Source organism: Passer domesticus, chromosome 3, assembly GCF_036417665.1.
Source record: "Passer domesticus isolate bPasDom1 chromosome 3, bPasDom1.hap1, whole genome shotgun sequence".
Lineage (NCBI taxonomy): Eukaryota > Metazoa > Chordata > Aves > Passeriformes > Passeridae > Passer > Passer domesticus.
The window spans coordinates 35,590,216-35,728,903 of NC_087476.1; the positions used below are offsets into that span (position 1 = coordinate 35,590,216).

A 138,688-nucleotide genomic window follows, 5' to 3' on the forward strand; every position below is an offset into this window, starting at 1 on the left:
GGTCTGCAGTTTTCTGGGCCTAGTTTTTCCAGTTATCCTAGGAACAGGTTAGGTCCGGACTGTTTTAAATCCTAATTCTTGAATTTAAATACAAGATTCAGCAATTTGCCATCAAGTTGCTTGAGCTTTCACTCTTTTACTCTGCTACCCCTGCATGTGTAACTAAACACATTACAGCTGAAAATAAACTAAAATGATTTGTAGACTGTGGCAGTAAAATTATAAGTAACTGAGCATGTCTTGCAAGAAAAGGTGAATAATATATGAAGCAAGTTAGGACAAGTTTGCTTGAGGATTCTCAGTTGAGGTGCTAAGACATTTATTTATTACACAGTTCACAACAAGTTGCTGGCTTACCTTGTTTTCTCTTCTTTATTTAATCTTTCCATTTGATGTGGAATATCAGGACAGGTACTCTTTTCAAGTTTGGACAAGAGGATTAAAGTGTTGTGTAGTTAAAATGTTCTGTCTTTTTTGTTCATGTACACAATGCCTAAAGCAGGACTGTAATGGAAATTATGATTAAAGTATTTTCTAGAGGAAAAGGTCAGCCTAAGCAAGAAAGAAGGATGATCTCATATTTCTGACAGCTCAGATACAAGCAAATCTTAGCACCAATAAGTTATGTCATCTGTTAAATTCACATAAGCAGAATGCTTATGTAGATTTTGCACTGTTATGACAAGGCTGTAGAGGACAGGGGTAAATATTCCATATGAAATAGCAATCTATACAGGGTTACTTGTATCTATTATTATCTTTAAATAAATCAACTGAGAGTTAAGGCCAGCATGGTTTTCAGTTCTGTCTTCAGAGACCTAAGCTGTGCCACATTAAAAAACATAGAAAGCATACATTTATATTTGGCCAGAATAACACAGCAAGCCTTGCCTTAGTATCTTACTCACTGAGATACCGTCCATCCTGACCTTGGCTGTAGCTCCATATTTTACACACTATTACTGTCATAGTAACAGACACAGCCAACAATAATTTGCTTATACAATTTACAATACATTGTCTCCCAGCCACACTGAGGTCTCTTTAACCATCAGCAGATGTGTTGCTTGTATTAGCTATATTTGAACAAAGCAGAATCTATTCAGCCCTGAAGTGCCTGTGGCTGGTTGGCTGTGTTTTGAGCTTAGTGCATAGTTAATTTGGTGTTCATACCACTGCAAGTAATCACAGAACATTTGAGGAGGTCCAGAATTTTTAGCCCACAACCTGCTGACTAAATTTCATGCATTTCAACTAGTGCACCACAACATTTCTCCCCTTGCTGGCATCTGAGTTTTAGGAGTCCCATGCTCAGAAAGGTTAATTGGCAGTTAATACTGTAGATGTTCTGTGACATTCAGTTCTTAAAGTTCTTTCAGTGTGAATAACATCCAAAATTTCTTTCAGCATAACCTTAAAATATTGTGTCACTTATTAATTTCTCAGTATTCATGCTTCATAATCGAGCCACAAAATCCTGTACAAAAATCTATATATTCACATGAATTATCCTGAAAAATAAACTAATGTAAAGAAGAAAAACACCATCAACGTTGTCCCACATGAAAGACAGAAGGGCTGTGGTATTCATTAATGTATTGGTATGGACCTACTTCTGTGAGCAAAGGCACTAAAGAAGGAAAAAACAGACCCCCTCAAAATAAGGCAAGTCTTTTGTTCCAAAATTGGGTTCCTGATACAGCAATACAAATGTATCTAGCACAGTGCAATAAAGAATGCAGCTTTAATTAATTTCTTTTCAGGGCATAAAGTCATTCTGAGTGGTGAAAACAGGTTGATCCTAACACTTGGTTAGTATCAGCAAATAACTTAAACTAGTAGTCCCTGAACTCGGATTCATTTGAACAGAAAAGCTGTGTGGTTTCAAGGATCAGTAGGCTGGGAGCTATGACTACTGTTTTTAACAGCCAAAGTAGACAAAGAATTGACTTCCCAGAAGGTTCTCCAGAAAACTTTTGCTTCCTATTAAAAGAATATGAAAGAAAGAGAAACAGTTCAAAAAGCTGCAATATATTTTACCTTTCTTTGCTAATTTTTGCTCTTTTACATTTCAGAATCAAAAGACAAGGAACAAGGCAAGTCTGAAATAGATAGGGTTGACTTAAGCACTCTGTATATTCCTCTGCTTACTTACCCCTTCTTCTGTCAGTATTTCCTCACACATTTTACCCAGCATACAGCCTTTTCTTTTTAATACCTTTATCCCATCACTTATTTCCCTTCCTGGCATCCATAATACCCATCTTTGACATCTGGTTATTAAACCTGTCATTATAGCAGAACATAAAACATGGAGTTTATAAAGCTTGTTGCTTATTTTGATGGTGTGGCTCCACAGCCCAAAGATTTTGCTTTTAAGCCTGACATATTCAGTCTGCAAGGGATTCATACAGCTGTAGAGATGGTCTAATGCCTGCTAGAAAATGAGAAATTTAGGTTCAGAATTTCCCCTTCTTCTTGCTGCCTCCACAGGAGATAGTATTTCTCTAAGCTGATCCCCAGCTGCTTTATTGGACCCTTGAGTCCATTGCCAGATAATACATAACCCCAAACAGCCTTAAGTTTGCTGGAAGTTCCTGAAGGGTCTGGATGCAGGAATACTGCAACTCAGAAAAAGGCAGCTTTATACTTCCTCCCCTGGGTGTCCTTTTTGCTCTTTGGACATAATAGAGCATCCGGACTTCATATTTCACTTCTTTCTCTCTGCTTCCCTTTCTGGAAGGCCAGTGTACATCAGGCCTCATGTCTAAAAATCTAGGTGAATTTGCTATGAAGTTAGATGTTGGTCTAATTGCTGCAGCCTGAATGTTTAATCCTTCTGCTGCTTCTCTCTGAAGAATCACAATGCCTGAACTGTCAAGCACTGGCAGAGTTTATGTAGGATCTTTTGTTCGTATATAATAATATTCATCTTAGTTGAGATGATTCTGAAATGAAGGACTTTATTCCTTTTCCTAAGATGGTTTTGCTTAGTTCCAATATGTCTCCAAATTTTCTGAACTTCAGGGTAGTAATTGTCATCGAAATAGATAATTCTGTTCTTATACAGCTCTTCATTGTTCTTCCCAGCTGCCTGTAAAAAATTATAGCTGAGTTTGATAATTCTGGAAACAGAAAACAACATATCTTGAGGGGTTTTGTGCTTCTGCCCTTTCAGATCTTTACATAAGACTATCAAAATGCAAGGATTGTATAAGTGACAGAGACAACATTCCCACATTTTAGTTATTTTCTGTGTTTTTAGGAATGCCATAAATCCTGTCATTGCTTCTCCTTTGAGCTGTTTCCTAAATCACCACATTTTACTCTTCGGAGCCTGTTCTGTTTTACCAGGAAAAATGAGATGTGCGTTCCATGCACAAGGTTAATCGATAAAATCTTTACAGTCTCTTCTCATCTGGCCAGCCTCACTTTAATTTCAGTAACAGTGCTGTCAACTCACTCAGAGAGGCAGTTTAAGCTTTCTGAAGCCTTTGTACTTCATTTCCCCATTCTTTTACTCTTTATTGCCAACTCTTTTGAATATATTATCCAAGTTTCTGATAGCCAATCGTTTTCACAAAACCCAAGCTCTTCAAGTCATGTTACCTCGTGAAAATCTCAGTACTCAGTAAGAGTACCTGTTAACCCTCAAAGGTGTGGAAAATTACTTGGAAAACATGTTGGAATGCACAGGAAACACTGAAAAAAACAGGGTACAAATATCTTCAAATGCGTACTGTTTCTAAAAGTTCTTATTCTCTTCTTAATCTTGTGATTTTTGAGGCCTGATTCATGATTTTCAAATGCCTGAGACTGGCAGTGATATTTTTTACCAAAAGCAGAACAAATTTTCATTTTGACTAGCTGAGTACCCCAGGACAGTTCTCGACAAGAGTTACTGTATATCTCACCACTTAAGCCATTTTCCCCAGCAGTTGTGTAATACCATACTTCATCTTCCTTTCCAATGGAAAAGACTCTTACCAGTGTTCCAAGTGCCTTTGCATCAATTTTTTTCACCATCTAAGTGTTGGAATGGATAAAGTGGGGCAGGCAACATTTATTTTAAAGCCATATTTTCCAATACCAGCCACATTTATATATGCATCTCTGCAGCTTATATGCACAGAGACACGTCAGAAGACTGGGTGCTCACAAGAGCTGCAATGAATGCTCAAGGACTGTCAGGATTTGTTTTTGCCAGACTGTTTGGTGCTTATGCCAAATACCTCACCACAGCCTGAGGTTTGATGAAGCTGAATGTTTTGGACAATATTGTGGAAAGCTGCCAACATTACCCTTAAAATTTAAAAAAGCGTGAAATATTATATTTCATTTTATGATTCTGAGAAAAATAAACTATTTATTTAGGATAAGCTTTATGACTGAAATAGATTTTTTTAATTGGCAATTTCACTGTACCTTATTTTTTCAGATCCATCTTTCTGAAAAAATAAAGGAAACAGGAACTGAAACAGTGCACAGAACTTGAGCAAGGTACCAGGGTTGTTTAAAATTTGTAATACTAATGTACTAAAAATACCTGCTCTTTTTCCAGTCCTCTCATTGTATTATTTAAGAACCTAAGATTTTATACTCATAGCATTCTAGTTTTTAACTAAGGAAACTAAGAATGAGATTACATTATGGGCATTAAAAACAAGGAAACAAGAATAGTGAAAAACAGTTAATCAAACATAATTCAAAGTGAATCTTCTTTTTATCATGGCCTAAAGATTACTGCATAGGCAACAAACTCAAGATTTTTCAAATAAAAATTACCCCAGACAGACGTGACAGGAAATCTGAGAGCTGGGTTGTTAAACAATGAAGGTAGTGCAAACATGAAAGCACAAAAAGGCCTCTTGGGCAAGTCTGCAAAATAATTTCTAAATACAACCTGGGGAGATATGGGGATCACTGAAGAAATTTAAAAGCTAAGTTAGACTGGTTTATACTGTAAATTTAGGTGGGTCTACAGATTTGGATAATGTGAAGAAGGGTTCAAATACATATGGCAGCTTCCACTGCAAAGAGCCATTGTATGGCTATCAAAGGATCATCAAATGCAGGTAGCAAGAGCCACAATTGAAACAAGCAGGATGTGGCAGCAACCTGCAAACTCATGCAGCTCCTTGACTAGGAGCAAAACAAATTATACATTCTGCAGCATCACGCACCTAAATTTGTATTAAAATTAGTTGTTATTCCAAAAGTCATAGATTGCATCCTTAAAAAGAAATGGGGTTTTTTCCCAAGAAATATTTTTTTTTCCAAAATATTCCTTTTTGAGATTTTTTAAATTTAAAAAAAAAATAACTCAAAGTGAAGATTCTTCTTTAAATAAATAACAAATTTTAAGGAGATTAGGACTATAATGTGTTTTAAAACCTACCAGTTTGGTGTGTTAAATAACAAATACAAATACAAGCATACATCTTTTCCTGTTCCCAGTTGTCTAGGAGTAATGTAAAAAATGTTTCTAAACAGCCGGATTAAAATATTGCACATTACTTTTTATGCTGCTAGCAGCTGTACTATCCTGTGCAAGCTTAGCTTTTCCAAATGATTACAGCTACATATTACAAAATCATGGTTTGTTTACTTTTCTATCTAATACCTTTAATTTGCACTCTGAATGGAAGTGCTTTAGGTTCCAACTCAAATGACAGTAGGCTTTGAAGCTGTAGCCGCAAGCACTTTAATCATGTGCTATATGGAACAAGTTCTAAATATTAAGGAGAATATGAGCTCCACCAGCTAAATAAAAGGCTGGGATCCAGCAATACTTCTTTGCAAGCACAAACTGAATCTCACTCTCTGGGTGACCTTGAGCAAGCTACTTGATCTTTCTGTGCCTTGACAAGACAATTATTAAAACTTGGACTTCTCTGACTAACAGATGTTTCTGTACATCAGCACAGAGAATACTAGAGTAAACACATTACTGAAAACATTCATGACAATAAAACTATGTGGAACCAAATTTCTTTCATTCCCTGTGATTTGCATCTTCATAGTTCTTACTGCACTCACTGACAAAGCGACTTAAACCATGAGATCACTTGTTTTCCAACAAATTAAGTCCCAATACTTGCCAATCATTCTGCTTCAGAGGTCAACGAAGATAAAGTCCTTCTCTTCCTTGCATAGATCCTTAAGACCATTAGAATTACATCTATTTGCGAGAAGTGCTCACAAAGCTAACAAGTTCCAAATGTTTCCTTTTCTAAATGCATGTTTGTTTCAGATCACATGTTTTTAATCTGCACAAACTGCCCATTTCTTATTTATCTCAAGTGTATGCTGTACAAGAGATAGCATAACTAATACAAGTTAGAAAATACCTTTTTCTTGGTATCACACAAACTGTTGAGCTAGACAAAAATCTACTATCTTCTCATGACCAAATTATGAAGTCTCTAGTACCATTTAGTAAAGTACTAATTACAGAGAGTATCATTACTTAAAATCAGCTTAGCCATAATTAACACTAAACACATCATGGTAAAAGGTTTCAATGCCTTGGAGTCACAATCACATTTACCTAATCAGTGTAGGTTCATTACATGCTATCGCAAGGTGGTCATTCAAAAGTTAAGTCCTTATTGAAAGCTCATCTTAAATTCTAGATGTACTGAAGAGAGGGAAGGAAATGCTTCTGAGGATGGGACATCCCACCCTTGACCATCTGACTAAAGTCACCTGTCTCAATGTAGAGGCAATCTAGACAAAACTCCTAATTGAGGTATCAGGTTGAACAACTAAATTCAGCTGAGAAAAATGCCAGCCAAAATGTGGAATGTCAGGCAAAGTATGTTAAATTGACCAAGATCAATAAGTCTGTTAGATAGCAAAATACTTCTAGGTCTCTACTTCTTTTATGTGCAATGCTTGGGAGAAAGACCTTTGAAGCATCTTAAAACTATATGGTTTTTGGATTTTTTAAATTTATATTCAGTTGAATATACATTTTATGCAAATAGAGAAATAATATGCTTCAACATGTGTCCAACGGTTCTAGTGTAAAAAGAACAGTGTTGAAAGAGACAATGCATAAAACAGGGTAGGGAAAACATTAAAATTCAGATGCAGAAGAACCACTATTCCATAATTAGTATGACCTCTGATAGAGTTAGATTATTGGTATTCAGGCTCATGTAAAAGAAAAACCCATTAGATGTTGCAGACTCAAGATGGTTCCATGAAACTTGCTCTTCCAGTAGATATCCATGCAGATTTTGGGCATTTTTTTATTTTCATAGCATTGATAAGCTTTTATCACAGGGCAGTTAAAATACAAATGTTTAAACAGTAGGTTGGTTTGGAGAGTTTTGAGAGGATCTTTTTGCTTTGCTAAACATGAAAACGTCCAATAAAAATTATTAGTTCCACTTAGGGTTATTATATGTGAATTCATATTTTCCCAAGGATAAACCTTGTTAAACAACCTTTCTAAGGGTTTAAAAAATTAGTTCAGGTATATAATAATATAGGGATTAACCTCTCTCTGGTGTCTCAGATTGATTCCAGAAGGCCATCCAACAACAGCAATGATGTTATATGTTATGTGTCATATATGCATCTTGTCATATCACAGCAAGAACCTATTTCATACCAAAAGAAATCATTTTGGCAAGGAAACAAATGAGACTCTTAGGACATGTAAGCTGCTGCTTAGGTACTCTAGTGGCATCCATTCTTCCAACAAATTCATGGGGACTAGAACTAGATGTAGAGCTGGGAAGGAAAGATAAAAGGGTAATTTAAAAGAATCTGTGAGCAGCATTGATGGAATTATGCTTCCAATTTGAGTCTGGTATGAATTCTTATGAGGTTTTCTCCAGACAAGTGGAAATTTTTTTTCTTTGCTACTTTTATTGAAATAGCTCCAGAAATTTGCACTTAACTCTAGCTGCAATGTCATGAGTTTTCTCTCCATTCTTATCTAATTCTTAGAGACACTGAAAATCTAACAATGCCAAGAGCTTAAAAGATGTCTTCACAAGACAGTTTCCAGCACATAACATTGTCAAGGCTCTCTAGCCTCTCACCCATTTCCATGCAATGAATGAAATACTGACATATAAAGATATTAATCCAAGAAGCATTTTTGCACTTCTAGGTTAAAAGAGCCCCACAACAAAACCCTGCTGTATGTCAATATCACACAGGCAGTTGTCATTACAACTGGCTCTGTCCAGCTTTCTTTACTGTAATCAGAGCTTGATATGAAACCTGAAGCCTTTTACCATACCTCTCAAGAAAAGAAAAAAGACAAAACAGCCAAAAACCTATGTTTCTCAAAGCTGTAAATGCAAAGTGATGCCATTTAGCAGGTTTCTAATGAACCTTATGAGTAATTAATCAGTTTCTTCTGGGATGAAACAAATCTTCAGATATCAGGTATACTGTTGACCAGCAGAAGAGTTAGGTTTTGAGGGATTTTTTTTTTAAGACAGTAAGAGTAGAAAACAATATGGACTCTTCCTATGGACTGGCTTCACCTTGCTGTACATGGAAGTAAAACATACAATTCTTTCCCATGCAGAGAAGTCTCAACTTAAATGTAACTTTTTTTTTTTCCTTTGAAAGCCCCACTGCAAGGCAACTTCATCAAGTCTCCTTCACAATCACCTCCCAGGCCTGGCCAAGCAGGCACTCCAGGTCTTCAGGAGGAGGATAAATGTCAGCAAGGCTTACAGCAAATTCAGGGAGTGACGTACATCCCCTCTTTCACTCCCCTTTTTGAGTAGAACCTGGCACACCAAAAAGCTCCCACGATTTCCCTGGCCACTCAGTGTCCCCCACCCCATCCCTTAGCAATCTCTTTCCCAACCTTTATGCCATGTAATTTCATATTTCATCAGTCCTATTCCTGGCTTAATTCCTCTGTTTCCTTCTTACTGGCCCCCTTCCCAATTGGTAATGACTTAGTTAGGACTGAACATTAGTCCTAAAAGGAAAAAGACAAAATAACCACAATCTAGTGGTTACAGATACTCTCCTACCTTTCAGTCTGAATGTATCTTTATCATTTTGCAGCCCTGTGCCTTCCTTCCAGAGTTAGGTAAGACTGAGTAGATCCCAGCTGTGTTTATTCTTATTGCCTTAACCCACAAAATACATCTATGAACTACTTACATTCCTTATCAACCTTCATCATAAATATAAATTATTTTTAGTCTACCCTCCTGAGGCAGGCTTCCTCTTCCACCCTTCTTCGCACCTGTTTCAATTTGAATATTTTTTGTATTTTTTAACGTAAGCAGATAAAATTGTATGAGAATTCAGCTAAGGTCATATTGGCACCACACAAAAAATTCCTCTTTTGTTTAATGCTTCTGCTAGCAATATTCCACTTGAGATTTATATTTACTTTTTTCCCAGCTGTGCCACATCCTTGGCTCAGTCAGAAACTTTTGTCTTTCCCTGCTTTCAACTGCAGCTTCCTGCTTCACATAAAATTTAAGAGAAGCTATGGCAATGAATTGAAATGTGTTTAATAATGTCTTGCTTCACTTAATTTAGTCACAATGAAGATTAAATGTTATTTATAGTGCTATTTTACTTGTTTAGATTAGAAGAATTTCTTATTCTTGAAATTCTAATAACTCAAAAATTATACCAACAATTATAAACCAAATGCAGGGTGAAGAGCAGGCATCCGTGCTGGTCTGGGACTGCAGTTCCAGAAGCTTCAGCTTTGCTACTGTCAGCTTCAAAGCCTGACTACAGTTTCAAAGATGTCATCATCTTGCTGTAAAAATTAAGGCTATTTTAAGAGGTTCTTCAGCTGTTTATAGGGATTCAGCTCTCAGCACAGTCAACTCAAGAGGTGGGAGCACATGTCTGAAGACATCTCTGGGCTTCTAATACGTGCATTGAACTTTCTTTCAGTGCATGTTCAGTATCCCATAAAGCCTCAGACTTATCATGGAAATTACCAGTGAGTTGAGCACCAAAAGCCACAATCATGCTGAACTAACTCTGGTTGAAACATGAGGTTCTTTGCTTTTTCATATTCCTTGAAAAGGTCATGGCAAAATGACAGATTTACAGATCACATAATCTTTCTCCAGCTGTGCTGAAGCTGTGTCTCCTCCCATGTTGGATGTGGCCAGTCAAGCCAGCATTGTTGCTGTGAAGCATTAGTAGATCAGCAAACCCAAGGATCAAGGCCTTTCATAGATTTTGATGCCAGATAGATTATCCTTTATAATAGATAAAATTCCTCAAATCTATATATCTCACAGCCGAAGTAGCTTTATCAGTGCTGTTTAACTTTTCCAGAAAATGCATAATTTCCTGTATTATTTTACTGGCAAAATATTATTTACTTTGCTGATTGCTGGGAGTGTGTGCACATTAGGAAGCTGGCCTTCCAGCTCTCAATAAATCCAGGCCATGCTCTCAATTTTGTTTTTATTTTCCTTCAATGACTTTTCATGGATAAAACAAAAGAGACCTGGGAGCATGATCTGAAGTCTCAATTCTGCCCTTGGCCCTAGCAGAGTAGAGGACTAGTCAGGCTCCCTTCCACCTCCTGCTCTCCCCCTTCTACTTCTCAACTGAGTGTTTTTAGCACTAGCCCATCGTGCAAGAGGCAGATGGCAGCATGTCAGATGAGGAGAGCTGCTTTACTGAACAGATACAGTACCAGAATGCCTAGAATTTGAATATTAGGACAGTGTTAAGTGGGAAATAAACTCCTCTCTTGAGTGAGTGAGAAATAGATTCAAGACTAGACACAAGTGAATAAATGAAAGTGTTTGGGCCATCTGAGTTGGTGTCCAATAAATCTGCTTTCCTATGGGGTTGTCACAAAAAAAGGAGGTAAATTGGATGACCACTTGGCCTGTTCCAGAATATTTCTGCCTTTTGTCACTCCGCTGCAAGGGTTAATATGATACAGGCTGTAATGAGCTGGCCAGCTCCTGACATGAACAGAATCTGATTGATTATATGCATAGTACACTAACTCTCTGCAGATGATAATGGCCATTCATGTATCATGCATTCAGCAATCACCAACATCTTTAATACAGATGTAAACCTTTGTATTGATGCCAGTTAAGCTACAATGAAGAGAGAAAGAATGTCAGAGAACATTCATTTTATTTCAAAGGGTCACTCCCAGCAGTGCAGCATGCCATTTTGTGCTGCCGTTGTTTCTCAGAAACATAATTCCCAGGAATGTACTGTTCCTAGTTTCAGAAGTAAGGACACAATTAAACAGAAATACTGCAAACAGATAAAATCCATTGCAGCACAGCTCTCATCCTTTATGCAACAGCATGACAATGCAATGGCGTTTGTGACAAGATGTCAAAGGGGAGAGGGTGACCACTGTTCCCTGCTGGACCATTTAGGATGAGCTGGACACTAAATAAACCCCAGTAGGCAAGAGGCATTTGCAAGTACAATGCCACGGTGTTTTCAGAATAACCTCAGATCCTCCTGGAATCAATGAGAGACACAGACAGGTATCACAAAACAAATCTGCAGAAGAATAAATCAAGGAGAAACTTGTGCAGGGAATGGAAATGAGGTGCAAGCAGAAAAGGGGATAATATGTAAAAAAAAAAAAAAAAAAGAAGAAACATTTAAGAGCAAAAGAAAGGAAAGAATGGTGAGATACCTACATTTCCTAGTTCTCAATATGGCAATGTCACATAAAAACTTGCACGACAGACCAGACAGGCAAGGAACAGACATCAGGAAAATATGGGATGGGTCATAACAGAAAAGTGAAATTGCCAGTTCAAGTAACTTGAGCTGAAAAGAAAGGTGAGATAAATAATAATTTCAAAGGATATGTTTCTTTTCAATATAAGATCAGTCCTCCTCCTACTACATCATACTGCTAAATCCTAGCATTGTGTTGAACACAGGGCTGGAGATGGTGCCCCCAGGTCCTGCCCTTGACTTGGGGTCACCCTGTTTTGCTTTACACTCAGCTCTTTTCCCTCGTATGCAAGCACAAGCACTGAGGCAGCAATGCACCAAGGAGTTCACCTGGATGAGAAGTAAGAAGGAAAGCACAGCCATTCCTCGCCTGCATCAGTTTTCTGATCAAATTCAGTAGGAGCTGTTGCAAATGGTTCTGTCAGCATAACACAGGAGTCAGCAGACAGAGACTGGCATGAAGAACGAGTGTTCATGGAATGGGGCATGGACACGTGCAATGAATTAAACCCTTGACATTTGCTGCTTCTGCTTCATATCTGAAAGAGGCCTTGTATGCCTGAAATCTTGTCTGTGTTATTTTATCAGTTAGTCTAGTAAAAACAATAACAGAGAAGGGTCAGAATTAAGATTTAGAGGAAAACCAGCTCTAGTTTGTAACTAAAATAGTTGCTTGCTTGAATAATTAGATTCACAAAGTTAGCTTTTCTTTGCCTGCCTGGTTCAGTACACTATAAGCCAAGTTTTGGAGCAGCTGGAATTAAATCACAGCAATGGGACTGGTCAGAAAACAAATTATTAAGTAGAGTAGCTTAAAGGTCAAAGTCCCAAAGAGTTAAGTATTTTTTGAGGAATATTTCCATTCCCTAATGTAGATGGGTGTAACTCTTAGGCTTGAAGTCATCGATAGGAGTGGCTGATTGCATCAGGTGCATGAATATGGCTCCTGAGAGGCCAAAGTATCCCTCAACACCAAATTAGATAAATGGGAGGTTTGTTTGTTTGTTTTCTCTTTCACTCTCTGAGTGGTACTTCTTGCTTACTTCTTCTTCCTCTCTACCCTCCAGCAAATGTATAAGTCACTTTTCATGTCAAAATGTCCAACGGGGTTGCTTTTGCTTTCAAGGCAAGTTTAACCTATCTGATGTCCTATACTAAAAACATGAGAGATATTCACCAAATCTACATTTGCCCACACTGTATTCAACCAATATTTTGACAGAGGTCATTTAACACTGGGACAAATGAGATGGTGTTAGGTGTCTGTACTATATGAAGGAGGGGGAAATATTTACCACCATTATTTTTGTATGCACAAAATTCTGAGAGACTTATGTATTATGATAATTAATAATAGTATGTTCAGAAGACAAAACAGTCACCAATTTAGTTTATTCAGCAGTTATTGCTGTATTAAGACACGAAGAAAAAAAGAGAAACAAAAAAAAATCCATGAGCTGGAAAAGAACATTCTAGGACACCAGAGAGACAAAGGTATGCAAGTCCTCTTAATGTATAATCAATTCACCCAGCTTATGATGAGAATTAATCTCACTTCCTCCCATACCGTAAAAAGTATGCAAACAGAGAAGTGTACCTGATGAAAGTATATAAGAAATGTCAAATATTCCACAGATGCAAGCCAAGAGCTCAATTTAATTGGCAAAGCACAATCAATAGAGAAAATAGATCTAAGGACTTACTGTACTTCTCTTTTTGTATAGCTAATTCCCATGTATGTTAAAGCCCTGCAAAAATTATTTGGCCTCAACACATCACCAAAAAATCAGAATTAACTATTTCATCCTGAAGGTCTAATTTTAGGAGACTAAGGTTCAGCATTTCAACCACTCAGCAAAAGAATTTAACCCCAATTAAGTTGTCTGAATTTTTCTGGAGGAGATTACTGAAACTAGGATCTGTCACTTGTTTTTTTTGTTTGTTTGCTTGTATCAACAATAGGGATTTCAGACCTCTGTGTTTCCTCCCCAGGAAAGTGTCCCATTTCTGGCATGGATTCAGTCACCTGTAGGTCTGCCCGGACTCTCAGCCCCTCCACTCAAGAAGAGATATATAGAACCTTCCTATAGCCACAAATTCACCCAGAAATAGCTGAACATCGTGACCAGGAACACTAATAGCTCCTATATATAAAATAACAGTGTTGGTGAACTTCTTTTTTTCTCCTCTAGAATGAATCACACAGTAACTGATGGCAGCATTTCCCCTGATGATGATGATCAAATCATAGAATCATAGAATATTTTGGGTAAGAAGGGATGATAAAAAATAATCTAGTTCCTGCTTTGTGCAGGATCACCTTCCTCTAGACAGGTTGCTCAAATCGCCATCCAACCTGGCCTTGCACACTCTCAGGGATGGGGCATCCACAACTTCTCCAGGCAATCTGTTCCAGTGCCTCACCACTCTCATAGTAAAAGAATTTCTTCCTAATATCTAATCTAAATCTACCCTCTTTCAGCTTAAAGCCATTGTTTCTTGTCACTACAAGCACTTGTAGAAAGTCCCTCTCCAGCTTTCTTGTCACTCCTTTTACGTACCAGAAGGTGCTAGAAGATCTCCCCAGAGCTTCTCTTCTCCAGGCTGAACAACCCCAACTCTCTCAGCCTGTTTTTCATGGGAGAGATGCTCCAGCCCTCTGATCTTCTTTATGGTCCTCCTCTGGACTTGCTCCAGCAGGTCCACTTCCTTCTGCTGCTGGGGCCCCAGAGCTGGATGCAGTACTCTGGGTGGGGTCTCACAGGAGCAGAGCAGAGGGGCAGAATCACCTCCTTGATCTGCTGGTCACACTCCCTTTCACTCAGCCCAGGATGTGGTTGGCTGTCTGGGCTGTGAGGGCATGTTGTGGGTCATGTTGACCATCTTATCAACCACTATCCCAAAGCCTTCTCCTCAGGGCTGCTCTGAACCCATTTTCCACTCAGTCTGGGTCTGTGCTTGGGATTGCCTCGAGCCAGGGGCAGGACCTTGCACTTGGCTCTGTTAAACTTCATAATGTTCAGTCAGACTCACCTCTCAAGGGACCTGTCCAGGTCTCTCTGGATAACATCCCTTCCCTCCAGTGTGTTGACTGCCCCTTGCAGATGGTGTCATCAGCAAACCTGCTGAGGGAGCACTCAGTCCCACTGTCCATGTCACTGAGAAAGGTGTTAAACAGCCCCTGTTCCAACAGCAGTCCTTGAGGGATGTCCCACACTTTGAGCATGACCATCAAGCCAATTCCTTATCCACTGAGTGGTTCATCCATAAAATCATGTTTCTCCAGTTTAGAAACACAGATCTTGTAGGATGAACAATTAAAATAGGGAAAGATTTGTGTATTCTTAGTTCTCTACTTGTCTTGATTTTGAGTGACTAGTTGAGATGCAGAAATCCAGAACAACTTCAAAATAAGATGTAAACACCTTCAGGTCTTAGGATTCCAGCCAGCAGCAGATTTCTTTGCAGGTCACAGTTATTTTTTAGTGTCAATCCTGCTGTCCCCAAAACAGTGAGTAGCCGAGGTCTCTAGCATTATAGTGTTTGTTACAGAAGTTTGTTCTCCTGCTCTGTCATATCTCAGAAGATCTATTGGAGAGGTCTTTTGCCTACTGCAGAATTTGTTGAGCCTCTCTTGTAGATCATTTTCAGAGCTGCATGCCAAAACTGCAAGTCCAAATAGAGCCTGTGAGCACCACTATGATATCCTACTATAACAGTCATCCTCACCACCACAACTTTCTTGGCTAAACAGAAGGAAGAAGTACCCACAAACAAATGGGACATTCAAGAGAATTTAGCACTAATGTCCAAAACTTCAGGATGTTCTTCTTTTTGATGTCTCCCAATTACACCTCCTGAAGCCCTTCAAAATTCATTTATGGACAATTTCTGGTGTTTCTGGACTGGGAAACACCACAGAATGAACTGCCTGAGCATCTCAACACCTACCTGAGGCCTGAATCTTCTTCAGATTTAAAAACCAGGCACTCTGTTAATCTCTCCTGAGACACTCAATCCAGCAAATGCTTGAAGGTGCATGCAAAAGGCAGTGGAGGCTTTCCAAAACAGCTCAGTTTAACCAATACTGGATTTTCTCCCTCTCTTGCTGCCAGCTATGGAGACCTACCCTTCCCTTTCACCAGCTCTTGCATGAATTTGACCCCTTGGAAAGTGAATTTAGCTCACTAAACTGGCAGAAATGTAACCCAACAAAACAAAACAAATCAAGAAAAAGTGAATACTTTTCACCACTTTAGTGAACTAATGGATCAGACACATCCCAGGGATGACAGAAGAGAGATAAATGGAGTGTGTGTCCAGGAACAGGCCTGCCCCTTTCACCAGCAGCAAGTTCATGGGCTGAATCAGCTGCCTCATGAAGCCTCACCCACAGGAGAGGATAAAGCCTGTTGGAGAGGCCAGATACTATGAAGAGGACTGGGAGAGATAGAAAAAGACCTTTCTAGTCCAGCTGCAGTGCTGCTAGAAAATCAGGGCTAGGTAAGTCTTCTCAGAGGAGTTGTGACACCCTCTGGCTTGAAGTTTGGTCACCCACCAGCTCCAAATAGAAGGAGAGGCAGGAAGAGCAAGGGAGGCTGTCAAAGCCTATCAGTCCCTGGAGCAGGGGTACTGCTGGACTAGTCATGCCTTTTGAAAGGGTAGTGCTACAGTTGGCTGTGAGCACAAAAAATTATGTGTCCTCCAAGAAGAAAATTAAGGACCAATCACAACCAAATTTACCACAGCGGCTGAGGATATAAAGGCCTGAGCTGAAATAAAAGCACATCTAACACAGCAAAACTGGACCACATGCAACATTTTCTGGTTAGTATATACAATTGAGAAACATCAGAGAGCAAGAAATCTGGGTTGACAAAGCAAGTAAATAATTTGTCAAAGAGAAGAACCTGCCCCGTGTTATACCCATGTATGGATATAATTGACCACATTTCATCTTAGGAGAAAAGAAAAGTTGTGGCCAACTTCAAAGGGAACTGAACAAAAGTATTCTAATGATTAATGAATTAGCATCGTTGAAGTAAACGAGCTATTCTGAATGCCTGCCCAGAGGCAGTCATGGGAAAGTTTCCAGAACTATTGTCATTTTTCCTGGAACTCATTGACTTTAAGGACTCCACAGCTGCAAGAATTGTGTGAGCATTTCAAGACTGTCATTTTCACCACCGATTTTCTGAAAAATTCTTCCTGAACTGATTTTTATTGGTTTCAGCTGGGGAATCCATTGCACCCAGCCAGGAAATGCCACATGCCTCCTAAGCTACTGCTCTATTCTTCTTGCACTGATGCTATCAGGGACTCAAATTCACTGCAGGGAGAATGCTGGGGGCCAAATTTGCCCTCTGATGTATGCACACAGCTCCCATAGAGCTAATGCAGAATTTTTTCGTCTTTGATGCCTCTTATAAAGAAGCCTGGAAGTATTGCATTAGAACAGGGAGTTCACACTATTGGTGGTCCCCATTGTCATTAACACAGTTAGTGGCGTTCCAGTAAAAAATGCAGAACAACTCTTTTGTTTGTTTGTTTTATAAGCAGATCTTCCAGGGTGGGATCCGGCGTGCTCGAATCCTGCCAAAGACGAAACTTCAGTCTCTAAAATCCACGTAAACCAAGAGTGATCCATTCTGCCTTCTTTTGGGAACTGTCTAATCTTTTAGGCACTCAGATAAATCAGGCATTCTCCTCCTCTGCCTGAAAACTCTACAGGCAACTAATTCACAGCTCCATGCTCAGCAAGGCCAACTGAGCACACTCCCAAAAGGAGTTAGGGAGGGTATCTCACTCCTGTTCCCACTCTTACTCTCAGCCACACTAAGCCATCCTTTCTGTTATGCTAACTGTGATGCTCACGGGACCCTTGGTGTGGCAGTTTAACTCACTGCATAGCAGAAAATCATCCACTTCTTTGCAGGGCTTGTTTTCTGCTACTGCAAGTGAGTTGGAGCAGCTCCCAGAGGGTCTCAGTCCCACAGCCAGCCCTATGTGGTTGCACATGCAGACTGGAAGTGTGAAGAAGACCACTTTGACAGCATTTTTGGCTCATGAAACTGGTTGCTCGATTGCCAGTTCATGTTCAGAAGGTCCATTTCTGGGGAGAGAGAAGCTCTAAGTCATCTGCTGCAACTTGCAAGCAGCAAACTACTCCAGATCTACCCCTACCCTCAGCAAAATCTGCATAACTAAGTAAGGCCAAGACTACAGCTACTGTGAATCACTGACTCTTGAAAAACCTACATCAGGCAAATTTGCTCAGTTGACTTGGCTTTTCTTTGATACAGTTTGGATTTTTTTTCTGTGAAGTCTAATAAAGACAGACAAATTAGAGCAAATCGTTAAAGTGAATTAAATACATATAAACATAATTTCACATTGAAGGAAACATAAGTGAAGACATGTAACTTGGAGCAGAACTGAAATCCACGCCCAGCAGCTGCAGCCAGTTCACCTCCTCCTTCCCGCAGGAGCACACACCCCGGGTGTGCTGCTCTGTGGAACTGCTCTGGTCCTCTGTCCAGACTCCCAGCTTCAGCAGAGCTTTGATCACAGCTCCTTCCTGAATGCATTCTTGTGTGCTGGAGCAGCCATGTGAGGGGCCTGGATGGGACTGAGTGCTGAGAGCCACAACAGAAACTCATTTAGTTTGATGTGACAAAACTGCTCCTCAGACAAATGCTCCGTGGTGGTCCCATGGTAGGAACATGTGTAGAAGGCCTTGCTGAAGTAATAATACTGAAGTACTTTCATGCCTCCACCCACTTCCAGGCCTTGAAAATTTGTCATCCTCAACTGGTATAAATGGATGCAGCTTTTCTGAATTCAGTGAAGCCATGGTAATTTACTGAGGGTTCAGATTTACTGAGAGTCTGGTCTTCATGGTCTTACAGTAAACTACCATAATGAGCTTTATTCTGAGTCCTATTTATAAATAAAAGCTTGTTCTTCGTAAGTTCAACCTGTCTCAAGTCACAAAAAATGCTCAATTTTTTCTAGCTTCTGATTAGAGAATAGCCTTACAGACTACATGTATAAGTATCTAAATATTTAAACTCTATCTCACAAAATTAAGGTCCAAGTTCTGTAGGAGATATCCTATAAAAGAATTCTTTCCCAGGTCTACAATGACACTTCAGATGAATCTGATATCCTAAGACTACAAAGAAGAAATACTAACACCTAAAGCAAGTAAATCAATGTGTGCATTTTTACAATACTTTCTGTAGTTATTTGCATACCTGCATTCAAGTTCTTAAGAGCTTATTTGTTAAGCAACACCATCACTTGCATAACTGCTATTTTGGCACTATACTAAATGACTGACAGCATTTTATCCAGTAATTTTTCAAGCACATAGAAGGTCTAGATTCCCAGGAGCACCAGTGGTACAAAAGAAAGAGACTCCTCTGCCATCAAAAGAATGCAGCCACTAATACATCAGGAGTCTTGAGCAGAAGGACTCACAAATGAGCTTAGACCAGATTTGGGTGCAACAGAAAAAGTTCCAGAGAGCTAGATATGACACATTGGCTGAAATTGCAAATAGCTTTGCCTCTCTGCAAGGAGGGGCCAATATAATCCCATATCTTGCTTGCAAATCTGGTGTTCAAACAACCATCTGAAATTCCGAAATCAATGCAGAATGTTAAAACTGTTAAGCTGTTGAAGTCCGATGGGATGCATTCAGTGGGGCCGGTTCTCTAGTAGCTGGATCTGAACTGAAATTCATTGAAACGATGGTCTCTTCCAGTCCAAGCCATTCTGTGTTTCTATGAAACACTGTTTAACAGCTATTTTATTTAATGAAGTACAATCACAACCAGGTTTTACATTTTGCTAAGGCCAACGGAAAAAGTTAGAGCATTAGATAACTTCATTGCCTGCTTAGAACGCAACATTTCACACTGGAGCAGGATGGAAATCACATAGATCACTTCCAGGCATGCAGATTTGTTCTTATAAGATCTCTCAGACTCAAGCTAATTTTAGAATTAAAAAACTCTGCTTCAAACTACCCAGCAGTACAAAAGTTCCAGTGACAAACTTCTACTCTCTTCTTTCATATTTCACATACCCTTTCAAGTCCTTCTCTATTCCACTGTCAAGTTCTGTTAGCATCACCACACTGAGAAAGAGACTGGAAACAAACCACAAGAAAACCTGTCTTGCTAAAATAAACCTGATTTTTCTTTTCATGTGAGATGACTAACTAGCATTAAAAAAACTAGCATTTTACTTTAGTTTAGTGCATTTTGGATAGAAACTTGGTTTTCAATTTTGTTTTTCAAATTTCTGTTTATACTTTCAAAGTCAAATGGATTTAGGCTTGTGTTTTGACTTCTTCTGCAGGTTTTTTCCTCAGTGACCCAACATTCCACTATCTTTCCTCAGAACCTAAGCTTCCTGTTAACAAAGAACAATATATTTGCACACTGGCTTGCTAACATAATGAGCATAGTTTTGAACCAGGACTGCTGGACACTTGAACTTGAAGTTCTTAGGGAATGGTTAAATGAGGGCAGCCACAGGAGGGGCTTAAAATAATTAAAGGTAAATTTGTACTACAGTTATAGAGGCTAAAGGACAATGGTGGGCAAGGAACCATCTCTTTTCTATGAACCAGTTAAGGGAAAAAGATGGTTGAGCCCAAGGTCTTATTGCAATATTTCATCAGCAGTGGGTGATATATAGAACTGGCATATTTAGAGAAGGTTACAGTTTGTTCAGTGGAAAGGAAAAATCTGACATACTAATCATGCATACACTTTCTCTGATGTCCAAACAGAGAGAGGCTTGCTGCTTTAAGATCTTTGGACAATTTTAAAAGGGCTAGAAGACTATTGGGACTGTCTTGGATTAGAACACAGCACAATATCACATTGGGAAATTCACATGGCAAAGCTTGTGACAGTTGCAACAAAAATGACCTCAAGTGTATAATTTGGTGTTTTGAATTTCCCAACCTATAGCTGAAAAAAAGACTATTACAAGGCCTGTTCAAGTTGGCCAAATATTCAAACTCTTTTATAGTCAGTGAACAGAGAGAAATATTTGACAAGAACTATTAATCCTAGTCAGAGATTCTAAATGGAGTCAAACAATCTTGGGAGTGCTCCTATCCACTGCCTGAAGAGACAGCCTGGACATCTGGTCTGCATATCCAATGTCTAGATATGTAGGATACATGAGCTGACTCCTTCCCAGCAAGTTCTTGAAATGTATCTGTCCTGAAGCAAAAAGGACAGAACTTGCCTGGACTCTGCTCTAACAGAGAGGAATGGGGTGGAAAGTAGAAGCGGGTATGTGATTGGATTTTTAGAAAACAAAGTGGCAAAGAGCAAAAAAGACAATGGAATTCAGGAAAACAGCTGTCAAGAAATGCCATTTTAACAGGTTAGGGGGGAAAAAGAGTCCAGTTCTTTAAAGAAGCAGCAATGAGGGTACTGTCAAAAAGCAGTAATCTTCCAATCCATGTCTCATTGTCAGATGGTGGCACAGCACTTCACAAAAGATGCCAGCTCTTGTGGGGAGTCTGAAGATGTCTATAAATACAAGGAAAGTTAGGAATTGCTGAAAGAACTCAGAATATTTAAGTCTAGGGGGGAAAAAAACCCAGACTGATTTACAAAATTGAGATAATACTCTAAAAATAGAGTAGTGCAACATGAAGGAGATTAACCATTTAGAATGAACATGTCTGATTTTGAATTGGTAAAAAATGCTCTGAACTTGCAGCAAAAGAGGTTCAGGTTGACATTAGAGACTTCTTTCTCTAGCAAGACTAGTGAGGTGGTGCAGTGGAAACTCAACAGTCCCAATCTATTAACAGAGTTTTATGAACAACTTTCATCAGTGCCTGCAATAAATGTAGATAATTGCCTTGGAGTAAGTGGTGGAGTAGATGAGCTCAGTCATTTCCTAAAGCAGACTCCAGTAAAGCTAATTTTAGCCTAGAGATGCTAATTCCTCTTGGCTCTCTCCACAGTTAGTCAAGAGCAGCTTCTACAGATGCAGATACAGAACAGAACTCTCCCCACTGGCCTAACATGAATAGCCCCAGTTTTCCCCCAAAGCTAAGGGCACCCATCCTGGTCCCTTCCCTCCACTACTGCCACAAATAGTTTTGTGCTCCTTTCAATCCACTCACAGTCTTCTCTTCCTGATCTTTTCAAATATCAGACCTCAGCCTGTGAAACCCAAAAAGATTCCCATACTTTCTCACTGTTATCCTTGTTCCTTATGTCTCAGTTTTGAAGAAATATAATTTATCAAGAATTCCTACAAAACAGATTAGACTGGCAGGGTTGTGTATGAGAAATGCTTCGTTCTGAGTTACAGTCAGGTCTGTTTTTCAGGAACTGCAATTATGATATCACAAGTGTCCTTTGTCTCAAATTTTTGTAATCAACACTAATCATCAGATATTGGTGCTCTCTGGAATATTCCCGCAGGTTTGAAAAGTAGTCACAAGTCAGCAATCATTCTTAAATACTTGCACGAGAAAAAAAGTGACCTCTTTGCCTTCCAAGAAAACTTCATAGTGCCTTCAAAATTAACTGTAGTTTAGTAGGGCATATTGCCCAATAGTGAAAACAAAACAAAAACATAATCCCTGACAGACAGAGGTCAACAGCAACACCAGGCTCACAGTCACTCTCAGGTTTCTGCCAGGGATAGGGTTCAAGTTCCTGCACACACAAGTTATGTGCAGGTTCAGTGACCACAGAACTTGCCCTTGAGCCACACACTTTCCTCAGGATAAGCCAGCTGCAGAGTGCTCCACCCAGTCCTGTCCTGTGCAGATGCTTCAGCCTGCGTTTCATGGGCAGGACTGACAAGTGACACTGATCACTCAGGGTGAGACCACAGCCATTTCAATCTCAGAGGCATACACGCAGCCCCCGCACTGTGCTGCTTCTAGGAACAAGGCAAAAAAAAGCCTTTGTGCCCAAAACATTTTATGAATTGCTTTTGCTTGCCAGGAAACACTTGGGGACCCCTTGGTCAAGCAACCCTCAGTTCAGAAATCAAGATTATATCTAAAGCCTCAGGAGATAAAGCATAGTACAAGATAATCCAGAAACATGCAGGTTTCAAAACGATTAAAAGAGTAAACACTTAAATCTCAAATACTGCTCAGCCCTTAACATTTCGGTCTGCTAACCCCAGTGTTATTCAGCTGCAGATCCTCTCTATCACTTGCTGCTGTCTTATGAGCTACATACTGGGAAACCCTGGGTGAGTGACAGCAGATGATGTGGCAAGACAAGGCCACAGCCCAGTATTGGCACAGGCAGCATAGCCTTGGCACTGAACCCACCTAATCCACCCTTACATTCCCACTAGCCAGCTGCAGGATAAGAAGGGCTGTGGATAACTGCTGGGGGCTGTAACAATAGAACTGTAGAATCATTAGACCTCCATGATCATCAAGTCCAACCTTTGGCTGAACACCCCCTTGTCAACTAAACCATAGCACTAAATGCCATGTTCAGATGTTTCTTGAGCACTCCCAGGGATGGTGAAGCACTTCCAGGTGATAGCTGTTTCTCCATCACTTCCCTGAGCAGCCAATGCATGGCTGCTCAGGGAAGTGACAACACTCTCACATGGCTGTGACAACACTTTCCACCAAGGAACTCATCCTGATGTCAAATCTAATGGTTTGGAAGGAAGCAAAAGTTATGTTTCCATTGTCAAAAAGGTCCATAGGTCACAGCTTCTTCCTTGGGAGATACTGAGCAGTATGAAGCCAAAGCAGACCACTGGGCTGAAGTGTTGTTGGCAGGAGAGACTTGAGGCTTGGCAGAGGAACCCAGCTATTCAAGAACTGCGAAGGGAGTAGAGTGAATGAGCAGCTACAAACTCATCCACACAAGAACACTGAATCTGAATTAGATACCATGAAAAGGTAAAACCACCTTATCCGTTGACAATCTGACAATCCCACTAGGTCATAAGGGAAAAAAAGCCTGAAAATGGCAGAGAGAGCACATGCACTGCTCTCTGTGAAAACCAGAATGAGAGACACAAATGATAGTTTGCTTAAAGTAACCAGACAATGGCCAGAGAGTAAGAACTTGCTAAGAGAGAAAAGCAGAGCATCACTTGGTGAGAAGGTACAGTCAATGGCCATTTCTGTAAGTACCAGAACTAAGGCTCAAATATGATGCAAAATGCAAGAGATTAATTAAAAGGTCCCTTTAGCTGCACCCCCAGCTGGAAAAGGGACACTTGTTCAAGAAAAATGAGCAATCAGTAATCAGTAAATAGGTACAAAATCAGTAAATAGGTACAAAACTTACTAAAAAAAGTAAACAAACCAGGAAATATCATTCAACAGACACACTTGCTTTATTTTTCAGCTCATTGAATTGAACTCACTTAAACAAGTTTATGATAAATATTAAGACCCATGCTGCCTAAGAAAAGCAACAATGTATTAATATAAGCCATGCCAACTGAATACTGAATGCACCATAGGAATGCTATTGAATAAGAATGAATAAGAAATATTGAATGCCTGGAGATTATTATCTTGATGATGCCTCTATTATTCATGTCATAAGCAGATCTCAGCACTCCTACAGAGTAGCCCCACATAGCTTCCAGCAAACTCCTGTTGCTTTTCTATTCTGAATGGTAAAATTTTGTTTTGAGGTTTTAAAAAGAAAGGACAGAAGATAGGTCTTGGTGAGGTGCATGATCAGTCATTGACTCTTCTGGGAAATATTCACCATATTTATGATTTTAAAACAAAATTTCTTTGAAGTATTTTCAGACGTTGCTTTACAGTTTTCCACACATAAATTTTGGATAAAAATAGCAGCAGATTCAAACACTCTGCTGGCATTTCCAGTAGTCCATAGTCATCAAACTGGCAGCTGTACGGCACCAGCAACACCACCTGTAATTTAAGAGGTATACGTAAATAGTCAAGGGTGTAAAAATAGGCTGTCAGCTTTCCTGAATATGAATGCTACAGAGCAAAGTGTGCAGTCCCTTTTCTCAGGTGATTCAGATTTATAATGAACAAATTTCTTATGAATCCTCACCAAGTATGCAGACAACTGAATGTTAGCCAAAGATCCAGCACAAAGGTAGGTTGAAACACAGGAAGAGAAGTGTAAGAGTAGCAATATATAATTTATTCCAGTATCCCAGTTACACTTGTATCTGCTTTCATCTCCACCCAGATATTTTCCTGCACCCTATAAAGAAATGTCAAGCACATTCCTAATCTGGTGTTGAGTGTAATCCGACATTTGGAAAAGCTTGGTAACTGGAAGGTGAGGTCACATACACCCCTGAGAGAATCTGGATACTTCAAAGGATGAAGTTACCAAGCAAGCAGAAATTATTTTTGCAACCTGCACCACAATACTAAGATTACATCTTTCTCCGTTATTACTGGATGGAAAATAATCCTTATTCAAACACTGTTCTTCGAAGACAGCCAGAGGTTATAGGCAGATAGCAGGGCCTTTTCACTTAAAAAAAGCATGAAAAATTATTTTTTAAATACTGGTTACATTTCTAAAAGAGAAGGAGGAAATGTTTGCCATACAATACACCAAATAATGAGCAACATAGGAGGGTGAGAATAGCTGTGTATGATGGCAGAGTAGCCCAGCTTCCAGTGGGATCACAAAAATTCCAGTAGAACTCCTGGATCCCCTTGTCCTGTCTGTGCCAGAGCAGCAATAGTGCTGTGGTCCTCACCTCTGACCCACCAGGCTCCAGCTGTCCTTTCCCTGTATGCAGACTTCTGTAGCCCCCGACTCGGGGGCTTCTGGTGCCTCAGTTTTCAGTTTGCTCAGCACATTTCACATGCACTTCATGCTCTTCCTTGCCAGCGCCTCACAGCACCATGGGCATTCCTCAGGCCTCCTCAGGCCCTTTCCCACCAGAAGTCAGCTCCACACAGACTCCCTCAGCCTTTCTTACCTTTGCCTGTCTACCAGCCTTTGTGAAAGATCCCTATCCCACTTGATAAGAGTAAATCATTAAGTCATCACCATTTCTAGCCTATCTTTTACTAGAGATCAGATCACCTCCCCCTGCTGTTCCACGGCTTCATTTCCATTTCTGTCTTCCCTGCTCACAATTTCTTTTGTACAGCAGACAGCTTCAAACCTCATTTCTACCATCTGGAAGACAAGACAGCATGCTTTGAAGAGTTCCCCTCCACCATATTTAATCCAAATCCTTTAGCCTTGTGGGGATGAGTTGGTTTTGTCAGTAATTTGAGTAATAAGAGCACAAACACAATTGCTAACTGAGCCAAGCTGTTTCTGAGCTTTCCTCAGTAAAATTCCTGTTCTAAATCACAGCTCCCTGTGTTTTAAGAAATAATTGCTCTCCCAACTCCATCTGCCTTAAAACCAGAATGGAGTCAGTGTCTTTTACCTGACTCCAAATAAGCAAGAGAGATGCAGGAACCAGAAATTTAGCTAACAAGAGGGATTGAGAAGATCAGCAGTGCTAGCTTGCTATAGTTCTAATAAATGAGAACAGTCCAATCAATTATGGCCTTTTTAATTTTTCTTTTTGTTCTATTTAGTAGATGAGAAATTCCTTTCAAGAAAGATATTCTTATTTTCTGGTTTGGTATTGGACCCCCTGGCTAACACTTTTCTTTAAATTCTGTGGCCTATTTGCCTTCATTCCTGAAGATCTTTTTTTCTCTTTTTCAAAGCCCATGAAAGCTCTTATTAAGCGCTCATCAGAACACACACATCAGTTCTTGTGTGCTGCCTTCTAGCAGAATGCTTTTAATTGGAAGGAAAACCCGGCCTCCTGCTAGGTTTGGGTGGGCTGCAATTAGTTCCATACTAGTTAGTTTTTCCAGAAAGTCATATAACTCTTCTACACAGGCATTCTCACTCTGGACCAGCTGCAAACAATATGCTGAGTCAGAAAAAAAAAAAAAAAAGCAAAAAAAAAAAAGCAGCAGAAGGAATTTTTCGTTGAATTAAGAATCCATGCTGTCCTCAAATCTTAAAAATATGTGTTGTATTCCATTTGCCTTGGAAGATACCCGCTCTGATCATGACAGTTCCTGGAACTCACATGGGACCCGTGTGCCTGCAGTGATACTGCAAATTCCCTCACTGCATGGAGGCTTCGGACTCTGTCAGCCAGGGACAACACCTTGCAAGCTAATGGTGTGGGCCTGTATGAGGAGCAAGATACAAATGCTCCTTTATGCCTGAGCCATGCTACTCAGTGAAAAAACAAAAACAAAACAAAACAAAAAAAAACCCAAAATAAAAAAAAACAACCAAACAAACAAAAAAAAACCCAAAAAAAAAAGTCTTCATTACTTGCAAGGAAATCAAAATCAAAATCCACTGCTCTACTAGTAAGTTGCAGTGACTGAAGCCAGGAGAAAAGTGTGCTGAACATCTGAATTTTGGCAAATTCAGATGCAAATGAAAGTTGGAGGAAACCTTTTTTCAGGGTACTTCTGGTTTATTTGAAGCCAACAAAGCATGAAATGGTCTTAGCAGTTTGTTATTTTTTGATGTAATGTGAGGATCCAGAATCTCTTGACAAGTAGAGTAGAAGCTCAAGTTTCAGTTCGTTGATTGGTGGTTTTCTGGATTCGTCCAAGAAATGTATTCAAACAGCATGTGCAGCAGAAACTGTTGTAGTCATGAATGTTCAATGGCAAACATCTGAAAATGGACATCAGATAATGAAAACAACAGTTAAGTAAATAATCATTTTCATTTCCAAAGACAATTGTTAGAATTGGGATATGTTTTATCCTTTCACATGCACCAAGGTGCGTGCTAGGATTTTTTTATGTTCTAACAGAAAACCATGAGTTGCAGGCACATTCAGAGCCTTTACTAGACCTAAGAAACACTTATGTTGAGACCCATTAATTTTGTGAGGTTTCACATCCATGGCTTGGATCAGCACAGTTGGTCCTCTAACACAACAACTACTGCATAAAAATTCAAAATAGTCAGCCCATATTTAGGTTATTCTTTCACAAGTTTCTCTTGGTAGTAGTAAAAGACACCAGGTAAATCTTCCATTGTTAACTATAAGTAAAAGGAATGTGTCACATTTTACTTCACATGGGAAGTGAAAAAAGAAATCTTTATTTGAACTTTTTCCTTTAAAGTTGTAGTGATTTAGTATGAAAAACATGATTTAGTATGAAAATAAAAAGCTTTTGGAGGTATTTGCTGTGGGAAATTGAAAATTTCCAGTGGAAATGAAGTAACACCATAAAAAATCGGCATTAACAAAACAGTATTTTTGGTAAGAAAATCTTCTGCACTAAATACTGTGGCCAAGAGTAATTACAATTTATCCAAAAGCCTGAGAGAGCTACAATGGATTTTTGGAACCTTTTAAATATCCCACCTAGTGCAGTAATAATGCTGCACAGTGAGAGCGTGAAAATATTATAGTGAAAGGTTTGTATCCCAGCAGCACCTGAATATAAACAACATGTTTGTTTAACTGACAACAGCTTTTTCCATACACGATTTTAAATTTGCAGAAACCTATAAATAGATAGCACTTTCACTGAAAGTATTAAATTAACCAACTGGGTACTGGACTCCGTAATGTGGAGCAATGTGGAGTGATAATGAACACCATGTGTGTGTGATAATGGGGGTTGTAGAAAATAGATCTGGCCAGCTGAGTGAAAAGGAAATGCTAAAAAGGAAAAAATCTGAAGTCCAAGCCAAAACAAGTGACCTAGTGGAGCAAGTAAAGGTTTGTATTTGGGGCAGGCTAGAGGCCTGAGAGAGATCAGCAATTCAGCAGGGTATTTTTAAGCACATGCTCAAGGCCCTCCTTATTCGGCAGGAAACTTAAGCATATGCTCAGAGGTTAAGCATCAGCTAAAGTCTCATTGATGTCAATGGGTCTTAAACACATGCCTAGAGATACATATGTGCTGAAGTGCTTTTACAAATAAGAATGGACTGGGGATCAGGGCCTCAGTCCCCTGGTATTCCATAGCAGGCTAACCCTGCAACCTCCTGGCTTTCCAAATTCTTCGGAGTAGATCTCATTTATTATACACACAGGACCAGACTTAAGCGTTAAGAACTTGCATTACTGTACATAACTGCCATTGGCCCTTTGGTACTGAAATAAATAGGAAAGTACAGCTACATTTATAAAACACCAGTAATTTCTACTGCTATGTGTCCAAAGAATTCTCTTAATGATAACAATGAAAGCATAAAATAAGCAGAAAGGCAAGTTTTGAGCAGGTCGTTTAGTCTTTCCAAGACTGATGTAAGATTTCCACAATAATGTATTTAAAGATAAAACTGCATCTTAACTGGAAACTGACTTTGAGTAATTTATTTTGAAAGAGCACATGGTGCTCTTAATTTTAGTGCAACCAATGGATCTCTATTTCCTTATCACCTTCTGTGCCTGATTAGTCACAGATAAGTCCCCTTATCAACCACAGAGCTGAATGGACATCACTGCAACAACAGAATAGTCACTTTGGCAATTCAACTTCGTGTAGGCAAACTGCAAAGCATTAATCTGCCATTATACAAATTTAGAAATCCACAACAATTATTCTCTGAATCTCAGATAGCAGGTTAACATTATGAAAAAAGTCTCCAAAAATTTTAGGTAAGTTATGTCAGTCACAAGTATGGCTTATCCTTCTTTAAAACTGCATGAAAATATACCATAAAGTGGCACAGGGAAATCTATGGTCAGGTTACTAATGATATTAAATATTTTTTCCATGATGTTAGTACAGAATTTGAAATTATCAGTGGAAATCCTTCCTGTGCATTTCAGTGAACCTGAACAACCACTTGGTCTTTGCAATTTGTAACTCTCCAAGGACAAATATGTGGCAGAGGAAATGGTAATAAAGATGCACTGCAGGGCCAGTTGAAAACTACTTTAGACGGATTTTAAAATGATGGCCCATTTTAAAACGCCCTTAATGCAACAGGAGCAAACTGGGGTGTATTTGAGTATCAGGACTGCCAGAGTACTGCTGTGTGCAAGCACTGCATTCCTTTTCTCTAGTGATGCCACAGAAACAATTATAGCAAAAAGCTGACTTAAACAAACAAACAAACAAACAAACAAAGATATCTTCAATAAAATTTATAAAGAAAATCTATTATTTACATGTGTGTTTTCCTTCTGTCAGAGGACTAATGTCTTTAACTGGAGAGCATTACAGTTTGGCATTTCCTGCAAATGCACTGAGGAAAAGCCACAGCAATATAGTATTCCTTTCATAGATGTTAATGCTTAAAGACTCACAGAAGTGGCTAATGTTCAATTTCTGGTTAACATTTGATTACTTTCTTGCTTTGTTTTTCCAGATGAAGACAACCTGGTGAAAGCGTTCCCACATTCCTCTTTGCACTTCTGCTATGACAAAACTTAGCTGATGTAGGCAAATTCAAGTTCCAAAAGCATATATCTTAGTCCAATTTTGTTTCAAGTTTCTGCCTCTTTATTAACTAGGGAAGAGCACCTCTTCCTTCTTGCCCAAAAAAGCTGCTGGTTATCATTCCCATCCCTCTGGTCGGTCGAGTAACACATGATGCTAGCCTAGTATAAATAAGAAACAGGTTCCTATGGAATCTGAAATACTGTTTGTACATCCTACCACTGACCACAGCGGAACAATGGTGTGCCAATGACAGAGAAAAAAAATAACTCTATTTGCTTGCTCTTTCTGTGCCTCTGTCTGAAATATACCTAACTCCAAAGCTATTATTTATAGTTATGAGGTGACAACTGAGAGCTAGCAGTCTGCTGAGTGAAAAAATGTTTGCATTTATTCTTTCTAGAGATATCCTATATACGCACACATATGCATGTGCAGCAGCTATTCATACATACTGGATAGGGAGAAATACCTAATCAACTACAGTGCTTACTCAGTGCTATAAGAGAAAAGTAAAGAAAAGTTCTTTATTTTGTGTGAATTAAGTGGCAGAACTTCATTTTTTATGATTATTCAAAATGAAGTTAATTTTAATCAAAGCCTACAGCTACACTGGCATTGTTTAAAACACTGAGAAGCAGTGTTGTAAATTTTCTGTGAACACTTCTGGATATCAATTTTATTAAAAAATCACCTCTTTGGAGTTGCAATATGTTGGAACTTGCAAACATGTGGGTTTTTTTAAGTCAATCTTGGACAAAAAGGTTGGACAGGATAGACATTAGGAGGAATTTCTTCACAGAAATTTTTGTCAAGCCTTGCAACAGGCTGCCCAGGGAAGTGGTGGAGTCTCCATCCCTGGAAGTTTCTAAGAACAGACTGGACATGGTTCCATGGTCTAGTTGACGTGGGGGTGTTTCGCCAAATATTGGACTCAGTGATCTCAGAGATCTTTTCCAACCTAATCGGAGGTTTTCTCTAACCTAATTGATTCTGTGATTTTGTGAAAAAAAAAATTTACATTGTTCACACAATCACCAAAATGCTGATGTTGGAGGGGTCTTCTGGAAGTCATCTAGTTCAGCTGCCTGTCTGCAGGGCTATCACCAGCACCAGACCAAGACACCCACGGTTTTCCTTAGTCAAGTCCCCAAAACCTTTAGGGATAGATATTCTGCCTCTTCTTTGGGCACCCCGCTCCAATCAATCATACTCCTAGCCTCCATTCTAACTTCCACAGTCACAATTTGATGTTGTGACCCCTTTTTGGCCACTTGAAACTGTGAAGAAGGGTTTACCTTCATCATCTCCATAGCTTGCCTTCAAGCATCTCCAGACTGACCATAGCTGCTTCTTCAACAGGGTATAAAAGCACAGCACCCTTCACCTTTCTGTAAAAGGTACCCTCCAGGCTTCTGGTCACCTTGGTAGCCCTCCACTTTTCCCTCTCCAGCATCTCTACACTCCCAATGTTCCAGCCAACCTCACACATCACTTCTGTAGTTATGACAGATAGGATGAGCTCAGCTTCATCGGGGTTGTTTGGAAGGCTGTCACTGAACAAGCCTTTTATTCTGCTTGGGATTTACGGTACAGCCTTTGACAGGCCCAGCTGAGGCAGTCTATGACACCAGTGCCCCAGGCTGTGCCTTTTCCCAATTCCAGAGGTGACCACCCCTAGCTCAGAGATGGCAGAAAATGTTGTGCCCCAACAGCCCTCTTCTGTTAGCTGTGCTCTGGGGACAGACAGCACAGGGGGCAGATCATGAGGCCTGTAAAGGCTGCTATCACCGCACCTAAATCCCTCGCAGGTCATTTCCAGGTGGACTTTGCTTCTGAATTTCAAACCATGTCTTTATTCCTGGATCATTTTTCTCTATGAATGGGTCATTTCAAGGAAATATATAAAACAGTTCAATGATCAGATCCAGTCTCATGACCGCTGCCCTTGATTTAAGAGGAGCAGAAATCCCCTGCACAACTCTTTCCAGCAGAAAAGCATTTAATAAATCTTGTGAAAGTGTGAGATAAATATGGGGGGGAAGGAGGCACTGATAAGAGAAATACTTTCAAAATAGACAGCAACAACAGACAGTTGAAAGTAATTTTCTAGCCAAGTAATTACAAGATTTCTCTGTCATAATTTCCCACGGAGGAAAAAAGTCAAAAACAAATAGGTAGTAATCTGCTAGTCTGAACCACAGAAAATCTGTTGTACTGTCCTCCTAAGGGAAGGTTAGAACTTATGTCAAAATAGGAGGTCTGTGTTTTTCTAATCACACAGAACTTGCAGTCTCCACCAGTTTTTGGCCCCTCCCCTGATTACATGGATTGTGGTGGATACTACTCCTCTCATGAGCAGTGCCTCTCATGACTGTGGCCTCTTCAGCAGTTCAGCTGCGTACTACCCTCCTTGAGGTGGGAAAAACAACTACTGAACAGAAGAACTACATTCTAATAGCTGTGATTACACCCAAATCTCAGTTTTCAGCATGTTAGGACGTTCTGTCCATGTTTCCTACAGAGCAAAGCTAACTCCACTTCCCTATTCCTTTAGGTATCTCCCTGCTCAATGCCTTGTTTATGGTCTCTGGGCTGCTTTCCAGAAGCCATCAAAGCTGCCTGGCTCTCCCCACATGCTAGGAAGAGGGGATGAGGTGGGATTTAGGTTATCTGACCATGGCCTGAAGCAGAGAGTCCAAGTATCCCACCAGCAGGTGACAATTGCTTGGCTCTCCTCACCTTAGCCATCATGAATGCTTGATCCAGGCCAAATCCCACCCAGACCAGGGGCTATCCATTCCTACATGCTTCCAGTCAACCTTTGGGAGCTCAGGGTATACACACACACGCTCCTCAGGCAGTTCCCTGTGAGTGTGCCAGGCCATTAAAAATGTTTCTTGTTCCCAGCTTGGAAATATTTGACCGGTTGAAGAGAAATATACTTTTGGCATGTACTCCCAACCCACACTTTGTTTTCATATTCTTTGCTATCGGTAAAGACATTTTAATATGCCACAAAAAAAGTTCTGGATGAATTTGCTCTGTTAAAAGTATTTCTGTATCTACACCATAAACAGAAACAGAGCTGACTCAACAGCAACACTTCCTAAAAGCCCAAAACTCAACAGCAAGTTACGTACAGGAAACAAGATAGTTTTAGATATAAAAAGCAAACTCTAATCTAATATTGGGTATTTCTGTCATCTATATGAGACAGTAATAAGTAACCAGATCTCTGTCATGTTTTTTTCTCAATGCTTTAGGATGCAAATTAGTTCTAGAGAAGTAATGAGCCTATTTTGACAATATGAAGGAGACATCTTTCCCTTTTGCACTCCAGAAAACCACCTCTGAAGATGCCTACACTTTCTTTCCAGACATCAACTGACACAGAACAGCAGTGGCAAAGGCCAGAAAATTCTCTCCAGAACTCTCCAGAAGACACAGTGATGGGATGGGATTTGGGATTTTGAGTCAAGCTAGATGTCAGCTCAATTTGTACCATCACAGCAGCATGGAGAAATTGCAACACTGAAACCAGTGGATCAGCCATGTGAGCAATGCCTGCTCTGTCAGATCCCGCTATGAAGTCTGGACCGGGGTACAAAGGAGACCATGTATAACCAATTGCATGAAGCTGCATATTCTCAAGGAATAAAACTAGTACCCTGGGGGGCTGAGGCTGGAAATAAAAAAAACAACATTTGACAGGTTCCTCCCCCCCCTTTTATGCCTGTCTTAGGGTTAGAGATGTCATCAGGTAACCCCTTTCTCACTGGAAAGGGAAAAAGAAAAGTTCTGGTAGCTGATTTTTTGGTTTTGTGAACATTTTGTTCAAAACTCCTGAAATTGTTTTCAAGAAGCAGAAATTGTTTTCAAGCTTTTGCTTTGCAGGGGAAAAAAGTGTTCCCCTTCAAAGAGAGGAGAAGTGCATTTAAAAAAAATGCATACTTTAGGAATGTTTCTCACAGGAAAAAAAGGACACATCCAAAAGGACATATAAGGCAAAATTCACAGGGGTATAAGATCATTATAAAGGAAATATTAAAGCTTACCAAACTTTTCTTCTAATCACAGAGCTAACCTGTCTCACTTCTCTCACACAGGACCAGACAAGCTGCTCCCAGGTGAATGTCAGTAAGAACAGACCCCACTACGGCAGACTTGGTATCTTGACCCAGACTAACACTCTTACATGGACACTAAGGACATTGCTAAAGAAACACAGGCCCTATTGTTAATCATTGCTTTTAGCAAACTTCCTCACAGCCTGAGCTAAGCACCATATTAAATTGTGAAGAAATCACTAGAACTACTATGCTGCAAGTGACTTTTAAATCAAGTGCATCAGTTATACGATATTTAGCACTGTGCTGTAAAGGGTGGTAAATGGAGGTGTCATAAATATCTGCCTTTATCATCTGTTGACTCATAATCCAGATGCCAATGGGATATAAATCATGTAAAGCATGTTTCCAGATTAGGAAAGTCTGGCTGTTCACTATTGTTCTAGCAAACCACATTATTTCTTTGTAGGATCAGGAGTGCCCTCTGATGGATAGCAGCTATTACTGGGAAGTAAGAGTTGACTGGAAAGCGACACATCCTAAATTGTGTATGCAATACAAGATATTCTCACTTTCTGCACTATGCATGTCTTCTGTATGCTTAACTACCAACTTTTTAAAAATAACCAACTTTTTTTTTTTTTTTGGAAATAACTTTTTGCATATTTCTCTTTCCATCATTTGTATTAGTATTAGGAATGCAATCAGGGCATTGCATATGCATACATCAAGTAGTAAAATAAATAAACTGAAAGAAATTTAAGACATAAGCTACAAAATTTGTGTAACAAGTTCTGAGAAAGGTCTTTAAAGGCTCCAACAAATTCAGAGACTTGAGAATTCAAATATTCAGTTGAATATCAAAAAAAAATATAACTGGGGAAACAGGTAAACCTTCTTAAGTGCTTATGTGCATGTAAGAGCCCAAGAGCTAGTATGTATTTTTCTAGCTCTATAAGCTCTATAACCTAATAAAACATGTTAACTCTCTCTGCAAACTTTGTCTCATTTACATTCTTAGACAATCACAAAAGAGCTGTGAGAAAACAGGAAATATTTTTTTACTCCCTCTCTGTTACTTTACCTGTGTGTCAGGTATTGAGCATCTTCAGGCTGCTTATAATTTTAAATTTTATCACCTCTGTTATCAACTGTCCTTTCCAAACTGATTTGGAAGCTGGAGAAGAGTCACAGACTTGGAGTTTTTTGTGAAGATGACTGTACCTGGTAACCTCTCTCCCTTCCACTGGAGTAGCAGAACTGGAGCTAATGCCTTTGGTGAAACAAAATCCCTTCAAACTGGTCTCAAACACACACTTTCCCTATTATACACCAAAAAAATATAAATGCAAATTTTAAATATCCAAGCCCTTGTGATACTCATAAAGAGCACCTTACGGTTAACAGCAATTAATACTAATACTAATCCCTTGAAGACCCTTTAAAAATGCAAAATACTAAGAATTGCACATTATTTAATAAGTTACAAATGCAGACACCCACAAGTTTCAGAGCAAAACCCTTCTCCTTAGATGTGCAGGGGATGATGGGTGGCATCAAGGAATGTGGCTGGGGAGCAGGGAGCTGTGTGCATTTTCCCCATGTCTCCATCACTGCTCCTGATGCACAAAGGCAGCCAGTTTGCCCTAGGTCTGCTGTACCCTGTTGGCAGAGACTCACACTCTGCTCTCTCACTGCTACTTTATTTTTAAGATTTAAACCAAATGTCATTTTTAGATTTTCCCTCTGATGAGCAAAGCAGGAGGAGATAACAGCTTCGAATGAAAGAGACCAGCAGAAAGTTTTTCTGTGACATATTTTACTCGAGTTTTACACACACCATAGACCCCTAAATATTCTGAAATAGCCAACACTTGGATACAATGATTGCAGCGTCCCTTTTCCACATGGAATTGCATCCAGCCGAGGCTCAGACGGGGATTATCCAGACATCCCCCTGGATGGGGTGTGAGGCATCTCCTCAGCCCATCCGTCCGGGAGAGCCCTGGCGCTGCCGTGTGGAGCCGGGCAGTCCGGCCAGCCCCGCGGGAGCGGGCACGCTGCCCGCAGCGCCTCCGGGCCGCCGAGGGCTCTCCCTCGCCGGCAAAGGACGCTCCTGCCGCTCGGTCTGAGGGAGAACTGCTCAAGCCCTTGTCCCTGAGGGGTTTCCACACCTCGGCAGGAGCCCTGCTCGGGCCGTGCGGGACCCGAGGCGGGCGAGGGGCTCTGCCCAGGCCCCTCCTGAAGGCAGCGGCCCCTCAGGGAGGGCGCTGCGATTCCCCGCTAGCGACGGGGAAGGGGAAAACTTCTGCTGTGTCCCCTCAGCTGCCCGCGGCCCCCAGGGAGCCACACGCCGTCCAGCAGAGCTTCACGCAATCGCTCCCGACGGTCATCCCGCCCCAAGGCTCCGGCCTCCGCCGCCATCACCCCGGGCTGCAGCGGGGCGAAGACCGAGCCCTGCAGCTCGGAGCCGGCAGAGCCACGGCCTCTCCCAGCCGGAGGGCTGCCAGCATCCCCCACGGCCATGGGCGCGCAGGGCGAGGCAGGAAGGGCCGCGATCCCGGCACATCCACCGCGTGTGCCTCGGGAGGCAGGGCAGCGGGTCCCCGGGTGTCCTGGAGCGCTCGGAGCCGCCTTAGAACAAGCAGGAAAACGGCCTGGGAAATCGCTTGGAATTTTAGCTAATTTATGCTGAATTGGTGGAAGAGTGTTAAGGTCGAAATGAAACATGCTTTCCACTTTTCAGTGGGCCCATTTAATTTTATATTCAGATTCGTGAAAATATCTAAAGCAGTGCCTTTTGGCTGGTTTTAGAGCAGGATTTTCCTTTTTATGCTATAACCTTTCCCGCACATTACCACTGCCATCCCCACCTCCCTTTTGAAGACACTGAGGTGTCGGTGCCGCGTCCTCGGCACCTCACGGAGCTTGATCCTAAGCCCGTCTGAGTCCAGATCCAGCCTTCTTGCCCAAACATCCCTCCACATTAATTTTGCATTTTTTTGCATTTTCCCATGTGGTGTTGGGGAAGGTTGGGGAGCACAAGTATTGTGAGGAGTGGCTGAGGGAGCTGGGGATGTTTAGCCTGGAGAAGAGGAAGCTCAGAGGTGACCTTATCACTCTCTGCAGCTCCCTTATCACCCTCTACAGCTCCGTGGTTATAGCCAGATGGGAGTTGGCCTCTTCTCCCAGGCAACCAGCTGCAGGACAAGAGGACATAGTCTAAAACTGCATCAGGGGAGGTGTAGGTTGGACATTAGGAGGATTTCTTCACAGAAAAGGTGATTAGACATCGGAATGGGATACCCAGGGAGGTGGTGTCTTCACAGTCCCTGGAGGTGGTAAAGGAAGGACCAGATGTGGCACTTAGTGCCGTAATGTAGTAGACAAGGTGGTGTTCAGTCATAGTTTGGACTTGATGATCACAAAGGTCTTTTCCAACATAATTGATTCTGTGATTCTGTTGCTGTCACCCATGGGTCTGCTGTGATCTGTGAGCTTGGTAACTTGCATATACACACCCTGAGCAAGTGGCATTATAGCTCTGCAGGAAAGATTTGTCGCAGAAAACTGAGTCTTGCTCTAAAACTAGCCAAAGGGCACTGCTTTAGATGTTTTCATTAACAAATAATCTGAACAGAAAATAAAACAGATCCACTAAAAAAATTGAAAAGTAGTTTTATTTTGACCTCAACACTTTTCTACCAATTTAAGAATAAATTAGCTAAAATTCAAAATTATGTGCTCTTCTAAATGAAAAAAAAAAGTTTCAATTTAAAAGATGAAATAAGTTATGGTCTTAGCATCTCCTCAGAACACTTTTCCATTAAGATGAATGGGAACTGACCCTTTTAGCTTGACACTTTGTTCCCATTGTCTATTGGGATAATAATCATCGTAATAATCATCATTACAATATCACCAACAATATTTGTCATCACGAATACTGTGAGATCCCAGTTCTCTTCTGAAATCCCAGTGTCTCCAGTATCTAAATGTAGAAGTGTGCAATACCTGCTGTTACTGTTTAGCTATGGCAGTAGCATCTACAAAATAAAATCTGTTTTCAAAATGTGAAATGGGTGATAAAATAAGGGGCTATGGGAAAATACTTGTAGTTTTCTAAGAGGAACTAAGCTGTATGGGAATAGCTCAGAAACAGCAGCTGTCTTATGAGTATGCAAAACAATATGGCAAAAGAAGATGCCTACAGTGTCTTTTCTGTGTTCAGGGCCCTTGGTGAAGTGCTTATGTTATGAACAGTGTCAGAAGGAAAGTTCAGTGTCAGCTCAGCTCCTGAGCTGGAGCAGGGAAAAAGAGTTACAGGTTTTTGAGGCTGTCCTTCAGTGAAAGCTATATAGTTTGAAATTGTCCTGGGTTTCTGTAGAATAAAATACTGCCTTTTGTAGCTGCATAGCACCGGAGAAGCAAAATTACTGTGTTTGTACTCTTAAGTGATCAGGGTATTATCAGGTAAGTAGTATGACACCATTCCTCTGTGAACACATGGTTTAAATTTATTCTCCAAAGTTTGACTGGACTTACTCTTTATAGGTGAGGCCTTTCAGATCCTGCATACCTGTCTCTGCCATAAATAAGGAGTTAGAAGTGCAGTATTGTACTTTTCATTTTGCTTGTCATTCCCCTGATCTGAAATCTTCTTTTGATTTGCTGACAATTCGGGGCAATCATGATTTAAACGCAATAGATATGAGAAAGGCAAAATTAAAAGCAGTCCAGAAACAGAGCTCTTTGGACCAAAAGGCAGTGAATTCCCTAGTCCCTGGGATGGATGGACTTTAATTTGTCAATAATTCATCAGTGCTATGGAGAAGTATCAATAATAAAATGATATGAAAATACCAGTCTTGTTGCTTTATGGACAAATCGACCTAGCCAGTCCAACACCTTGAATGAGGGGAGACTGACATGCAAACCATGGTCTATACATCTTTACCCTTCAGGCATGCTGAGGTGATGGCAAGATCAAAGAGGCTTTTGAAATGCCAAGTTCTGAGAAAGGAAATTGGGAAATATAACTCCAGAGTTAGCTGGAGGGGGCAGGGATGAGGGTCATGTTAGAAGGTGTTAACCACTGTAGAGAGAAGAGAGACTCTTATCCCAGATGGTGCAGACATTTCATTGTTGAAATACAACTGTGACCAGCGCATGTTATAAGGTAATGAAATCTGTCACAACTGGAACATCAAAAGTGGTCACAGGCTATAAAGGAACGGTGTTTGTGGGAGCAGTAGGGGCAAGAAATGTCGGACACTGGAGGCTGTGTCTCTGAGACTCTGTAGTCAAGAGGATCAGAAGGGAGAGGAAGGAAGAGATTGTCTTGCTGACAGCTGCCCGAGGATAGGAGCGGAGGACAAGTAAGATATTGCTTCCTTTGTAATGAATCCAAGATGTACCTCCCTAGCCTGACATTTACTGAGTAAACTGAGTTAGTTGCTCACTCAGACAAGTCCTTTCAGTCCACTCTGGTTTTCCTATACATTCTTAGTACATTCTGTTTTAATTAGACCAGTTGAGTCCTTGATTGTTTGCAAATTTCATGCAGACCTTTCCTTAGCGGTGCTTCTAAAGAAGAGGAACTACAGAAAGATGCCTGGAGCCTATCATAGTTGGGATGTTTGGTCAAAGGGGCTTGGACTATGGAGAATTCTCACAGGAGATGGCACTTGCAGAACTGGGGACTGGCAAACACAAAGGAAACACCTGGATGGTCGGATGTCTTTTTATCTTCCTCTGATTTTCTTATGACTTAGAATTTGAGAATAATGGAAGTCAAATCAGAAAGAGGGCTGCCAGTCAGCTTTTATGAAAATCGATGCTGAAAAGTAGAAATGCATTGAAAAGTGCAAACTAATTGCAGGGAAATAGGGGAGAGCAGAATAAAAAGTGCAAGTAGCAGAACTAGACACTTCCAGCAGAGTGCAGCATCACCCTGGACGAGCTGTGCGTGAGCGTGAAGGCTGAGAACCGCTTGCCTACTGATAAAATATAAAATAGTAGGGGTAGGGCTCTGTTGCAAGTAAATCTCTCAGAAAACTAATTACACCTTTCAGTTTTTGACTTTTGAGTCATACTTAGTTGATCTTAAATGATTGACTGTGTATGATAAATGTGTTGGGGATGGAAAGTAGGAGAAAGAATCTGGGGCTGGAATTGGAAGTAGGAGCCAGGAAGATCCAGGCCAGACACATGGGGAGGAGTGGAGGGTCAGCCAAAGAAATAATGAGTTGACTGGTAGCCTGGTGATAGGGCAGGACATTGGAAGTAAATGAACTCATGGAACTGCCAGAGCAGAGAATGAAATGAGAGGAAGCGCAGGCAAAGAGAATGGGATTAGTACCTGGAGCCAGAGACAGGAAATAGAAGAGCATACTGGAAGAGATGAGACAGGTGGGATCAAAGAGAGAAGGAATAAGCAGAAAGGATGTTCTGTTAACCAGTAAAGCCCATCTCTCTACAGAGGCCTTGGGATGCATATGTGGAACTATTCTGCTTCCTGCAAGTCTCTGTGAAACCCCACGTCTGACATAATATAATATTGTCCTATCAAGGATGAAAACATGTCGTTGCTGTCTCTCCTTTTGAAAAAAGTCACCAGGAAGAAGTCAATACTGTGGATTTAGAGGTCCCAAACCAACTGTGGTATCATGGAGATAGTAAGATGCTGCCACGTGATAGAACTTACAATTTTTTGTTCTCATTTTATTTAAAAACAAACAAACAAACAAAACAAAAAAAAACCCTAGAACATTGCAGACAAAATTTTTGTTTAAAGCCTTTGTAAGTTTGCAGAGTCAAATCTGGAAAAGTCAGGCAATGAGACAGTCAGAAGATTTTACCCAAATCCTCAGTAAAAAGGCACTGTGATTGGTCCTTGAAACATATAGCCACCTGGGTCTTTTTCCACAGGTGTTCTCTTTCATTTTCTGTATGGAAAAAGCTTGTTTTGGGGGTGATCAGATTTGTACAATGAAAGAGGGTGACTTCCCCCCCTTTAGACCTCCTTTGTTTCAGAAATAAAGGGACATAAGACATATGGAGAGAAGTTTATTGAGAAGGACAATGACATGGTAAAGGTCACTGGACAAACCCTGAATAACGGCACTTTATTTCAGTGCATTAGCACCTTCCAACTTTGTGATATCTGGGAATTCACTTAGTGAAACTTTATTAGTTGTTTTTGTTTTCTTCTGCTTTTTTCAGCTCACTTTTGTTTTCTAAGTGGTGATCATGCCATAGGGACCTTGGCTTGAGATCAGTAGTGTGCAGCGTGTAGGACTACCAAAGGCTACAACTGAAGCAGTACCATGCTTGAGACAAGGACTACACCCACCTGAGTACTCTGGAAAGCCAGGTATCAGGAGACTGAAGCTGGGGAAGGTGACAATTCTAATCTTAATTTCTGTGCACCTTAAATTCCTGATTTATAAAATTGTCATGATGATGCCACCACATTACCCCAGAGAAGCAATCTAGAAATTAAATAACATTTTGGTAACACTGAGGGGACAGCAGTGAGGGATTCCATAGTCCATCTTGCACATGAATCAGAAGTGCAACTGAAAAGCATGTTTTAGTGTATTCTGATTAAAACCTGATTATAACACACACTGAGTGAAGTGAAATTAATATTGTGTGGCCAACATGGGATTCATCTGACCTAGTTTTAATCATCTAGACTTGTTCCAGTCAGTAGGGATTTTATTCCAAAGTAGGTGTCCGTGACAGGCAGGGCACTGGTCTCTCTGTGTCTACTTGCTAGCTGCTTTCTCAGAAAAAAATTATTTAAGAATGGTATTTTGCTTCATGGCTTAAAAATTACTGTGCTATTTCACATTGTTTGTGAAAACCAATGTGTTTTATTAATGGCATGTGCAAAACACACAACTACACCAGGTCAGTCAAGAAGAGACACAGCTATCTTTTCCAAAATTTATTTTCTGACCAAACAGTAAAGGTGTAAGTAAAACCCACCTTTGATCTCAAAACTTGTTTTATTTTAGATTCTGACATTAACTTTTCCAGACCCTTTTTTTTTCCTACCTGATACTTTTCCCTAGATAGTTCTTTGTTTAGCAGCCTGTTCTATGTACTCTTAATCTGGACTGTAAACTCTGGGATAGAGTCTCTTTTTTTATGTGCTGTCTGTGTAACACCTAACATCTGAGACACCTCTTGGGTTTGAAACTAAGCACTTCCATAGAACAGGTAATAAATACTCATAACTCCAGTATCATAATGGTTTCAGTCAAGTAGAAATGAAGCAGCATAGGTCAGAGATCCATGGCTGAATCTTGTGCTGCATCCAGGAGGCCTAAAGAGTACTGGTGAAATATCAACACTGAATCATTACATGCAGGTGCCATAGGAATGGAAACAGAGACTGAGGAAGTTAAATCTGCTTTCAGTAGCAGCACAGGGTTCAACCAACCACACGTGGTTGCTGTTCCATTCTCAGGGAAGAAGTAGTGACTGTCCCATAGCAGCTGGAAGGGATGCTATGAGTCACTGGTACCCTCCCACTCAGATCTACTCTAGTGTGGAAAGGAAGGGGCACTTTTCTAGAGGTTTTGTGCACATTTCTGACTAGCTAAACTGCCTGAGAAATTTTATTATAGAACTTCCTCAAAAATATTAGGGGCAACAGACACTCTCCCTATCTCCACAGTCATATGCAGAGAGTAGTGAATTATCCTCAAGGAAAACAAAGTACCTTCTCATTTTATTAAATTAAAATCACTATACTGGACATAAAGCAGTAGATATTACATCAGTTAATGCCACAAAGCTAACAGCAATTAGTGATATCAGCAAAAACTGATGCACAGAAAATTTCACATGGATATGGAGAAGAACTTCTTTACTGTGCAGGTGACGGAGCACTGGAAGAGATTGCCCAGAGAGGGTATGGAATCCTCCTCACTGGAGATATTTGAGAGCCATCTGGATGCAATCCTGTGCTTGAGCAGGGAGGTTGGACCAAATGAACCACTGTGGCTCCTTCCAACATGCCCCATTCTGTGATCTTGTGATAACGAAATACAGCTTCATCAAATTGGACTGAATCTGTTTGGACTAAACATTGCAATGAAAATTCATACTTCTAAGACACAGAAGGGAGAGACAGTAGATGAGGATCCCCACTTCACCAGAATAGAAATGAAAATGACGTCCAAAGGATTTACTGAGGGAAAGAACAGTGTGGAGGATTGTTTAGTCTTATAAGACATGCTTACGAGCCCGTTACCAGAGGTATGAGAATGTGCCCAAGGAGAGCATGCTCTCATTTAGCCCTGGGGAAGCAATGACAGCATGTCTCAGAGATTATGTAAACCAGGGCAAAATGAAGCCATGCTTGGAGGTGATGAGCTATATGAGAAGCCAAGGACATTTTTAGTGTCCCCGGTAGCCTTCTGAAATTGCTGAGACAGTTCATTGCTCTGGGGTCTCACTCAGTTCAGACTCCCTTCATCACGCAGCTAGAAGGACAGTCTATGTGAAGGCTGAAGACTGAAGTCTGGTTATTCCTGTATTACCTCCAAGGAAAGAAATGCTGTGAATCACCATTCCTTGCAGCTTAGTAGATTGCTGAGCCAGACCACCCTGGAATCTGTGGTAGAGCATGAGAAATTCCACCTATGGGGGACATTTACCCATCTGGCTGTCAGGCTCTGTGACAGCTCTTAGTCATCTCAGAGCAGACCCTGAAGAGAGGACTCTTCTGGCCTCACTGCTCTGAATTCCTCATCCAGTACAGCTGAGTGGCCCTGTCTTGGCCCATTCCAGAACATTTGGAAACCAAGTATTTTGTAATATCTAATGTGAGCTGCTAGGAATTGCAACAGAGATGCCAGGGAGGAATACAGTGACAAAAGAAGCCTTTTACCAGAAGCCCTGTGTGGACACTCCAGAAATTTCTTCTAGCAACATTTGAACCCTAAAGTCAAGATATATAAATTAGCCTTTGTTCCACACTGTGCTCCAGAGTAAGACCAAGAATTTGTTTCCCATCCAGTTCTGCTGAGTTACCCAGAAGAACAATACAGAAAAACCTACTCCATAGAGGGTAACAATGGAGAGGTAATACCCATGGTCGCTCAAGGTACTGCTGGCTGGCTGTGGAGGTCACCAACCAAGGTTTGCAACACTTGCCCATGTCAGAACTAGTCCTGTGTGAGAGGTTTGGAGATGGTTAAAGAAACTTCAGAAGAGCATTGATGAGATATATGCCTGTTCTGAATATGAAGACGGATCTCCACTGTCCTGGCAGGTGCCCTCTGACATTCTGGAGCAAGTCCAAGGAGGGAGAGGGAGGGAGGGAGGGAGGGAGGGAGGGAGGGAGGGAGGGAGGGAGGAAGGGAGGAAGGGAGGAAGGGAGGAAGGGAGGAAGGGAGGAAGGGAGGAAGGGAGGAAGGGAGGAAGGGAGGAAGGGAGGAAGGGAGGAAGGGAGGAAGGGAGGAAGGGAGGAAGGAAGGAAGGAAGGAAGGAAGGAAGGAAGGAAGGAAGGAAGGAAGGAAGGAAGGAAGGAAGGAAGGAAGGAAGGAAGGAAGGAAGGAAGGAAGGAAGGAAGGAAGGAAGGAAGGAAGGAAGGAAGGAAGGAAGGAAGGAAGGAAGGAAGGAAGGAAGGAAGGAAGGAAGGAAGGAAGGAAGGAAGGAAGGAAGGAAGGAAGGAAGGAAGGAAGGAAGGAAGGAAGGAAGGAAGGAAGGACTCAACTGCATTACACATTAAGCCCTTTTCTCTCTCTCTTTAGGTCTCTCTCTTTCTCATAGACTTGCTAGACAGACACTATCTGATACTCTCTTGTCTTCTCTCACTTCAGTTCCAGCAGTCGCAGGTTTATTTCTGTATATTTTCATGACATTACTCTTTTCCTTAAAGCATCGGTGATAGGCTGGAGAGGCAGTGATAGGAGCAGATGGATTAGGTATCCAGTGACATCTTGTTTTAGTAGCACATGCCTTGCCTCAGATACCCTTGTTTTGGGCATCCCAGCATGATTCTGGATTAGGCCATTTTAGCATAAAGCTAGTCCCACATATTTTCCTCTTATTGCCTGAATTAATATCCAAGAAGATATTTTCCAGCATAAAAATGGCATCAAAGAGCCCTTGTCACAGCAAAAAGATGCCTATTTATGCATCTGATGACCTTGTAAATGGATGTCACACTTCACAGCATCAGAAGGAGCCACTTCCTAAGAGAGTCATCATGAACGGCCAAGGCCAGCACACACAAGTGGCAGGGTGACCCCTCCCGAGTGTTTCATTGTCCACCCTATTCCATGAGGTGCAGGGTCAATTCAGGACAGCCCAGGCCATTTCTGCTGCACTCTGCCCAACCAGACTAAAGCACGAATGTTCCAGGCATGGAGAGCTCTGTGGTGTTCAGGGTATGGCTGTGCTGTACAGGCCAAAGACAATATTGTGTGTACAAGTCCTTTTTGCTTCCTTTGGGGTTTTGCTGTCTCTCTGTTTGCACACAGCTGTGGCGGGCAGAACCAGCATCTGTTTAGAAATTGTGTGGCTGTGGACAGGGATTGATGAGGAGAGGAAACAAGGCCAGACAGATGCCAACAAGATAAATGGTGTTGGTGCACACAAACATCCAGAAGCAGAGCGGCTGGCCAGAGTTATCTTTGTTTCTCACACAGCTGACTTCCTAGCAGATTTGACACACTTGGTAATGATGGTGTTGCTATTTGTCTAGCAGATTAGAGCAGGGCCACTGGATGAGGATGAAGTGGATGTGACTAAACTCAGGACTGGCGTTGACTTTCAACATATTGTGAGCCATTCAGACCTACCAGGTCAGCAGAGACCTAGTCTAGGGAATGCACCCCAAAGAGCAATCCATCAGGCCTGACATGGCGTGAGACACTCAGTTGCCCAAAAAGAGCCAGCCAGACACCCAGACCTCTGCCATATGAGGCTGGCAGGTATGGCACAAGAGCTACACAAGATCCTCCTTGCTAGAGGGAAACCTGGAGAGCACCAAGCAAAACCAGCACCTTTGCTTGAGTGATGGATCCCAGCTGTGTGTCTACTTCAGTGTGACCAGATCCCTTTCTTAACTTCCCATGACTGTCCCAACCAGTTTTCCTCTGGCCACGCTGAAAGTCTAAGCAAACTAGAGCACGTGTAGTCACCTCCTTGTGGACAGCTGAATGTGTCCTGGCTTTGGACTGAATCCCAGCCAGGCTGTCAGCAGGGGCCAGCTGAGGAAGAAAGCATAGCCAAAAAGGATGTGAATGGAGGGCAGGAAGCACAGCTCCAGATCTTGCTAGCATGCAGTTCATGCCATTAAGAATTGCCCTGTGGTGGGGTGGGCAGTGCACAGCGCAGTCACCAGGGCAATAACAAGATACTGCACAGCTGTTTTAATTCAAGTCACGTCTGGGAACACGGGAACAGCAGAGCATAGCCATCATGGAAGAAAATACAGATTTATTCACTTTCCAGCCATCTGAGGAAACAAACAAACCAAATGAGTCCAGATTCCATTCTGTGGACTTCGGGTACCCAGGAAACTGGGGCATGACATCATCCAGCAGAAAGGAGACAGCAGCTCGTTCACCTTCTGTAATGCTGTAAGAAACCACGACTTCTCTGCACAGTGGGGGAGCTTGTGTTTTTAAGGGAAAAAGTGACCTGTCAGTCACCACTTACAATGTGTGATTGTCCAGAAGTTCCAAGAAAGTGTACAAAGGTGGCAGCACTTCGACCTTGAAAAAATTTCTTTCCCCAGATAGTTTTGTCGTTTAATAGTGGAAGAGCGTGTGGACTCACACTGTGAGTGCATGAATCAAGGAAGCAGGTGAGATCCCCAGCCAGTCGGATTTTCCAGAGATAGTCACCCCATGCTGTACCCCTAACAAGCTGCTTATTTAAGGCATTGGCAGACTTTTCCCTCACCGTGCATTTGCCAAACCACAACTAAGAGCTTTCCATTTAGCCACGGAAGGAAAATCTTGAAAGCAATTCATGAATCTACACTAAAACCACTAGAGCTATAATTAAATCAACTCTTAAAGTAGTGTAACTCTTTTTATGGCTGAAATAGCAGTCTTTATTTTAAGCACCATTGGAGAAAGAGGAGGAGAGTGGCAAACATTTCCATGTGAAGGCTTGGAAACTCTTTTCAGCGCACTAAACATTCACCAAGGCTTCCTGTGAGCGCTGGAGTTTGTCCTTTCCCTGCTAGCTGCATTTTCATCCCGTTTGACCTCCAGCAGCCGGCTGAAAACCCGACAGCAGCTGTCTTCGGGTGAAGGACATCGGTGGGACAGCGGGTACCGAGGACGGGCGGACAGCGAGTGAGCAGCGAGGCGCGATGAGGCAGAGCCGGCAGCCCGGGCGGCCGCCCCGAGCGCTGCTCGCCCCCGCCCAGCAGACGCGGAGCACCTGCGGGGCCCGTGCCTGGCGGCGGGGCGGTCTCGGCCGGGGGCTGCCCGGGGCGGCGCGCAGCCCGCGCCGTGTCCCCGGAGGCTCGCCCGCTCCCCGCCCCGCCGCGCCGCGGCCCGGCCCTCCTCGCCGGGCGCAGCCGGCCCGTGCGCGGTGCTGCGGAGCGGCGCGCAGCCCCCGCGGGATGGCGGGGCTCTGCCTGTGCCTGTGGCTGTGCCTGTGCACGGCGGCGGCGGAGCTGCGGCTGACCCTGCTGCACACCAACGACGTGCACGGGCGGGTGGAGGCGCAGGGCGGGGGCCCGCGGCGCTGCGCGGCCGGAGCGCCGGGATGCTTCGGCGGCGTGGCGCGGAGAGCGGCGCGGGTGGCGGCGGAGCGGGCCGCGCACCGCAACGTGCTGCTGCTGGACGCCGGGGACCAGTACCAGGGCACCGTGTGGTTCTCCCGCTTCAAGGGCCGGGAGGCGGTCCACTTCATGAACCTCCTGCGCTACGATGCCATGGTAAAGCGGGCCGGGGGACGGCGAGAGGGGCGGTGGGGTCTTCCTCTCCCTCTCCCCTTGGGTCTGTTCCTGCCTCTCCTCCCAATGCCGGTTTTTCGCATTGCCGCCTCCTCCAGTGCGTAAAGTTGCATCAGAAAGGCTGTAGGTAATGCTAAAATCGTGGCCAAAGGCAGGTGGGAGGCAGGCGAGGAGAAGGGAAGTGATTTTCTGGTGAGGGGCTCCCGGCCGAATTAAGTCGTGAGCTGGCAGCCCCACGGGCAGCCAGAAACCGAGAGATGATGGCAAGGCTGCACAGGGCGATGCAATGGAACTCTCCTTGGCAGATTCAGGAGCTGGGCACGGGCGAGGGGCTGGGTGGGTTCTGTTGAAGAGGGGTTGGCAAGCCGTGGAAATGACCCCAGCAAAAGCCGGGTGAAGAGTCTGAGACAAGGGAGTTAACTCTGCCTGAGGCTCGCAGCCTGTCCTGCTTCGGTCCTGCGGGAGGGCACAGTGGCACAGGTTGGCAGTGCTATTTCAAACGGTAGAGGTTTTTCGTTTTCATCAATCCCACCCTGGTTGTGTCCAGTTTCCTCAGAGCTGTGGTCATGACAGGATTTATAAGGGGCTGTGTACAAACAGCCCAGAGATCACAACGGCGCCTTACTGAGGAAGCTCTCTGGGACTGTGCTAATCGCGCACCTTTACTCTGCCTCTTGGTCATGCAAGTGCTGAGAGGAAAGTAGAATTTGTGACTGAGATTGGGGGATGTCACTCCATGTCCTTAAAACTTGTTTCAGGGCAGTGGCTTATTTTGCTTGTGTACAACCCCGGAAAGGAGAGAGATTAAAATCATGTTTGAGCATGACTGCTGCTGTGAGAGTGACTGGATCTTTATTTCATCCCAGCTGTCAGCTTGAGGAAAAAATCTTCTGGGCATATCACACTCTCTGTCTTCTTCTTTTTTGCGTTGTGTGGAAAGGACGGTGCTTTCCTTTCCAGCTAAAACCGGCTTCACCTGTGTATTCCCTCTGCCCCAGGACAGCTGTGGAAGGGAAAGTCGTGCCCCAGTGCACTTTCTTAGGCTAAGCACCAGACAGACAGGTCTGTGAGGGATACTGCTCCCTGTTCACGTGCCACAGTGAACGGTTTTCTAATCACGAAACTAACATTAACAGGGTCTTTCTTCCCAGTGGTGATGGAGAGGAGTGTGTGCATTCAGGATTCATCCTCACTGAGAGCTGGGGAGCACCTTGGGATTCTGCAGTGCAAGAAATAGCTTGAGGTGGTTTTTCCTACCTTTCTTCATAAGGCTTTCTGCTGTCTGTCATTTTTGAGTTTTGTGCTTGCTGGTATAACTGGTTCATGGGCAGCCTGCGAGCCTGTACAGTTCCTGATTATATCACAAGAAGAAATTTTTTCAGGCAGTCTTGAAGTACTGTTCAGTTTTAGAAAAGTTATGTAGGAACCATCTGGTTTTGGAGATACCATGAGTTTTTTCATCAGAATAAGCTTTTAAAATAAACCCACCCCTTACCAGATACCCAGAGGCTATCCAGATGTGAATGCCTTAGGCGAAGTCGCCAACCACTTGTTCTCTGTGGAGGTGCTGCTTATTACAATTTGAATAGAAGGTGACAGGATAGGTGTTAAACATTCTGTAGCTTCTCAGTCTTTCTCTGTGCCAAAGACCCTGAGGAATAGATGCCCGATAGTGTCGGGCAGTGCCGCAGCATCTGTTTCTATACTTCTGTCTGTGGGGGGCCGTGCACTGGGGGTGGTGGCTGGGCAGGGGCACAGGGAGCAAGGTAAGAGCCACGCTGAGAAGCGTGACCTAGTGTTTCTCTAGGCAGAATTTGGGAAGCCACATCCCCGGCCGTAGGGGTGGGGGTTACTGAAATGTTTAGAAGTGAGCTACAGGACTCGGATTGCAAACAGGATGAAGGAGGGAGCATGAGTCATTAAAGTGGTTACAGGATGCGGGCAGGAGCCATAGGAGGATTTAGGACAGCCTGGAAACATTAGAGGTTTTCTCCACAAATAGAAGAAATTTCCTTTTTAAAGTTTACCTTTTTCTCATTTATACCTGTTATCACCTCCAGTCTGTTTTCTCCTGTTTCATTCCCTCCCAAAAATTTTCATGGCACCAGCCTTTTTTTTTCTGGTGTAATTAAGACTAAAATTCAATATAAATTCCTCAAAGGCAGTAATTGGAGAGGTGATACAAGTCTTCTAGCTTTACTTTTAAGTTTCTTCCTTCTGTTAATTTGTATCCTGATTTTTGAAATATTTTTGTGCTTGCTGCTTGTTCAAAACAGGATTATATAATCACATGTTGTGTGCCTGAATATTTCTGTTTATTCATCCTTGTGACTTGCACTTATGCTGGCCAACAGCTTCAGATTTGGTTAAGGGATATTGCACAGGAGCTCTGGGTGCAAGGGCAGTTAGGTAGAATATAGCAACCCAAAATGGTCCACATCTTCCTCCTCAGAGGAGGAGTAGCATCAAAAGTAAAACTGTATTTTTAGCCACCAGTGATTTCTCACTAACAACTTAGTGAGCACCTACACCATGAGAAAAGTTTTGATTAAATCTAGTGTCCTAATGGACATTAAATAATCCAAATGCAAGACAACAAAGCCAAGAGAAACAAGCTTTCCTAGATTGGGTTGGTTGATTAGGTTAGGATTTTGGGGTTTTTTTCTCCAACAATCTGATGGCAGTTATATCCCATTAAATTTCTTAATTAATTTATAACCTTTTCTTTTGTTGGGGTTTAATTACATATTGAGGAGGAACAGAAGTCATGTGCACGAGCCAAAAGGAAAGAGCTTTTTACCATTTCGATGTATTCTGCCAGTCCATAGATATCTTTTCAGAACATCCAGACATCATCAAGATTAATGGCATTTTTTTTTCTCTCTCTTTATTAGTATTTTTTAACAGCAAATTAGATTGCAATTAGAATACAGCTAGAAATAGAACATAGTTGGAGGGCACTGTGTCTTCCCAAGTCAGGATTTTTTTAAAGATAGTTCTTGGTTCTTTTGCAAAAGTGCTGTAGCAGCACAAAAACAATTTGGCTCCTTCCCAGGGGTGTGAGCAGTGTTCTCACCAGTGTCAGCAGGAACAGCTGATTTCCAATGCAAGTCACTGCTGATATCCTGAAATTTCCACAGAGCCATTGACTACCTGCTTGTGAGGATAAAAGGAGCCAGGAATCTTTGTCTGTCCCAAAGGAAAGACACTGCAAATCAATTGATTGAAATGCTGAGCTCCCAAACCTGTGGTGGCTTCAAGGTCCTCCTTGGTTTGGAATGTGACCAGGGTTAACATAATCAGGGTTAATACATCCATTTGCAGAATGAAAGCTGGGCCAAGCACAGCTGGGTGTGTGGGCAGTTTAAGTAGAACACAATGGTACAAAAGCCTTCTGAAATAACGAATGCAGCTTTGCCCACTTAATTTCAGAATGAAATTTCAGAACACCTTTGCCTGGAAGAGTTGGCCCATCGGCTTTGATACCTCTTATGTGCTTTGCTCCATCTGCAACCTGAAACCTCGTATAGATTTATTATTTACCAGGTTACACAATTGTAGTGTTTCTGTGGCTACATCTTTTCCTTGCCTAACACCTAAATATGTTACAAAGTCCTTGCGTGTATTGTGCTTCTGCAAAATGCCATCTATAGAGGTTTTGCTGGCTTATCACCAAGCTTGCAGGCACGGGCATGTGGCAACTTAGGCTGAGCATGAAGAAGGGGCAGGTAGGATAAATTTCCCTTGAGGTAAGCCCCTTTCCAAACCAAACATTCTCATCTGGGTGGTATTGCCTCGCTAATAAAAACCAGGACTGCTCATTTTGTGTGGCAGTCTCGACACTTCACTGTGTTAAGTGCACACATACCCACTGTGGGCTGGCTATGGGGACTCTCCCTAGCTGATAAACATTACATCTTCCATAGGCAAGTAGTGATATTGATGGTGGATAGGAAATGATATTTTCTTGTTGCATGGTAAAGCACAGAAGAACCTTTAGTAAGTGCAACATGTTTTAAAAACTGTAGTCCAAGCACAAAGCCCTTAAATGAACTTTTTATTTAAAGAAAATGCTAAATATCAATGACAATATTTAGTTTCTTCAGTATTTAAATAACATATATTCCATACACAAAATATATGTTTTCCTTTGTGGTTATTGTTAATCCTCTTTTATAGAGCTAGAGGATGTGAAATGAATGCTTTTTGATCAGGTACACTGTAACAAACAGATAGGTTTTGGATCTTGAAATTTGTATCATGTATCACATCATCTGTATTTCACATCTGTATCCATGTAAGACAGTCTGAAAAACAAAAGCCTACATCTAAAAAGAAAAATAACCCAACCATTTCTGTGTTCATGAGAAACAGGAATGTGTTGGTTTAGACAAGTTAGGGTTTTAATTTCATAGAAGTAGACTTTGTTTTCTCAAATATACCATGTATATAACTTATGAGATGATTTACACCACATATTTGAGGTAGGGTCTCATATTTTCTTCTTGTTTTTCACAGGCTTTGGGTAACCATGAGTTTGATGAAGGTGTGAGTGGATTATTGGATCCTCTTCTTAAAAATGCAAATTTTACAGTCCTGAGTGCAAATATTAAAGGGAAAACTCCATTAGGAAACGAAATGATGAAATATGTTCATCCTTTTAAAATAGTTCATTTTGACTCAGAATCAGTTGGAATTGTTGGCTACACTACAAAGGAAACTTCTTTTCTTTCACAGCCAGGTATGTTTTCTTTAGTATGTAAGTTTATGTCCATTGTTACTATTTTGCTATTTGCCTGCTTTTTTAAATCCAAAGACGAATGTTTGCAGCATAAAAGTAGGAAGTCTGTTGTTTTATCAGTATTTACTTGTATTACTCAACTTTGCCTGATTTTAACCTTAAATGTTAAAAGGCTTGCTAACATTAAAACCCTCTTTTATACAGACCTGGACCATATCTATGAATATCTGAAAGTCACTGAGATTGCAGGAGAGCTCAGGAGTTGTTGGGGTTTTTATTCTTGCTTGGGTTTTTAAAGTTATATTCCATGATATTTTACAGTTATTTATCCATTTAAATGAAAGTTAAAACATGAATACAATTTCTCTCTAGCATGAAGTGCGCCATTTCTCTGTGTGTTGAAATTTTGTTCTTTGATGCCTCCATGCCCAAAAACCAGAAGAGGTTCATACTTGTTTTTGAAGCAAAAGTTGCCCAAGATGTTTTTAGCCTCTCAAAATATTTGCAGAAATTAAACTACAGAAGGAACACCCATTCAGTTTTTACCACAATTGCTTCATTCATGAGTAAAATTAGAATTGATGAGGAAGAAGACTTTTCAATTTCTGACTATTTTTTCCAGCGTTTCAGGGGGTTTGGTTTGATGAGGGTTTTGTTTGGGTTTGGTTTTTTTAGTAAAATAAAATGGTCTACTGGAATGAGAAACACATTTGAATCAGCTGTAGGAGATATGAGTCACTGCCCGCTCAGAGTTCAGCCTATGTGTAACAAAAACAGACTTTCTTCTCTGGGTCTTGCAGTTAGGGATACTCTAAGCACTGCTTTGAAACACTTTAATGTTGAAAAGGGGACTTATTATTCTTCTTATTATTTTTCTTTCTATTATTATTATTTTTCTTTCTGTTGCTTAATAATACAGAAATAGTGCATTGTTTTCCTGAACAACAAAAAAAGGAATATTCAATACTTTGAGGGAGTATTAAAATATAAAACTATTCCTTCTGTGATTTTTAATTCCAATGCTGAATGATTAACCTGTCAAGAAATGGACATTTGAGTTCTGAATAGACTTATTGATCTCAGTTCTATTTTTTAGTGATGTGGTTTTAGGTTCCTGTCTTTTTGTCCCCCAACAAAAAAGAAAATTAATTTGTTTTTTGTGTAGGCAATAGAATTTTACCTGTGCCTGGGGGCATGAGGGTAGATATCATCAGATGTCATGCTAGGTTTGAATAATGACAGTCAATATTGTCCTTCATTAGGGATCAATAAAATCTGCTGCTGCTTTTCTTCCAAACCATCAAAGTAACCCTCTTGCAAATAAATACAGTAGGTGAAAATCCAGATAGTGCTGGAATGAATCTATGAAGCATTTGGATACATTTCCAATAACATTCAGACATCATTACCAATGCCTCAATATGCTGAGATATTGTAAGAGACCATGGCTAGATAAAAAAGCAGTGTCAAAAGGGAAGTCTTGTTAGCTCCAAAGATGGAGCTTAAGCATTTTTAAGGAAGTATATCCCACAGCGTAACTGAGCAAAAAGCAGGGGAAATTCTAACAGCAACCTTTATAGCAATCAGAGTTTTTCTAGTTTTCTGCTTTGCCTCTTTTGTGTGTGAGGGAAGATTTGAAAATGTGAACTCAGGACACGTTAATATAACTCAGTGATTATATCTTGCCCATGACCTAGCAATCCTTCAGACTGGTAAAATCATGGCAGACATGGGTCAGTGGCCAAATAATTATCAATCTAGTTCCTTATATTCCATTAATAAGGGACCTTGCTAATTTTAAATTCAGCACCTTGCTTATCTCTACACATTTCTTCCAGATGATTCTGTTTTCTCTGCCTCTGTGTGCTTTGGCATGCTCTACACTCTTAGGGCATTCTCAAGACAAACAGGAAACTTGAGAATGCTGAAACATTAATTCCTACATTACTGCCTTCTATGGAAGTATTTTGTGAATGTGATTTCTTCTATTGTTAAATCTCCATAACTTCCACCCAGCTATGAAATTACAACTATGAAATTACACCTTGTACTTTCCATAGTCTGCTTAAAAAAAGCTTATCAAAAGACATGAATGGAGTATAAAGTCCTTAAATCTCAGTGTTTGCATTGGGAGGGACCAACTAACCTCTGCTGAAGGTACTGTTAACACCTCTGTTTGGAAACCATAGGGATGGGAAACACTTTTATAGATTACAGCCAGTTGGCATTTTTTTTCCTGAAGTCCTCTGTTTTGCTATCTCAGCTGAGTACCCAGCAGGCTTTTCCATGCCTGAAAGAGTAGCTCATAACCTGGCACACAGACACAGTTACCTGTGTATTTACTTTCTAGTATTTGATGGCTCCAGCCCACTTGCTTTAGTTCCGTTAATGTTGTTTGGTCCACTGTATTTTTGTATAAGGTTTAAATGCAAACCTGCTTACTCTGTAACCTTACAGGCAGCAAAATGTTTACTTAAACTATCAACTTGGTAGAGTTTTCAAAAATGGAATTTTAAATTGCATTTATTCCAGTTTATTCTGGCTATCTTGCATAATATTTTTAACAGGCAGACGGTTCTTCTCCCTTGTTCAGTCGTAACAACTTGGCTGTCTTTTCTGAAACTCTACCTCACCTAAAAAGAGAAGAGGATGCCAAATCAGCTTAAAACCTTGAAAGAGAAGTGGAATATTGGCATGAGCAATAAGTTAGTAATTTTGATTCAGACTGTTTTGAAAAATGCCCAGATGAGTGCTAAGCAGTATACTGCTTTTTGCCTGGTTTCTTAGAGAATTGAACATTGTGTAATTGCTCTTACAGTCCCCCACTGTATAACTTTCAAACCTGCTGGCCTGTTTCATCTCAACTGCATCAAATACTCCAATGATTAGGATGCAAAGCTGTGTGCAATGCCATGGAGAAGGGGTGACAGAAGCCCCTGCAGCCCCAAGCAGAATCCCCTTTCTGAGGGCAAGGCAGACAACAGGAGATCAGTGGGTGGGTGGATTGGCAGTGGGACCGTCCGAGCTCTGGTGTCTGCTTGTCCTGACGTGATGGTCCTGGGAGAGGGATGGGCTTACCTGCATGGGATGGGCCTTGTTCTTTCCCTCATTATGAGAGTGGGTTGGTCTGTTTTGATACCTTTTCTCTACAATGGCCTGAAAGAAAGGTGTAGCAAGATGGGGAACAGTGTCCTTCTCCTAAGTAACAAGTGACAGGTCAAGAGGAAATGCCTTCAAATTTTTTCCAGGGGAGGTTTACACTGGATTTTTGGAAAAAATTCTTCTTGGAAAGGGTTGTCAAGCACTGGAACAGACTGCCCAGGGAAGTGCTGGAGTCACCATCCCTGGAGGTGCAGATGTGGCACTTAGGAACACAGTTTAGTGGTGGACTTGGCAGTGCTGGATTAATGGTTGGACTCTATGACTTTAGAGGCATTTTCCACCCTAAAGGATTCTATGATTCTGTGGGTTGAAGAATAATAATATGTCTTCAATGTAGAAGGTACATTTGTAAGCTGCAGTGGCGTAGAGGGATAACAGAGATAGTGCCAATGGGGACAGTTTTTTTGCCATGGACCACCTGGCTACTGGCCATGGGAGAAGTTAGCCCACAGGCACCTGCATGCTGGCACAGCTCGTCAGTGGCTCGTTCCTGCTCTTTGTTTCAAGAGCTCTCTTTGCAGAGCTGGTCCCCACACCAGTGGGGTGCAGCTGGTCCATGGTGGAGGGAGGAGAACGTGAAAAGCCTGTGCTCAGGGATCAGTCCTTGCACTTCCCTTTCTGCCAGCAGCTCTGCACCAGGCCCAGCTGCTGTCAAATGCAAGGATGTGCAACGAGGGGCTGAAGCCAGTGGCTTCCTTCAGCCTGGAGAAGAAGGCTAAGAGGAAACCAGACACAGTCTTCCACTGGTGTAAGGGGATTTTTTAGAGAAGACAGGGACAGACGCTTCCCAGAGGGAAAGAGAAAGGACAAGAAACAATGGGCTCAAGCTGTAACAGAGGGAATTATGGTGGGACTTAAGGAAAAAATTTGTCATGGTAAGCATGGTTAAGCCATTAAACATGTTGTCTAGAGAAACTGGAATTTCAGCCAGCTCAGACTAGACCCTGAGCATCCTCATTTGGCTTCCAGTTCCTGCTTTGAGTGGGTTTTGGACTACATGGCTCCTGGAGGTCTCTTCCAACCTCAATTAACTTCTGACTCTTTGATTCTGAGAAGAGGTCCACAGGAAGAAAATGTGGGGATGCACTGCACAATTCACTCTGCAATGTGCAGTACAAAGATTCCCTCGGGCACTCACAGAGCTATTGAATGGGTGTGGTGCTGAACCAATTTATGTAACCCTCTTTTATCTCTTCCATTGTAGCAGCTTCCTCCTCATTTCCTGAAACATTTTGCAGTGGATTGTGAATTCGTTTACTCCTCCCTTTGTTATGAAATAATGTAAATATTTTTACTTTAAAGGCATATTTCAAAATTATTTGATCAAAAATTTCTGCAGGAAGGAGAGGAATTAGGTAGAGGAGGAATTGGTAGAAAAGTCACTTGGTTGTCTTCACCAGAAAGTCTAAGTTCAACAGTTGGTTGAACCTGTCCTTAAACTCTACTCTTGAAACTTTGTCAGGGAAATTATCCTCTTACATAGGAAGTCCTTTTGTGCAACCCAAACCACTGTGCCCAGGACAAAAACGCCTGTTATTCTAGTGTTCATGTAACTGTTTGTCACATTTGAATAATTTCAGCAAGCACAGAAAACTTGCAGAAAGACTTTTGGTTTCCCAACATCCTTGTTTGGAAAAGTTTCTCCTTTCCAGACTTTCCGTTCCTTATGCTGTTGTTTCAGGATGGTAGCTCACACGTGTGCTGTGCTGTACTGGCATTACTCAGAGTGGTTCACATTAAGTGAGTTTATTTGTATGAAAAGGCAATTCAGATTTTAATGGAGGACTTTGAAGAAGCTGCTGTTTAAAGCCTTGGGAAGGAGGGAAAAAGGAAAGAACAAGATGACTGTGCAGTAAAAAGGGAGATTTAACTTGGGAGAAGATAGATGATCTCAAAGAAATACAGTTGGGGAAGAAGAAAAACCTTTGTAATAGAATAAAACTGTTTATGTGCAAACACTGACACGTTTAGTTTCCTTTCTCTAGTTAAATAGTAAAAGTCATCCAATTTTTGATCCTACTATAGATGCCACTGAATTTTTTTGCAGAGTTATAATTTCTTTTAGTCTAGGCAAGTACATACAGCTTGTTGCAGAAATGCTGTATTAGTCTAGGCACACAGGTGCTCCTGAGAGGCTGAAAAACACTGGAGCAAATCAAGAGCTTGAACCAGCTAAGGATATTTGAAAGACACTACCATTCAAAATCCTTTTAATTATACAAACTAATATATGATGTCAACTACTTTATTTCAAACTGGCAATTAAGGTACTTTGTAAGTAAATTCTTTTAATTTATTTTCTTTTCTAAGGGGATGATGTAACTTTTGAAGATGAAATTGAAGCATTGCAACTGCAAGTGAATAAACTTACTGCTATGGGAGTGAACAAAATAATTGCACTAGGACATTCTGGTTTTACTGTGGACAAAAATATTGCTCAAAAAGTGAAAGGAGTGGATGTTGTGATTGGAGGACATACAAACACATTTCTCTATACAGGTATTTTACTTCTTACTAAAATGTTGCTTCTGAAGCTAAGCTGAAACTGTTTGTCTTTAAACTTGGAGAACTTTCACCAATATAGTTTACTGCTGGCTGCACTCAGCCAGGTTCCTAGCTGGTACATGTCCATAACTTCCATGGAAGAAACCAATTCAAAACAGCCTGTGCACACCAAGTACCACAACTCACTGAGAGGTTCCATAATGCTGTGGATGTTCAAGGTGACCTGTGCAAAGTGGGGAAGAGGAACAAAGGTGGTAATACCTGTAAATTACTGCTAAACATACTGTGCTTCTTTCAAGCTCATACCTATAAAAGAGTAAATTAGTTTGCTACTTTTAAACATGCATGTGACTTAACCAGAAAAATTAGTCATAGAAAACTTCAAAACTGCTGCTTGTGTTGATTTTCTCTGTAATCTGATTCTATATTCATAGATCTTCATTTAGTCTGCCATTAAAATACTTTCCCCAAGTTTCAGCTGGTTTTTTTCAATACCTCTTTTAATCTCTCACTTTATTCTTTTCTCTAGAGGCAGATGTCATTCTAGAGATAAACATTGCTCATCTGTTTTCTCCTGCAGTAATGCTACTTTAGGCAACACCTGCCATCAGCAGCTTCCCCAATGCTGTTACCTTCCCCAGAGTGTAAGGACACAAATCAAAGAGAGGCTGTTTTGTTGTTCTGTGTGATCGAATTTTTAAAATTCTTTAAATTTAGCAGGAACTTTAATAACTGGTTGAGACTATAATGGGAATTTTCTGTAATTTTCAGAAAAGTTTCCTGTGTGCCCTAGTCACAGGGATAACATTATGTACCCTACCCTAGGAACTTGACCACTTAAAAGGTTTGCACTGTCCATCCTCCTCTCCTCTCCTCTCCTCTCCTCTCCTCTCCTCTCCTCTCCTCTCCTCTCCTCTCCTCTCCTCTCCTCTCCTCTCCTCTCCTCTCCTCTCCTCTCCTCTCCTCTCCTCTCCTCTCCTCTCCTCTCCTCTCCTCTCCTCTCCTCTCCTCTCCTCTCCTCTCCTCTCCTCTCCTCTCCTCTCCTCTCCTCTCCTCTCCTCTCCTCTCCTCTCCTCTCCTCTCCTCTCCTCTCCTCTCCTCTCTCATGTCTTTTGTGTCTTATCTGGGCTCTCACCTTTTGTTATCTCACTTGTTAAAAAGAAACAATTGCATGCCACAGTTACACACTGAGCAGATCAGAACATCTCTTGAATTTGGCCTCAGGGAATAGCTTTGATGACTAATCTGGATGCACAAAGCATTTACACACCTACCTACGAGTCAGAGCTCACAAACTCTTTGCATGGGGGTGCAGCAGAGAAGTAGCCAAACTAGAACAAGCAGGATGGATCATGCCAATACCATCTGTCTAAGAGTGACCAAGGGGGATGGTTGAGGGGACTGGATGAGCCTGTGGAGACGCTTTACTGAGATCTGCCCATGTTTCCCACCAGCTTGCAGCTCAGGGACTCCCCACTCCAGAAGTGGTATCTTGATATTTACTGGCTCCATCTCCTCTTGGGTACCTTCAACTTCCACAGCAGCCTGTAGCAGGGTCTTCAACACTGACCTGCACAAGCCACAGAGACCTTGGTGTTGTCTTGGGGTGCAGCCTGCAATTTTATTGAATTGTTTTTGAGATGGGAAAAAAAAAGGATGGACTCCATATCCAAAGTGTGCATTCCTTGTGGATTTACACAGTGGAATCCATATTCTCTTGCACAGTCTTGTTGGCCAATGCCTGTAGAGAGCTTGTGCCTCATCGTGGTAGCCCCAGTAGCCAAAATACCTTCTTGGGTGTGATCCAAAGAGGTGCCACATGTCACAATTTGGAACCATGATGTGAAGTGCTGCAGGAGCTGAGACATCTGCCCTCATATCCTGTCTATATCTGCAGGAGTTTGCAGGCACAGCTCTAGCCATCCCAGAGAGTAGCCTGCTGTCAGACTAGACTACATCAAGCTGTTCTACCCCTCCCCATTTGAAGCTGTCCAAGATTCAAAGGCCAGAGAGAGCACACTGCAGGATACTGCAGCCTTCAGGTTAAAAATCTCAGCTGGGAAAGGGTTCTGGTCCCTTTTCCGAGGGCTCTACTGTTTTGATAAAACTATACTGTCTTGCTTTTTTTTATTAATACTAGAAAGGTGAGAAAAATAAGTAATGTCTGGAGGAGATACACCAAAAATATCTAGTCAGAATACGATTTTTGACAGAATGTGGTCTGAGCATATAATTTTTATCCCAAGTGCTGTGAGACACATGTTCACCCATTCAGGAGCACCATGAGTGTATTTGTGAGCCATGTCCTGCTGAGTCAAAGCAACCAGTCAACATTCCCAGAGAAACAGCCACATCTGTGGAGGTGATTTCACTGCAGAGTAAAACATCTGATTTGAAACATCTTTCTGCATGTCTCAGTGCATATATTAAGCTTATAAGCTCTCATTTAAATCAAGAGGTGTAATCAATAACTGTCAGCAGAATCTGGGGGAATGTTCCAGCTCAGTCTAAGTGGAGATGTATGAGCTGTTCAGCCTGTTCTGTCATGGAGCTTTAGAGACATACTGCCCATGGAGACATCTCCACAGAGAAATCTTAATGTAAGGGTTTCTTCTTGGACTAGTCCAACCTGTCTCTAAGATATTTGCCAATCTCCAGTTTATCCACAGGTTATAAGGCAAATATTGTCCTGACTTGTTCAGGTGTGTATTTGGTTTGTAGAACTGATTCAACCAGCAGTGGTAGTTTTGGGTTAGAGCAGTTTAATTCCTGGTTTTCATCAGAACTGATGTTCTGAAAATGTGATGTGTTGGCTAAAACAGGGTAAGAAATAGGAAAGTGTTACATGTTCTTCAGTCACCCAAGTATGAGTTTGTGCGTTTGTAATGAAGCAGCATCTCATGCCTTGAGTGAGCATGAATTCTAGTGTTCAGTGGGATAAGATGCACTGAATGGTCTGTGCATTTCAGGAGGAACACATCTCTCTTACAAGAGAGAGATGTCATAGTGCTAATTAATCTTGCAAGGAAGCATCAGAATCAGAAAGTATTTTCTTAGAAAACAAGAAATGAGTAAGACTCTGGACAAGCACTTAAATACACACAGCTGATGTAAACTATAATAATGCCTAGAAAGAATAACTTCATCTTTCTAATTCTCTTTTCATTTGAGGACTAAAGAAGGACAAGAAATCAAAACTTATTCCTTTTTCAGTTCAGAAAACCCCAAAGCCACTTTTGTGTGCATAAATCCTGGAGAGTCCTCATTAGCTACAGGATTTCTTAAATTCTTCCCCAAATAAACAAATAGTTAAGTGGCACTCCAAGGAACCAACTCTGTTGGCCTGGCTGAAACTAGAAAATCTAGTTCTGTGGTAAGTTTTGTTCAGTTTGCAGTTTGTTGCAGCTCTTCTCCCTGGAGAAATAGGAGGGATTAGAGAGGAATATGAATTGTATGGGAGTTCTAGAAGGAATATTTATCATGCTGCTTATCCTAGGATTTAATATTATGTAAACAACTGTAAATGGAAGGGAAACAAGTTGTTCTGTGAGCAGTGCAAGTGAAGAGGCTGCTTTCCTCTGGATCCACGTCCTCTGAACCTGCTCCCCTGTGCCCCTGCCTTACCAGCAGCCCAGTGTTCACAGACACATGGATGGGGAATGCCACCACCTTTGGGACAGGGGTAAGGAGCAGCTCTGAGGGAGCTCTGTCACACAGCACGTGATGGCTCTTGGAGCTACCCAGCCTTGGTCTGATAGTGGGGCAGAAATAATGGCAGGAATAACAGCAGGGAGAGAGATACTTCTCAGATAATGTTGTCAATGCTCAGATAATGTCAAGGAGACACTGAGAAGCCTGGTACCCTTGAGGCAGGAGCTGTGCTGTGCACTTCCAGTTTTCTTTGCCACTTTCTGCCGTGTGGTTTCTAAACCCTGTGATAACCTCTGCCAATTGAGCTGCCTCTTTTTTTCTGCCAGTGCCTTGCCTTAATCTGTTTCCAAGTTCTACCTCTAGTCATTTTTCAGACTTTGCAGGTTGATAGTTTTAAATCCATGACCACACAACTTTAAGGCTAATGAAGGTTGTTTCTGCAGAGGGTTTACAGACTGTCTGAAATTTTGGAAGCTGTTTGGTATAGTGAAAAAAAAAATCAGCTGACTCTATGTACAATTCACAGAACTGTTTGTAGATATTCTATCTGCTTATTAACAGTAAAATGCATTACACTTTTTCTGACCAAGAAGTCTGATGTATGTTTTACTATGATTCTTACTTTCTGTCTGATGCAGAATAATGTAGTATGAAGGCTCAACAGTAAACTTTTCATCCAGTGGCTGATATGTTTGCATTACTGAGGGGTTTAGATTGTAATAGTTGGAATGAAAAGTTGCTTTGTTGCTGTTGTGATGTGATGTCACAGCAGAGTGCTGTCATATCTTCAAAAACACTGTGGTAGTTATTTGCGTTCGTGTCCTGAAAACAACATTGTCTCTTATGAGATAACTGAACCATCAAATGTCTGCTTGTTGTCCAATACAGCCATGGCTGTTTCTATCCTAGCTGGGTTTTTTTAAGGCTGAGAAGCATTTGAAATGTCACTGTAGTAACTCCTTGAAGGTCTCATGAGCTGCAGACCCACTTTTCATGCTTGTTCTGTGCAGGCACCCCACCCTCCACTGAACAGCCAGAGGGCCCATATCCATTCATGGTTGACTCAGATGATGGGAGGAAGGTGCCAGTTGTACAAGCTTATGCTTATGGAAAATATCTTGGTTACTTAAATGTTACATTTGACAAGAAAGGAAATGTAGTTGAAGCAGTTGGAAACCCCATTCTGCTGGACAGCAGCTTTCCTGAAGGTATGTGGACTAGGCATTTGAGTTTGCCAGCAGCACTCTGCTGCAATTCAAGCCTTGTCATGTCAAATACAATGTCTGAATAAGAATTCAGCTTATTCTCTTCTGTGTAGGGTTCACCTTGTGTAACAGTTGAATATGCATGCATTCAGAGAGTGTTTTTATCTATTTAAAATCCCTGAAAGTCCTTTTGTAAGAGTTCAGGTGATACAATACCTTACCATTTTGTAGGACCTGTTTTAGCTAGTCCTGTAATTGTGATTTAAAAGATTATGAGGAATAATTTACAGTTTTGCCAGAGGCTGGGTTCTTCAGAGCAGAGTTTGGAGCAATATAGGAAAGTGGAAATGTTCCAGGAAAAACTTGAAGTACTCTGCCAACTGCTCTGCCAACAGTGCAAATACGATATACAAACCCTTGAGTTCTTGCATGCAGTGCTAATTGTGTTCAACGTTTTAACTCTGAAACATTTAAAGAAGTGGGAGGAGGAGAATCTCTCTGTCACTTTTTGTTTGTAACTCAGTCTGAGCTCTGTTAACTGTTTTCTTTGTCAGCTCTGCAATTACCCAGGGCTGGTTTTCTAATCTGTTTCTTCTTCTGTATGAAGTTCTGAGCTTTTATTAGATTTTCTAGGTTCTACCTGAGTATTTGTAAAACAAATCCTTTAAAATTATTTGTTCATAGATATTGACTGTGTTATTCTCAGTGACCTATTAATGTAGTGAGATGATGTAATGAAACTTTATATTCTTCCTCTGAAGTCAGTAAAACTTAAAATTCAGAAACACTGGTGGTATAATTTTATAAATGTTCTTGCTGACAGGTGTGAGCAAAATTATTAAAACTGTAGCTGATATAAAATAGTTGTAACATCTGTTTGCATATACAAGTATCTTTGGGTTTTTCTCTGAAATAATTAAATTTTCACCCACGAGACAGATTGTACATGGAGAATTAATTTCTATAAAGCATTTATTCCTTGACATTGATATTTGAGCTATTTTTCCTTTTAGCACAACATTAAAGGGAAGAAATTGCAAACAGAAAAAAAAGCATCAAAGACCAATCTCACTTGTATTTTTAAAATTCTCTCACCTGTCAAGGTAGGTACTAGCAACCCCATCAGTCAGAGGTTAGAACAGGACAAAAGTACAGAGGTAACCTTGCTGTGGCACAGGACTGGCTTATTCCCTTGACTGTCCTGTCCTGCCTTCTCCCCTTACAGGCTTTGTTTGAACTGAATGTAGTTGCCATGTTGCTTAAGAAGCTTTTAGGGAAAGTGTAACCTTTTAGAATCTTGAACACCTTTTTCTTTTCCTAAGGTTTGTATTCACTGAAGTGTCATTAATATAAGATATGTATGATGCTTATTTTACACTTTTATATTACTTTACAGACGAGCACATTAAGGAAGAAGTGGAAAAATGGAGAGAAAACCTGGGGAATTATTCAGAAGAGATTGGAAAAACTAGTGTTTACCTGAATGGTACAAGCCAAGCATGCCGTTTCCACGAATGTAACATGGGAAATTTGCTTTGTGATGCTATGGTAAGATGTTTTCACCACTACAGGTGGTAATTACATCTAAGGGTTACTCCAGAGCTATCCAGATCCAAACTATCAGCACATGGGCTCTGTGCCTGCTTTTCAACAGTGCAGTATCCAGTGTGTCCTAGAAAGACCTGGCAGAAGCCAGGCTATAAGGAATGCTGCTGTAGAGAGTAAGCAGCAGTTTATTCTTTGTGCACAGCCTCACAGAGAGAACAGCTTTTGCACAGATGGCTTTGAGGCTGCACTTTCAAGGGACGTGGCAGTCTGATCTTAGAGCCCAGCAAGGAGGAGAGCTCAGCTCCCCTGCCCCTCTCCTGCTACTGGCCCCTGCTCACAGCACTCACCCTCTGTCCTCTCGTTACTCACTGGGCTTTGCTGTCACTTCAGTGCACTGGCACAGAAAACAAATCTGGGTAATTTTCTGTCAAGCTACTGACAAGAACTGTCCCCCTGAAGAGCCCAAAAGGCTCCAGCTGAAGCAAGGAGGGGGTGGGAAAAGCCAGAAAGGCACAAAATGCCCCAGCTCAGAAGGAGCCGCCAGCCCTGATGTGTTCTGACAGGCACTACTGGGCTTTAACAGCCACATAACTCCAGAAAAGTCTTTCTACAAGAGGTCACTTCCAGTTTTTAAACTTTCTGAGTTTGACTGTTTTACTGCCCTTCAGCAACACAATTTCATTTAAGTGTTTCAGGGAAAAACATTCACTAATGTAACTGTTTCCAGAAAATTACCTTTCCCATAAAAGGAAAGTTAAGGGACAATTAATAATCATGACTTTTGACTTAGATATGTCCCCAAAGCTATTTATCTAGTCCATGCTCTTATTGTAATCCTCAAAATAATTGCCTAGTTCATGAGCTGATTTTCAAATCAGACTAATGCTTGGGAATTCTGCATACAGTTCTCCTAGAATTGGAACATCTTGCTTTTTTTCTTCCGCTACAATTTTAATATCTTTATTTGCAAAAATGTGAACAAATGCTTTGGCACTTTTCAAGCCTAAAGAAAGTAACCCTGTAAATTTTCAGAAGTCTGTAGATTTTCTTGCAATACATTTTTTCTTAGGGGGGTCAAGTTCTATTTTAGTTCAATCAGTGTCTCTAGACAATCACCTGCAGTCATCAGCAGAAACATAGATTTCTCTTCACCTTGCCTTACCAGTTCTGTACTTGCTTTCCTGTCTGCTGACATGTGGTCAGGGGGATAAAGGGAAAAATAGACCTGCCTGTTCCACAAACTTTAAATTTAGAGTTGTCCTGAGAAATGGAGAGACTGAGAATTGCAAAGACTGATGGAATGTTTGTGCTGGGTCAAAACAGAGGTCCATGTAGTTCAGTGATGAATCTCAACCAGTACCCCAAAATCTCAGAATCAAAAGACTGACAGGCCTAGATGGCATTTTACAAAGGACTTTAAAGGGACTTGGAGGTGAAAAGACTGAAATTGGCAACAGCACCGTGTGAGCTCCTCTTTTAAGCTGCCTCAGCTCAGGGCTGGGAAGTTGCAATCCTTTGATTATGAGTTACAAACCTGAGCAGGGATCTGACCTCAGGGCATAACTTTGATGATTAAGCTGGAGGCAGAAAGCATTTACACAGCTGCAAGTCAGGGGTCACAAACACTTCACACAGGGGTGCAGCAGAGAAGTGACCCACCTGGAACACATGACAGGATCATTCATCCCAAAGTTTTGTCTCCAAGAATGATGGAATGGGGATGGTAGGGGACGAGCATGCTCCTGGACAAGCCTGTGGAGCTGCTGTGCTCAGATCTGCCCATGTCCCCCACCAGCTTGCAGCTCAGGCATTCCCAAGGCAGAAGTGGTCTCTTGACATTTACTGGCTCAACTGGAACACGTGAGGAGAGCAAGAAACAACAAAAGGGAGAGAGAGAGGGAGAAGGGGAGGGCGACAGTGGGGATTAGCCCCTGCAGAGTGGCTCCACCTCCCTTTGCCTGCTTCCAGCCTTCCCAGCAGCTGGTGGCAGGGCATTCCACAGGGACCTGCACATCCTGCAGAGACCTTGCTCTTGTCAGTGTGTAGCCTGCTGCTGCCCGCTGCCTGCATAACTGCTGGGGGACAAGTGGTCCTTGCTCTGGAGCACTTGCTTCCCATCCACCATCACACCACTCATGATTTTATAGCCTTCCTGAACATTTCCTTCCATGATCTCTTTACCAGGTCAGACATTCCAAGTCTACATCATCATTCTACATTCAGAAGTTTTCTGTGTTTTTGGCCATCCTCGTCACCCCTCTCTGAATCTTTTAGGTTTTTTATCATTCTTGAAATGAGAAAAGACACAAATTTCTACCCAGCCTCCACATGCCCTTCTTCATTGCATAGGCTTCTGTCATGTGCTTCCTGTACTTCTCTCTGTAAGACTGAAGAGTGATGACCATAGTCATTCCTGTATGGAAACCAGTCCATCCTTTCTATTGTCCTACATAATTTCAGCCTTTCCCCATTCTACTCAGTTGTTTTTGAGGATTAATACTGGAAGCTTATCATCCTGATGCAACTGAACAAATATCTGGTCTCCATTTTCTTTACTATTACGGATGTCACAAGCAAATATTATCCTATCCTTGCATTTTGTCAGAGCCTCGCCACTGAACTGCTGAGTACTCATTGCTGTGCAGAGTAGGCTTTCTGATTTAGTATGCCTGTTTCCTGTTCTTTCACTAGAAGGTTCTACACCTTTCTAGTTACCCAAGACCATTCCAAATATTAAAAACCAACCACAGAGAAGCTGAAAAAACTTAATTCCCTGCAAAATTATAAATTTATGCTTTCCCTAAGAGATTTTAATGAACAACAGTATTGAAGGTCTTCTTCAATTCTCAGTTCCCTAAATATGATTGAATCATTTGTCTTCATCACAGTTATTGAAATGAAAAAATCACTTTTCTTTTGTTCAGCTGGTCTGCCTTGGCCATGCCATAGACACACAGACTAGGGCAGAATCCAAGACTAAAGGGCAAATATTTTTCATGTTAAGAATTTTAAAAAGCAAAATACTTTAAGTAACTAAGTATTTTACAACAGGGCTGAAGATAATGTCAAAAAAAACCCCAAAACCTTTCTGTCTTTTTTCAATCTCAGATTGTATTTGGTGTGAACTTCCAGAGCCTATAGTAAGTGAAGATAAAATCTGTTTAAACCTTTTCCTTTGGTAGCTTTATGAGAATGTCAGGCATCCGGGTAAGAAGACGTGGAACCACGTTTCAATGTGCATCCTGAACGGAGGTGGGATACGGTCACCCATTGATGAGCAGAGCACTAATGGTAGGTCAAATTACCAGCTGAATGGCAACTTCATCAGATAGAAGAAATCAAGCTATGTCAGCCTGAACACAGTGATAGGTATGGGCTTGTTCTGATGGGGTTTGCACAGTGTTTAGATGTGATTTCAAACTTTCTGGTTGTCCATCATCTGAGCACAACTGCACTCAGGCTGACATTGACAGAAGTCTCTAGCATTGTTTGTACACAATGCTTTTTACAATTTCCCTCTCTCCTTGCTGCCTTGGAACAAAGGAAGGTCTCCTGCTGTACAGGGTCATCTGGTATGGTCGCTGTGAGCCTTCTGTAGTCTGCTGTAGAGTAAGTAAATTCTGGGGTTTCTGAATGCAAAGATTTTAGTTTTTATTTTCCTAATACCACATAAATGCAACCTGAAAACAAACAGTTTTCTCAGTTTAGCTAAGTCTTTCTGTAGGACTATGTGAGTAAATCTGAATCAACTGGAAAAAGTGCCTGACGTAGTATGAATAGCTGTGTTTCATCTCACATTGGTGCTTTGTCACATATTTTAGTAGCTCTGTTCTAATAGCAATACATACAGTTACACCAAACTCTGATTTATTGGTCTTGATACTTGCTGGATGATAAAAGATGCAGGTTCTTTTGGAACGTGCAAAAAATATGTGACTCTTACCCCTACAAGTAGCCATTTTCTTAAACTGTATTTGCCATGTTCCTTGTCAAAAACTTGATGTTAAATAATCCTAAAATAATTCTGTAAACAACAGGAAAAAGAAACAACACCCCTCCCCCCCAACAATAACAAAGAAGTGAACAAAGTCTCTTTTCCCCAGGTAGCATTACCATGGAAGATTTGCTGTCTGTTCTGCCATTTGGAGGTCGCTTTGATATGGTGACATTAAAAGGCTCCACACTGAAAGAAGCTTTTGAGCACAGTGTGAGGAGATATGGAGTAGGAAGTGGAGAGCTGCTGCAGGTTGGAGGTATATTTTCTTCTTTCCTCCTCTCAGTTTTCCAAAACAGCTATCCCTCCTGTTGGCCTTTTTACATCTGGAAGCCTTTTTTTAAGAATGGAATGTCAAGCTGGCCACATATCCTTGCCCTGTGCCTCTCACATGCCAGCCAGCAGCCACTGTTTATCCTGTGTGTGTTTAATGGAGCCACTGCCCATTGCTGCTCCCTTCAGCAGAGACAGTGCTCCCAAGCTTCCCAAACCACAATGGCATCAGTTTAACACTGCAATTAACTAGGGGAAAATAGAATTTAGTATAGCTGTAACACAGAAATAGCTACAACAAACTCCAGTTTTTAGTTCCTAACTGGCAGCCTACCTGAAAAGCCAAACTGGATAGCTCTGCTGAATTTCAGTTTATCAAAATAATTTTGTGCAATTCTCCAATGATTGATGACAGTTTTAGAGTTTGTCCAACTGGGCTATGGAATTGCTCCAGTGAATTTCTAAATATTTTATGGGTGAACAGTTAATATAAAAAAAATCTATTCATATCTTTAATTGCAGCTGCCTATATGTTTATCCAGATGTGTATTAGGCTACAGTCATGTTTATTCCTGGTCTCTCTGTGATTTAGTGCAGATTTTATTGTTTAGTTAGCAGAAGAGCTAAACTTCAAGGGCAGGGGCTGATGCATTCCCTCCCTCCAAGCCTCTCATCCCATTTACCCTGACAATGTGATCCCTCACATGCCACAGCCACAACCCATGTCTCACACTTTCACCAGTAAGTTCCCATGTTCTTGTGTACCTCTAGGGTAAAACAGGAACAAGCTCTGTTTGCTGCCTCTTCACAGAAAAGAAAACAAGTAGCTCTGGAAAGGGCTCGGGATGGAAGATGCAGAGCAGGAAAAGCGCCAGGGTTGGAAGAGCCTCAGTGTTTTGAACGACCTTTAGTGGCTTCCTCATCTGCAGATTCTTGGCAGGGCTGCTCTGGGGGCCTGGCTCTCCCCTGGCCTCGGTCAAGGAAGGCTCACAATGGGAAATGTTGCTTCTCCTACAGTGAGGAGACACTGCAGTGTACAGCCCTGGTCTGGCTTTCATTTTTCAGGACACTGCCTATTATCCAGAATAGCTACCAAGTTAAGCTGGCTGGCCTTAAAAAAAGTAATTTCAGCCAACAGGCCAGGGAAATGAGAAAGCATGTGACTACAGAAATAAGGGAAGGTATTTTTATCTTGTAGTATTCCAATCCCATGACCAGTAATTTCCTTTTGAGGAGTAGTGATGAGAACAGACATCAGATAAGTAAATGAGGTGGGACAGTGCTTCAGCAATTCTTATTTTTCTTGAACGTTCTCACAGAGAAGTTGAGTAAGTGTGCAAAGAACTCAGGGATTTAAGTGGTGTAATTCAGAACAATACAACTCTCAGTCACAGAAAGGCATGTAAAGAACCAGCTGAGGATGAGGGAGAATGCTGCTTCTGGCCCTGAGTGTTCAACATGCCCTGCACTAAGTGGCATTCCAATGTGTATTTTTGTAGGCATCCACGTGGTCTATGATCTCTCCAGAGCCCCAGGAAGCAGAGTTGTGAGCTTAGAAGTGCTTTGCACAGCGTGCCGAGTCCCAGCCTATGTCCCACTCCAGATGGATGAAATATACAATGTGACTCTGCCCTCCTACCTGTTATTTGGAGGAGATGACTACAGTATGCTGAAAGACAAAAATCTGGGATACAGTAAAGGTAAGGGGGATACAGTCCAGGTAAGTATGGGCACTAACAGGATAGCAGACAAACAACTCCCAACAATTAAAAGATCTTTCTACAATATAAACCTCAGACTTTTTGCCCTTACTCAATGATTAAATTTGCTTCTACCCTGACAGCTCTGGCTTGCAAGATTTGGTTGTAGGCAGCAACTCCATTCTTTTTCAGTTAAAACCACAAAAGTTTCAAAGAGAAACATTATCAATTCAGCAGTGCTCAGAGAGCAGTCCTGAGGTTGTGGTAAACCAGAAAAGCAGCAAAGAACACAGAGAGTACATCTCACACTGCCTTGCACTTGTACTCATTACTGAACAATGCATCAAAAAGAAAGGCGATTATTTTCTAGAGACCTTAAATTTCCACTGTATAGAAGTATTTGGAAAGACAGAATCATCACCTCCACTGTTAAACAACATGGAGCTCAGGTGAACATAGGGTGAGGGGAAAGATGCCAACCTGCTTGAACGGAATTAGCCTGGCCAGCCAAAACCAGGGACCCCAGGAGCTCTGCAGGCAGGAGAAGGCAGGGTGCTGCAGACACCACACCGCAGGAGCTGTTTTATAATGCTGGCTTAATGTCCTCTAAAGCTGCATGCAAAGTGTTGGAAAGTCTGTGTTTGTACAATTGGCATTGTCCATCCTTTAGGATGAAGAGAAAAAAAATTTGAAATTGAAATCCATTATTTCAGAAAACACAAAAGGGGTGTAGTGCTGTATTTAAAAAAAAAAGTCTTGTAGGAGCCAATCTACATTGATGCAGAACTTTAATTTTTTTATGTTCTGCTTGTGCATGGTGAAAGCATGCTTTTACCTCAAAAATTTTCCTTTTGGACCTCTGCTACAGGCTAATTTTTTGTTTCTAGAGGTGTTTAAATTTTAAGTTGATTCTCACAGATACAACTGATGTTTTAAATCAAGATCAGCAAAACTTGATTTAAAAAATCAGCCCTACTCATGAGACTCAGAAAGATCATTAGGAACAGTGAAAGGGAACAACCTGTAAGGTTCTGGTAAAGTCTTTCAGTACAACAGAAGAGTAAAACTGTAATTATTCTTAGGATGGAGGGTTCCCCTTTAGTATTTTAAGAGCTTGGATCAGAAGGGGCTCATTGCATGGTTGGCAGCAGTGACTGAAAAGGGTCTCCCACTGTAGAAAACCAATGTAATACCTTGTGTGCACACAAGCAGTGCCAAGACTACAATCTTAGTAATTGATTGTAGTCAATCAATTAAAAAAAGTGAATTTGAAAAAGTATAAGCAATACCTTTGCCAGGTCTACAGCCCTATACCCCAAACAGGTGAGAGACTATCTCAATGTATCTGAACTGGAAAATACCATTGTTACAAATTCAAAACAAGCCAGACAAAATAAAAATAATTTGTGTTTGTTTGTTTGTAAAATACATGTAAAGTGTAAAAGTTGCTACCAAAAATTCTGGCTACAAACTGCCACAGATGATGGGTGCTGATTCAGAACGGCAAACCACAGAAAACAATTTAATTCTTAAGCTAAAACTGAAATGTAGGCAAGCTCTTACATTTTGGTTAAGAGCTTGGCAGATGCAAAGAACACTTTTCTGTTTGTTTCTTTAGGTGAACCTGACATTGAGGTTGTTTCCCGCTACCTCCAGAGAATGAAGAGAGTTTACCCAGCAGTTGAAGGTCGAATAAAATTTTCTTCTGGAAGTCTTATTGAAGCAAGTCTCACCCTGATCTCCATGCTGTTCACTGTAACATTCTTGCACACTTGATTTTTTGTTTGGAGCAATACAGGAGAAGAGATGATACCGAGGAAGCTGTAACAGACCTGTTCCCTTCTGTTGCACCTTACAATGAATGAGCAGTGAGGTTGCTGCATGTCAGCAGTGAGCAGCCCCCTGCCTTGTCTTTAACCTGGTGGTGCCACTGGAGCACTGTGTGCAGAGCAAGGGGGCACAATCCACACCTTTTCTTGGTCAGAATCAGCAGGTACCTGAAACTGAGGTCTCAAAAGCAAAGTTCCAGTGAATACTTACTTACTGCTCAATCATAAAACAGAGAGACTGAAATGGGGTATTATAAATTGTCAAATTCTTTTAGCTGCTTTAGACGGTGAGTTAAGAACCCGATTCCAGGCATAAACAAGCTTCTAGAAATGGATTTATTATAGCTGTATATTCCTTTCTTTGATCTCCACTCAGGGTTAAGGTATTCAATCTAGTATCTACTTTGCTTCCAGTCATATTTATCATACCTACATGAATGCCTGAAAGAGCTGGATTAAACTCTGTGCCATTAAAATCAGGAGGTCTACTTAATATGCAATTTTTAAAAGTTTTTCTTTTACTACTGAGAAAGCAATATCCCACTTTTATTTTCCATTAATAAAGGATGAAAGCTTGACTTGATTTTGACCAATTTTAACATTTTGAGTATTTTTTCTTCACTCTTAAATATGACCAGTTTGGGCACTGTACCTAGAATGAGAACACAATCTGTGACTGTATTTCATATAAATATGCTCACTCTTAAACCTCTTCCCAAGAACAAAGCACAGGACTGCTGCCTGTTACTCTGTATTCGCAACATTCCACGAAAATGTCAGATACAGGCACTGACCCCTGCAACACTTCTGGCATCCTTTGGAAATAGTCAGGTAATGGGGCTTTTTACAGCATAACCTGGCTTTATGATAACTGTGATTATACCTCTTCTATGGGAAGGCTGTGTTTAAAAAAATAGTTGTAAGAAACAGGATAATAAGTATGAAACAGATTAAATGCTAAATGTACATTGCTGATGCTTTATCAAGAAATGATTGCTTATAAACAAGGGTGAAAATATCATTATTTTTCTAAGGCTACTGGGAATTTTGACATCAACGTGGTTCAGTTGCTTAATGCTGTTTTAAACTGATTGTTTTGAATAAACCTGCTATGTTTTCCTGGAAAGCTCACTATGCTCTTTTTCAACACTGAAGCTACTTGCCTCTTCCATTCATTGCACCTGTAGGTTTCAAAGAAAAGGTGCATTAAAATAAACATTCAGGATGCTGAAATTTAAAGACCCCATTCCCTTCCACATCCATTCAAGGGCTGTGCCTGAAAGGCTCTGGAATACACAGCTGTATTAGGTAAGGGGTGTAGAACAGGGAGACAAACAGCAACTGACCTTGTCACACTGGGAGTTACGCCCTGGCATTGGTGATTTGTCACTTCTACCCCCCAAGTTGTTAATTTACAGAACAGTCTTCCCTCATCAACATCAAACCAGTAACAGAGAGGGCACTGATGGACAGAGCTGTGCCTGCACACAGATTTTGGGAGTTGCAACAACTCCTTTGGCAGAGCCAGAAAGGAGAGAAACAACACTTTTACCTTCCTTTGGCAAACAGAAGGGAAAGGTTTGCAACAGTAATACAGATGAATTATATTGACAAAGAACACCAATGCTGCATTAGATTGGTGTGTTTGTAGAAAATGGATGTTTGAAAAGAAAAATTAAGGAATGCCTATTAAAGCATCTCTGTATTGTTCTGCGAGTAAAACTTGCTATAAACCCACACATAAAAGTCTTTTCAAAATGTCTTTTATAAAGGCCAGGCCAACAAATTAAGACTTACAGAGAAAAATCTTCCACACATTTTTATATGAATGAATTTTTATAAAATGCTGTGAACAGACTCACATCCTCTTTTCTAAGCCTGTAAAGAGGATGTCAGAAAAAAAACCACAAAGCCAGATAAGAAACTGCAGAAAAATTTGTTTTCACATCCGTTATTATTATTTTAAGAGGGCTTTAGAGTTGCAGGTCAGGTGTTAAAAAGACTGAATTACAAATGTGATTTTTCCATGCTCACAGAAAGATGAAGGCTAAAGACAGTTCTGAGATTAATTATTTATATCCAATAAATTCAATCATATGCCTTTGTTTGGAAAAAAAAAAATTTGTTAAGACACTTTAAAATAACTTAATGGGAGCATTCTACAACTTCTTCCAAACAATTTTTCTACATATACTTTCAGGAAGACATCCAGTAATTGCTCTTTCAGCAAAGCATAAGTTGGCTGATTGCCCAGCTGTCTTTTTTGATGTCATCCTGTAATTTCATTCACTGAGAGATTTTGGTGAAATTAAACTTTTACTGGTACTAGCTAAAACAAATTTTAAATTAAAAGTACAAATATTTTTATTTACTTGCAATTGGTATTAAATTTTAATATCTTTATTGCATAAAGTTATTTTTTGAACTTAAATTTTATGTTATTTACAACAAAATATACAAGGCAATGTTAAAATATCACATGTCCATTACAACAGTGTACAGCAGATCCTACTGGGTGTCCACTCACATCCAACTTGACACAGAGCTTGCTTCCTTTGGACCCTGTTAAACAGAAAAGGGGGGGAATTTACTTATCAAGTTTAAAAATGTGTAATTACATAGAAATTACTGAACTGAGCTGCAATGATTAATGATAACTGAAAACATCCACTTGAAAACAGAGTTAAGAGAATGGAACGCTACTGGGTTTTAATATGATTTCTCAAAATAGGTGTTTTCTTCTTCCTCTAGAAGTTCTCACCTCCCCCATTACTAACTACTAAATACAGCTTTCCTAACACAGCAATTTTCTGCTCTGGAAATAGTACTGGAGAGATATTTTTTCAATTGGATTTCTTTCCTTACTCTGCCCAGAATGCTTTTTCCCTTTCAGCTGTCCCTTTTCCTTGCATCCTGTCTGACAGGCTCCCAAGGGACTGGCTGTACACTGTCTCAGAGGAGTTTGTCAGCTCTTGGAGCTGGCTGGCTTACACATGCTGCCATCAGAGTGCTCCAGCAATATCCGCACTGGTACGTGCGGCAGGAAATGCCTTCCAGATACCAATCTCAGGAGTGGGAAGCTGACTGACATCCCCACTAAGGAAAATCTTCCCATTTCTCCCATCACTGTTTTCTCTGCCAAAGGAACAGTGCTCAAAACAAAACTTCTGGGATGCTCAGTTTCCCCTTTACAAGCTGACTGGCCAGAAATGTTTTTCCATTCTTCACTGTAACTACAAAAACATTTTGGTAGGAAGCAACTCAAAAAGGACCAGTCAATGCTGAGAGAAAAGGCATTGGATTGATGCCCCCCAGTACATACATGCATGGATAGCTAAATAAGAACTAGTCATTGCTTTTAAACTTCCCCTCTGCAGTTGTTAGGAAGAAACAATTCTCTTTTCAAGTGGCTTCACGGTGACAAGTGTTTGCCATGATTTTGGGAAAATGTTTTAAGGGCTCTGGGTGAAAACCACTGCCATCCCTCCACCCATACTCCTCCACCTTGCATTTCCCCTCTCAGTACTAGTACACTGACAACCAGGTTCCACAGACAAACATCACAGATGCAGGAAATAGCTCAAGTTCCCAGCTGAAGTATTTTTCTTCCTTTCCCCTACTGAAATCAGGGCCAGAGATTCCCTTGCTCTGTCCCCTTCAGCTTCAGTCACAGGGGACGGGGAGCCCACCCCTCACCCATGCCATTTCACCAGGAGCAAAGGTGGCACTAAAGGTCCCTCCTCAGCAGGTGGTTGTGAAACACTGCAGAGCAACTGGGCAGTGTCACACTTAAGCAGGAAAAAAGGACAGATTAAGAAGTAGAGAACATGATATTAATTTACCTTGAATTATCTTTCTCTTGGTTTGTTTTTGAAGAAAAAATATTTTTCGCCATTAAATATACACAGCTGTGAGACCACAGCATGGCTGGGGTTGGAAGGTGCCTCTGGAGGTCACCTGGTCTAGATCTCAAGCAGGGCCTCCTAGAGATGCTCAGGACCATGTCCACACAGCTTCTAAATATCTCCAAGGATGAGCATCCCACAGCACCCCTGGGCAACCTGTGACAGTGCTTGGTCACCCTCACAGTGAGTAAGTGTTTCTTGATGTTCAGAGGGGACCTCTGGTGTTTCAGTTTGTGCCTGTTGCCACTGGTCCTGTTAGTGGCCACCACTGGTTCTGCTTTCTTTGTACCATCCCCTCAGTATTTACAGACATCAATATCACCCTCTGAGCTTTCTCCTCTAGGCTGAGCAGTCCCTGCTCTCTAGCCTCTTCTCATAGGAAATATGCTCCAGTTCCTTCATCATCCTCATGGCTCTCCACCAGATTCATTCCAGTATGTCCACGCCCATCTTGCACTGGGAAGCCCAGACCTAGACACAGCACTCCAGGTGTGGCCTCACCAGTACTGAGCAGAGGGCAGCACCACCTCCCTTGACCTGCTGGCAACACTGCTCCTGTTGCAGCCCATCAGCCCTTTGTTCTACTTTGTGTCTTTCCAGCCAGCTGGCCCCAGCCCATCCTAGCACCTGGGCTGTTCTTCCCCAGGAACAGGACTTTGCACTTCCCTTTCTTGAAGTTCATGAGGTTCCTGCCAGTCTATTTCTCCAGTCTGTTTAGGTCCCTTTGGAAGGTAGCATGGCCCTCTGATGTATCAGCCACTCCTCCCAGTTTTGTGTCATCATCAGGCTTTGTACTCTGTCCCATCATCCAGATCATTAATGAGGATGTTAAACAGGACTGGAGGCACAACTGACCCCTTGGACAACTCCCTCGTTACTGGCCTGCCTCAAACTAGACTTCATTCCATCAATCACCACCCTCTGGGCCTGACTGGTGCTTTAAAGACTATTTAAATGCCACTCATTTTTTCCACAATCAACTGAAGAAAGACCAGTGTTCCAATAAATATATATAATTAGCTGCTGAGATACAAAACCAGTCCAGCTGAGTAAAATAACAGGGCTAAGCCAGGGGTTTTTTTCTGCACTCAAGTTCCCAGGCTACTTCCTTGTTCCCTTGGTCAGCTGTCTGAGCACTGGCTTGAGGAGGGCAGCTACAGAGCTGAAGCACAAAGTAGGTCAGACTTGCTGAGCCAGCCTCATTTCACTGAAAACAATGCAAGTGTCCTGGCTTGTTCCAGGATCTTGTATTTGTTTCTGTTTGTCATGCAAAACAAATCACTGCTGGCACTCCACAGTTCTCAGGAACAGGGTTCATGCAATGAACATTTATTGTTGGTGAGGGGGTTTTTAAAATTTGTTTGGGGTTTTGCTTTTTACTAGCTAACTAGCAGGTATTTGCTGCTTGCCATGAAGACTAAACTGTAACATTGCTATGTAAAAATCTGCCAAGGTTTGATATACACAAGAATGAATATCACACAGATCCCAAACCTAATGATATGCATTTATATAGCCATTTCTCTCGTGCAAATTCTTTCTCCTTTATCTGGACAGCTGAGTTAACATTGCAGTGACCAAACTAGAGGTAAGAAATCCTCCTGCCAGATATTCTTAAGAAAGATGCTGCAGTTTGACCTGAGCTTTGCACACAGAATTCCCTTCCTAAATTGGAAAATTAATAAAATAGAGTGGAGACAAATCAATCAAAGAGAAAGGCACAGAGATCCCAACTGCTGGTTGATCTGTCCAAGTCTCCTGAAAGGCAACTCAGACTTGCTGCATGCTAAACAAATGAGTTTGAGGTGATTTGGAAAGAGCTAATTAGCCAAAATGTAATCCAGATTTCAATTATTTCAACATACTGGAAAACACATAATTTCCTCCAAAATTAAGAATATTAGTAATAACAACAGCAAAAATGCACCAGTGACCAGACTCAGCAGCAGCTTGAAGAATGGAGTTAGCACATACCTTACTCAGCTCTGGAAAGAGCTCTTGAATCCCAATGTCCAGCAGAACATAAGTTAACTAAAAGAAAATACAGAAAATTAAGGACACTCCAAGGCAAAACTACTGCTTTTTATTCTTAACTCTGAGTAAGAGCCCGCTCCTTTGCTATATCAAACATTCATTTTAGTAAATCCTGTGCCAGAAGGCAGGTTTGTCACCCATTATGAGTTACCTGTTTGTTGAGCACTGGCTGCTGCAGTCCATCAAACAGAAGCCTGATGCCTTCGTATTTAGCCTCTTCCCCAATGCACTTGCCTATTAAATCTAGACCAAATTCCAAAAATAAATACACAAGTCCTGAGGAAGTACTGCAAAGCAGCTTTATGATGCAGTAATAGAACTTGATTAATTAACAAGAAAAAAACTGTTTAAATTAGAGTTCAATTTTTTTCTGTCTCAAATGGTACATGGAAAAAATCCCCACACTTTTGGGTTCATCCTTTTCTCTTCCCTTTCCTTCAGGGCTCCACATCTAAACACTTACTAAACTTTTTATAATATCAATGTTTTGTTCTAATGCACCGTTTAATAAACCACAAGTGGACTTTAAAAAATTACTTTCAATTAAATGGGCCCCTCTTTCCTAGTTTATACAGTGCAAGGACTCAGATGGACCTTCCAGCTTAATGATGTGCCTTTTTTTAACACAGTTTTCATCTGGATAGAATACAAACCACAGGAACATTCAGAAGATGAAAAATTATGGTACTAAGTGCACATGTAAAGCTCTTGATTTCCATCACCATGTCTTTATTAATCACTATGCTGCAACTTTATTCAGCAACACTTAAATGAAGAAATGGAACTGTTGGGTTTTTACACCTGGTATTCCAGTTAACTCAAATCTCAGCAGCCCAAGTATCATTTGATTTGGAAAGACAGTGTGACTGTATTTGGGTTAAATACGTGCTTGAACAATTAACCACACTCATACAGGCAGTCATGGAATACAGAACCTGGAATGTATTTCATCATTTCTTCAAAAGTCTGCTTTGCTCGTTTCTGTTTGTCCTGGAGAGAGCGAGGCTCAGTGTTCTCACAGAACACAGCATCTGCAGCAAAGACACATTGAAAAAAAATCTATCTTTAGGCAGCTACACATCACTGACACAGAAATATGTTTTGGATTGTGGCTTCAAAACTGAACTTCTTCTCTGTATTGTGTTGATTAGAAGGGAATTCTAGTCTTGTCAGATCATACTTTTTGCTTACATTAGCTCAATCAAATCCAGAATACCCCTCCTGTTTGAAGGACAATCATCTTTTCATAATTTGTTTCCATTCTTTTCAAAGTTTAAAGAACTCCCTTTAAAGTTTGAATCAATTCCATTTTAGGTTAATTATGATCTCCTTAATCACAATTTCCCTTATGCTTTCAAAACTATAAGCAGTATTTACACCTTGTGCTAAACCACTGTTTGGAACTGTCAAAACTTCAAATTTACCTAAATTTATGAATGAGAAAGCAAGGATTGTTATTCATCTGAAATAACAGCTGCTCAGGTTTGGTTTTAGGCTCTCCTTTTTTGCCTTTCACAAGCTTCATTTTTGGTTTGATAAGGACAGAGCTGTCCTGACTCCAGAGTTTTGGCCAGATGCATTGTTTGGATCAGACTCCAGTCACATAATATTCTACAGTTGTGAGGTAATTTAAAATTTTTTTTAGTCGCTCTCCTCTTCCCTTATTTGAAGATCAGGAACACTCAAGCCCTCTCAAGAGCCGACCACAACAAAGGGAACCCAAAAATTAACAATAAAAGACTGATGTAGTACACAAGTGAAGTAACTTGACAACTCCATGAAACATTTGCGTTGATGCACTAAACCACTTTATTCTGGTTTTCTTGTTCTTTGCACATCCAAGCAATTTACTGTGCATAATACTTTCTGTAATCATCACTGTCAGACAACATAGGTGGCTCAACATCTTTCCACAACAAGCTTTGAAGTTAGCCCAGGCCCACTTGATTTTTAATACTCTTCTGGTGTTAGTCAGCATTGCAAAGTTTAGCACTCAGAAACTTCACTGAAGGGATTTCAAACACCAGACTAAAGCAGTATTTTCTCATCAAAGATGTAGCTATTACTGACCTCTCAGCAGTGTTATCAGAGAAACCAACCGGTGCTCCTCAAACAGCTGCTCTAACTTGTTATGCAAGTAATAGTCTGTGTAGAGTTCCAATGTGTTTTTGAAGAGAATTCTTCCTCCCATCAAGAGATGATGCAGCCAGTCAGGAATGCGGAAAACTACCCTACCTGCAAAGTCACAGCAACATCTGTGAGTGAAAACATATATGAGGGTCTCCTACTATTCATGATAAAGGAATGATTTAGTCAAAAGAAAAGAAAAAAAAGATTGCAAGCAAGGAAAAAATATTTCAGTTTTGTTAGTGCAGCACTGAAAATATCAGTATTCTCCACAGTGCTTATCAAATACTTCCTTTAGCTATTTATATTAATTTAACAATTCCAATTTCCAGAGTCTATCAGGAGCCTAGGTAGGCCTGAGAAAAGGGATGAGACCTACTCTGATAAGCTCATACTACTGAGATGCAGAAAGATGGAGACATAACAAAGCAACTAAGCAATGATGAATGATAAATTACATTTTAGCACCACAATAAAGTCTTCTAAGGAACGACCATGTCACGAAGTTCTATATTAGTTTGAAAGTGTTGAGTTACATATGACTGCTACAATAGGATTTCATTTCTTACCAGAGACTGGGAACTTCATATTTGTCATGAAGTATATGAATAATTAAGAGAAATCGCTTCTTACCAACATACATTAAGTAGTCATAGACTCCTTCCACAGTCATCATTTCCAGGAAGTAGTTCTGATTTTGTCGTCTTTCTGTATTCTCAGACCGGTTTGCATTATTCTTGAATAGATCATTAAAAAGCTAAAAACAGAAACAAAAGACTGAAACCACTGCATTCAAAGGCAAAAGGATAGCCACCAGTTCTTTGGGTTGGTTTCTTTTTATAGAAGCAGCTTCCTTCCAGAGCTTCCAAAGAACTGATCACGGGCGTTGATTTGTTTAATTGTTTCTGGTTTTGTTTTTTCAAATCCTTCACTTTCCAATAAAGAGCACATCACATGCTGCCAAAACACACAACAACCAAAACACCTGGGTTCAGAACAAATCAGCACTGGGACATGAATTCGTGAGCTTTTCTGCTCCACTATCTTCTTCCAACCTAAAGAGTTGTATGATTGTATGCATCTAGATTTTTGTCATAGGCTCTGATTTCCTTGATGCACCCTGTTCTGAAAATGAGGGGCTAAGAGGATAGAGTTCGCCTGCCTTAAATCACAAGGGAAGCCTGCAACAAAGTACTCCTAAAAGTTCCTGTTGGCTTCCACTTTGAAATAAACACAATGGTTTCTAGACAAAATACACAAGTTTTTTACACAGAGGAATACCTTTTTCCCCTGTCAGTTTAATTATATATAGTAAAACCTTCATGAACTAACATTTCAGTTTCTTTCCATTTATCTAATTTCTCAATTATATTCCTTTAGCCTTCTATTCTCCTATGTCATCACCTTCCACCCCGATCCCTTTATTTCCTTAACTTTGTTTTTTTCTGAAAAGATACTCTAATTCTTGCAAAACTCCAAGAGGCTTTTCCCTGAGCACCAAAAGGGATCCCAAACCACCTAGGTAGCAGTCCTTGCCTCCCCTGCCCCCAAGTCTGTGAATCCTAAGAGAAGGAAAGGAAAAATCAGGATCTAAATCCTGATGTTTTCTATGTTTAATATCTAGCAATCCCCACTAACAGTTTAGTTTAAATTAACTTGCCCCCCAAATAGTTAATCTAGATATAAAATAGGATTTATACCAGATACTCTGTATTATGAAAAGAAAGTTCAAAAGTTTATGCCAGGGCTCTAAAAAAAATCCTAGAACAAGAAGCAAATGCAACATAATCATAGAATTGCCTAGGCTGAGGTGATTGCCACTCAGGGAGTTTTTTTACCACTCCCAAAATAACATTAGTTCCATGGAACAGGAAGTAATTTGCTTATATATGGTTCACTTGCTGTACTGCAATTCTCCCCAAAATAAATAAAGCCAAAACCATGCAAATCAGAACATCACACAAGTCTCTTAAACAGAATGCTTTGCACTCTTAGTAAAAATTACATCAGGACATCTGGCAAGAGTCAGGTTTTTGACCTGTACTCCCTCTCTTTTGTTAAGTGCTGAGCTGCTGTATTACCTTCACAAGGTTCACTCAAACTAAACAACACCAACTTATTACATAAATTACACAGAAGGGCAAATATGGCTAATGCACTGGTGGATGACTGGTATCCAGGAATGTAAGCCTAAAAAGAGCACATAATTATTCACACCTACTTTATGGAAACATCCCTGGCAGGTTGCTTAAAAAACTCCATATAAACTGAAGTCTACATTCTCCATAATACTGAAACCAGAACAGCAGAAAAACCTTAGCTGTAGTATTGTAACTTCAACAAGAGACTCCTTCATTTTTTAGATATACCTCACAACCTGACAAAGGTGATACACGCTGAGCCAACTCAAATCAGCCCATTGTGCAATGTAGACACAGGTTCAGTGTCTGGAGGCCAAACTAAATCATTAACAGCAATCTGGTAGGTAACCTATAAAAAAATCAAACATGAAGTCCAGCTTAGGGCAAAGCTTTTTGACTTTCAAGTGCTATTTCCTCTTTCACCCCAAACCAGAAGCAGCATCCTCTGAATGCTGTCTGTACCTCAATACACAGATGATCTGTGCTGCACCTTAAACATCAATGGTTCCTGGATCAGAGACACACTGAAAGTATTTCGGAATGCAATCTACAATGCTCTGCAGCAACCATAATACAAAGTGGCATTAGACCTCAATTCCACGTTTTACATTTTCTAGTATCTTGGCTGGGAAGAAATTCCAGTGAAAAACACACAACTGGTTATCTAGCACGGAAGATGAGATTATACCCACAATTCAGATAGGCACAGTATTTTGCTTTAGATGTTTCTGTGCATGTTAATATTTGAGACTAACACCACAAACCTCAAAGCTATCATTATTTGTACCTTAAACAGTAGTTATGATTATAACCATGAAATGTTCTTAAAAGGCTTACAATGAGGAAATTCCATGAATTAGTATTGATTAATAATGGTAGTCAAGTTCTTTAAGTCAGTGGAAGATAAAAGGCCTGTATTAAGAAAAAAGACCAAAGTAATTCCCTTGTACAATAGGCTACCATGCCTTATTGGGAAAAGCAAGCAAAGGAAGCATGAATGCCCATATAAAGTGCCTCACAGAAAAAAGAAAAAATGTCACTCAATGGTGAGTGCATATGCAAACATACACCCATACATTCCAGCACAGGTGTGAACTATACAAAAACAATACCATGACTATGAACAATATCTATAGCCAGAGGCATAAACCTCTCTCCTATTCTTCCTGCTCATTTAAAAAGAACAGAGGATACCAAAAGAATAAGAATAAAGATTTTATGTAGTGTCTGAGTCATATCAGTCAGTGTAAGTGACCATGTCTTCCTCCAAGTAGCTACTCAAAAACATTTATTATACTGCTGGTGTTCCAAAAACAGCTTTTATTGCTGTTGGCAGGCCATCACAAGCCAGCAGAACAACGCCTTTATTGGCATATTTTGCAAAGTCTGCATCAGCTGAGAAGTCCTGACCTATTATAGCAAGTCTGACAAAAGTATGTTGAGAAGATGATCAAACTGCTTACAGACCTTCAGAACAGAAACATAGCCAGAAATCCTGCTAGTGCCCCTAGGAGGGGGAAGTAGAGTTTTTTTTGTTAATTTGGGGTTTTTTAACCAGGCAGGTTGGTAACTCTTATTTCTAGTGGATCTGATACAGAATGAAATCCAATTGCTCCTGGTTATATTGGGGTTGACTACCCACTTTCATAGTGCATTTTTAAATAGAAACCTTTCCACCAATATTTAGACCACACAAACATACACATGCCCCAGGAACACTCAAAAGGAAGGAGCATGCAGATCTGTCAGAGCATTAGGCACATTTCTGACTGGGCCTGCCCAGACAGACCTTCAGGCATTTCTTATTCAGCCTGCTGAGGAAGAGGGAGCCTGCAGGCACCCCACTCATGGCAGCACAAGCACCAAGGATCATGCTGTAATCTCAGCACAGTCCAAGATGCTGAAATTGAAATAAACAGACCTGTGCCAGAAAAGACATATGAGAATACGGTGACAATACAAGCATAAGGTGGAAATCGACCACCATTTACCAAAGAACTGAAGAACTCTCTTGCTCTGAGATAACATGCTGTTCTCCCAAATGGGCTCTCAGGAAGCCCTAACCTTGTGTCTCTTTGGCTGCCTGCCAGATGCCCACATGGACTCCATGCAGGCAGCTCACACTGTCCTGGAACAGACCTTTGGCATTCCCCTCCTTCACCACAAATGAGGTACCTTGCTGCTGCACAGCAGTTACTGCACAGAATCACAGAGTGGACTGGCTTGGAAAGCACCCCAAAGACTATCTAGTCCCAACCCTCTGCCATGGCAGGGACACCTTCACTAGACCAGGCTGCCCAGAGCTCCATCCAGTCTGGCCCTAAATACTTCCAGGAATGAGGAATCCACAACCTCTATGAGCAATCTATTCCAGCACCTCACCACCCTCACAGTTACACATTTTTTCCTACTATCTAATCTAAACCTACTCTCAGTTCCATTTCCCCTTGTCCTGTCACTAAATGCCCTTAAAGTCTCACTCCATCCTTCTTGCAGGCTTCCCTCAGGAACTGGAAGGCTACACATCTGCACAAAGATGTCATGTCTCACAGCAGAAGTGAAAGTGCAGAACTGAACAGCTCAAGTCTATGCCACATATCTGGGGAATAGGAAAGTGTGTTACTCAAGTCTACCTTTGGTCTGGCCTTTGGACTGAACACCCTCAGTGTCTGCATTCCCAGACAGCATTTTCCAGCTCGGCTTCATCTGAAGTAATTTTAGTTAATGAGCTCTAAGACAGCTGCCTAGTGTGAGAGAAAATGTGTGGTCAGTCTTCCCCACGTCTGTAAAATGGGAAATGAACATGACTTACTGTACCTTCTTGTTATTTTCAGAAGTGGGACTCAGAATGGTAAGCTCAGGCCTGCTCGGTTTAGGCTTGGGAGATTCACAGGAGTTAATAAAATTCATGATGAATGGCTCCAAATGCTGACCTTTCTGAAAAAAGATATGAGTGACTTGTCACTTGTATAATTATAGGAAAGTGAAAACAAAAACAACAAAAACAGAAGAATTTTCAAACAAATTTGATTAGCCTGTAACTCAGTAATCTCATAAAATTAGCTAATGAAGTTAAGATATTGGCAACCTGAAAGACTCACCTCTTTCATCAGCTTTCCCGGAACAGATTTTATGATTTTGCCTACAATCAGAAACAAAACAAACATTTTCTGTTATCACTGTCTGATTTGAAAGACATTTTGCTCTGCTAGATTTTATGTACTCATTGTCTAGTAGTCATTTAAAAATATAACAATTTTTAAAAATCTGCTTGGCTTTTTTTATTTGGCACAAAATCCTAAGAAAACAGTCTTGCACAAAACCAGCTTGTAACATAGTGATTACTACTCTTCAAGAAAATATACTTGTAAATATACAGATTATTAATCTGAATACTTTTTAAAATCCACTCAATCAAGTACTATAGTTCTACCTCTTAACTCTTCCAGAGTTTAACCATAAATAGCTCTAACACTGCCACAGTAGTACTGCTTCAACACCAGCACAGACAAAATTCCTTGTATTTAAGTTACTCATAGAATCATAAACACTTATCACAGAAGAAACTAAGATAACTCAGATTCTCCTCTTCCTGTGAAAAAAATCAGCAAATCTGGAGAGATTCTGGGGGGACTCAACCTCAAAAACCCTGGTGAGTAGAATTTTCTAAATTGGACAGGATACAGCTGTGGCCTTAAAGATCAGCTCCTGTGTCCTGATAAGGCTATCAGGATATGGCACAGTAACTTTGAATGCTGAAAAATGCAAGTGTCTAGGACTAGCTTTATTTTAAGCACTACAGTTACAGTAACATTTTCCTTATCTACATGTCATTAAATATGGAATTTACATCGGAAAGTATGTATAATGATCAAATGATAATAATAAAAACTCATCCTCACAAAAAGCCCAACCAAAATGCCAAGACTTGTTACAATGCTCTTTATGGAAGTGAAGCACTGTCTCAGATAGGAAATGCATTAGAGTAAACACCATAATTATAAGCTTTTATAAGGATGTACAGCTGCATCTAGAAGGGAGACCTGAAACAAAACCTTCTGACTGGAGGCTGAGAATAGAAATCTCACTCAACGCCTCATGAAGCAGACCAAGAGAAGGGCTGCCCCAGCAGGACCACACCGTGACCAGGAGCTGCAGTGGCACAGCTCGGACAGGCTCTCTGGGACCACAGCCACAAGTGGCACAGAACATGGAGACAGAATGGCCATGAGGCTGACCTGACCAGCTCAGGCCCACTATTCTGAGACAGCTACACTGCAGCCAAGTCACACTACAGTCAACTTTTTTGATTTATTATGAACTACTGTCATTAGACATCAAACTTCTGAATTTCCATTTTTCCATTTGACCTGCGTGTATCACGGATTCTATTAAATAGCTGACGTTAGAAAAGATCTTAACACCAACAAACACTAGAAATATCAAAAACTGGAGTTTTCAGAATAAAAAAGTAAGAGAAGTTTAATCAATTAAAATCAAAAGATAGTTTTGTAAGTGTTCATGCCATCTCAGTGGCAAACAATGACAGACACATGCAGATTTGACTTCTGACAATACTGTAAATTTTCTTGAACGATGCAATTTATTAAGAGAAACCTTATCTTGCTTGCTGACACAAAAACTCAAAAGCCACTGAAGCAATTTTTTTCCAAAACTTCAAAATGTCTTTTTTCTTCAAGGAAGAAGTATCAGCATTATCTTCCTTGCTGAGCTATAATTTTAGGGGCTGTGAAGGAGCAGAGTTCTTATTTTGTACATCCACAAGAGTTATCTATTCATTATTACTGTCAATCACAGAATCCAATCACAACATCCACAGCATTCCTATTTGTCAGCATAAACAAGCAGCATATTACATACCAAGATTCACATCAGGCAACATTTTATCAAGAAACTGAGTCTCTCCTCCATTAGGGGATAGGAAGTCAGCTAAAAGCTGGCTGTTACTTAGTTCTGGATGTTGCAGAAGTTTCTTTGAAACAGAAGGAACAAAGGAGGTGTAAGTACTTTAAAACTAACTTTTAAAAATCTGTTTCTGTATAGCAAAAAGATATTCAAAGAGTATTATACTACCACAGATATCGTCATTTGCACGAGATTTCTGTTTTCAGTCACGTGAAACTTTAACACTGCCCACAGATCCTTTCTGTAACTATAAAGTTACTTGAAAACAAACAAACAAAAAACCCCAGATATTCTTTTATTAGTTTTATAAAAATAGTTTTAGAATATTCTTTGCTCCAAATGTTTGTTTGATACCTGCAGATATTCCTGAAACTCCTCTCTCTTGGATTTTAAGAACTCATAGTTCTTGGGGCCAATGATTCTCTTTGAGGGAAGCTGAGCATCAGGAAATGTACCTAGTAAAGATATTAAGGAGTTTAAATTGTTGTTGTAGTGCAGTAAACACTGATTTTATTATTTTAAGTTTAAGTAATGAAAGATAATCACAGCAGGGGAAAATAGCTTTCCAAATGACAGAGAACATACCATGAAATTCTGTAAGTTTTGATTCAAGCACGTAGAATTCAAGATACCTCCTGTAGACAGACCAGTGCTCAGGTTCATGTCCAACTGGAGAAAAAAAAAAGTTAAAAATAAACCTGGTTTAATGGCACCTGGGAGACAAATTAGCAACAGCAAACACATGCTGATTATCACAAAAAAAAAAAACCTCAATGACATTAGCCCCCTGTTGTAGTAACGAAAACCTCAAGACCTCAAGGTACTTTTAATGTTACAGTAAAATGCATAACTGGTAGACATAAATGGTACTAGCAAGGAAATTATCATTTATGGAATCACTACAATCTAAACAATGGAGCCCTGCATAATCTCAACATTTGTGATGGCCGACTACACTAGATCTATTTTCCAGCATTGAACCAAATGATTTACAGAAATAGTACTTGCTGAATATACACTTCTCTGCACCACCAACTTGAAGGCTGATGATTCTTAATCCTATCACTAAAGCTATCACTAAATGCCTCTTAAATACTTTCTGCTTATTGTGGAAGTATTAGTCTCACTAAGATAAATCCCAGCAGCCTTGGATGATGCTGTTTCCACCCACTCCCTATGGATGTATTGCTATCCAGATACTGGTAAAGTAACTGCACACCACGATGGTTCCCAATAAGCAAAACATTTTCGTTTCCTAAGAACTAATTTTAAGGTTATATAAAAAGTTATTTGTTCATTATTCCAAAGCTGAGTGGATGAAAAAAATATGACAGGTATTTATTAATATGAATTTTAAGATCTATTTTTGGAAAGAAAACATTTCAAACTTTGGCATGAAGTCTAAATAGAACTGATTCATGCTGAGGAGTCAGTTCTCAACTTGCAAATGCTAAATGTGATCATTTATCTCTCAAACTCACTTCCTCAGAACTTTCAAGCCATTATTTTGAAATCAGAAGAACACATACACAAAACACACCTGCAAGAGCCAACAGACTACAGCACACTAGAATATTCTGAGTTCCTTTTCAAATGACACTTCATTGATCTGCAACACTGCATACCTGCCCTTCTATCATTTCTCTCTACATCAATGCAGAATACAGGAATTCTCTCCTTTCTGTCTTTTCTTTCCAAGGAGGGATCATCAAAAAAATCAACGTATGGGATGCTGATTTTCCACGCAGCAAGGTTGCGGGGTGTATTTGGGGTGGTAACAGCCTCCTCAGGAGAATCATCTTCCATCACCATAACACCTTCTTCAATCTGAAAGAATGCAAACAGAGATCTCCAGTTCTATTTTAATTGTATAGTCTACCTCTGCTTCAAACTGATTCCCTCGTCTTTCCTTTTTCAAATTTTCCATTCGTCCCCCAACTGTGGTTCAGGTAACAACATCCCATGCAGTAAATTCTACCATTGGCTCTATTCATGACTGTTTAGCATGGAATAAAAACATTAACTCAGGGAGACATCCAAGACAAATGAGAAAGGACTACTGACTCCTGATCTATAGAGAGAATGCAACACAGACCAACATGACAGCGATTTCTACACTATGTTATTTATGGTTTTAAGGTCTTGTGGCAGGCTGCAGATGAAGAGCCATGCACGCAGTCTTGTGCATGCCTTACTACCCAGAACTGGAGAAAAAGTCATTGTTTATAAAAATATCTGACACTGCTACTTTTGGTATTTCTCTGTACGAAAACAATAAGCTCAGAAGCACAGAAACTGGGGATGTGACCTTGGCTTGTGAATGAATACAGGGAAGATAAGGCAACTTAATCAGAGGCTAGCACATGAAAACTGTGCAGTGAAGAAAGCAGAAATTTAACATTTCTAAATGAGCAAAGAAGAAAAAAAAGAAAATCCAAGTCCAACACAGACTTCACGTAAAATCAAATGGTTTTACTCACAAAATCATCTTCTCCTTCGTTTAAGTTATAGTTAGGCAACATAGCTCCTTCCATGGCAGAACTCTTGAATACACCTTTTATTTTGTTCCCTATTTTGCTGATTCCAAATGATTCTCCTCTCTTCTGCGTGGTCCTAGGATTACAGAAGCCACAGTTCACAACACAAGGCATATTATTACACAGCTGCTCAATAGGCCATTGCACACTATTTGCAGATAAGAGAAACAACTCTATAAACAGGTATCCAACATATTTACAACAGTTCCACTTAGTTAAAAGTCATTTATGGTATAGCTGTTCTCTGATCAATCTGCACAATTTCTTGACAATTTCTTGACTTTTTAAGACACACAGGATTCCTACATGCTTAACCACAAGTAAACTCTCACAACAGTATCCTAGTAATTAATGACACAAAATAAACAATTAGCTAGGTAAAACAACTTTGTTTTGACAGCAGAAACTGTGCTATTGCTACAGGCATGCACACCAAGTAGGTCATTAACTTTGTCCTTTTCCTTGCACTTGAATTTAAATATTTATCCTTCTACCAAGTGCAGATGCATTTTTAAATGGAATTTTACAAGCACATATCATTCAAGATAGATCTCAGTTTTTAAGCAGTAGAGACAGATAAAAGGAACATGCAAGGAGCAAGACACAGCATGAGAGAAAACAGATTCAACAGAGGAATCCTGGCTTGAAGAGCCAGTCTGACTAAAAGACGAAGAGTTTTTAAAGTCTCGCCACTTATGACAAAGCATCCAAAAGCCAACAAACCAGGTATGCGACTAAAAAAAATACTTGGGCAGCAAGCACACTCCTCACTGAGCGAACAGATTTTTTATTATTCTTACACAAGTCCTGACACTGAAGATTATTTCTTGCAGAGAAATGCTAGCAATTTTGGAAAGAAAAATGTTTCTGTTGAATATAGAATCTGCCTGAGGTTCATTATGGTGACTCAATACATACAGTTGAGAGACAAGTTAAAAATCAATACAGTGAACTTCAGAATCAAACATTCAAAACAAATTTAGAGACTGATATTAGATATACAACTAGTACTTTGGAGGACAAAAAAAATCCCATTTCTTTTTCCTTTACAACAAGAAACTATTGCCTTCTGGAAGGGATTACAAAGAGAACTGTGGCAATCAGCAGGTAAAGCATTTTCGTCATTCATGAAACCATGCAGACAACACCAGCTGCTGACTCCAAGCATGCACGTGCATGTTGCTAATAACCTTCCTGTCTATAATCTTACACAGACTGTGTACATGACTAAAGTTGCGTAAATAACCCACTGTTTTCCCAAATTTTTTGCTTTTTCTATCTCATCTAATCATCAGCTCCAAAGCATACTGGCACCATCTATCTAAATTATCTCGTCTATGCAATGACAAGGTTGCTTGGCTGCTTGCAGTCTAAAACCGTATTTGAACGATTTTACTCCATTCTTGGACAACTTCTACCATGTGTTACTGTGCTGAACTGAGCTGTTTCACATAGGGGACCTTACCTGAATCTTGTTCAAGTGCTTCAACACTGTGCTAGAAAACACAAACCTCAATCAGACAAAACTAGCTTTTCTGGAAGGCTGATATTTCAGACCTCTGGCTTAACCTTGAAGGGAAATTTCATCATTCCTCTGAAAACTAGTGCAGTTCTCAAGAGTTTGAGCAAAAACATTGATTTGCACAAGGTCAGTGATTTGATAGGAGGACTCCAGCCTCCAGTTCTTCCCCACACTGAGCATGCTCCAGGTGAAGGCAGCATTGACCTGTGCCTGTAGTGAGCTGTATGCAGCCAGAACTCAACATGGCAGCTAGGAACCAACCCTTACAGCCCCAGCAGAGATTTACACCACATGAATAAAAAGCAATCACTGAACTGGACAAGTATAAAGTCACAAACCAGGATGGGAATCTCTTCACAGGAAGTGACAAATTCAGAACAAGCACCAGTGAATGAGAGGATACACAGACACTCTCCGCAATATATGGAGAGAACACAGGATTGGTTTGGCAAAAATCCTTGATCACAAATCACATTAGATGAGCATGGAAAATAAATGTGTGCGTGTTAGCAAAGATGGATGCACTGACAACAGGATGACTTGACATTTCAAAGAAATGGAGCAATAAAAAAATACACAAAATGTATCACAATGAAAATCTAACAGATTCACTGGTTAAGCAGAAATAGAAGAAAGACCTTGAGACTAGGCAGAAGGAAAAATGGAACTAGGATAGCGGCAGGTTCAAGACATGAAGGACCAAAGATGACAGGAGGTAAACCATTTAGAGCAGAGACAAGATTTTTTTTTAAGACCTGTCAACAAATATATATGCATCCAAAAATTTTAGAAAAATAACCCACTCCCTCTAGTGCTATAATAGCATTATTAGACCATCATTCTATAGTTGCTTTCTCAGGAGGGCCCTCTGTACAGAGTCTACAGGCTCCAACATTCCTGAAGAATAATGTGACAACAAGAGCTTGGAACACTTTTTTTTTTTCCCAAAAGAAACATATACCTAACATGTCAAAAAATACAATTATTGTTTACTCTATAACAGGGAGTTGCAGACTGAAGAAGTCCACTGTGCACTGTGGCATTCTTCTGTCGTGGATGATTGCAAAACCATTTTCCCACAGGATGCCTGCCTCATTCAGTGCACAGAACAGACCTTGGCAGGTGATGAGCCAGGGCTGTGCAGCTGAAGAATGATGCTGTGAGCCTCTCTGGGTCAAGAAGGACCAGACCAGTTGTACATATCAGACAAGGCAGATATTAACATGCATGTGAAGTCATAGTACCATTTCCTTTGGCTGACTAAACTCCTTACACACAGTTAGGAGAAATGCTGCACTTGAAAATCAATGAGCTGCATTTATAACTCAAGAACTCCTCATTACTCAACAATCAAGCAAGTTATAGCTCAACATGCTGAACTGGCACATAAAATATAAAAGCATCTAATTACCTTGATTCTTAACCTGAAAAATTAAGTTGAAAAATTTCCCTCAAGACTAATATGAGCAAACTATGTCATACTTATCCTGTGTTAAATACCAAGGAAAAGTCCATAAGGAAAAGATTGTTTTCTGAGTTTGGATACCATGTATTTAAAGAGGCATGAATAATGAGAAAAGAAGCCACTGGACAGCTACTAAGGCATTAATGAGTGGTCACATACTACCTACAGCAAATTATAAAAAATAGCATATGTTGTCATCAAACCAGTAACAGTCACAAGAGAAGCTGCAGAGAGAACTAATTTGGGCAACTGTTGGGTTTGAGTGCTTAAAAATCATAAAATGGTTATATTTGCAAGTGATGTTAGACAAAGATCACTCCAGATACAGCTTGCAAGTTAAAACAAGCACCTAAGTGGATAACAATATGACATGGAGTAAAGGAAATTGTGGAGCAGCTACCAGTCACAAGTGAAAAAAAACGTTTCAAGCTCTGGAAATGTATTTCAAAACAAATGACAACAGACAGACTGTTAACAGCAAAGTGTTAATATACAGCAAACAATATCAATGTAATGCAAACACGTGAAATTAGCAATTAAGCAATTTCTAAACACTTGTGAAAAGGACATGGGGAGTAAAGCCTTTTGTGAGGAGAAATGCCCTCAGACCAGAGAAGACATTAATGTCTTTTACAAATAAAATGAACAGTTAATTACTGTTATAAAGACTGTATGATGAAGTCATGAGAGATGCAGCATAACTAACACACAACATTTATTGAGTGTTAGATAGACTTACCGCAAGTCATCCAAACTCAGGCTACTTCTGCAACAACAGGCAAATCAATTACCTAAGAGCCCAGCAGGAAATCAAAATAAAACAAAACCAAACAACAAAAAACCCTAACCAAACCAAACATGACTGACCTATCCCAGTAAAACTGAATAAGCTTTGACCATCATCATGGGTTAAGAAAAAAGGCAGTACAATTAAGAGTTCCTGACCTAGAATCCCAAGAAAGTCAAATGTCAACAGCATCCACTAATCTCATCATCACAAGCCTGGCCTTTGAATTTGGCACATCAGTTATTGAAACTTTCAGGAAATTCAGCACAAGCAACCACAAATTAATGGAGAACAACTTTAATTCTTAGCATTATCTGTAGTGCCAAATAGCCAGCTAACTTTTCCTATTACCTATATTAGGAATCAAGTTAATTTGACCAATACAATGAAAAATTTGTGGCCTCACTTCGTGTAATAATACATGCTCTCTCCTCCTCTGTATCAGTATAGTATAGACATACATAATACAGTATTAGGTATAGTAAGACCCACTATTAATTTTTTTTTAAATTGTATTTCACAGATTTTAAGAACTGTCACACATTTTTGACATTCTATCTAACCTGGTACATAGAACCAATGCCTCAGACATCAACCTGGTAATTCCAATCAAGATGTTTAAATGAATTAACTATAAACACTGTCACCACACACAGGATTTTAATTCATTTGAGCTACTGAATTCTGGACAAACTAACATAAATAAAATCATTAAAATTTTAGATTTTGTTTTACAGAAGGATCTGCCTTTGGCTGTGTAAACTGTGAAAATGGAAATATAACCTAGCAGATTAGAAATTATGATGACTATTATCTTGCATAGAACTTTTCACAGACTTAATTCCAAGGGTTTTTCTCCTAACCACTCCCTGAAATTGTCAGTATCTTTTCTAAATGGTCCTTTAACTTAAAAAATTATTTAATTTCACTGCTATTTTAATATGAGAGACAGGATGTGTCTATTTCTATTAGTGGTTCTCATATGCAGAAAATCGAGACAGATATACAGAAATCCAGAAATCTGGGAATTCATACTACATAACAGCTTTTCTTTCTTTGTTAGGACTTCCAACACAGACTACATTTAAGTAATGTAGTATGAACACATAAATGTGAGAGAGGGAGAGAGAAATCTTGTTGTCTCTTCCATGGTACCCAAATTAAGTTGACAGAACTAGAATTCGAAACATCAGTTATCATAGGCCACACACATTAAGTATTAGGCAAAAAAAAATCAGTTACAGAGTTAAAACTCATGACAACCATAGTTATCAAGTTGTCAGAATATCCTCAATGTGACTTCTTTACACTCCAGAAACCCTTGGCACTGCTCACTAATTGTCTACACAGTTTGCATAGCACATTATTTCTCCTGCCTGCAAAAAGCTATGATTGAATCACTTCTTTGAACTGAACAGAACAAACCAAAAATTACACAGATATCACTTCTTCCTGCCTTTCCGCCTGTATTTTCTAGAAACTGTAATTTTCTTGTCTTGCAATAAGGGAAATATTTCAACACATTACCCTCATGCACGTTCCACTGGGATTTCATACCTACTTCTTGATCTGATTTTTTAGCCAGCAGTACCTAAGTAATACACACACATTAACTATAGCAAAGCACAACAAAAATAACAAAAATATGGGAAACAAAACTCATCTCTTTGCATGTAGTTACTTTCAAGTGGAACTAATGCCAGAATAAGAAAGAGAAGGCAGGACAAAATATATGGAATAACATCTGGAATAATTTTATGAGAAACCCTGATTTTTCCCCACCCTCTTGGAAGTGACTGTACACAATTCTCAGAGGAAAATTCCAAAGCAACAGGCAAACTACTTGTGAGATCTCTATTTCTTGGAAATAATCACTGAGGGATCACTTCTGGAACACACAGTATCTTGTACTGGAAATCAGCATATATACTGAGAGCATTCGAATTGTTCTAAAACGTAAACCAGACACATTTTCAGTAAAAGCTTTGGATGCTGTTTGAGAATATGCTGCAACAGCCACCAAACAAAATTTGTTTATTTTGTAGCCAGAGATGCATTTCAAGAACTCCAGGCAGTAATGGCCTGTAACTTCCACCTTTCTGTTTCTAAAAGCAAAGCACCAAAGAGGTGACCTACCTGTTATCATATTTTAACTAGATTTAAGAAGAGTATGACAGAATACTTCCAACCCCTGGCATGAACAATTTAGGGGAAGAAACCAGAAGGCAGATTTATAGGTCTAGGTGAAACCCCAGAGCCACCTTCAACAGAAGATGCAGTGTCTTCAAGGTCACCCTACATGGAGTAATATGTAGGAAAGGAATGCAGTTTGGGCTAGCTGCCTTCATTCCACGCCTCTTTGTTAAGACACAGAAGCTTGCCAGCACCACTATGAGACAGCACCAAAGCTCCAGTCCTGGACCTACAAAAACTATAAAGACTACATAAAAGATGTCACCCATGGAAACATAATAAAGAGAACAATCATCCAATTTTTGAAGAACAGGACCAGGGAAGAAAGATAGGTGCCAGTAATACAAATCTCACAGTAGGCTGTGAAATAGGAGTTTATTGTCAGGTCTAACTCTAATGAAAGCAGAAAAAGTTAAATGAATGAGCGTTACTCCTCTAGAGGAGGACAAACATTATCATTTTCCACAGTGCCATGGATCTTACTTCATATCAAGAAAGAAAGCCTATCCAAATTAAAATTGTCTAACTGATATTTCCCTTCTTTTTGCCAGACCACAAGAGAAATTCAGTTGGGCTAGCACACGACTGCCAGAGCCATCCAACAAAAAGTGAAACACAAGAAATTTTGAGACCTCAAGGTTTATCACCCCAGCCCAAGCCCACAGCGGCAGATCAACCATCCCCACCACAGGAGAGGCTCCACAGGCTGTAAGGAGCCTGAAGAGGGTCCGGACCATAAGTAAGGAGCTTGAAGGAGGTCTGGACTAGAAGTTCTGGCCCAAGCCCAGAAACAAGGCTTCTGATGCTGCATTTCTGCAGTGGAGTTGGGGGACAGAAAACACATTTCATCCAGGAGAAGTGGCAAACCCTCCTTGTCAAAGTAAAAGGAGATTCCCATCAAATAACCAGGTTGGTTTGGCATAGGGTACACTGTACCTATCCCTGTAACATCTGAAATCCAAGACAACACAGCTTGGCACCACTAAAATAGTATTACATATACACAGTCAATTAAATCACCACTTTGTTTTCACAGAATCTTATTCTCACTGGTTGTTTCGTTTTTTCCCCTTCCCTCTTCTCAAATGTCGAGGTCAAAATCACATTCTGAATTCTTGCATGTAAAATACTTCAAGAGAAGAGACATCTTGTATAACACTGCTTGCATCTTTAGTATGTAATTTGTTCATTTAAAAACAAAAAATAGAGCTAAAAATTTAGTGAAATTAATACCAGGCAATAGCTAAATTCTTAAAGCTTAATATTTTGATGTTCTTAATTAAAAGCCAAAGAAAACCACTTAAAAGTTCTATCATACCTACCTGTTAAACTTCGAATTGCGGGTTGGTGACTCTGCTCCTCTTAAAAGGTGTCTGAAGTACTGTAGCAGACAAAGTATCAAAGGAAACACTGGATTAACTGATGTAAAGGTTACTGTGCAACAACATTGCAAAATTCAGGAAATGAGAACTGAAGGAAAAGCCAAACTGACCATAATCTAGCAGTTAGGATTTTAATCTGGAAAAGGACAGACCATACAATAATCAATACATTAGACTAAGACTACTTACTTAACCTTACATAAATAAGATTAAAACCACAAAGCAGAAATAAAAAATAAATTAAGCACCAAAATCCATGTCTCCTCCTTGTTAAAAAATCAAGCATTGAAGGACTACAGGTATCATGTGAGAGATGACCATGAAAACCATTTTTGAGAAATGTTCTTTTTACTAATGCCAAGCAAGGCAAGTACCCACTCCTAGGACAAATCAATATATCCTGTCTCAAATGAATGCAAGAACCTTAACACACAACCTGACTTACACACAAACTTCTGAAAGGAACATGAATTCAGACTCACCCCTGTGATTAAAGTGTGCCCTACTAGAAGGCCTTAGGCAGATAAAGTCAACCCAGTGTAGGGATTTCTTAAGGTGGCATTTAGAACGCAATCACAAAACAATCTTAAATACCTTGTAAATTGAATTGAGAGATCTTCTTGAAAACAAACACCACACTTTTAGCTGCAGGAATGCATAATGCTGAAAAAAACCTAAATATAACTCCTGTACTTTTAAATACCATTGTATTTTTTAAAGTAAATAAAGAGATTGTGTTCTACATCTATCAGGCAGATTACTTTGCACCAAATTTGCAATCATAAAGATGGGGTGGAGAAGATTTTGTAATAGCTGTGATATACACAAATTGTTACATCAAAAACATGAAGTTTTCCTTTTATTCTCTGATGATGTGTTGGACTAGAATGAATTTTATTTTTTTACTGAGAATGGTCCAGCTCTAGAATGCCAACTGAAGTGGAAAATGAAGCCATATTTTTCAGTTCCACATACACGTGACTGTTGTAAACAGAGTATCCTAAAAAAATACAATCTCATTTTTAAGACGACTCTTCCAATCTTTCATGCTTACCTCATCACTGTGACAGAACATGGGAGTAAAAACTTTCTCAAGCAGAGAAAGGACGTGCTCATAAGCTTCAAAAAGACACCGCATAGTTTGGAGTTTCACAACATCCTCATATGGACCTTCAGCAACTATTAAAAAAAAATTAAGTATGAATACAGAGAGCTATACATACAGGCATATAAATAGTTCATAGTTCATGTTTTCTCCTGTCACCACACACGGGATTTTGTGACTGTCACCACACACAGAGTTTGTGACTATTTTGCAAGCTACTCTAAATTTTATAAATAAAAAATAGAAATAAATGGACAAAAAAAGAATTAAGCACAATAGCATGGGAATAATTTTTAAAACTGGCACAAAACAAGTTTGACGATATTCAGCAAAATTTCTTTTCACTTTATTACAGAACAGTGTTTAAATTCCAATGTACATTATTCCTTTCTAACTCCAACTTACTTCTTTGAATTTCTTCCACAATGAAAGGGTCAAATCTAATCTTGTCGATGCTTTCATCCAAACAGTAGGTTTTATAAATTTTCTGTACTTCATCGTGAAGAGACATCTTTTCAGTATCTGACAGTTCTGGTCTCAAAATTCGGTCATTGAATTCCTCTGAGAAATAAAGGAAAGTAAAAAAGCATTTCTTGATCAACTTGGCAAACAAATAACATCTTGAAGCACCCCACAGCATCAACTCATTTTGCAAAACTTCCAAATTAAAAGAAACATAAGACATCTCAAAATCCAAGGTAATAAGGCAGCTGCCTTCTCATTAACTATAATTCAGATCTGTTAATGAAGTTATTACTAAAAATATATTGCAATTAGAAGAAATTATTCCTTATCACAGAAAGGATAAATCCATGAGGTTGTTCTGGGCATATGAATGATTTTTACTTCCTAAATTACCCAAATGCAAATTGCAGTATTCCATTAGAATGATTTCCCTATCATCAAGTAACATCAGCACACGTCTGTAATCTTACCCACAGCCAGGCAAAACTGCAGCACATGGACAGCCCCTTCCTGTTTCAGGAAGTTCATAAACCTAAATAAAAGGTCCTGCTGATCTCTGATCTCCTTTAGCTCCAGTTTCAGGACCTGAGCAGGTTAAAAATGCAGTCAGCCAACTTTCAAACTTTCAGTCAGTACATAAATAATGCAAAGAGCTATAGAACAAAATCAGCAGGTAAAGTAAAACACTTATTCAAAACAGGAAAGGAAGTAAATGTTGCTTTTGCTTACAGATGGTTTTTTATTTCTTGGCTCGGCAAATTTCTGAAGGAATGGAACCAATGAAGAAGTAGGCTCAGTTGCTATCTCAGGCTGCAGAAAAAAATGACAACTGGGTAAGAAAGCTTCTTTCATGGATGATCAAAATACCACTGTTTTAACTTTGTCAGTACTCACTGGACTATCATCAATGAAGATCAGCAGTAAATGGTTGACAGTATCCTGCAAAAAACACAACACAACAAATAAAATTATTATGAAAGAAACTCACTAAAATCGATTAAAATTATTTCAGTACTATGTTATACCCAAGTTTAAACATGAGTATATTAATACTTTTAAAAAAGCAAAGCCTGGTAATACACGTTTGAGAACTGAACTTCAATGACCTCAAGTTTTTACAAGTCAGGGAGTTTCTGAAGAGACCTTCACAGAAATATTCTTTACACATGGAAGAAAAAGTAAAAATACTTGGGAGGAGGCCTAAGTGTAGATCTAATGAACTAGTAATACTTCCACCCTACAGTACTTTCTGTTTGCAGCCAGGTGATGCCTGCATAAGCACTGCCATTCTGCCTAAAAAACACATGCATATTTGAAAACAAGGATGGCAGTGTTGCAGCTTTATAAATAAATGCTCCCTGATTTGCAGAATTGAGGGGAAAAATTGTTTTTGATACAGCTGCAAAAAAAGCTGGTTACTTAGACTGCTATAAAGATCCACAGAGCTGGAGTTCAAGTAATCAAGCCCTTTTTAAATGTAACAATAGCAATTTGTAGATGTTTACACTAGCACAGCATCCTCCCATTTGACAGGAGCTGTAATCCTGAAAAATACATTCTTAAGGGACCACACCAATACTGTTATTTCAGTCAGTTCAGTGAGTTAATTCATATGAACAAACAAAACAAGACTTTTTTCTTTTATCTTCTATTTCTTTTATCTAGTCAAAATGCACAGCAAGTAAGTCATTGCACATCATTTGCTTTACCACAACATGCTCAGCGGGTAAACAGTAATTTTGAGTAAATTAAGATTATTCTTGTGCTCCAAAGTCTTACAGGGTCAGCTAAGAAATCCATTGAGGGAAGGAAAACTGAACCAGGGAGAATCTCTCTAATGAGAAGGGCCAGGGATCTGAAAAGAAAATAAAAGAGAATATAAAAATACAAAGAAATATTAAATTACATAAATTTCTAGGTGAAGTTTCCAATTCTGTCATATACTACCAGGGCATATTTTAGGATTTAATAATACCATAAGCATGCCATTTTAAAGACAAATTAAAAAAAATCATAAAAAAGGTGTAAGAAGGAAGATGACTGTGAAGTTCATTCCTTCAATTTGCAAAATAATTGTACTTCATAGTATGGAAACACTTTAAAAACCACAATTCTAAGTAATTTATATACCTGCACTCTGTTGACTTTGGGGGCAAAATATAAGGAAAAAGAAGTTCAGTAAGTTTTCTCAAGTAGTGAAGTTCATCTCTTCGGCTTCTCAAAGCAACATGCAGTTCAGGTCCATATTCTTCTAAAGCAGCTTGCTGCAAAAATTCTGCATTTTTTACTGAAAGCAGAAACAGCATTACAGAGTAGCTTCAGCTTTTTCTTACTGGTAAACAAAAGTCAATTAGGTTTTGTTTGAGCTAAAAAGTTAGTATTTTTAGTACACATACAACTGCCAAAGGGATTAAATATTGAAACTTTACAAAAGAACCTTGGCTTAGACTTTGAAGCCATGCTAAGTAAAAATAAAACCTCACACTGAAATAAGAATTCCTTCACCAAACAATTGCAGTTTGCATGGTATCCAGAATGCTTATCTCATTTATCATTATATATAAATATATAAAATAATAGAAACTTTTATTTATATATTGAATTTTATATATATATATAAAAACTCAGCATCTGGATTCTCAAAAAAGCTACATCGTGCAAAGTCTGTCTCTAATTGCCTTTTTCCTGACCTTCTTCATGATCTCCATTTTTTTGGCCTACGACACAATTTGAAATCAACGTAAACTTTTACTCAATCCTGTAGTATCTGTTTCCTGCTTAGAAAACTTAAAAACAAATGTGAAGGAACATACATTTTAAACACAGGGTGAATCAAGCCAAAATCTGCAGCAGGATTTGCTAGAGTACTGCTTCTTAAATTATGGCAGAACTGAAAGAATACCTATTTATCAGATTAAAAACTACAGATATTAATTAGAAGCAACAATGCTACATTTCTTCAGATCACTTCAAAGGCAAGAACTGAGCTGCTATAAATCACACCTAGCTGAACTAGCAATGGCACAGCCTCATGCCAACACCACCACCAGGCACAGTGAGGTATGTAATACAATCCTCAGCTACCCACAAAGTTAAAGCTTATTCCCAGCACAGGAGAAAAGCCTGCTGGCTTGGCCTTCACAGCCAAGACCCATCAGCTGACAGAGGGGATGCAAGAATGTATATCACCTGGTAAATCTGCCTAGCTGGTGTCACTAAAAGCAGAGAGAAGGAATGCACCCACTAGCAAGACAGGTAATGAATTGTGGAGGTGCCTGTGCAAAAAGGAATTACTAAGAGAGGAAAGGGAAACAGGAGTAGAAGAAAAGGAAATGCCCCCTACAAGCAATCCACTTGAAAAGGATTTAGTAAACAAGGAGAAAAGGCTAGGCTCAACTAACAACCAAAGCAGGGTCTGAAAGCTGCCTCTAAACTATGTATTGTGGTGGCTGCTTTAGCAATGTTTACTAGAAAGTCCTACTAAAAGTCATTTTCAGCTGCTACTCCACATTTCTGCCCTTAGGAAGCAAGTCTTTTCCTTTAAAACACTGAGAAAAAAGTGCTATATTTTCAATGCTTTTTCAAATTTTCGAAGTACAGTTCTTTACCGCTAAGGAAAAGTGCTTCCAGCTCCTTGGGAGAAATCAAAGGAAATGCAAAATTTGGCGTAAACAGCACTGCAAAATTATCTACTATCTTGAAATTGCTGTTGTGCCACGAAAGACAACCAAGGTGATTACACTACATCTCATTATTCATTTTAATCATTAATACTACTCACGGGACCAATGGCATGTATTTATGGATATCAAACAGACGTTTGGAGGGAAAGAAGAAAAGTTCACGACTCCAGTTAAAGTAAACATCTACACTTTAAAAGTTGAATGAAACCACATTTAGTAGATACAGCACTGTGGAACACAGCCAGTGAAAAAAATAATAACAGCAAGTGTTTCCAAATATTTCTTCTATGTGCAGCTTAAATATAATTTTTACATGAGGCTTGTGAAGATACTCTTATCTTGGATAACAAATATGCTTCTGCTCTAAGTCTCTCCATGGTTTTTCAACATATTACAACTTCACTAATGCAGGTTTGAAATCATTCTATCTACAAGAGCTATGAGGTACAGTGCACAGATGTATAAATCCTTTCATCTACAACTGTTCATCTGAAATATAAAGGAAAAACTTCAAGAGGCATTCCTAAATGATCTTGATTGCTCTAAAAAGACAAAACCCATATTCCTGTTCACCCCTGTACAGATTTAGTGTTTTTATTGTGGGACAATAAAAATCAAAACAGAGAACACAGATATGTATTGTAACTTTCTCCCTATTTGCCTTTTCAACCACCAGAAGAAAAATGCAAAAGGACCTCATTTTTTAAAAAGAGAGGCCATAAGAATAAAAAGACAAAGCAAAATAATCTCAAACATGCATAAAAGAATATTCACACTTGACCTTTGAAACTGACAACATATTAGGTCTTGACATTACCTTTTTGCCTGGCCTTGGCTATTACTTCAATGTGTTTCATTGCTGCCTTGAGCATTTTCTTTGTTACAACTGTTGGAATGTCCACCTAAAGAATAATTTCAAATTATAACCAAAATTGTTCTATTTTTTTGCCCCCCAAAATTTATTACAGACAACCATCAAACAAAGTAATTTGTTTATATGTTCTGGTTTGAACCATAAAATGAACCATTAAGAAATAATACAAAATTCTCTAGGTGAGCTGACAGTGTCCTCATTCTCCTGGCAAGGTATTAGGACTAAATGCCATAAACAACACAGTCAACACATTTATTGCCAATTCATTCCCATTATGATTTTTTCATTGCAATAAATACAGCAAGACAATGTGACTTTTGAGTCACAGTAAATGAAGCCCATTTCTATGGGACTATTTGACCACCAATGAAAGGACCAAGTTAACTATGCTCTGGTTCTAACACCTGCCTTAACACTCTTCAGTCGTGTACACAAGGACTAAAACCAAAGAGAAACCTTCCTACGCACAGGCAGAAAAAAGTGTCATCCCTCATGTGATGACAGAACCAAAAGAGAATTTGAGCTATACAGTCAAAAGAACATTAGTGCCAAAACCAAAACCATGTGATCATAAGCCAAACAAAAAACATGTTAATCAAGGATTGTATTAGGGTCCTGTTTTTCTATTTTCTCTGGCAGGCACAAATGACTTTGTCTTGTCTTAGCCCTGCTCCAAACAGGCTCTGATGCTCAGGGCTGTATCCAAGCTGCTGCTGAAAACCTCCTGAGTTGAACAGTCACCTCCTCCAACCCCAATCATCTTGGTTGGCCCTTTGGTTGAACCTGCTCCACTTTCTTGTAAGGAAGAGCCAAAAACTGGACTCTTTGAATGCCATCCAAAGACCACCCAGTGAAGGCTGATAATCACTTTGATTTTCTCTGCTCCTGTCAGTACAGCCCACGATGGTGCTGGTGTTTTAAGCTGCCACTGACGGCTCATATTCGGCTCACAGCCCAGGTCCTTTGCAGCAAGCAGAGCTTCTCCCTGAAGCCAGTCAGTCCCCAGCCTGTACAGTTTCAAAGAATTCTTTATCACCTGCAACAGTTTTCACAGAAACTCATCTAGAAGATGATTTACACTTTGCATACTCTTTATTTTAAAGAGAGATGTGCAAAAACCTCAGATGTGCAAAAACATACACCTGTAAATGTTCAAAATCTAAGAATTCCAAACGAGTTTCCTTCCTAATGGAGGAATCCCTCCTCAACACAGCATCTTGCCAGACAAGTAAAGAGACAATGCAATTGCAAAGGCCACCAGAGCTGAGAGAAAAGTTGGTGTTTTTTATTCAGTTGTACAAGGAGAATATTACATATTTCTGCACACTGCCCCATAATATTTGAGGTGCACAGCTATGACCTGACCTAGCCAGCCCCGACAAGCCAGCACAATTGACTGGAGCTGCCTAAAAGTAAGGTCAGCTCCTGCTTAAAAGCACAAAAGGACACGCTTCTGCTTATCAATGGAAAACCCTGTCTTTTGTGCCTCACATTACAACAGCCAACAGCAATTTCTAGAAATTAAGAGTTTCTTATGGCATATAAGGATAGGGCAGTGTTTCTTCCTGCAGAGGCAACTCAAAGAGCACAGCCAAGGAAATTGTTATCAACGCTGCAGCAGACACTGGGAACTTTTGTCAAAAACTTCAATCAGATGCAGGGTTATCTATACCACACCATACAAAGGTGTGGTATAACCCTTCCTTTTCCCTTCAAAATCCATAACGAATACAGAAATGTCCACAGCAAAGAAAATCCAGATTTTATGTATTTCAGCATACATTTAAGAGCTGACTGGCCTGTAGTGTTTCTAACTTCATTCAACCACCATGCTTTGACCTAGGCAGCTTTAAACAGAAGACAAAAGCATTCTTTTCAGTAAAGCTATCAGTAATTTGAAGTCTCAATTCAAAAGTAGAATATTCCTTGGCAAAACAATTATAAAGATATTATCTAAAAAAATTTAAAAATAGCCTGTGTTTTCCTACACAGCTCTTCCTCAATTTAAACATTTCATCTCTATTAGCTACAACTATTGATTTCAAGCATTTAATAATAAAACCAAAATAGAGTACAGCTGCTTGGCAAAGCTATACAACTATTTTATTTTTCAACTGATGATGATGAATTTGTCCTCAACATAGGCATTTCTGTGATGAACTTTATTTTGTAGGTCCCCTGACAGTGCTTAGTATTGGCACATGTCCTGAGTGTTTGTGGCACATACTGCCTACCCAGAGAACTGAAGATACTACATTTAAATCCTCACTGTCAAAGGCAGAGCTGGTAAATTAACACTCTGCTTCAAGATGCTGTAGCTCACTGGAGATATCCCAATCAATGCCTTATTACATGATCAATACAGGAGACATGGTCACTTTCTGAGTCAGCAATGGATCCATGAACAATGCAATTAACACCAGCAAGTATTACCACTCCAAATTAAATTATAAGACCTTGATCTAGATTTTCACTTTGAAGTTTTACTCCACTTTCACATCTCCATACAATGTCTGCGCTACATGGATTTCCTAATCTTCCCCCATGTTCATTTTAAAAAGCAAAATACCTGATTTAGAGCAAACAATGTCTTAAGTCATCTGGATTTGATATGTAAGAAGGAGAGAATCATGCTGTTAATAAGTCATGACAGGGTACATGTACAACTTGTAGCTCAGAAAATATTTCTCTTAGTAAGGAGAGGGGAAAAAGACACATATTTATGGCAGTGGCTCTAACAGAGAAGCCAGAACTGACTAATTCTGGAAATTGAGTTAGCAACCCTTTCTGCTTAGAACAGCCAAATAGTTAGAAGCAGTTCCTGTGAAAAGACTTGAAGCACTTTACCAGGAAATACTTGTGCTGTTAAAAAGAGAGCACATACAAAAAAAGTATATGCTAATAGATTAAACACATAAAAAGTATGTGCTAATAGATTAAACACATAAAAAGTACGTGCTAATAGATTAAACACAGCAAAATAAACTTCTAATCTTTAGCACTCAAAATGCTCCTGAAGAATGCTCCTCATTAATCTAAGAACCACATCTGCTTTAATTCTTACAGTAACCTGGTCACTTAATGACAGTCTATTCTTTATAAACAATGTAAGGGCCTTGTTTGCATTTTAAGAAGACAAGCAAGCAGAAGCTACAACACAGCTCACCATTTCCTAGAAGGTCTTTTTCAGTAATTCTCAAAATGGTTTCCACTTGGATTAAGTCACCAAAAGACAGCTAAAAGACCACAAGGTTTTAATAATGCCTTGCACTGGTATAATAAATATATCTATTTGCCAGGACTGGGGAAAGATTTGAGTCACAAGAGACCTTCACAGATCACTTATTCCAATCCCCTGCCACGGCAGGGACATCTTTCACTGGAACAGTTGCTCAAAGCCATACCCAACACGATGCTGAACACTTCCAGTGATGAAGCTTCAGAGACGGTTTATGAAGGGAATAAGCTCCAAAACTAGGGGTAGCTCCAGAAAGATGGGGTAGATACCACAAAGAAGTAACTTAGATGGTTAGAAACAACCTACACTATAAGGCTGACTTTGGAATCACAATGAAAAAAAAAATAAATTAAAAACTCACAAGAGATGGATATGAATACCTTCTGATGGAAAACCAAGACTAATACCTTTAAGTCACCTTACCTTGTGAATTCTCCGAACTAAGACAGATGCAAAAAAGCGTAGTGTCCCTCTCAGTTCATCCACTGAGGACTCATCATCAGTAATATTTCTGCAGTGTTTTAAAGCATGGCATATGAGAAAACACAACAAAATAAATTTCTATTAATCCAACCACAATACATTCGTGCATATTAAAAGCATAAGAATAAGAGCATTCAACAGTGATACTTCAGCTGGAATGAACTGAAATTAAAGTTATCAGAGAGTCAGCAGTCTTCTGTCTGAGGAAAATACACAGCATTCCCACAATGTCTGTGCACACAACAGCTTAAGAAAAACATCAGGAAATTGCAATGATATACCAATTCCTGCTCTCATACACTATCTGCACGATTTTGACTGAGTAAAATCTAACCTAGTTTCTACATATGGAAACACATCCTAACTCAATGGTATAAAGGAAATTGAAATTATTTAAAGTGGCTTCTACTTGGAAGCAAAGAATTTAAATAGATTTCCAAATTGCTATGTCAAAATATCAACCAAACTTTTAATCTGGCTTGCCAGCTTCCATCCACTGCAGTAAAATACGTTCAGTGAAAACTCACAGTAAAAATAATTAAATGTGATTCAGGAAGAAAAATATGACTCTGTGACTTTTTTGAAATTTGAACAAAACCAGGAAATACACTAAGTCTTAGATGAAGAAACCACATCTAAACTGAGTGGGAAAAGATCACGATGCCAGCATTCACAAAATGCAAGTGAAAACCGAAAATCTATCAGTTATTAATATGAATTAGAGCACAACTAATATATTGGTAAAACTGAAGTATAATAGCTGAATAATGACAAAACAAAGGAAGTTGCATCCAGTTTTAATTAATGATCATATGCAAGAGCCATCACACTTTTTGGTGATAAATTAGCGTAGTAAGTAGAAATATTATTTGTGTTATAAAAGAACAATATGAGCAAGAACAGGACATTTAAAAATAATTTTAAAAATTATGCATAAAACATTTCACATTATTCAGCATCCAACTTTTAAAGCACTTTTAGCCTGGGTCATAGAGCATTCAAAGGCATGTTGATGATGAGCAATCAGGTACACACATACTAGAGAAACCAGTGACCCGAGAGTCAAAGTATGTAACTAATTGCATGAGAAAAGAAAACACCTCAAAGAGTAGCTTGGCACAAGAAACACAACAATCCTCCAACAGCTAATCACATGCAGATAAGAACACTGTAGGGGAAGGTTTGGTTTAACATCCACAGCTGACATTTTATAAGGAATATGGTTAGATAATACCCACATTGTCAAAGGGATTAGCAGTGACAAGGGGTTAGCAACCAAACTCTATTATGGTATTACTAGCATTTGACAGACAAGAAGATACATGAAGTGATTTGGACCAAGAAGTTGTTATTTTATTGACAGTTGGATAATCAGTATCTTGGCTAGCTCAACTTGGACATGACTTTATGCCACATATTCTCACAACAGATTTGCAAAGACATTCTTTTAATCACCAGCAGACTGAAGACTGGCAAAAAAAAAACCATCATGAACCTGTAAAATGTCAAATCTCCAGTGACTCAGGGGAAAGTCCAAATAACCTTCTTGGAAACATTTTAAAAGCTGGCTGTATTTTCCCAGAACTTTAGGAGTATTAATTGTAAACAGTTACAGAGTAATGTCTCAAGAGAGATACACACAACTGCTATTGCACGCCAAGCTTTACGGGATCCACTGATAAATGAAAATCATATACTAATAACAAAGTGATATTCTTCCTCTGTGTGTCAATTATTCTTGCAAAACTTGGCTAACTCCTTTCAAAAAGATGTAGAAAATAAGTCACAAGCTAATAAAAATGTAAAGCTATGGTTTGTAACTCAACAAAAATTCTGAATTTCTCTTGCATTTAAAAAGAACTTTCATTTAAAATAGAAGCAGCTCCACATGTGAAAACACTATGTTTAGTCACCATCAAAGAAAAACGTTTTCATAGTAATGCATCACAAAAAATGTGGTAATTACTGAATTCCGTCCTAATCTGAGAGAACTGGAGTTGCAGTACCATCAGTGACTAAAAACATTTAGTAATTCAAACTTTAAACTCTATTTAAAATAAGGTTGGTATAATCAAGATATTATATAGTTTTGCTGTACAGCATAAGCAATAGACTTAGACTCGTGTTTTGTAGCTCTACAAACTTGGGATGACTTACAACTGTGTTCTATTCTTCTCATATAGTTGAAAAAAAAAATCTTAATATAACGAGCATAAATACTTTGAAAAATAAAAAACAAAAATGCACATAGGCATAATGACCTATTTCAGTAGAGTTCACTGGATTTTAAGCACTAACCCTCATTCCCCTAAAGTGGTCCAAATTTAGGACCTGCTTAAATTTTAACCTGCTAATAAAAAATTAGAAATTCTTACACAGTTTATTAATGAAACAAACATTAACCAGCTTTTATATGCTTATAGCACTTTTATTCCTAAGCACAAAATCCATGATTTTATCATGCAACATACCCTGCAAACATAACACTTCCCTGACTTCTGACTGAGATACATCCTGGTAACACTAATGCCCAAGACAGCATCAGTTGGCACAGCACATAAAACAAAAAAAACAAGTTTTTAAAAAAATAAATAATAACAATAATTAAAAAAGAGGTAGCTTCTGTGCAAAATCCATTCACATGAAAGGCAGAGCAGCTAGCTCAAGGAATTATGCTCAAACATTTCTGTGCAAAGGAACACAGCCAACTGCTTCAGCAGTTACCTATCTGTCAAGTACGAATTGCCTGCTAGTGCTTACCCAGCCACGCTGCCAAATAAGGAGAGCGTGGATGCAAAGGCTCTTGGAAGAATTAACCTGATCTAGGTTTATTTGCTCAGAAAACAAACACGTCCTGGATGCACGAATCCCCTCTCTCAGGTGATGTGAGTTTTGCCAACAGTGCAGGTAGGAAAAGTCAGAGCTGACATGCTCTACAAGCCAGCTCTCAAACTATGGCACACAGATCAGGTCTCCCTGCACAGCCCCTGCTGGAAACACCTGAATGTTTAGACTAAATAGGGTCAGATCTGACATTACTACTGTTAAGCTGAAACCAGTAAGCCTTTCAGGATCAAGCTGTTTGCTGTAGAGTTGCTTGGACACAAGCACTCACTGTAGATCACTGAACTCCCAGTATTTCAGGTTCACTTGAACCTGAAATCTAACAACTTTCAGATTGTTAAGATTTCATCAGCATGGTGTGAATTTACAGAACTAGTTCAAAACCCAGAGGTGCAGCCATGCAGAACTTAAGACAGGGCAGGAACACCTACACTGCTCACCAGAGGGCAAGATGGAGCAGAATGTAGGCTGGTTGGCTTCATACAAAGTGTACTTTACACTGCATTCCTAACTGTACATTACATATATAGTGAATTATTATCTCCACCAGATGATGTACTCCAGATTTCCACTGCCTTGGGTGTCAGAGGTAAGTAACTGGTGGAAGCCAAGTTTTCTTGTCAGTCCATAACAAAGACCTTAAAGAGACTTTCTACCAGCCAAGAAAAAACTCTTTTCCAATCATGCAATATAGGAGATGGTTGCCTTACATTTGTTACTTTATCAACAACCCAACAGAACATGCTCTAGTTTTCTGTATTTGAAAGTTTAAACCTCGAGTTTTCCAACCTGCATAGACAACACATGGTGCTAAAGCTCCCTCTGCTGTTTGCATCAGCACTGAAGTTTTACACTTCAGCATATTCAACACACAAAGTTAGAGGTGAGACATGCAGGTATTGGCCACAATCAAAACCCAAGAGGCAAAGAAGTCTGAACAGTACATTTTGGGTCCCAACAGAAAAAAAATCCAAACGACACAGAGTAAAAATAAAAGAAAGCATACTTTTTTTTAGGACAAATTGAACTTTCCGTTCAATGAAAAAGTCAAATTCGGAATTAAGGCAAGATGTTGTTTTAACACATTAATGCCAGCATTATCAGTTAGAAATATTTTAATATCTTCTTACAAAGTACTGCAAATCACTAACTAATATATAAAAGTACAAGGAAGAAAACAAAAAAACAAAAAAAAACACAAAAACCAAACAACCACACAGAAAAAACCAATCAGCCATAGTCTTTTCTTTATTCACTATTTAATAGTTATTTACACAGTACTATTCTATTCAGGACAACACAATCACCGACAGTCTTAGAAGTTGGAAAGTTATAAAATGATCTCCAAAACGTTTGCTATAGGTATTCAAAACAGCTTTTCTTTAAAACCATGCAAAGTTATTTTTTTTTAAGCAATGTGATAAATCAGCATGCTTCTAATCTGGAAGTAAATTTCAGAGGTAGTGATGGGTTGAATTTCCACACAGATTTTCACCATTAATATTTAGTATTTAGTTCCAAGTAAGAGTTATCACAAAACGAACATAAAAAACAAGACAATCTAAAAGTGCTTTTAGGATGAACTCCAAATTTCAGAACCACCTCTATTATAAATATATTAAAAGATCTGTTCTACCCTGCTAAGAGACAATAAAACAATGATTCCTAGCACTCAAAAGTATGCTTTATCTTTCACTAAGGAAACAGAAATGTTTATTTTCAGGTATCAACTTCTTAAACAGGTTGACAAATATTTGTGATACTAAAAATAGTAACTTTTAGGTAAAGCTCATACCTGTACCATGGATAAATAAAGTTTTCCAGCACCAACTCAAGCACCTGTGCAGAACAAAGACAACCATGTTACAAAATAAACAGTTTACTGCAATTCTCTGTTAGAAGACTTAACATCACAAACACCTTCCAAAACTCATAGGACATAATTCATACATGATAATGCATAAAAATATATAAGTCGTGATCCTGTTGCCAGATCAACCATTTGGCACCATAATCAGTACCTCAGGCAAGTATCATCAAAGTGATGGTTTCATCAGATATCTACAAGAAACATCTGCCACAAGTACTATCAGTAACATGAAACAGAGTGCCATGGCCACTGTCAGGCAAATGCTACAAAAAATGTAATCTTACCTTAAACAGCCCATCCCTAAATTTTCACATCAGTCCCTGTTCTTTTCTGATATGCCCACAGGCACAGTTACGTACTCCCCTTACACACACCTCCATCCTTTTTCACCCAAACCTCCACCTTCAAGGTGGGACAGCCATTCCTGTATGCTCACCACTCCCAAAGGAAGCAAAAGAGTCATATACAGCCATTCCTACGGAAGCCATCCTTAACAGAAGGATGAAGTTTTCTTAAGGTGCCTCTTCTGTCAGTATAGCCACAGGATATCACCCACATTACCTTCTCCCACTGCAACCTATCCTTTAAATTGAAGGAGAGTTTTAGAGATCACTTTATCCCCAACAGCATCAGTGCTGATGAGGGGTGTTGTCGGGGTCGGCTGTCAATTGTCTCTGCCTCAGCATGGTAAAAGGTGGCTCTGGGCAGGCCGTGCTTTGAAGGAGGAGTCTGGACTCTTGCTTTTACAGTCATCGGTTGTGTTTATTGTTTCTTATCTACTAAGTTTTTCTGTCTGTCCAGCCGAGGTCTGATCAGCAAGACAGCCAAGGGCACTCTCTCCCGCCCACAGGGCGGTTGTCTCTTTTATAGTGAAAACTATGTATAAGATATTTACCTTCTATTTCCAATACTTTTCACCCTTGTTAACAAGTGCACCTTCACCATGAACCAATCCACACGTGCCAACATCATCCTGAACATGGATGCCAGGGAGAAGAAAGAAGAAGGACAGGGCACGCCCAAATCCCTCCATCTTGGAACTCCTGACCCCCATGTACAGGATTCCAAACCCCCCTGTAAAAGGTTCAAACCCCCCCCTGTACAGTGCTCCAAAATTTTTCCCTTCACCCTGTGATTGCTACTTCTACGCCACTTAAACTTTTGTGGCCTGTAATTCTTCATATAAGGTTGGCAATTTTCTCCATGAATTAAGATCAAATTTCCAGGTGTCTTTAGCTTCCTGCCAGGATCTCCGAGCCCCTGCCAGGGCTTTGAGACATCCAGGGCATCCAGAGAGATGTCCTGGGTTCCGACAGGGAGTAAGAGAGAATACATGTGTATTCAGCTATGTGAGGCTGCTCAGTCATGTTCTGCTGAAGGAAAGGTTTTTCAAAGCCACTGTGTACAAAGAAAAATGTGAAGTCTGTTAGAAAGGAAAGCCAAAGGTAAAGCTGATATACAAGTGTCCTTCATGAGAACAAGTGCTACTCTTCTTACAAGATCTGCTGCTGCACTAATTCACACAGTATGCACTGCAAGAATTCAAGACTAAATTTATACTATCTTTAGAGCACTACATGCCTCTGCTCCTCTCATGATTATAAAAGCATACTCAATAAAAACATACATGGCCTTTTTAGCTCTTCTCAACCCTTCAGACCTGAGCAGCTCATGAATACTCTTTTTCTGTCTTCACTAGTAAGAGTATCACCTACCAAGACTGGATAAGATACTTGCTCTTTTCCAGCTGTTCCACTTCAGTGATTTTCTTTCCCCCTCTCTGAAGAGATGCTTTGCAGCTTGGGATAATGTTAGATGTCTGTGTTATGGACCACACAAAGTCATCAGTGTTTTTTCTCCTACCCTTATGTGCTACAGCAGTAATAGATCTTGAAACTGTAATACCATCATGTGTTAATGACGGATGGGTAAGCTAAATGTTTTATCATGTTGTCCTGTGTCATCCCTGCCCCACCTATCTCGTATTTCCATTTATAAGCAGGGTGGAAGGGTGAGGGAAATGACAACAGATGCTTCAATTCCCAGTCTAGAAGAGATTAGGAAATCCCAGAGAACCTTCTATGGAAGTTATTCTTCAGACAATAGAAAGGAGACCTCATCCAGCTCCAGTCAGCAACCACAGGCCACTGGCCTTAAAAGCAGTATATTAGATTACTTAAACCAATTTCCCTGATACCTTCTGTAGCACTGCCACTACAAGAGCCACCAATTTACTCCACAGAAATCTCAGTCTCACAGGCATTGTTACACTATTTTTCTTCATGCGGAGTTTCTAATAAAATAAACCTCTTTCAAAGCTCAAAGTGCACTCTTCAGAAGAGGTGCCTTATAGAAAGCTTGCAAAAAATCCATCTGCCTATTAAAGGAGCCCCTTTCCTTCTTCCTCCACTTTTCCTCTGTGCCTCCCCATCAGGAGCAACAGCAGCAGAGCATCTTCTGTTTGGAGTGGAAAGTGCACTTGCAGAGCCTTCAAGCACAGAACAGTGCATTCAAAGGGATACAACAAACTCCTCTTCAAATAGCTTTCTTCATTTATGACTACTGCTTCTGAACTGAGAGCCTGTCTCTCAAGCTTTCCATGAATGTGCCACTACAAATTCAGTTCATCAGATGCTAACATAACTTCTTGGGTCTTTCTTCCTCTATAGTCCTACAGAGGCCTCTGAAGGCACTAGAAGAATTGTTCCCAACAGAGATCTGATCCTTACTGCTGCATGAGCAAAACATGGTTCTTCTGAGATTCATCTTCCCATGGTTATTAAATAAGCAAGGAAAGTAAAAAAAGGTGCAAGACTCAATGACCCCACTCAAAAGACAAAGTCTCCTTCAGATTCATCCCATGTTGTAGTAACTGAGCACCAGCTGAACCATTTTACAGACTTGCCAGTGTTTCTCTTCCACAGCCACACTGTAAGAACAAGCTTTATGGTACTGATTGCACAAAACACTGCAGACAATCCCACTAGGCAAAGACACAAAAAGACAACTAACTGAAAATGCACTTTTCACTGGAGTCCACTTATCACTGGTCAAGATATCAGAAGGCGAGACACATTCTACTAGGACTCAGGTTACCTATATGGCTCTAATAAAAACTGGGTGGACACAGAAAGCAGCCTCTACTTGCAAATTAATTAAACACATGGCATGGCAGAAGCAGTTAAGTATGATGCTCCTTTCCACTAAGGTGCTGTACAGAAGTTAAAACAGAGCTACTGTGTGAAAAAATACAAGTGCTCAAGAAGTAATAAGCCATTGACTGCCACTAACTGGATTTCAAGGCATGTAGTCTATACTGTTTTCCCTTGAACCCTACCAGCATTCCAGGCTATGTCAGTGTGATTCTGCTGGACAGAAAAAAATTTGCCACATCATCCACTGCACTTTCATGAAGCACCAGGCAAGCAGGACATGTATACTCACTTCCATTCTATCAACAACAAAAATATTATTCAGGCTCAATTGCTCACACTTCACACACACCAATGAAGTAGATGGGACACCTCAAAAAATGACAGCTAATGATAAGCCATTTCCTTGTCTCTAAAGTATTATCCTTCAGTTTTAAATACAAATGATGAATCATTTCATTTAAAGCCTACCTATTTTGCAAGCATTTTGCAAAATGACTGGTTTTACTATGCGTGGGCAGCTTTGAATTGGAAAACTAAATGCAGGAGGTAGCAATATAAGGAGCAGCTGAATTAAAAACCAAAAACAAAAAAAAAAAGAGAAATTATTTTCCAGCATGCACTGCAACACTGCAAGCTAGTCAGTCTTTGCTGCTGAGAAAAGCTTTTTGGGGACTGCCACACAGCTGATCCCATTTGTCAGGAGGAGGAACTGTGCAGACAAGTGATGACTGAATCAGCAGCAGGTCAGAACTACCAGGCCCAATCAGAACAGAAGGAGCAAGGATTTGATACATAAACCACACTAACAATTATAAAGCCTTAAAAGACAGCACAAGCTGACACCTGAGGCCACTTTCTGGGGGTAGAACAAGCCATTCCAATGAGAAAGCAAACAGTCCATTGTGTTACTGCAAGAGTTCAGGACTTGCAAAGAGCACATCCAGGCAATAACTGATTTCTCGTCAGGCATTTGCCTATTTCTCGCTTTTAGAAAACAAAAAAAACCCCAGCTCTAGTCTCATAATTGAGTCAAAAACCGAGAAGAATTAAATGAGATCAAAAGACAGCAGCACCTTGATCCACTGAGACATTTTTTCACCATGCTGATAAAGAGTAGCTGAGCAGCTTTCCACAGATTTGACTTGCAATCGTCCCTCACATAGCAAAAATGAGATTGTAGAGAAAAAGATGAATTCATTACCAGACCAACAGGATTAAATTCTCCTTTATACAATCTTTATACATAATGTAAAGCTGACCAACTGATATCATGTCCTAATTCAAAAAGAAAGAAAACACTGAAGAAACAATCATAACGCAAAATGGATTAGAAACTGGAAACAAAATTATACTGAGGTCACTGCTTTATTTTTGTGCAGGATGCAGCCCAAGTTATAAAATATTGATGGATGCATGGTTGAGACAGTTTAGCGTTCAACTGTAACAACAAACAAGCGTGGGGAGTAATGGCCAGGCACAGGTTTTGTTATTCCTCTAAACCACGCACAGCAGCTGAATAGACCAAAACAAGGCTGCAAAAGATTAAGAATTTGCAAAGTGAGACAAACTATCATCACAATCCAAGACAGAAAAATCCATACTTGTGAGGAAAACTTGGATTTCTTTTGAGTGTGTATTAAATTATTCTAAAAGCACTTGAAAACACAAGCTTGAAGGCTACACACCTGGTTCAAATTAGAAAGATTTGGAAATGAGAATATTGCCAAAATTCTTCAAGCTGCAAAAAAAGAACTAGAAAAATTAAAACATAATAAAAATTCCAAAATTGTTCCAAATATTTGACGGAACTGCTTTTGAGAAACAGACTGCACTCCACACTCCTTTAGAATCTAATTAACCTTAATTCAGTTCACACTGTATCAGCTTCTCTCTAATGTATGCCTAACCCACAAAAGAAAATAAGAGCAGTCTCTCCTTCCAACCTGAAGCAGGCTATCCAATTCCAGGCCAGCCTTACATGCTGCATCCTCAGTGCAGGTGGTCAAGAGGAATATGCTGTGGGCAGAACCCCTTGCTACCCTTTTAACCAGTAGAGAAGAGCTGCAATGAGGAACCATGCAATGAGATTTCTCATCCCAAAAACTCCCCTTGCTACCCTTTTAACTAGTAGAGAAGAGCTGCAATGAGGAACTGTGCAATGAGATTTCTCATCCCAAAAACTATCTGCCCAGCACAGGTGAGAAAGGTGGCTCAGACTACTTGTTTGGGTCCATCGAGGAGGGTGACCATGGTTTGATGCCCTGGGAAGGTCCAGAACCCAGGCCTGGCTCCTCCCTCCATTTAAGCACACAAAGAGGTAAAGGACTGAGAATTATGGGCATGGATAGACATAACCCACATTCACAGTGCTAAATAAAGCAGGGCCTGGGACACACTGCTGAAGTGAAAAGTAACAGCAAAGAAAAGGCCACTATTTCGGTGAAAGCACAACTACACCAATCACACAGAAAATGCCAAGAAGATAACTGTGGTATCTACTTATATCACTTACTAAGAGATACTACAAAGAACCTTTTCAGCATCAAATTCCCATCTAAGCCAAACAAGAAAATTTCCAGTTCTTCAGCATCTACAACATCCTTCCTTGGTAAGACTGCCACAGCTATTTAGTACCACTAATCCTAAAAATATAAATAAATAATAAAGGCATAGAAGCATTTATTTTACATTCTATTATTGAAACAAGAGTCTATTGAAATTCCATTCGGCAATATGGTAATTTTAATACACTTAAACTTAGTTCAAAAAATAGATTAAATAAATTTAAAAGAGTAAATGTTTATTTCTGAAATCAAGAGAAGAAGTTACTTCAGTCAACTAGAGGAAGTCAAAAAGTTGTTACCTGATCTTTTTTAAAAAAATTTCTCAACTGTCCATGCCTTCATCAAGGTTTTCATTCTTCTCCCACTCCTTCAGTGGGCCATGCTTGGGACAATGCCTCACAGAGCTGAACTAAACTGTTAGCTTGTACCACAGACACACATGGCTCTGACCTCACACGCGGGGCTGTTAATTGCAAGAACTGACACACAAAAACTGACTCACTTCTGCCATGCCAGGTGCTCATCCTCCTACCACAGAACTCCAAAGCTGGAATTCTAAATAAATGGATATTAATCTACATATGTGCTTGTGTATTTTCTTAGCTTCAAAAAACACAAAGCTAAGCTGTTTAGCTCCCAGTACATTTCATCAATTACTAAGCAAGAAAATAAACAAAAAACCAAGCCCAACGTAAAACTGCCCTTCAAACAGCTCTTTTTTAAAGGATATTAGAACAAAACAAAATTTCTGACTTACAGTCTTGCTACAAAAGATACATATGCTGTTCTTCTTTGAGTAAATTCAGCAATTTCTTTCTTAAGACAGATTTTGTTACAGCTTTGTCTGATGATTTTAAATAGATTCATGGACCTTAAAGGTCATCCAGTTCCCACCCCCTGCCATGGGCAGGTACACCTTCCACCTGGCCAGGTTGCTCCATCCCACCTGGCCTCAAACACTTCCAGGGATAGGGCAACCAAAAGTTCTCTAGGCAACCTGTTCCATCACCTCACCATGCTCACAGTAAAGAATTTCTTCTTAATATCTAATCTAAACCTACTCAATCAGTCTGAATCCATTCCCCCATACTCTTGTAATAGCCTCTTTCCAACTTTCTTGTAGGGTCCCTCCCATCGAACTATCATCTTCATTACAGAACTTTTGTAATTGGAGCAAATCATCTTTTACCCTCAACTCCAGGAAACTAAGCAGGCTGAAATCCTTAACTTTTTATGAACTCAGACATGTTCAATTTTAACTGTTCTTTCCATTATTCTTCCCAATTTACACAAACATTTTTTCTATGTTCCAGGTGCACTGCTACACAAGCAGTCCGTGTTTAAAAGCAGGCCATCTTGGCTCCCTGCTCCCAGCAAACACTCCTTTGGCTTGACTTTTACTTGAACAAGTTAAAATGCCTGCAAGGTACATGTGAAGCATCTAGTGAACCAGAAGCAAAAGGTTTCAAAGACTAATAAAACCTGCAGAATTTTAATGTACTAAGAAACAATGCACCAATTACCTCCGAAAGTGATGCATCAACCTTGGAAGGCACTTTCAGATCCAGCCATGGCTGATAGTTTTCCAGAAGCAAAGTAGGTCTGCAGGAGAGCATGGAGAGGTTTATGTAACCATGTGCAATTGCCAGTTTCCTACTGTGATGTGTCAAATGGCAGCAGCACCAAGCTTACGAGTGCCACACACGTCATTTACCTGTGCCTCTTGCATTTGACCTTGCCACATACAGCACAACTGTGACCGTGGGGAAACAGCTCCGGCAACTCCAACTGCTGAGAGATTTGGACAAGCTTACATTCTCCAAAATGATGACTCTATCAATATAGTGACATATTTGTGAATTTCCTTTCAGAGCACGCTATTACAGAGAACTGAATAAAGGCAAACTTGTTCTTCCAGCAGGAAAACAAGATAACAAAGCATGATATGACAAACAACCGAACCAAAAAAGAAAAATTGCTTCTGCTGAAACAAAGTGGGAGGACATAGATATCCTTTCACATCTCCACTCACCTCCCTCTACATTAATCAGTCTAGTAGCAGACCAGATGGTCTCTCTGCCTTACTAACAGTCTTGAACCATTGCAACCATACCTTTTTAGCCCTATGAAATTCTACATTTAATTAACTTAGAAAAAAACAATTTGCTTTGGGAATATTTTTCTTTTTAAAGTGCAGTACTGCTTAGAGAATTTTGATTACAGCAAGAAAAGACTCACCACTGGCCTACCAAAAAGAGGGCATCTTTAGAACAAAAAAAGCCCCGTTAAAGGAGCAAACAACAACATAGCTTCTCCACTGCCTGCTGCTCAAATGCTCAAAATGTACAATGAAGGAAGCAGGAAACAACATCCTTGGACACTCCAACAACCGGCCTTGCAGCCGTACGTGGATTTGACGGGACTATGCAGAAACACGGGAAGAATTCAAAGTCTGAACCATCGTCTATGTGCCACAAAACACCTGTCAGCAGGAGTGTACGAGCGGTACTGACGCACAGCTCTTCTGAAAGCAGCCAGGCTTAGACAGGAATTGCTACTCCATATCGGTTCTTATCGTATTTTACAAAAGCACAAGACTCTTCAGAGGCATATTTACCTTGGGTTTATATTTTATTGTGAACAGAATATTGGGCAGGAGGGAGTCCGGTCCCAAGTTGCAGTAGAAGGTGACGACCCCAGCCACGAACGACCAGAAGACCATCAAGACATGAAGATACCTTACAGACACACAGGAAGCAAAAGCCGCTGCGTGAGAAGGCGCAGCGCCGCCCGCGCCCGGCTCCCCGCCCGCCCGGTTACCGGTTGAGGAGGAGGGTGGCGGTGCCCAGCGCCAGGAGGAGGCAGCAGGAGAGCGGGTACTGCCGGCAGGTCTCCCGCAGCCCCTCGGCGCCCCGCAGCCGCCGCAGCAGCCGCCGCCCGGCCGCCCGCACCCCGCCCATGGCGGCCGCTGCCCGCGCCGGCCGGGCCGGAGGCGGGGCCGCTTCCGCTGCCGGCGCCCGCTGATGGCGGCGCCGCCACGGGCCCGCCCCACGGCCCGCCTCACGGTCCTCCTCACGGGCCCGCCCCACGGTCCTCCTCACGGGGCCGCCCCACGGGCAACCGGGGCGGGGACAGCGACAGCGGCGGGGGAGGAGCGGCTGGCCGCCGTGGGGTCCGCGGGAGCGCCCCCGCAGCGGCGTCCCTGCCGCCCCGCCGTGGCACTGGCAGCTGCGCTGTGTGCTAAGCACTGTAAATAGAAGGTCTCTGATGACAGCAAGCTTAGGTAGTTATAAATACTTGGGCTCCGGACAACAGGGGGTTCCCAGAGCCAAGCGGGCAGAAAGTGGTACGTCTGATTAAAGGCTCTATATTTGCATGATGACTGAACTCAATCATTCAGCGACTGGAACACTAAAACCCTAGAAACACCACTCAAAGCTTCGTGTACTGGCTGTAAAGAAAAGGAACAGGGTGGGAAATGTAGTAAGAGCCCACCTTAACATCAGTAAGTATACCAGAGTAAGACATTGAAAAGAGAGGAATTCTAGAACGTAGTTTATTGCTAGCGAGAAGAATTTAAAGCCAACTTCACACGAATAACACCTTCAGTTACTCTGTAAGCCACAAGCTCTCAAACCACTGGAGCGCTTTCAGCAGCTCTGGTTACTCAGTCTCAGCAAACTCGAGGCTCTGTTAATGCCGCACTGCTGGCTGGGGGCGTATCAGTTCAATGGGCAAAATGAAACAACTTCTGGGAGTTCATACCCATAAAGTGGCAAGCATGAAGGAAACCTGCTCGGGGAGACTTGTTAGTTGTTTTAGTTGTTCTGAGAAGTTGCTCTTGCCTTGTATGTACCTTTGCACGAACCCCACGCAGGCACGCTGGGCACACTGAATAAGTGAGGGCACATGAAATACTGAAATGCATCTGTTCAGATGAGCCATGTTTACAAATCTTCACTGAGATCCCCCGCAACTAGGCTGTTAAGAAAATACTGGTATTTGGAGGGTGAGTCAGCATCTAGAAATCGAAACCCGAAAACAGCTCTCAGGATCTTTGCTCAGATGCTTTGTCAGTTTATGCAACACTTCCCTTGACCTCTCCAGTAGGTGAAACGCTGCAGCTCAACTTCAGTATGTTGACCTTTCTCAGAGTGCTTGGCAAAAGCCCAGGGTCAGCTTGAATTTCTTTAAGAGTCTCTGCACAGTATTATTTCATGTCAGTCCACATTTTCTAGTAGAAAAAAAACAAGGTGCATTCACGCAGCAAATCTCCATACAGCCTATTCAGAGGAAAGCAGTTTTCCTAAGATGCATTATTTTTTTTGTTATCAGCTTAGTTCATCCTCAGCTTTACTGCTGGTGATTTTTTAGTCGCTTATCTTGCAAAGCTTTTAATAAGGAATAACTTCTAAAAATCTGTAATTCTTACAATATTTAATGAAGATGCCACAGCATAGCATATCTGTAACACAGGAAGTGACTCGCACAGCAAACCAGCAGAAGCTTAAGTCAAACTTCTGCTTCCATTTGCGTTCTCTCCTTCAGGTAAAGTTTCTTCAATTTATAGCTTCATTGTTCAGAATTGTTTATTTACTGTAAAGTTGCCACATTCACATCTGGCACTAATTGTACCTCATTATCTTAGAAACTGTGCAATTTCCTTCTTCACAGACTTTACATCTGCTGGGCAGACACAACAGACTGCTTTACCCCATCCTGCTCTGCTGGAGACAGCGGTGTTGGCATTGCCCATCACCCTCTGTCACTACAGACAGGCCCCAGATTGTTCTGGTACACTGAAAGGCTAAGCAGATGTTTGTTTAGTTTCAACAAAGTAAAACTATAAAAAAACAAAAGGGAACTGCTGACAACATCAAGTTTTTAAAAATTCTTTGAGAAATAAGAACTTTATCCATTTCCTGGAAATAGCAAAATTTGAATAGCAAGGCTCTAAAGTAATGTGGCCAGGACTGGGTTATTCTGGAAAGATAGATCTTATTTTAGTATTTAAAATGTAAAAGGATCTTTCACTGATCATACAAGTGATCTTGTGCAGTCAGTTCTCCCTGATTTGTGGTTTAGAGTATGTTTTCTTTGATGGCAGGAGAAGCTTGCCTATTCTAGCATCTAAGAGTTATATTAGAACAGATTTTCAACAACCTGAAATATAAAACTTCAATTCCTTGCTAAGTAACATCAGTTATTAGGCTGAGATTCTATTTACCAAAATGCCTTTTCTTTTTAACCTCAAAAATGCTTTTTTAAAATAAGCCAGACAGTGAACCGTAATAAACAGATTCTCACCAGTTAATTGCATTTAATTTATCCTGCAAGTCTGCTTTTGCTCTTTGCAAGGCCTTACATAGTTCTCTCTTTCAAGGATACAGTTGTCAAGGCTAATTTACAACATCTAATCCTTCATATTTACTCAACAAGGAATTAATTTTCCTTTGTAATTATTCCTCACTAGTCTCTGTTCATTTCGTGTCCCCTTTCCAAGAAGCTTAAAAAGAAGGCTTCATATTAACCTTTACAGCCATTTAGCAAAAAACTCTAGAGAACATTCATTTTTAATATTCAGCAAATAGCTAAGCTTAAATAAAGAAGTGAAACTGAAGTTGGCCAGTCAGATCCCAAGAAAGGCAAGCCTTAGTAGGCTCTTTGTACTTGACTTATTCAAATTCAAAACTTAAAGAACATCCACCAGCAGCTACTGGTTTCCACCTGAGAAGATCCAGGTGTTTGCAACAAATGTAAGGTGAAAACTGCCCTTTAGCAGTACTTTCTGAACTTTGAAGGAACACTGAAACTCCAAGGAAGTGACGGCTGACCATTTGCTGCACATTTCTGGTTTGGGTAGAATCGTTATTAGCACTTTGAAAAACAAAATTAGCTTCATTGTTATAAATACAGTTAAGTTCATTTGTCAGTCAATGAGTTAACAAACTGTTCATGGTCTAGATTTATGGCATTTGGAAGTCCTATCCAATACCCACACGGACAGTGCTTGCCAGCTGTATGGAAATGGGCGCTGCCTGTAGTTGTAGGATCTCGAATTTGCTTCCTGGATCACATGCTGACCCTCAGTATGACCACATTAAAGCAAACTGGATGAGAAAGTGATAACCTGGGCCCAGAAGCACCTGCTCAATACAGCAACAGAGACTTTGGGTTCCTGGATAAAATCCCTCACTAGTTTTCTGCTAGAGGAATGGGAGAATTCAGCTGCTGCAGTAAGGAGCAAAATGGCAGGTAGGAGGGAGAAATGGTTTAAGAAAAGATGTGTGAGACATTTTGTAAAAGATCACTGGTCTCCACACTTGCAGGGAATGACAGAGACAAGTTGTGTTGTTTGTTTAGAAGCAGATTTAGAAAACAATTGAAATTAAGGAGAAAGGCTAAGAAGTTTCAATTGTAACACACTACTCAAAATTAATCTTTTTTTTAAGATAATGTAAAGTACAGTTCTGTTAGAAAACCTGAAATTACTTATTAGGCTGTGTTTAGGACTAAAATTACCAGGCAGAATAAAGACTTGCACAGCAAAAAAAGAAAGACAAGGAGACTGGAACAATGCTCTGCAAACCAGGAGTGTGCTGAGGAGCACTGAGTGTATTAGAATTTCACTGGGACAAGGTCCACTTGGGAAGAAGAAAGCAAGCCAAAACAAAATCTCGCAATGTACCAGAGTCAGTTTTGCCTTGAAGAACTTGTAACTCTCAAGGGGAAAGTAAAAAGATTCAGAGACAGACTGGTGTATACAGCTTTTCGTCAACTTGTTAACATGAAAAAGAATTTTATGAAGAAATTCTTTCACAGACAAGACACTGGAGAGAATTTAGATATTAGAGATGAAATGAATTCGTTTGGTCCTAAACTACTATTTATGGGATACTAAAAAAATAAAATAAAATCGAGCAGTAAGTTGCAAGGTGTAGAAGTCAACTACAACACAGTAAGAAATAGTGGCCTGCAGGAATATGTGCAAAAAAGAGAACTAAATGTATACAGGTGACACTGGATAATTGTTAAAATGAATTAATATTGTGATTTATGGTGACATTTGGCAAAGCTGTACTGCATGGAAATTTTATCTTCATTCACCTGAGCAAAAAACAAGGTTTTTTGATATGCACCTTAAGTATTAAGTGAAGTTGGTCAATTGGCTCTATGTGCATAGGAAAGATCTGGAAAACCTAAATTCTTTGAAAAATACAGGCTGATCAGGGAGGAATGAGGGAATGTCAAGATCGATGTTAAGGATTTGTAAGAAAATGCTTGTGAAAGAACTAAGGAGCTGTACTCATGCAAACCATTAAAACAATGCTAGAGCATATATGTAAGAGCTCAGTCAAAATGAAAATAAATCTGTTGACTTACTGTGGGGATAAAGAAAACCTTGCCCTGGATACAAACTATGAAAATAACTATGCCAGGTCCTGAAGGGAATTCCTGCTTACCAGCAGCCATGGTCCGTGGGGAAAATTTTCAAGTAGGGAGTTCAAGGATAAACTTGAGCCAGAATCCCATGTTTTCAACTGAATTTAAAAGTGTCAAGATAATCCTGTTAGATGATGTGTATCTGTTAAACCATTACTAACTGCTGCAGCACCTATGCCTCAGAACTATGGTGAGACCTGAACAATTTAAAGCTAGTTAAGTTTTCCATCATAGATACACACTGGACTCATGGAACAACTGTGTTGGATCAGCAAAAGTTCAGCTGGGTAAACATCCTGTTGATGATGGCTATCAGGGGATACATATCTAGGAAAAAGCTGTAAAAGCACGGCAAGAATATAATAATAAGTTCCTGGAACTCTGATTCGTAATCTTGGGGATATCCTGAGAAAGAATCTATTTCCTAAGTTTCAAGTTGCTTTTGAAGAATGAGAAACTTTAACATCCATAAAAATCATGCAAACCTCGCACTTGTGTGAGTGAAGATACTCTCCAAACATTCATGTGTTTACTAGAGATGGTGAAAAATCATTCTCTACTCAGCACAATTGCTGCTTATCATTTTACAAAAATACTTTGGTCACCTGTCTTTTCCAAAATTAAGATTCCTGCTCCAATGACTTGTCCTTCACATAAGAACACTTTTGTATCTTTTATCATCTTTGTTGTTCTCCCTTTCCTTTTCCAATTTTCTTACCTCCTCTGTTGTGTAGCAGTGATTAGGGACAGGCTGCAAAACTGATAATAAAATAGCATTGAAAATTATTTTTCTAAGACCTAGTGCCTTCTTAAATAATTTGATTTTTTTTGCCCCGCTTCAAGAGTATTTTAACATTTTTGTCAGTGAAGATTTATGATCCTTTTTCACATTTGGATACAACTCTCATTTCTGATGGATTCGTTTTTTCCACCTTAAAAGAAAAACAGTGAAAAAAATCCCAACCTAAAGCTTCACATACTCAGGAAATCTTAATCAACAGGCAGAAGTTGTTAAAAGTGGAAAAAATATTAACTGTAACTACAGGTTGCTGTTGTAAGGCAGCTTGTATCCAAGAAAGCTTTCTGTGGATACTTAACAGGACCATGTAAACCCAGACCTAGTGATGAGATCTGCGAGATCAGGCTTCTTTTGGTGACTGCTGAGCTGGCATCCTGGAGCCCATTGCTTTTAGCTTCTGTGGACACAGCAGCAAATTCCTGGAGTGTTTTTGTCAGGTCAGAATTCCACAGAGATATTTTTAGTTCAAGCAACCAATTTCTCTGACAACATGAAGTATGTAAAAGCAGCACAGGTTAAAAGTTAAACAACATAAATGGTCACCTTGCAGAAGTTATTTAGCTTACATGCTTATGTCTTTCATCAGACACTTCATAGGAACTGTAACAGAACCAGTTGTATAACCAGGATATTGTTTTGTTTACCATTTGTTGGCTGAGGATGCATGGAATCAATCTGATATTTTCTTCCTTTTAAATGACATATGGGAAAAACGGAATTATTAACAGAATGGTTAAAGAGAACATCACATAAATGTTACATTTCCCTAGCAAGAATATTGAATATATGACAAAAAGCAAAAAAAATCTGATTCTGTGCAAACAGGCAGAATGCACAAGGCGATACTACAAGAGCACCTGGACAAAGGGCTGTTCCTCCTCATGTATGGATGAGTCCTAAGGCTTCTTGAAAACAGCTTTTTGGAGCACATGGGCAGCTTGCCCATGTCTTACATATTTTGTGGTATACCTGGAACATCCAGCTGCATGGTAGAGCTCCATGGCAAGAGGAATATCATTGTTTTAATGAGAGTTTGAGAAGTGGATCTCAGTACCACGCCCTCTGCAAGGCCAGGCTTCCTTACACTCATAATGGATCAATCCTTACAGCTGATCAGTGCTATCAAAGAGGTACCTAAGTTCCTGGAGGTATCCCAAGCTTTTCTTGCATCCAAATTGTGGTAGATCTGATAGAAAAAAAGGCATGTATTATTACATAGCACTTCCCCTCTAGCACTGACATTAACTGCAGAAGCAGGTAGTCTCTCTGTGGATCTACCAGCAGACAAGAAAAAGGCACAAATTGAAACCAAGAAGCAAGAACTACTTGAAAAACTTTGGTGAGTACTGCAAAACTCCACTGAAGTTTTACTTTGCTTTTTGTTTTATTTAAGTAAACTAGCATTCTAGCTAGGAAAGAATTGGAGCTAATAAGGTCTGATACCATGTAGGAAATTATTATTACCACTCAGTATTTTTCTGAAACTCAGTAAATTGATTTGTGACTGAATTACTTGCTACTATATAAGCTACCTAGCTTACCTTTGTACAAAAGAATCAGAAAACAAACTGCCTAAAACACCAGGCAGTAAGTTTTTCCTCTTTCATAGACACATATTTTAAAGTATATATTAAAAAAGGAACATTTTAATATGAAAATCAGTTTACTATCCTTTCTATTAAACTTTAAGGAATAACATCATCTTCCCCTTAAGACACTGTGAGTCTTCTAATCCAATCTCAAGTTTGGATGTTCTCTGTAGGTAGAATTTGTAGTATTTTCACCACCACCACCTCAGAAATTGGAAGTGAAGACAGGGGTCTTTGGGATTTCAACAGATGCTTAAACGTAGCTCCTAAGGCATCACAAAGAACTTGGATGCTGTAGATAGACCTCAGGTTGGGATCACTGCAGTTCAGATGCAAGAGGGAAGTTTTTTTCCCTGAAGATTTTCAGTAAGATTTTCAGCTTCAGAAGATAATCAAAACAGAAAGGATTATCTAATACCAGCCAGGTTTCTAGCAGACCATATAATGAGGATGAGTAGAAAATTCTCCACTTACCACCATTCAGCTTAGATGCAGTAAATTGTACATTAAGTACCGAGCTGTAACCGTGGAGTGTTGTTTTGTCCACATCCAGTGTGTTTCTGGGATAGATTATGATCAAGAAACTTGGGAGTATCAGCCAGTCTCAAATTCTGGAAAGCCCATGTATCTGGTGTGTTCCTGGACCACTGCCCAGCTGTGTGCTCCCCTCTCCATTTTCCCCTTCAGCTGTTAGGTCTGGAGAAGGCAAGCTACCTATAATAGTAATGACCAACTCTCCTTCACCAAAGCCCAAAGGCAAAAAGAACAGAGAAAGGACCAAACTGAAATAACGTGAGATAATGTATTAACTGGAGGGGCAGCTTTGACAGTGAGAAGACATGAATTTTGTACATTTAGTCCAAGGTGTCTTAGTTCAAAGCTCCTCACCTGAGTTTCACCAACAACTCAGTCCAGGCACCTATCTCTCTGCAAGTTCCTAATTTCACATTATTTCTACCTTCAGATACATTCTCTTTTCCCAGTCTTCACAGATGCTGCTCACCATGCTCACACCTGCAGAGAAAGTGACTTTTCCTGACTAAAAGCTCTCTATGAAAACAATCCTGTATATTCTCAGCACTAATGAACAACATACGAAGATTTATCCTCTTTTAACGCAGGAAGTAGACACTACACTGGCTAACAACTTCCAAGTGTATTCTACTTACTACATTCCTTCTTCAGCCTCCTCCTACCTTCTGATCTGATACAGGCCTTAGCTTTAGAAAAATTTCCTTTTATTCGTTAAGGAAGTGTAATTCCTTGAACTAAGACATATATCCTAGACTCAAGGAAACAGAACATCTTCAAACAAAGTTCAGCAACCATCATGCTGGTTCTTAAGTCTTCATCTCTTGGGGTCCCAGAGATATGCTTCCAAGCACATACTGTTAATTGTAAGCACTTTCATTTCTGAGCAGCAACCACCTTCAGTGTAGAACACACCTATTTGTGTTCCTTGCACTACCAGGTCTTTAAAGAATTAATGATCAGCCACTTCTGCCTTGCCGGATGCTGAGCTGTATCACACTTTCAGTAACAAATGTGACTCTGTAGAAGGCACTGGTGTACTTGGGAGCTCTTTGGGCCCATCCTGAACACTGTAGAAGCTGCTGAATTGGCATTGATTCACCCCAACTTTACAAATGTACCACCTATTCTCACTTTGTGCCCTGCATTGAGACATTCATATCAAGACTTTAAATGCAAACTTTGCTAGGAACTTGGCATTTCCTCAAGCATCACTCAATTATGAGGCATCATTGGGGCTTATTAAAGTTTTTCTCAACTATCCTACTTTTACCCACTCTCTAAGGGATTATTAAGAGCAGTAAATGGCAAATGTGTTATACCATTAAAAGATGGAGGAACTCCTTACCTATGTGGGTAAAGTTCTGCCTCTGGAATACGTGTATCAGATATTCAAGGCTGGCTCTTACTTCCCTCTAGACAAGTTCATCAATTCCAAACAGCAATTTTAAAAATGTAAAAAAACATCTCTAGGACATCACTCACTTCTCTGAACAGGACATTTGAAATAGCAGCATTAGCCATAGTAAGAGTGATTTATTTCCACAGATTTTCTACTTCGCTGTATTTAAAACCCCTTCTCTTACAGATATACAATTTTCTTTTGAAATATGTATAAAGTGGCCCTGATGGTAACAGCCAGGACTGCATATTCTTACCTTCTGACTTATAATCCAAGGGCCCTGTCTGCTTTTGACCTGGTGTTTCTATCTGGCCAAGATCCATCACCTGGCATTCTCCTCTCATCATGTTGTGGCTGCTACATGGTGCCTGGCTAGAGTGTACCTACCTTTCCCAGGAAAAGGACAGACAGGTTAGAGTCAGGGAAGATTCTACAAAGCTGCAACATAGCTAAATGATGTTGTATGTTGTGGTTTGCCAGGTTACTTCCCTGTTTTTTCTTTAATCCTAGATTAGAAACTTGCCAGTAGTGTAAAGTTCAGGCAGATTTGATGGCTGTCTTTTGCCCACAGGGAGAGGATTTCTTTTTCAAACTGTTTCATTTCTTTCCCTTTTCTCAGGGAGCAAATATGCTTTCTAAAGAGCTTTACAAAATGGGGAGTATTTGTGATGTGATCAGTCCTAGGCCAACCTGTTAAATACAAGACAAACCCCTTGGTATTCCTCTGAGGAGGAACTCCCTGGTTGTCAACGTTGCTTGAGAAAGAACAGAGGTATTTACAGAACACCGTGTAAGTTTTTCTTTTCACACTTTCTGCCCTTCCAGATGTCTAAGTCAAGACATGTCTGTTTTTTCTTAATGTGAATTTTAACCACAATTTTAGGTCATTTGTGAAACCTGAGATCTCTCTACATAACTTTTACCATGTGGCAGAAAGGCAGAAGTTCCAAGATTATCACATTAATCTCACCTGCCCCATATCTAAGAATTCCAACACCTCTTCCTAAACATCTTTCAGGGTCAGAGGATATGGGTATGGCAGGGAGGGGGGTTTGTGTTTTGGTTCCTGTGGGTTGGTTGTGTCTCCCCCCACACCCAGCAGTATAGGCATTTTTGCTAGCTAGAGGTACTCTAAGATTGGCCCTCCTGTTAAACAGGTTCAGCCTTTCTCAACAGTCAAAAAATTATCTTGATTCTAAAATGCATGCCTTAATTATAGGCTCTAACTACACCGAGCCATCTGAACTTAAAACCAGAATTTCTAAGTTATTCTATCTTTAACTGCATTAAGAATTTTAATCATACATGTTTTAATCTTCATGTATTAAAAGAAAAAAAAGGTTGCTTCACAAGGATTTAGAAACTTGTAATACACACTATGCATGACCGTCTCTTGTTCTTCCAAGGACTACAAGAATTGGAGTTGATCATCATCTACCTGCAGCTGTACTAGTTATTATTGTAAGCTGTTCTTTACTAGCTCCACAGTAAAACTACAGAAGCATTTTAGCAAACCTCAATACCACATCATCTGCTTTACCACAGGCCATCACTGAAGGCAGTTTGTGCACACCTTGCTGAGATGTGACCACTACCTGTTATATCTCAATGCCATCTGTACCTGCACGGTGGGTACACTGCACGCACCTCAAACTACATTACACACTGGCAGGCTTTGTTTGCCAAAAAGCTTAGTTAGCAATGTTTTTTCACTATTCATCTGTATACTCCACCCATCACTCAATGTCAGCAGTACTATGTAGAAATATTACACTTGAGGCAATAAACTGTGAATGTTTATATACTGCCATTAAGAAAAAAAATTCTTTACTTGCTAGTAGAAGCCTGTACTGATTTTAACAGTTGACCTAAGAAAAGACCAACAAGCCCAAATTAACTTCTGGGGTCTAAGATTTACTGATCAATTCATGACATATGAATATTAAGATCATTTTCTTGGATAAAAATATGGCCACCTAAACAAATTAAACTTCAGGTTAGTCTAACATTAAGCAAAAATGCAAACTGCCATTTATTACACCATTCCCACTGAAACACCACTTCCATACAAACACCATACTAAATCCAATGGATCTAAGACCTTGCAGATCCCTTCTTAAATGGAAGATCAATCTCACTGGAGTTATCCCCATAATGAGCTGGGGTTTCTTCCTCAGAGGCTGTGTTAATATTACAAGAAAATAGTGGAGCAAGGCACTACTAATGCATGAAGCCACCAAAGCCTTGTTATACCATCAGGTCTTCCAATGAGAGGAGTTATGACTGTCCCTTCAGGTCCAGGCCTAATCTTGTTAGCATGAAACCCACATCATGTTTCTTCATCTGCAAATTCTGACAGATTTTAACAACATATATGCCAGTTTTCTTCAAAGCAGCCTTTAAGCATCTCACTAATTCAAAAGTAAGTGTAAATGATCACACTTCTGTAACTGTAAATAACAAATACAGGACGGTTTCACTGGACTAGTTTAAGGCAGTTACACACTGATCAGCTCCTGGCGAAAGACACATCAGTGATTTCACCAGGAAATGTCTGTCTTCTGCTAGAAGTATCAACTTAAACACACAAAACACAAAATTCTGTTGAAAATTATGGATTGGAAACAGGTTGGCTTATCAAAACAACTACTTGTACTAGAAGAAAAAAACATTTAATTGCAACATCCAAAGGAAGTCTTTAACCACAATCTGAAACAGGAACAATCCTTTAATAGCCACTTTTGCTTTCCAGATGCGGGGACTAAGTATTTTTATCTGTCAGCTCAAATATTGTAATGTTAAATCACCCCTGAATTGTAATACACATCTGCATAATGAAAAGATTACCTATAATTTATTTTAGCTCTCAACGGTGTTTTGTAATACAGCTTCATTTCAAAGTATGCTGACATTGCTTCTTAAGAAAAGCCATGGTTTACTGATGGAGCATCTATAAATTTATCTTTGTCAAATTCCCAAGGAGGAAGCTTTTTAATCCCAAATTCATTACACTTAGTAATAGTACTTAGTAGTTATTTTTAAATAACCATTATGAGTGACAGAATTAGGTACGTTCCTCATCCCACTGAAGAGAAAAAAAACCTGAAAACTGTTACTTTAGATGGTAGAACAATACTGAAAGCATGACACTTGGAACCAGAAACTCAGGATCTGATACATTCCATTCCTGGCTTTCAATAGATGACTTGTGTTCATGTAAAAACCTTTAAACTACTATGATTACTAACCCATTAGTGTAAAAATAGATACTGAATTATCTATGAAGCATTTAAGACATTTTTAGATCTGAAATATTTAACACTAAACAGTGTCAGATTCCACTCAACATTCACTTGGCATTGAAGTGGACACACTAAAATTAAGATTTTAAAATGCACAATCTGGGTAAATCGCTGCAGATAAGGAATCAATTAAACAGTCTACTGAAGTTGGATTTTAAGTACTGCAAGTCATTTAAGTACTAGAAAGTCTATTTTTACTTACCATTACCTTCTGTGCAGTCAAATGACATAACTATTCTACTGGCTTTGCAGCAGAACTAAGAGTGCATTTCATAACTTCCTTAGTGCAAAGAAAACAAGGAGTAAGATTCCATGTCTTTTCTACACTTTAGTGACCAAAACAAGTACGCTGTCACACGAACCGTGCACACAGAACTGTCACCAATAATCAGCCAAATGAATCACTCTCAGACTACGGGGAATTAGATTCTTGACACTCCCAAGTTTTACCTAAATGACTGTTTGAATACAAGTGTTGGCTTTAGAGTGGAGACCAAACTTCATGAACAATTACCTGAACTGAAATGTATTTTGCGATTCAAACTCTAAATATTCAATCTGCAATTAAGTACCTATTACCTACATGTTACAACTGCATTTTCTAGATTTCACAGATGCTTTTATTTTTATATTTAAAAAAAATAAAAAGCTTCCACCAGGTGCCTGGAAGTATGACCATCTAAAGAAGCTTCTGTGAAGACAGTTTTAAATAAACCACATAACCCAATTTATAGATGAGCTCAGCTGTGCAGCATCTGCTAAGGAGCTGGCCATTTAAAATACGTATTTTGTGGAAAAACTAGTAACCAATTACATATTGGCAAGAAAAAGTGTAATTACATGAGACAGTCACCCCTCTCCAAACTGCCAGTAAACTAACAACATAGTCCTAGTGGCACTTTTCAGCTCTCTTTTGTAACAATCTAGACAAAGGGGCATCTAAGCAGTGACACTTTCCTCCTGTGGATTTTTTAACGTAAGTAAGTATACACTTGCAAACTGTGACCAGGCAACTCTGAAAATCAGGCTCCTGGTAAGATTTTAACATCAGACCTTCTAGGAAGCATTGTTTATTTGTACTAGATGGCTGTAAAGTGATACTAATTTATTCCTTCTTCCCCCACTATCTGTATTAAGGATCAAGGAATCTTCAGGTCAACTTTTTGTTCTGTTGCCACATCCCATTTCCCTCTGACAGAGTACAACCTGGTGTTTCCTATGCCCATCTAATTCAACTAGTTAGCCTCAGACAAGAGATGTCATGTGCTGGTGCTGGAGTTCATTCAGCAAGACACTCTCTAAAGACCGACTTTTATGTCCATTAAGTCCAAACAGACATAACTTCAGGAATCATAAGATTCCGGGCATGAACACAGACTCAAGCTTGCACTTGACTCATTTCAGTTGTCCAAAAACTGTCTTGTCACATTTACTGCCTTGTTGCCTATTTCAAAACTTGCTACTCCATTTTAAACAACATTTTCCATTAATATCTCACTAATGTGAGGGACAAAGTCTTAATGTTGTGCAGTGTATCAATTTAAACACACTCTTTTGTGAAAACGTTCTGTATGCTTATGTCCATGTTGCCTTTCAGTTTTATTTCTCCAACCAAAAAAAAAAGCCTCCCCTCACTGACATATGGAAGCACTAAAATAATTGCTAGGCTGAACAGGAAAGTTAAGCCTCTGAAGAATAATCAAAGGCACAAGGGAATAAAAAGTTGCAGCCGTGTATAATATTTCTATCCTGAAGTTGGGAATCCTGCTTTTAGAGGACACTACTTTTATTTTAGACTATGTCATACCCTTCAGTCCCAACAAGAACAGAATTAGTATTCCTTATTTTAGATTTTAAAGACAGTATTTACATAAGAGTTGTACAACGCAGAAATTCAGAAACTGATCTCAGTATCTTATTGTAATAACAGCCTTCCTCCAACAGTATAAACACAAAACTTAAGTTCTGGGTCATAACAAACCTCCTCTTTAAAAACTGGAAAGAAAAAAAAATACAGTTGCATGTCCTCTATGAAACCTTTCAAACAAAAATGAGTATTAAAACAGGAGTATAATTTTAAAAGCTGTGTATTGGAGTGTTTATAAACCAGAAGTGTTAAGCAGCAGTTTCCGGTTTCTTATTAAATTCAACTAGACTTCAAATTTAGAAACACATTACAAACCAATGTGGAACTATACTACTTATGCACCTTTGCAGGTGTTTCAGTAAAGAAAGCCTCCTGTGAGAATAAACAGAGGCAGCACATTATATTAAGTCAAAACTTGCCTTCAACGTGCCAAGAAGAACTGTGTCATATGTTCATTTGTCACCAAAGCACCCCCTAAGAGATGCATTATTGCTGTAGAACATTTCAAGTTTACCAACACCCAAGTGCAACCAAACTGATGTTGTATATATGCACTTGCCCATTCTCACCAGTATTTCCACTTAATGTTTTTTCTTTAAACAATCAAATTTAAAGCTTTGAAAAATAACATTTTTTTGATTTTAGGTTTTTTTCCACAATATTAATCACCACATGCAATTTAGTTTTCTGATAATTTTTCTAAAAAACTGCACCAATATCAGAACAGTGCAAATCATATTTAATTGTAAAAGTTATAATGGCTTGAATTCATAATTAGAGGGAACACTGTCAGGATCTTGGCATTTTGCTCACTCACCATTGCTTGCATTCCATTAAAAACTTTTCTGTCAATTATGCTTTTTTTTTTCTTTAAATAGTCGTCCCCCATACTTTTATCAGAGCTGAAATTAGGGATTTAATCCACAATTTCAACACACATAGTGCCTTAGTTGCAATGTTTTTATGCACTTCCATTTACTGTTACAATTCCATAAACTTATTATCCCCCACAACACATTTCCAGACTAAGAACTAGTCACTAGCACTTGTGATCCAACAAGTGTTTTAAGTTTTTCAGCAATGGAGAGATTTCAAGATTAAGAAATCTGAGGACTTTCCCTCTCCTATAGCCCCCAGTGTTTCATTTCATAGCAAGTTCAAAATTGGTTTCCACATCTTGACAGTGTTCCTTATAAAACCATATGACAGTAAAAGCGCCAGTAGGCATGGCAACCTCTTTGAAGGGAGCATTTAAACTCCTTGGCACTGGGAATGCCAGCACCAAGGATTACATTGAAATTCAAAATTATACTTAAGGCTACAATTAGAAAACCCCCTTTCCATAAGCCTAATTTCTCTAAGTAGATTTTAAAATTCAGAAGCTAATGCAACTGTTAAGTTTTATGTTCGAATTTGAGGAAGAAATTTCTTTTCTTTAGCAAGGGCAGTATATGAAACTCTGGTAGCAAATGTCTAGGCATTGACTACTCATTTCACCATCGTTCACTTACTTTGTCTTAAAGTTCAAAACTGGCAAGGCACATTTACATATTCCAATGAATACTTGACAATTTTTAATTACACTTTATGTCCCAGCTATCCCAGTAATTGACATACAACATACTAAAATGGTTTATTAAGATAACAAAAAAAAAAAATCAATTAATGTGAAAACATACAGGCTATTGGCAACCACTATTCTAAAAATTATGTAAATACAAGTAAACATACTGAAATGTGTGCGATTCTAAGTTTTTAACCAGAAGATCTCTGTACTAACACACATTTATATTAATGACACATAAAAAAAATAAAAACTTTATTACAAAAATAAGTTACACTCGCCTCCAGCTTACAGTATAAAACAATTTTATTTGCAGGAATGCAAAATGATTGTTTGCCATGAGCATTTTCAACATATGACATGTCTAATTTTGTTAAAATTTGCATTTACTGGGGGAACTGGTGTGTATAAAACCTTAATTAGGTATAAGCTTCAATTTTCATTGTGGTGCCTATGGGTATGTAGTATAACTGCAGTATCCCTTTGTGAAGGGTGTTAAGGGAACTCTTTATGCCAAGTCCAAAGTAAGTCATAATTTCATCTATCTTTTACCTATATGAAACTGGACTTGGCAAGGTTCTGTTTTTACTTTGTCTTTTTCTAAGGGTTGTTCAATAGAGGATGCTTCACCACTGAACACTCACTGTCATCAAGGTGCTTTAGAAAATTAAAAACATAGCACAAATGATTGTACTCTACTCTACTCTACAGGTTATCATGATCTGCGTAAGAGAAATGGAAAGCTGATCCACATGTTTTTACAGTGATCAGCAATAAGAAATGCACTAATGAAAACATACCTTTTACCTAAAAAGCTAAACTACAGCCATATACTATTCTATGATTTATGAAAAACTTCAAAATATCCAAATGTCAGGCTTCACTGTACAGTTGTCAGTTTTAGTCTGACCTTTTATAAAGGGACACTGCAGTATTTAGTACAAGTTGCTGATGCACTTTTTTTGAACATCTGATGTCTTACAAAAGTAACATCTTGCTAAACTATTATACATCCAAATAACTACAATATCTGAAGAAGCAAGGCTGCTTTTTCAGCCACAAAATACGACAAAAGCAAGGCCTGTTATGATGGTCATGAGGAAGTCTTACAAAGCCTCTGGAACTAAAGGCAACTAAGAATGTTACATTTGGTATATTATAATCTTACCCTCATATCATATTAAACAAGCCTTGCTTTTATCTACAAAGATTTTCTATGTACAGTACAGACAGGGTATAGTTCAATCCTCTGCTACTGAGGTAGTTAACCAACCCTTTAAAAAAGGTTCTGAAAAGAACCACTATCTGGAATGCCTGACTAACCAGCTCTGATGATTACACCTGAAACTGCTGTATCTGAACACAATTCGTAAGTGATTACTAAATAGACAATCATGATTAACCTTCATGAGCAGAAATAAGATTTAAGGATACCAATGATGGTATTCATCTATAGCACTGCAATAAAAATTTAAATGCAAGAATTTGTGAATACCACTTTTGGAATCCTTAACTAAGAAAACTTGGGGGAAAAATCTACTTAAAGCAGATTTTTTAAAGAACAACTTTATTCTTTATTAAGATACCATGCTAGACGTTAAGGATTTTGTTGAACACGTTGGGGAAATAGAGTAGCTTTAGTTTAATAACTTGCACTGCAGAGAAAACTGTTAAAGAAATCCATTTCAAAGTCCAAGTATTAGTTCAAATGTCCCATATTTGAATCCATGATCTTCGCAGGAAGGTCTTTTGCAACAGAATATGCTCCTATACAGCTGAGATACTTAAGGTTGCTTGATATCCTTACCATTACTCCACTGCAAGCTTCTGGTGTAATCCCACATAGCAAGTCAGTCTTCATTGTAACAGGTCAGGACCGGCCTCGACCCCTTTTCCCTGCTAGCCAGGTAACAAAAGGAATCAATTAGATAAATCATTTTAAACTCTGGTCTGTACATTTGTTAACATAAAATCTTAGCAAAATGAATTATTTTTAAATAAAACTAACAGACAAGAACATTTTACCTTCTGATTGCCACTAACTTTGGAATTTTGCTATGGGTGTTTTACCACTTTGTCACAAACTGGTATTATTTTAAAAGTTAAGCTTTAAACCTTGAATCACCAGCTAAGGTTTTGCGCACTGA

At 39.9% G+C, this 138,688-nt stretch overlaps 3 protein-coding genes and 1 long non-coding RNA gene across 14 annotated transcripts in view; 1 reads left to right on the forward strand and 3 right to left on the reverse strand.

Annotated features, from left to right (window-relative positions):
- The first annotated feature begins 46,952 nt into the window (after positions 1–46,952).
- On the forward strand, positions 46,953–73,870 carry NT5E (5'-nucleotidase ecto). Its single transcript, XM_064412588.1, has 9 exons — positions 46,953–48,118; positions 52,655–52,877; positions 58,350–58,538; positions 63,206–63,403; positions 64,797–64,948; positions 68,131–68,239; positions 69,052–69,201; positions 70,715–70,915; positions 72,534–73,870. Exons 1-9 carry the CDS (start codon positions 47,546–47,548, stop codon positions 72,689–72,691), a joined length of 1,953 nt encoding a protein of 650 aa, XP_064268658.1. The 5' UTR covers positions 46,953–47,545; the 3' UTR covers positions 72,692–73,870.
- LOC135296348 (uncharacterized) lies at positions 55,193–62,902 on the reverse strand. Of its 2 annotated transcripts, none has more exons than XR_010358410.1 (3): positions 62,818–62,902; positions 55,956–56,033; positions 55,193–55,510 (listed from the first exon to the last, which is right to left on the reverse strand). It is a non-coding gene; the product is annotated as an uncharacterized LOC135296348 (long non-coding RNA). The 2 variants fall into 2 exon arrangements; XR_010358411.1 differs by lacking the exon at positions 55,956–56,033 and adding an exon at positions 60,812–60,915 and having other exon boundaries at positions 62,818–62,892.
- A 621-nt stretch (positions 73,871–74,491) lies between the features above and the next one.
- SNX14 (sorting nexin 14) lies at positions 74,492–121,059 on the reverse strand. Of its 7 annotated transcripts, none has more exons than XM_064412584.1 (29): positions 120,865–121,048; positions 120,662–120,782; positions 119,759–119,832; positions 119,568–119,646; positions 112,251–112,294; positions 107,552–107,639; positions 103,834–103,918; positions 101,464–101,620; positions 101,113–101,188; positions 100,228–100,272; positions 100,063–100,143; positions 99,804–99,918; positions 99,274–99,429; positions 98,818–98,942; positions 97,704–97,762; positions 94,141–94,167; positions 90,358–90,490; positions 89,503–89,704; positions 88,463–88,546; positions 88,232–88,332; positions 87,833–87,944; positions 86,053–86,093; positions 85,769–85,888; positions 81,444–81,567; positions 80,754–80,918; positions 79,619–79,714; positions 78,835–78,926; positions 78,624–78,680; positions 74,492–75,306 (listed from the first exon to the last, which is right to left on the reverse strand). In XM_064412584.1, the coding sequence occupies exons 1-29, from the start codon at positions 121,002–121,004 to the stop codon at positions 75,268–75,270; spliced, it is 2,838 nt and encodes a 945-aa protein (XP_064268654.1). In that variant the 5' UTR covers positions 121,005–121,048; the 3' UTR covers positions 74,492–75,267. The 7 variants fall into 7 exon arrangements, with proteins under 7 accessions (XP_064268654.1, XP_064268653.1, XP_064268651.1 ...); XM_064412583.1 differs by having other exon boundaries at positions 119,759–119,835; XM_064412581.1 differs by having other exon boundaries at positions 94,141–94,164; positions 119,759–119,877.
- A 14,106-nt stretch (positions 121,060–135,165) lies between these two features.
- The window catches only part of SYNCRIP (synaptotagmin binding cytoplasmic RNA interacting protein), a 26,517-nt gene continuing 22,994 nt past the window's right edge, over positions 135,166–138,688 (reverse strand). For 2 of the 4 annotated variants that reach the window (XM_064412592.1, XM_064412590.1), the window contains exon 12: positions 135,166–138,437. In XM_064412592.1, the coding sequence (XP_064268662.1) occupies positions 138,399–138,437 (39 nt within the window). In that variant the 3' untranslated portion in view covers positions 135,166–138,398. Of the gene's footprint in view, positions 138,441–138,688 lie in introns of all 4 variants that reach the window. The other 2 variants (XM_064412591.1, XM_064412589.1) reach the window with 1 other exon arrangement.

Excerpts from the sequence above, each read along its gene's own strand:
- NT5E (XM_064412588.1), top strand. The coding sequence starts at position 47,546 with ATGAGGCAGAGCCGGCAGCCCGGGCGGCCGCCCCGAGCGCTGCTCGCC. Across the intron at positions 58,539-63,205 it reads AAACACATTTCTCTATACAG|GCACCCCACCCTCCACTGAA; the intron begins GTATTTTACTTC and ends TGTTCTGTGCAG. Across the intron at positions 68,240-69,051 it reads TGATGAGCAGAGCACTAATG|GTAGCATTACCATGGAAGAT; the intron begins GTAGGTCAAATT and ends TCTTTTCCCCAG.
- SNX14 (XM_064412580.1), bottom strand. The coding sequence starts at position 121,004 with ATGGGCGGGGTGCGGGCGGCCGGGCGGCGGCTGCTGCGGCGGCTGCGG. Across the intron at positions 107,640-112,250 it reads TTTATTTATCCATGGTACAG|AAATATTACTGATGATGAGT; the intron begins GTATGAGCTTTA and ends AAAACACTGCAG. Across the intron at positions 87,945-88,231 it reads AGTTTCAGGAATATCTGCAG|AAACTTCTGCAACATCCAGA; the intron begins GTATCAAACAAA and ends TCTGTTTCAAAG.